The sequence below is a fragment of the Coturnix japonica genome, chromosome Z (genome assembly GCF_054131305.1).
Source record: "Coturnix japonica strain WE chromosome Z, WE-NBRP24, whole genome shotgun sequence".
Classification (NCBI taxonomy): domain Eukaryota; kingdom Metazoa; phylum Chordata; class Aves; order Galliformes; family Phasianidae; genus Coturnix; species Coturnix japonica.
This window is the reverse complement of record NC_140702.1, coordinates 30,414,951-30,548,226: the sequence shown is the minus strand read 5'-3', so window position 1 is coordinate 30,548,226 and position 133,276 is coordinate 30,414,951. Positions and strand designations below refer to the sequence as shown.

The following is a 133,276-nucleotide window of genomic DNA, read 5'->3' as shown; positions in this document are numbered from 1 at the left end:
GTTTTTCAACTAAACTGATTCTTACTTGCTCTATTTATTACTTTATTTTTACTGTTCATTTAACTAATGATGCTTTTGCAGACCAATGCACAGTAATACAAAAAAATGTTCTTAGTGAAAAAATAGAACTGAGAATCCAACATTTTGTGTACAGTGTTGACACTGCTGTTTACATATGGGGATTGTTCTACATAAACTAACAGTTTCATCTATAAACTTTTCTCATGCCCTTTTGCATCCTTACGGTCTTCTGCAATTGTTTTCAGCTCTTGTTTTACTATCCCAGCTTAGTATGCTTGTCAAGGTTTATTGCACCATTATCCAAATATCCTTTCTCCCAATCATTTGTAAACAGCCTGTGCAACATATGCCTCTGTAAAGATCCACCTCATTAGAAACCTGTCTTCACTGTAAAATCTCACTTCTTACTCCCTTACTACTTCCTGCATTTCAGTCTTTTATTTACACATGCAATATCTTTTAGCCCATGGGAGATAAGCTTCCTCAAAAAACCTGTAGGGAAGCACCTTGTTAAATTTTTTATAGGAAACCAGGTTGTGCTTAACAAACTGTATCTTCCTCACAAACACAGTTAGTGACTTCTCAAAAAATCTGTATTAATCAGTGAAACATAGCTCCCCTCTTTAAAATCTGATGACTCTTCCTGATCATTAAATTCATATCTATAAATTCTACCTTCTATCATTTAATTATAGATATCAAGATTACCAGCCTGTACTGCCCCTACTCCAGCTCTTTTAAAACTGCTTATTCACTGATCCTATGCTGGGGTTGTTTTAAGCAATAGCTCTCACAACTCAGTAGCTGATTCAGGAATTTTATACTTCAGGTCCTTTTGTTATTTTGGATGAATATCATTGATCATTGTGACTTTTCAGTCCTTGTTTTATAAAGTAGTTCTGTAGGTTCATGCAGACACAGATCTTCCAGCACATACAATGAGAAAGTGAACTGTGAACCTTAGAGGGTTTCTTTCAAGTGAACACAGATGTAAATATTTTATTTAGTTTTCTGCTATGACCTTATCTTTTACATATTGACCTCTGTGACCACCCATACCTTTCATACCACCTCTGAAGGGCATCTTACTGCTGGTGATATGCCTTCAGCAAGTTTTTCCTCCAAGGTTTTTGACCTGTCTGTTCATAATTCTGAGTAACCAGAAGGATTCCTACAGTTCTCATCTGGTCTCATTTGCAGTTTGCTTTCCTGCTCCTTGTGGCGTCTTTCACCCTGCTGTTTAATCATGTCAGCCTTTCTCTTTTGAAATGGCCCTTGCACATTGCTAAGAGCCAAGCAGCCACCTGGTGTGACATTTCAGTGCTCTATTAATTACTAGTTTTCCACAAACTTTCTCCTACAGCAAGTATATTAGTAGCTTCATTTAAAAATATGTCATCAGTCACTCATATTGTTTCTAAGGCATCTAGCATTTTCAACAAACATGCATATATATATTATTTTAAAATATGTAAGTATGTGTAGAAGCACATGCGTGTTCTGATTTGATTTTCTGTTGTCTGTGTTCCAATTAAATTGCACTTGCTACCTGTTCTACTGTACTCCATCGGTTTCCTCCATTTTCTTTTTTCGTGAGGCAGTGGCACAGGCTGCCCAGGGAGGTGGTGGAGTCTCTGTCCCTGAAGGTGTTCAAGAGCCACATAGATGTGGCGCTGAGGGACATGGTTAGTGATCATGGTGGGGATGGGTTGATGGTTGGACTAGATGATCCTAGAGTTCTTTTCCAACCTTACTGATTCTATAAAGCCCTTCATCTTCAGAAACCAGTTCTTTTGAGTTCTTGGTGAAACTGAACATTTTCCTCCATGTCACTTACTCAGCTGTATATAAAAAACCTTTGTTTTTCCACACATTTAGCTGGTCCTGGATGTTCCAAAGAGTTCTAGTCTAAAACCACAAATTTTGCATATAGAATCATTTAGTTTTTCCATTTCTTTTTCAGCCACAAAAGATCTTCCATCATTGTCATCTCCTTTCCAGCACTCCGTAAGAGAGTATGTAGACACATTGAGGAGATTTACTACTGCTGGACTATCTGCCAAGCAAGTCTGCATGCATTCTCCTTTGGTATCTTTAGCCCAGCTACACGTATGAAGTATATTTAAATACATGTGCACTTATAATAGCCAACATCTCCCTCTTTGTTAAGGCACATAATATTCCTTATTCAAGGTACTACTTGTGCCCACTCTGGGACTCATTAACTTCTTCACAGTTGCTCTGCACTGCTAAGGCTAAGTAGGACTGCTCTTCAGCATCCAAGAAATCTCATGATTTCTCATTAGGAGTTTCCAGAGTAGTCTATAGGTTAAGTGATACATGGGAAATGGGCATTGATCATCCTGCCTGGTAAGTAATGACAGTAAACAGTAACGCACTCCACACTCTGTTTTGCCTCATGAGTTTTTCTGATGGAAAGAATGAAGCAAATTCTTTTTGTTTGTGTTGACTGCATTAATTTATTCCTTAATTGAGACAGGCTACTTTGCTTCCATGTGGGGTTGGTTTCCCAGTGGAAATCAGGATACACTCCTTGTTACACAGTTGTTCTGTGCTAGAGTTGGGTTGCTTATGCAATCAGGGTTTTTACTCTTTTACTCATAGTGATTCTGCCATCAAAGAAAGCCTGAATGAATGAAGTAAGCAGTAGGCTGAAACTTTTTCCTTCTTTCATCTTTTTAAAACATAGCAGTGTTTGGGAATAGTCCTAAAACACAACCTGCCACCATGGACACCAGGTATAGAACTCTGGCCCCTAGCGGTACTGAACAACTACTGCCACTAAAGGAGGAAAGTCCTTTTGCGCAGGAGGATGGTGAGAAGGGAAGTAAAGCACAACGTCTGAAGCATTCGTAATATTTTTCATTCTTCCTAATGCTTGGACAGCAATCAGCTGTGGTAGAAAACAACAGAAAAACACAAATAAATGGTACACTGTGAGGGTGAGAGTCAATATCAATTCCCTAAGCTGCCAGGACCAAAATGAACGTACTTTCCCAAATGAATAAGCTTTCCATTGTGTTCTAAAGTACCCCTTCCTTAAAATTAGCATGGTCTAGGAATCAATAGAGCCTGTTAAATGGATTAAAAATGGACAAAAGAAAAAATAGATCTCAAAAGGAAATTGTTCAAGTGGACCATTCTGGGAACGCAGATGATTTTAGTGGTATCCCTGAGGATGGGATTTCACTCTGAGGGCTGTTCGATATTTTTTAATCAATAATCTGGAAGGAAACCTGAAAATCATTGTTGATAAAATTTGCAGATGAAACAGGAATGCGTGGAATAACAAATGGTTAAGGAACAGTTCCCCAAGGGAATCTGGACTGTTAACCAGATTGTGTATTGCTCAGTGTGCCTTTATATTTGGCAACCAGTCAAAAGGAGTAAGGAGTAGTTTGTGATGATGGGGGAGATGGTTTTGCAATGCAGTGCCTCTGCTGATGGGCATTTTATTGAGAGACTGTGGCCAGAAGGTTTAACACGGTTTAACTCCTACACGGGAGCTGTGATGAAGGAGCGGGGATCAGGAGTCAGACCACTGGCAACAACATCACTCACCCTCTCTGACCAGATGGATGTCAGTTTTATGGAGAGGAGACTGGAAGGGGGACACAGAGGCAGCATTAAATAGGAAAGTGGAGGATGCAGAGGAAGCACCTTGGTTCATTTGAAGAGAGAAGGATAGGATAATTTTCACTCTAGAGCAGTGTTTTTCACCTTGTGGCTATTGGCACACTGATGGGGGACCATGCAGAAGAACAAAGCAACAGAATTTTCTAAATTCCCTAATCTAAAATCAGCTTTTGTATGGTAAAATGCCAAAATGTGTGAGTTGAAGTCTTATAAATAGTAGTTTGCAAATGCCAAATTAGGGAGGTAAGATTCTATACAGGATTTTTAAAACCTAAACTGAATTTGGGAGGTGCAAAAACAAAATGATGGAAATGTTTAGCAGATAGATTAACTTCTGTGAGGGAAGTGGTAGGTTCTCTTTTCATTGAAAGATAAGCCCCTCTCTACAAAGCTGGCTAACTTGCTGTCCATATACAACTTATAGCAGTTCAAATGAGGACAGAGGCATACCAGCAGTGTGCATAGCATCCTGCCAACTGAAAATTAAGATGCATCAGAGACCTGGGCTCTCTGGTCTGTGTCATACAGAAAGGTCACATCAAGGAGATGTATTTCAGCTGCTGCTTTCAGTAACTCTAGCTGCTACCATAGGTGAGACATACTGAGTGGGAAAACTTTGGAGAAGTGGGATCAGAAACAACATTCAAAACCACAACTGTCTCTCAGCAGATCCAATATGGAAGTGGGCACACATGAGAGGTTTCGTACTTATACTTCACAGTGATGATTAAAGCACAAGATCTATTCCTAATCTCGGTAAATGTCTGACCTGAAGAAGTCCTGGAGACCAAAGCTCCCGCATTTTATTTTGTTGCCTGACAAGTGTGTGATCACAAGCTACCAGATGGCACGGCTTCCTAGAGGGATGGAGCTGTGTGGATGAGAGTAGATGAAGGTTTCAATTTCAGTCTCAGCCCACTGCTAATTTTCTTAAGTCACTGATGCAAAATATTGATTTCAAGGCAGATTTAAAAGTGTTACCAATCCACAGGGGGGTAGCAGTATGTATTTAAATCCACATGCTGATTAAAGCTGTCAAAGGTCTTATATGCAATTACATACCTGTTTTTAAATGCATTTAGTTCAGAGTTCTATAATGCAGTTTTCAAAACAGAGGTGGGGAAAGGAAGATAGCAAGAACACAGGAATGGAAAGGCAAGAAATATGGAATGGAAAGAAAAGCTTTAAGCTGCCTCAGCTTCATGGTTTCAGGAGACAGTGCCTGGTTCCTTGCTGATACGGTTCAGTAACTTCCAAGTTACAGCAGACAACTCCATTCCAGATGCAGTTATCCCACTGCACTGGTCCTTGCCAATATTCCAGGCCCTTTCCTCTCTTTCTGTGTTAATTTCTGCTTCTCTCTTGTCACGTCTTGTACTTAATGAATATTAGGTGGAAGAAGAGTGACAACACAAACCAGCACCAACTGTTCTAAGACCAAAAATCTCAGCTCACATTGGACATTGAATGTCCAAGTCTCTTGGGTGCATTTGGAAAGTGCAATCTAAATTTCTGATTAGAGCTGGTTGAAAATGTCCTGAGTGAGCAGCTGGCTGACAAAAAATGCCCTTTTGATTAGATTGAAACATTCCACAGAAACATGCCAGTTTTTGATCAAAATTATTGAAGTGTTTCGTTTCTGCCAAGTTGGAGCTTTTGGTATGATGAATTTGGCACACTTGCATGGCATTACAATGGACAAAATGACAGCACTGAAATTAAAATTTTCAGCATTTACTGAGATGTTGCATTTTGAGAAAATTATTTTGATTACATCAAATACAGCCTCCCACCCATCTCCCCCCATTAGCACCCAGCTCAGCCCGGTCCCCCATCAATTCCACCAAGCACAGTGTCTGGGATGAAGCCCCTGAGGACTGTTTTGCAAGGAAAGGGCAAGCCAGGCAGTCCTGGCTACTTATCTGTACACACTTAGAGAAGAGAGCGGCTGATGGAATTGAAAGTCACACAATCGAAGGCTAGTGGGGAATTCCCCACACATAAGGCCTAATTAAATTTGGGTTGCCATGCAGAGAAGCAGACTTATCAGAAAGACCTCCAGAAAGGCATTAGGTGCTTTAATCAGAGACAGCCTGCATTTGTAATTAATTACTCTGCTTGGGATAGTTTTTTCATGGGCTACTTTAGGTCCTAAATGACACATTTTGGGAATAAACTGGTCTGCAGTTAGGTTTGGAGCAGGAGTTCTCTGTGCTGAGGAGTGCTGCACTGAAAGGCATATTATTCACTTTTTACTACTTCTTCCAACTACATCTTGTTGCCAGCCAGTGCTGTAGGCAGTCCTGAAGTAGCCCAACCATCGGCATGTATCTCTGGAGTATTTCCAATACCCCTGCCTTGTATTATATATTTGTGATAACACAGGGAATTTTAGTCTGTAAAGAGCTAAGTCGGAGCATGATGAATTTTTGCAGAATTAATGCAGATTTGTTACCCAATCTGTAAGAAGACAGAGAGATAACTAAGCTTGTGGGACTACAACACTGGATTAAAATACATATGAAAAAATATCATTGAGGAGAAAAAGCATGCATGGGTCTGAATGCTCTGCAGGTGGAAATCAGCTCAGAACAGAAGAAACCAAGTAATTGAGAACCACACCCACTGTATACTAACATAAGCAATAAATATGGGACATGTGGATAAACATCTGGAGAACATGAGGCTCCAGGGTGCTGGTTTGTTGCTGTTTGTGCTGAGCAATGTATCTTTCCAATATGAAGGTGGAAGCTCAAATCCTTTCAAAATGATAATCGTTTCTGCCTCCCAACTATGGGAGAAAACAGCAGTTTCAAACCTAAAATAATATCTGCAAACAGTGCAAAGAGAAATATTCCTCATGGGACAGCTACTCTATGAAGTATGACTGAAGGGTAAGGAAAGAGAAAAGGAAAGGCAGAAAGGTAGAATCTCATGACTATTCCCATTAATTGCAGTGTAGTAGTTAGAATATTAAACATGGCTGTAAATCTTTTTGGGATATCTCTTTCTCACCAATACCTGAAGAAGTAAATGGCCATGACTAAAGAAATGTCTTTTTCTTTTCTGCATTCTTTATTGTTTTCCCTTGGTTCAGTTCCTACTCATATCAAGACTTTACCACAAGTAAAATATGGCTTGTCTGATGGTTCCTAAAATAATGTAACTTTCCAGAGAAACAGATATGTCTTGGATGCTCACTCAGTACCATCAGGGAGAGTGGAAGCCACTGGCTTGAAGCATACCTACATCATTGTTCAGGGCTCCTTGCTTTGTACTTGCAATCATTAGAAAAGTTCCAACAAATTCCAAGCTCACAAAGCAGACCATAGGATATCCCCTGGATTATATACACCCAAGTATTCAGATGTAGATATTGTTACACTCGTTGGCTTTGCAAGCATCCTTGTATCAATGTTCTTATCTGAGAGATTTACACTTCAGGATAGGAGAATTACTTCCTGTCTGAGAAGTTTAAGAGAAACGTGACAAAGAAGGTGCGTATAAACAGTAGTTACAAAGATCTTTAAACCACCATGGCTTATTCTTCAAACAGACTACTGCTCATTTTGCTGTGATGCTTCTGTTTTCAGAGGAGAGTCTGGGACTTTTTTCTGTCTGAAACTGGTGACATCTTTGGCTAGGATCTTACTTTCCTGTGGGAAGAACTCCAGCAAGTCACACCGTGCCCAAAAGATGCTGGAGATGTCCCATTGGACAGAGATAGTTGGAAGGGGATATATGCACATAATGCAAAGCTTACATTTTTGCTTATTATGTTCCACTGCTTAGGACTGGGACCAGTCTTCGTTCAGGTCTGAAATTGATTTATCAAAAAGAATGTTCAAGTACATAAAAAGGCCACAGAGACAGCTGAAGACATAGAATTTCTGTGTAAGAGATAGGAAAATGTTGGAGATGCCATGTCAAGAAAACAGTGCAGAAGATATTAGTGCAGTTTTTTATTCTCTAGCCATGGGACAAAAAGACATGGGAACATAGGCTCCAAAGCTTCATGGATCCCTAAGCAGCCTGTATTTCTCTGCACAGTGCTGGCTGTTTTCCTCTGATAGAACACTTGTTCCATGTTGGAGAAGGATTATTATTAAAGGATTAGAGGCTATGGCAAGTTTCATCTTTGTTGCTGTTCTGGCTATGTAGAGCAGTGCCTGCAAGATCTCATCAGACAAAGCATTTTGATGTCATTTCAGTCCCTGGAATAGCAGCAAAGTAGACAGAGCTTATTGGTGAACCTGGCCAATGATTTCTGAAATCACAGTCTGAGTCTGTGAAAATATATGAGCATGGATACAACACTTCTCAGCTTACTGAGTACTCAGTTCCTCTAGCAATGGCCCCTGATGGCCCTGACTTGTGAAAACTCCAGTCCACCATCATCTGCTGAGCTTTGTAAGCCAGTCTCTGAATATGCCAAACTATGCTGTCTTACTTTCTCTTCCCCTTCTTCCTTTTCTCTTCTACTGCAATGACAGTGCTGCTTCCCCAGCTGTTAAAACCTTTCCTCCAGCATGATCTTCTTGCCAGGCATTTCCCTTCTGAAATGTGGCTGAGTCATCCAGGGGTCAACTGCTCTGACATATTACTGGAAATCTGACAAGGTAGGGAAGCTCACGGCAGCTCCTCCCATAGCTTTTCAGGCCGGCCGAGCTCACCAGAGGCCGATCTCTAGCTGCCTGTAGGACAAAACAGGAGGATTGTGTTGGCAATTTGGCACCCAGCACTGAACATATTGGTTTCCCAGTCACAGGCTGTTTCCTGGAAACCAAATAATCTCTGTGGCCAGCACCATCTCCTATTATTCTTTATTAAGCATTTTGTTCAATGAATCAAACTGGCCACAGACACAATCCAATTAATTGGCCTCTTCAGTAGATTTGTTACACTGATGTAAACAGGGAAGCTGGGTTGGGAAAGTGGAGCTTAGCATGGTCAGACTGGCCTTCCAAGATGGAAGTACAGAGAGGACATAACTGTTGAATGATGATGAGACAATGCTGGTTAATGACACTTGGTAGACACAAACTACATGAGCCCATCCAACTGACAGCTCCCTCAGCAGAGCCACAGAAGACCTCCAACCTCTGGAGAAGGATTGGGGGAAAACAAGACTGCAATCCAAATACTTCAGTGAATTTTTTGTTACTGTGCAATATGGTTTGCATGATTTTGAATGGAGCACTGGCCTCAGACTGTGCTGGGAGCCCAAATTACCCTTCCTTCAACTTCTGTTCCCTCAACCTTTCTGGAAGTGCAGATCACATGAGAATAAGGCTGGTATCTCAGAACTGTAGTGCAAGGGGCAGAGCAGGGCTGGGGTTTCAATTTTGGCACAGTTGCATAGCCAGCCCTTCTGTTCCATTTGTTACATCTTTCCTTCTTCACTCATTTCTCTTCTTTCTGCAGACTGAAACCTCTACCTTGGGTGACAGCCTTCCTCTAAACTCTGTATTGCATGCTTGCCCATTTCACCTCCTTTTCCGCTGTTCATTCTGATGCTGCTGCTGGAGCTAGTACAGAACCTGGCAGCATTCCTGAGGATCTTTAGCATGTGACAGCCAGTGATTTATTAGCCACAAAACACTCTAGGAAACTGTCAGCCTGTGAGTGCCCAAATTCCTGCACCAGGAGAAAGTCCTTGGCAGCAAAGTGGCACACTGTATAACAGATAGGGCTCAGGCAGGTTTCACATAGGTACAGTAGGAGACAAGCAATTTGCTCAGGTGTGTCCACAGGAGTTCATTTGTGCAGTCGGAGGCATGTCCCCAGACCAGAGAATTTTCCCCTATCATTTCAGAATAGAGGATCACTTTTTATTATGTAACTAGAACTTTGCATTATTCTTGCCTTCTGTGATCCCTGCACAAGCATATTCCTGAATTCTGCTAATGGTTGATTCTGTAGTGAGAAGTTTTCATTGTTAGTATTACCATCTCAATTGCAACAGCAGCAAAAAAAAAATAATTCATCAATTCTTCTGTTCATTCAGCTGAATAAAATTAAAAAACATACATTGTATATGAAAAAATATATGAAAAATCATCCCACTTAGAAAGAACCAGTCATTTATAATGTTTTATTAGTAAAAAGGGTGTGTGTGTGTGTGAAATGCGATGTTATTCTTGAATATCTTGCAAGGGGAGGAAGAACAAACTTTGTAGCATATTCTGTCTCTCTCTGTTTTAAAAGATAATCTTACACAAATACGTACATCCTAGCTGAATTTACAGATAGACAATAAACCTTCAAATTGGAATGTACAGCCACACTCCTTCCTAAACGAGGAAGTATTGGAAGAAATCTTTCTAGATAAAAGAGATCTGTGAAAAGCTATTGCTTTCTCCATTTAGAAAACTATTTGTTCTCCAACAGGCATTTTGTTTCTGACACAGAGAAAGATATATGAGACTTGTCAAAGATTTGAAAATACCACTATAAAGACAAAACAACCACTTGTAATTCATAACTCAGATGTTGTCAGTACCAGAGGTCAACACGAGAAGAAGCTCTCCATTTTTTGTGCTTCTCCTGTTTAAGCATTAAGGTCACTGTAAATCTATATGACAATTGCTTTCACATCTGTTGGCATGTATGGTCCGACGCTCTTTTTAAACAACTCTCTGCAGAAGAAATGAAGATAGCATCTTTAAGTGGTCCCACGGACTCTCCTGAAAGACACTGTGTCACACCTGCACTTGTCTCATACTGCCTGCTGGTGGGTTCTGTCAAAGCCAGCACTTCTCAGAGCTCAGACGTTTAAAGTTAGGGACCTCCTTTGAGGACAGGGAGAACAAAAAAAAACCAAAACCACCATGGTATCTGTCATATCATGTGGCATGTAACTGTCTCAGCAGTGGGCCAGCACAAGGCTCCTTAATTACTGTCTTCCTTGGCACACAGCTGTGCATAGAAGTGAGCACCACCCCAGCATCATTCATAAAGAACACAGCTACTTCCTCCCACCTACCCTAATTTTAGCCCTTGAACACTGTTGTGCAGATCTTAGAAGGGTGTGTTTTGCAGGTCCCTCTTTCATGTTGTATGACCAGTTGTGAGCTACTGCACCCAAATGAGTAGGGAAGCACATGTTTTTGTGGTGAAAGTGGCTGACCACTGGAACCCACTTCTTCAGAGTAAGACATGCTGTAGCTGAATGCTATAGGCTTGTTGCAGAGCTAGTTGGATGAAGGCCTACAGCCCCTGCTTTACCAAATATCAGCCTAAATGAGCTAATGGTCCCTGATGACCTTTAAATTCATGAAACAGCGACTGCTAAACTGCTCGGTACTGGACTGCTACAATAGGAATCTCTCCTGTTTATTTTCAGACTGGTCCACATCATAGGATCTATGCATTGTCACACAGAAGTAATTGCAGTAGAGGCATCCTTAAGTATCTTCATAGAATGTTTCTGATCTTCTTCTACACATGAGAGGCTTTTGGCCTCCCTTTATTCCTCGCTCCCAAGCTCCTGTCTTCACAAGGCCCTGCTGGATGTGTAGGTCAACAGTGTCTAGAACCATGGAGAGACCAGGAAGGCACACATCCAGGTGGATCTGAGCTGCTCAGCTGCTTTCTGTGAAAAGGTTTCTCAAAATCAATAGTGTCACCACAGAAGTTGTTCTTTCAACACATCAGCTTTTTGGCTTCCAAGCACTCCTGGCAGGACTGCTTATTATAAAGAGAAGGTTCAAGAAATTAAGGAAGAGAAATTGTTGAACTAAGACTGCTCTAAGATTAGAAATTTATTGTATAGGAAATAACATTCTATCACTCCCCCGAGAAAGAGACTGCTAGCCAGCTAATAATAGGTTACTTTTATCTCCAATTTTTATAGGATTCTGTAAAATAAGTTAATTACTTTGAATATTTATTACAAACAGGAAAGGTGATGTATTGGCCACTGAAATGTAACCCATATCCTCAAGAATATTCTTCATAATAACGCCCACAGGCTTTCAGATCAGCTTTTTCTTGGCCCCTCTCATTCTGGGCTGAGGACAGTTCTTGCAGCGGGCATGAATTGGTGGATAGAGGCAGACTGTCTCCTTCTGGCAGGGCATTTTGTATTCACTCTGACTTTTCCAGATGCATTACCAGCTTAGGGAGGTCCTAGGTCTAGCATATGCAGATTTCAGTGCCTGTTTCATGGCCTGACATGCTAACATAAGGACTACTCTAAAGCATGTTTCTCCTGGAAGACCTCAGACTTTGAAGTGTGGGTGTTCCTATATGTCACTGAGATGTTCCCTATCTCCGCCTAATCAAATGGGATCCAGCAGCTGTACTGAAAGAGACAATAGGAACCAAGCCATGCCAGTGTCCCTTCCCCTAGTGTGCATTGCCCAGGTCAGCAGCAAATCTGTGCTAAGCATTCTTGGAGGTAAGGGAACATGAAAGCATAATTTTCTACACTGTCAAAAGGAACCACAAGCAATTGCTTAACAGCTCCTTAGGTGAGACAGTTATTGTGCATCTTGTTTAGTACTCCCTGCCCTTACAAAAAAAAACAACCACAGTGTCTTGCAGGTCTTTTCATTTACTGTATCTCTGTAATAGGCTGTGGAGTTCAATCATTTTTCCATAATCTCTTTTCTAGTCATGATGAGACATTCACTGTTATTCCCTAGATTGTCTCCTTGAATTCATCCTCATTATTTTATCATTTTGACAATGAACTGCATTTGCCATCTGCTGGCTCCAAATCTCACTATAACCCAAATCCCTTGGAATCTGCTTACGCTGTTTCTTGTTATTTGCTCATCTTCCAATTTCTGCATCATCTGTAAACTTGGAGCTTTCCAGCCTGATCCTGCTCTCCATTTTTTAACTGGCGTAAATCTGGACGTTCTCCACTAAGGTCTGTGGAATTACTCCAGAGTGAACAAACGGAAACCAGAGCTGGATATTGCCTAGGTTTTCAACACTCTCATCCAAGTAATTTTATATTTATATATAGACACATGTTATGAACAACAGATGTCCTAGAGCTGACCTTGAGGACGCTTTTCATCTGTTTTGTTCCTATGCCATTTTTCTAGTTGACACCCATTTTACTTCAGTCCCGTTGTTTGTGTGAAGTTAATTCAATATTAATGAACACATTCTTACTCTTATGAATGAAGTTCTGGCAAAGCAAGAGTACTTTCAGGCTGTGTTTACAGTCTTTCCTTTTTTTTCCCCCTTTCCTTTCATTTTCCTTTTCCTTTTTGTTTTACCGTGTAGCAAAACCACTACACACATCTGGGGACAGCCGGTTTACTGTGCTTCCTGGACTAAACAATATAAACATGCAAAGCGCCTGGACGCATGGAGCTTGATAGTCCACAGCAATGTGGAGGACAAGCCAAGCAGAACTGCTGACCCGTTACATAGCTCTACAGTTTAGCCTAATGAAATCCCTTCCCTTTCCCACACCTCTGGAACATGATTGTGAGGCAGAGTAAAACATGTCTTGCCACTACAACTCTGTCTCCTTCCCTTCTGTTTCTCTCATGCTAGTGAATCTCATCTGACATAGTTACATTTTTCAGCATAAATGGGAAAAGCCCCAGGCATGGAGGAATAGCTCAGAGTTAGATACTGTCCGCTGCAAGGACGCTAATGAAAAACATTACTGCACATTTTGAAGGGATTTCATCTGTACTGTTTTCCACATACACCTGTTCTTAAACCCTGCCTTTTCCTCACAGTCTTCCATTTTGCATTTTGTTCCATTTCGCATCCCAGTAGCAGGAATGACATAGAACTGCGCTGTCCTCCACCATACAGCACCTAGTATTGTCTGTGGAAATGGGAGTAATGTGAGCTTGTAACTTGAGACTGTCTCATAATGTGCGCACGCAAGGGAGCTCAAGTGTTTTTGGCATTACTTAACTCTCAAGCACTAAACTTTTAGTTCTCTTGGCAACATATGGTGCAATTTATACATATATTTCTGTGTAGTTTCCTAGGTTTTTAACACAAGAAAATATAAATAGTGCCACGTGCAAATACAACAGCCCACCCATGTGGTCCACCAGGTTTTGAAATGTAAGCATCACTAGACTTCGCTGTTCCCCATGTTAAAGGTCTAATATCACCAGCTGGCTGCCATGATGGGCAGCAGTGCCCTGAGGACAAGCCTTAGAGTCACCACATTGAACTGTAATTCAAACACTGTGCAAGAGGAAGCTCCCATTTTATGAACACTGGTTTAATTATGTAGTTGTAGGAGAAATTACTCAAAAATCACGTCTTAATTTCAGCTGGGACAGAGACTTTTTCTTCATAGAGAATAAGAAAGAATGAGTGGTATCTTGCCCTGTGTCTTGTTTCCCCCAGAACCTATTCCTTCTCTTTCAAAAAGTATGGGAGATTAGTCAAGTCTTCTAGATAAGATGCTGATTCTTTGCTACATAAAAATTATATGGTAAGGACTATGGTAGAGCATCTCTCATAGGGAGGATAAATCATAGAATCATAGAATCACAGTATCATCAAGGCTGGAAAAGATCTCCAGGATCACCAAGTGCAGCCATCAGCCCATCCCCACCATGCCCACTCACCATGTCCCTCAGGGCCACATCCACACAGTTCTTGAACACCTCCAGGGACAGTGACTCCACCACTTCCTGACATCACACTTTCTGATAAGCTCCACATAACACCCAACCTGAACCTCCCCTGGCATAATTTGAGGCCATTGTTTCTCATGATAACATGGAGTTTCAAGGGTAGCAATTAGAACGTCTTGCCTGAAAACTGAAGTTAGTTAGGGTCAAAACAGAGAAAAGGCCCTCTTTCTGCGTCCTACAGAAAAACATAGACCAATATAACAGTAGCAAGAAAATCAGGTGAGATGAAGAGTCAGCATTTAAAAGAGGAAATTGATCCTTGGCTTCAGGGTGTATTTCCTGCTGACCTTCAAACACAACCATTACTGCAGACCTTCAAAGAAACTGTAGCTTTCAAAGAATGATTAATGTTCCTCAGAATGAAATAGAAAGCATTTTACTGGGACTTTACACTTCCTTTCTGTCCTTTCTGTATCCTAAAGTGTTTTGCCAATACGACTGAAGGAGGCAACAAGGCTCTGGCTCTGAATTCCACTTCAAGGGAAGTGGACATATTACAACCGCTTTCTCATTGCTTCTGTGTCAGATAGCACTTGGCTGGACTGATAGGCTGGAACTCAGGCTAGCCCTGAGCCATCATCTTGCAAATGCCAGTGGAGGGTGAAGCAGAGTGCTGCCCATATGATTACTTAGTATGGACTAGTTCTCCCAGGACCTGAGAATCTCTCTCCCAGAAGGCACACAAGGGGCTGAGTTGCCCAGATGACACCATAAATGTGATGAAATGCCAGTGTTATCCCATTTGGCCAATGTTGATTCTTTGCATGTGAATCCTCACTAACAGATCATATGTCTGGCTTTTAGAAAGAGGGACAACAATATTGTCTGACATGAGAGAAACATAACTCCCGTGAGCTAGAGGAGAAGGTGCAGGAGGTAGACTGATAAATGAGCATCCAGTGCTGACAAAACAGAAGGATGCACATTTTGGACATGGCTACCTTTACCTGTACTCTATAGGATGACCTACATTGTAGAAACAGCAGTGAAGAGATGCTGAAACTGCAGAGGAACTCAGAGCCCTGACCAGACACCTCAACCCCTTGCAGAAGACCTTGCCAACTTTGTGCTTCGGACTTCTGCATGTCCTGTGTACACCAGCAGGAAGCATTCGGAATATGGTTTCTGAAGCAACTGTTGCAGAAGATAGGGGGTTGCTGTGACTTGTCAAGCAGCCAGCTGGTATAAGACATCAGACAGGCAAAGCTGGAGGACAAGAGCATGTCAAACCTTGTACATACACCTGGGATTATCTCCACATCCAAACAGTTTACTATGAATTTCAAAACTCGAGAGAGTTCCTGGTAAAGCCATCAGCTTTACCATCATTAGTTTGCTCACTGCTTCCATTCTGACATGAAATTGATTATTTCTACAGTGTACACAAAACACCAAAACCAACTGACACATGAGGGTAGAGCTTTTGCCACAGCAAAGCATGCCACAGAGCAGATAGGGTGGGACTCCTCCCAGAAGGCAGCAAAGAATCCAGGGGTTCCACATGGGTTTGAGGCTGCAGAGAAGGGAACTCAGCATAGAAAGTAGAGACAACTGGTGGAAAGCCCAAAATGGATGCAGGCACATACGTTCTGACTGGTTGCTGTGCTGTGAGCTTTCTGTTTTTCAGGTCTCCCCTTGGCCAGTTCTAGAAGCTGCCCTTCTGCAGCAAGCTGCACAACCATTTATTTCAGTGCTAGTCACTGGGCACCAGGCCTCCCAAGCCATGTTGCCTTTCAGTGCAAGACCAGGATCATATATAGCAAGTTCCTCGGCCATACAGTCATTTAAAAAGACATGTAATAGCAGCTAGAGGGGAATATATTGAAAAGTGACCATTAGCATCTTGATTGTTAATGACAGCCTTCCTTGTCATCTCAGTCACAAAGTTCTCACCAGAATAATCCAGTATTCCCATGATATTTATGAAAAATTCTATGCAAATAACTTCACTGAGCATAGATTTTTAGAGAATATGTCTGGCTAGTCTGTGGGCCTAATAGGAAGTAAGCAACTCAGAATTGCTCATTGCTCAGACCTGTGTACGAATAATGTCTTCATTCTCACAAGTATCCACAGCCCAATATTTTAAAAGATAACAGATGCATGCTAATTTGGCTAGAGCTCACATGAGATAACTCCAGAACAGAAGAGAGCTTAGGAAAAAACATAATTTATGTCTATTTCCATCCCATGTGGTATGGAGTCTCTCACTGGTGTTTTTGATTTAGGACCTGTTGAGTTGTCCATTGAGAAAACTATCCTTTACCTCCTTCTATAATGTCTATTCTGGGCTCGTGCATTCCCAACAGCAAAATCGATTTCCCACTCTTAGGCCAAAAGAATAACATTCCAAAGAAAGTAGCTGAGATGTGCTAGTGTTCATGCTTTCTGTATGTGTGCACATCTGTGATGTGCGTGTGTATGATTCTCAGAAAGGACAGAAGCTCCCTCCTCTGTTATCATGACGTTAATTCTATAATCTCGAATGAATGCCATCACAAAACTCAACATTTCTCTGGATGCATTCCCTTGTGAGAACAAGCAAAATCTCACCCAGCTCCTTCACGGCATAGAAACATCACTATTCCTGATGACGTACGCTTAGAATCCCTGAGATACACAAATTCATCCCACATCACTGTCAGATTAAGACTTGTTGATCTGATTGAGTTGAATTTTCTTGGAATTTACATGAAAACATTTCTAAAAATCTCTAAAAATATTTTTGAACCATATTTAAATTGTAGTTAGCTTGCTTCTGGCAAATGTCAGTTTGGTGAAGCAATCCACCACATCCCAATATTTGACCACAAAATTTTGACTGTTAGTATTTTTGTGAAAATTAAAGAAAAATAATTATAAAATTCTGCTCCACCACTTGTATTAAAATTTTGTATCTTTCCTTCTGGTATTTTTAATTGGTTTTGTGAAAAAGAAAAGACCTTATCCGCATATCTACCTAAGCATGTGTACAGTTTCTCCCAGGAATATGCATTTGCAAATGCACAGATGTAAAAGAGAGCTTATTTTCTTGCTGGTCAGTTTACTCTACCCAAACAGAAGTGCATGCCCATATGCAGTCATCCAAAAACATCTCCTGCCCTTTTCAGACACGCCATCAAGAACAGACAAATCTTAAACTTGAGTTCAGCACTTGTTTGAATAAATGAAATACTGGAAATGACTTTGGAAAAGCTGTCCAGCACCCTCTAGTGTGGACACAGTTTAATTAGGAAATAATATTGTTTTATAAATGATTAACCTGGTACTGACCCAAGCAGCCCAATGCCTGATTCAGACTCTGTGCTATTGACCATGGGCAATTTGGTTCACTTTTCCAAGTCTCAGTTTTTTCACCTCTAAAAACAGGGAAATAATTGCTTGTTTAAAAACACTTGGGCTTTCCTAATGATAAGTTTCTTCTGCATAAGGGCTGGTACCATAGTCATACCCTCATTGTGTAGGCTGGCATGACACCATCCTAAAAACATACAGTGTAAAGTTACAGCTATATATGCCTTCTAACTACTGCTTCACCTCATCTCTTGGCTAAGTGTTGGGTTTTTTTTGTTTGTTTGTTTTTTCTCAAATGATTTGTAACAGCAAAGCAGTGTTTTATAGGCTGCAAGTTGAATAATGTAAACCAAGGTATTTCTCTCACGCATCACTAAATCTCATTGTCTTTCACTTTATATTTTGTTTTCTCCAACTTATCCTGGGACTTTCTTCTCAGAAAGAGTGGTGAGGCAATGGCACAGGCTGCCCAGGTTGGTGGTGGAGTCATCATCCTCAGAAGAGTTAAGGAACTGTGTAGATGTGACAATGAGGAATGTGGTTAGTGGGCATGGTGGGGGTGGGCTGACGGTTGGTCTTTTGGGCTGATGGGTAGTGGTCTTTTCCAACCTTAATAATTCTGTGAGTCTGTGGGCACACTGGAAAGAATGAAGATGCAGATCAGTGTGCAAAATCCTTAGCTTAGATTGATCTCTACTGTTTGTCAGTGAGTGCAGTCATGAGCATACAGGTGATATGCACGTATAAGTATATATCTTTTTCAAGTCCTATTGCAATTTCAGAGCATAGCCAGATGTGTATCATATACCATGTGGAATTAGATGGGATATCTACTTGTTTACACTGTGTGAGGGGACTGCATTGCAGGACAGGATCAAGAACGTGATAACTAAAAGCTTCTTTGTTGGAGCTTGTTGGGTACAAATCACCTCATCTTTAATGTATCCAAGCATTAAGTGACAAAATAATTCAGGTAATTCAGGACCTGTCTAGACAGGAGTGTTATGGAACAGGTAAGGAAATAAGTGCCAACGCATTTAAACAGGTGAGATGCATTATTACCCTCTCTAGACCTGGTTTGCACTTACCATGGCCTGCTCATTGCTCAAGCACATGCAAACTCTCCGTGGGAGAAATAGGCCTAGGCCAATCTTTCCCTATCTAAACAAGATTTGTACCATTTTGGAGGGTGTGATAAACTTCTCTTTCTGTCTCTCAGCCAGGTTGCTATCTTCTCTTTCACAATGAAGTCACACCAGTCACAAAGCCCTTCTTCACATAAATTTTTCACCTGTGAGTTAAAAAATGATATTAAAATAGACCTGAACTAAGCAGATTGTTATTCCATCCTGTGCAGTAAATTTCAAGACAGGAGTTTGGAGGACTGTCTTTATATATGAAAGTGAGGAACACACAAAATCTCTTAGATGTTTTACTCTCTCTTCTGCTTTTGGGTTTGCACTCATTGCAAGAAATCATTAACATGATTTCAAAAGGAAACAGGAAAATTTTTTCTTCTGTCTTGCAGTCTTTTGAAGACAGATTTTCTGCAGGAATGAGTTAACACATGCCGATATCTAACAGGCAGGGCTTTTGAAAAGAAGAAAGAGAAAAGCTTTGCAGGAAGGATACAGAAACTTCCGTAGAATATTGTATAATGCATTATCTAATTTGACACCTTTCAGTGTGCAGTCAGCTTGATCTTTCTTCTTTTTGTTTTAAGTCATATTCTTGGAACATCAGTTTGTAGTGGGATCAGGTTTTTTACCTGTGAGACTGTGGTTTGGAACATCACAGTACTATCAGCAGGAGGACTTGCACAGATTCATTGTACACAGTCGTATGTATCAGCAACATAAAAGTCGCAGCTGTGATCTGGGATGGCCCTGGACTTAGCACTTCTGACTGCATTATCTTTTGTCTTGTGTTCTGGTATATGCAGAATCCATGGACCCTGATCCTGCAAGTATGTAATGATCCAGTAACCTTCAGCCTTATTTCTGATCAGCTTACAGAGGTCAGTGAGAATACGTACATAGGAAAATGGCCACAGCATTGGGGTAAATAGACATTTTTCTGATCATCTTGCAAGGCTCTTCTTAATATGAGCTTTGTCTTTCAGTGTCATGCCATAAGCACTGCTCCAGCTAAACTGCCTGGTAACCAGTGCTGCTGTTCTGTCGTGCATGCAGAACAAAGGGGCTGTGTCTTCAGGCCAGCCACCACAAAGCTGGGTGCTGTTATTGTTCTGCCCACAACTGGTAGCTGGGATCAAGTCCCTCCTAAGCAACAGAAAGCTACAACCACATCTAGTCTAGAATTCAGACATGTGATTTGAACTTTCTTGAGCTAAGCAACATATTTAAATGCTAGATCAGCTGTCTGCTTGGACTTGAGCTTGTGCTGAACTCAGCTCCAGAACACCACCTTGTGATCCTTACCTGTTTTTGTAGGAGGCTTTAACTCACCTGAACTACCTCTACACATTCTAAGGCCAAAGCTCCATTCAGTGATATGCAAAACACTTTCTCCTCCAAACATAGCATTAGTGAAAACACATCAACAGCTCAGTGCTGCTCTGTATGCATCTGACAGCAGCACTGGAAATACTTGAAATGCTGCAGAGAATCTGTGAAATGAAACCAACACTGTATAGCTGGTTCTTATAAGCAGCAGAGTTAATTATGCCTGATTTGGCTCTGAGACATGCTGATGAAGGGAAAAAAGTAGATAGCTTCTTTTCTTGGCCTCTTACAGAAAGCTGGACCACAGAGAAGTCCAGATGGCTCAACTCCTGTAGATACTCGTAGTGTTGCCTTGGTATGTTTGTACATGGATGCTGCTTGGGAGAGTTACTATGTATCCATGCTCATCTGCTCCACACACATCTGAGCCCACAGCAGATCCTGGCCAGGACCTGCTGCGGTCCAAGGCAGAGCCTCCAGACTAGCATGCCCAAAAAGGTGGGGCTGCAGAAACCTCAGAGAAGTGTTGAGCCATGCTCCACTGAGGGGAAGGAATACATCTTCCAAGAGATGATAAGACAGGGAAACTGCAGAAAAAAAAGGGAAACTGCCATCTGTAGTGCTTGGATTTTTGTATGTGTTTTTACATCTTTCTGACAGCAAACCATGTTCAGAGTAGGACACTGGAGGTTAACCGGATGGCACTGAAGCTAGGAACCATTCACAAGCTGGTGCTCTCAACAGTACTAATACGGCTCATACACTTTGAAAGTGTCTCAGAGCAGTCCTGTCTACTGCTGCTAGCCAGAGCAAGTGCTGGGAGCGTCACACACCAGCTGCCACTTTTTCTTGAGTAGACTCCACTGTGGTGCTTTCCCACCATTACCTACACCTTGCATAAGCCAGATTCAGAAGGATATTTCACAGCCTCACAATAGCTATGTACTTTACAGAACAGCACCATCTTGGCAGTCTTTTCAGGAGAAGAGAGGCATGTTATTTTAGACTGTGAGAATATGGAGTTGAGCAGCAGCACTGAAACATATATTTTGGAATGCTGTCAATTTCTCTAGCGAAGTTCATCAAATCACCTAGACTAGCAGAGCTGTGTATCTGAAAGTGCTCACTTTGTGAGATAGAATATGATTTCTGCACTCGGAGCAAGTTTTTTTTGTCACTAGCCACAGTCTGAGCAAACAGCAAATACAGAATGAGCAGCTGCAATTGCCACTACTCCTTTGAAAATGCTTGCAGTGGCAAATCAGGGTGAGGCCTGGTGAGTAAGACACATGTGACAGAAAGATAATGGAAGGGAACTTCAAGAGTAAACTTCAGTCATGGAATCTTCTCCAAAATGCCCAAAATGCAGGAGCAATGTGAAAAAGCAGAAAGATACTGATAGAAGCATCAGCTTGTGATGATATCATAAAGCTTATAGAGCTTGGGGTCTATCTGCAGAGATCTATTTGCATCAGTATATTATTGCAGAACATCTCCATTTTGATAAATCTCTGGTATGTTTTACGTATCTAAAATGTCTCTTCCTAAAACTGAAAGTGAAAAAACCCGTAACTGAATAATGTCATAAAATGTTCAGCTCTGGCATAATGTGCTTGTTCTAGATTTTCTCATCTACAGTTTCATCAGTATAATATTGTATATTACTCTGTGGGTAGCAATTAACCTTTATCCAGCAGGCTCATTTATCACACTAAGTTTCCCGGCACAAAGGGGTGTATTCTGATGTTCAGTGTTTCTTTGCTTAAGCAAGACAAAAGCTGCAGAATACAATTTGCTTGTATTTCATTAACAGCAAGGAGAAAGTTCTCTTACTAAATAAACAGGCAGCACCAGAAGTAAACAACACAACGCTGGCAACAAGGATTTACTTTCTACTTTTTTCTTTCTACTCAGAGTTGTTTATAGTCAGTTTCATCTCTATATGACCTATAGTTCCTTCCCTTTTTCTGAATGAAGAATTGTCTTTTCAGGGACAAGAGTTTATCTAACTTTAACCACTCATAGCCTAATGTTTAGTCCAGACAAGACAACTAATTCCTTTCAATTTTGTAGATAATCTCCAGAATCAAATTCATCTAAAAGACAGATGCCCCAGATGAGAGGTCCCTATTGGAGGTGCTTCCCTGTTCTCAGCTGTTAAGCGTGTGCAAAAACAGGTCATCAGATCAACAGACTGGGTGATTTATCATTTGTTTGCCAACATGAAGTGGGATTAGTCCCTGTCTTGTTACAGCTAGTCCTGCAGGACTTGATGACTCTCTGCTTTGCAGCAATGTTATGGGGTCCAAACTGGCATTAGGGCTCCATTGTAGCACACATCCTTCAAATAATACATATATGGGTATTTCAGAGAGAAAGAAATGGACTAACCGGGCAAGATAGAAAAAAAGACAAAATAATAATCAAAGAGTAAAGTGGCTCCCTGAATTCCTAGGCTTCTTCTTTCTCTGACTGCATACTACTTCTATTAAATCATTCTACTCCAAATTAAACTTCTTGTGTCCATCTGTGTCATGGTTTGACTCAACAGTCTTCAATCTCAACGAGATGCCTGCCAGTCTAAGCAAGACACCCTCCAGTCCAAGAAGGGACATCCTCAAGTCCAAACGGGATGAATTCTGAACTGAGAAAGATGCCTTACAGCATGACAAATTCAGTCTCCAAATTGAACTGAACAGAATTCAGGCTCACTGAGTCATGCTTGAATCTGAACTAAATGCCCTCATAAGCTGTCATGGTTTAATAATTTTGTAATTTTGCTATCAGTATTCCACATCACATAAGCAGACAAGACAGACTCCGAGCTGAGCTGGAAAGTGAGAGCATTGGAAGTGACCAACTTGATCAATCACAGAAGGCACCAGAATTATGTCAGTTGCCCCTGCAGGAGGACAGAAAATGAAACAAATCTTGGCTCAGTTAGATCAGAAGAAAGAGGAAAAGAGGAAAGAAGAGGAAGCAGACACTGTAAGACAAGAGGAGTAAAGAGGTCCAGAGGAGTGGCTCCAAGATCCAGGGAAAGCACCCCTGAGTCCAGGGGAGGGACTCTAAATAAGACTATGGTCATCAGCACTGAGGAGGGTAACTGGAAGTACTGAACGGGTAAGAGGTGAGTGTAATATCGTTACCACTGTTGATCAATCTCTGAAAATGAATGAAATTTGAGGTCTGAGAAAAGACTTTTCACACTAAACAAATGAGCCTGTCGTCACCTGATTACTTCGATGCTGGGACAATGGGGCCAACAGTGTGTGGCTGGAGGGAAGAGAAGCTTGCCAACTGCTACATTGCTGCTTGCCATCCCTGCCAACATTGCTAGGGACTCAGCCATTGACAGAGGTATTGGTACATGCCGGAATCAGGCCTTCACCCTCTGGAAGTGGATGCTGTTAGCTGTAGAAAAAGATATCCCTTCAAAGATTATCTGATGCCCGAGAAAAAGAAATGGTCTGACATGGAAAAGGCCCCCATTATTTGGGAGAATATGCCATGGTGGAAATGGTACACAGCCCCACTTTCATTCCTGACAAGCCAGACCAAGAGCATGATTCTGAGACAGTCAGGTGTACACCAAATATGTGGCAAATTTTCACAAAGACTGCACCAGAAAGGTATGCCAGTACATTTGTAGCAATGTATGGCAGAGGGGAAAGAAACCCTCTTATAAATGAACTGATTAACAGAGGTCAAGACTTTGAGTTACACTTAACCCCTCTAGGAGCTTGTGTTTCAGACATTACAAAAGTAGCTGAGAAACTGGACAGAATGGAGAGCAAACAAGAAGATACAATAGACAAACTGTCTACTGTGCTTAATGCTGATGAATCCATGGTGGTGTCAGATAGATCTGATGGAGACTAAGATTCCCAAAACAGCCTACTGGAGGGGCTGATCCAGCTGGTTTCCTCCCAACCTGCATCATCCAGTGTCTCTGATATCAAAAGAAGACATCCTCCTGCTCGAGGAAGTGACAACAGTAAGATTATGTCATGTCTGGCCTTCTGGTTTTACCTACCTGACCGTGGATAAGATATGAAGAAATGGCATAAAAAAACCCACTCGTGCACTTCAAGCAAAGGGTAAAAGAATCACAAGACAGATCAGCCACCAAGGTGAACTTCTCCAAAAAGATGATTGCTGCAGTTGCTGTTAGAGGCCTAAATAAGCCTCACAGGTAAAGACTGGCAAAAGCACCCTACTGTGACTGGTCCAGAGGCTCCCTATATAGTTGGTATTGATTACCTCAGAAGGGGATATTTTAAGGATTCTGAGGGGTATCGATGGGCCTTTGGAATAGCTGCTGTATACATGGGAGGTGTTAAGCAGCTGTCAGTTTTGCCTGGCCTGTTAGAAGATCCGTTTGTCATGCTAAGAGTGAAAAAGCAACAGGTACCAATTGCTACAAAAACAGTGCACAGACAGCAGTACTGCACCAACAGGGATTCCTTGCTCCCCATTCATAAGTTGATTCATCAGCTAGAGAGTCAGGGAGTAATAAGCAAAACTCACAGGCCTTTTAGTAGTCCCATGTGGCCAGTGTATAAAGCCAGTGGAGAATGGAGGCTGACAGTAGACTACCATGGCCTGAATGAAGTCACACCCCCACTGAGCGCAGCTAGAGCTCCAATATGAACTGCAGTCAAAAGCAGCCAAGTGGTATGCCACCACTTTTCCATTCCTTTGGCCACAGAATGTAGGCCACAGTTTGCTTTCACCTGGAGGGGTGTTCATTGTACCTGGAATTGGAACTGTTTGCCCCAGGGGTGGAAACACAGCCCAACTATTTGCCATGGGTTGATCCAAACTGCACTAAAACAGTGTGGTGCTCCTGAGCACTTACGAAAATGACATAGTTGTGTGGGGCAACACAGCAAAGGAAGTTTTTGAGAAAGGAGATCAAATAATCCAGATCCTTCTGCGTGCTGGTTTTGCTATTAAGCAAAGTGAAGTGAAAGGACCTGCCCACATTTCATAAATTAGTTTGTTTCTCCTCAAATCATTGCCACTGTTTTTAATTATTTTGAGGTCCTCTTTCCCTTTTCCAGAAGTGCAGATTTTGCAAAATCCCTCTGCCCCACTAGGGGCAAGTTTGGCAAAATAAAATATGAGGAAAAATGTAAGTCTGGCTTCATGTTAGAAAAACAGTATATGATCCACAGGCTAATTCAGAGATAGATGTGAACACGGGTCACTTTGCATGGGATATGTTTTATGGACTGAGTTACAGTATTTTGAGAAGGAAAGAAGTAACAATGAAGTGTGCAAAAAGGGAGGGAGAGCATCTGTTGGACAAGTAAACAGTTTCTTCTTCAGAGGCATGGATGAGAGAGAGGCCTTGTAATAGCAGGTCAGACTTAACTATTTGCTCTTGTGCTGGATGATTTGTTCTGGATTTACTTTAGATTAATCCTTCATTTCCTCCCTGTTTCTCACCTCAAGAGACACCGAGAGTTTTTTATTTTTTATTTTTTTTTCTACTGTCCCAGCAATGCTCTAATCTTGCTGAATGATGTTCCCCAATTTGAAAAGCACTGAAGAGGAGCCAAGGAAAAATGGCTGTGCTTTAAAATGCCAGCCTTTGTCCTGCTAGAAGGGGGCTGGGTAGTGCACTATCACACAAAGCCTTTATCCTAATGATGTCGGCTGTGAAAATTCACTGCCCACATGCAAAAGCACTTCCTTTCCTCCGAGCTATATGAGTTCAAGCTTCAGTATTTCTGCTCTGGTGTGTGACCATCTCCCTAAAAAGAGAGCTGATTGCTAGGCAAAGAGCCAGACCTCCCTACACGGCAAGATATCCATGCATGGTCTTCCTACACGGCCTGGAGATGGGGACTTGGGATTCTGCACCCGCGCAACCCATGCATCCTGCACACTGAGGCATCTTTGTGTTCTGCTCCTGCCTTGGCACTGCCTAGCCCACAGAAATCTCCGTCCAGTTGGCAAAAGAGTTGACACAATGGTTGTTATCCCACCTCTCTTCCACTGCCCAATGCAGGGAGAAAGAGTAAGGCTGGATCTTGTGTTCAGAGTTATTGCACTACTACCCTGAAGCTGGGGTGTTCCAGTGATAGTCATCTGTCTGTACAGGGACAAAGGGCCATCAGCCCCTGTCTTTGGTCTGCCAGTGAACCTTAACCCACTTGGGGCAGCAGAAACCAAATAACAGCAGAACAATCCAGCTGAAGTACTGCACAGAAATGGAAGAGTACAGGGCAAGCAGTGCTTGAGCCAGGAAGACCAAAATCCTTCCAGCCACATAAGCTGACCTGGTGGCAGGCATATAAACCTCCCCAATACCTTCCTGTTGAATTCTTCATGGACATAAGCTCTGTCTGGACTAGGAGGGCATGATGCCAGCAGTGAAACCTACCTCTGAGTGCAGAGCTGTCTGATGGCTGAAGATGGGGGGCTGCTGCAGACGCAGTGAGGTCAGCCTGGCTGCTCCCCACCTGCTCCTGGCAGACAGCTCCTTGGTAAAGCGTGCCCAGCTGAACTGAAAAGTAATGCTCAGAACCTGAGCAGTGTGCTGCCTTATCACACACCTTTGATTCCCAATCACTGTGGACCTATTTCTGTGTCATGGTCTCTAAAGCCTTCCCATTTGAATTAAACACATCGATTTCTCTCTTTTAGAAGAGAAGATAGATGCTTAATTTCTTATACTAATTTTTCCCATAAAAATCAAAGTACTTCTAGGCTAATTGAGTGCCATACCTCTGTTTGGCAGACAGCGCTGTAGTGTAATTCCAACCTATTCACATTCCTTAACACTCTTTACAAAATGACAAGAATCCCTTTGCTTGCCAGATGACAAAAAGGATCTCCCATCTGAGAGGTGGCTTTCAAATAATTGTTAGTATTAAAATAGCAAGCAGAAAATAACTTGATGGTTAGATGAACCACCTGTAACAGATCCACGCTCTCCATAATAGCCCTCCTTGCTTTAGGACCCGTTTTGAGTGATTCACCTGGTGACTTCTAGTGTTAATCTCTGTACAATGAAACAATGGAATCTATCATTTCATCTGAAAGAGCTGCACAGAATGTGGAGCTTTTTGTAAAGCTATATGAACAGAAAATGAGTGCTGATGTTCTGTCCTCACCCCGCTGGACATGCTCCTTTTGATGGGAGGTGATTGTCCTCCTCTACTCAGCTCTTGTGAGGCTCCATCTGGAGTACTGTGTTCAAGTCCAGAGCACCCAGCACAAGAAAGACACAGTGCTCTTGGAACAGGTCCAGAGAAGAGCTACTAAAATGATCAGAAGGCTGGAGTAGCTTGGAGAAGAGAAGGCTCCGGTGAGACTTCATTGTGGTCTTCCAATACTTGAACAGAGTGTATAAACAGGAGGGGCACTGGCTGTCTATGAGAGTGGATAGTGATAGGACAAGGGGGAATGGTTTTAAACTGATACAAGGGAGGTTTACATTAGATATTAGAAGGAATTTTTTCACTCAGAGGTGGTGATACACAGGAACAGGTTGCCCAAGGAGGCTGTGGATGCCCCATCCCTGGAGGCATTCAAGTCCAGGCTGGTTGTTGCTCTGGGCAGCCTAGTCTGGTGGTAGGCAACCCTACACGTAGCAGGGAGGCTGAAACTAGATTATCATTATTGTCCTTTCAACCCAGGCCATTCTATGATTCTATGATGCAGCCCAGGATACAGTTGGCTTTCTGAGCCAACTGCGAGGGCACATGCTGTCTCATATCCAGCTGCCATTTACCTGTACTGCCAGGCCCTTTTCAGCAGGGCTGTGGTTCATCCTTACATCACCCAGCTCATACAGATAGTAAGGACTGCCACAACCCAGGTGCAGTCATTGTACTTGGATTTGTTGAACTTCATCAGTTTTACCTGGGCCCACTGCTTGAACCTGTCTGAGTCTCTGTGGATGGTGTCTTGTCCCTCAGATGTATCAACTGCACCACATGGCTTGGTGTCATCCACAGACTTGCTGAGTGTGCAGTTGATCCCACTGTTGACGTCACTGATGAAGATGTTGAAGAGTACTGATCTCAGTAGTGATCCCTGAAGAGCACCACTTGTCTCCATCCAGACACTGAGCGATGGACTAGCACCCTCTGGATAGGATCTCACATCCAGTTCCTCATCCATCAAACAGTCCACTCAGGAAATGCACATCTTTCTGATTTGGAGAGGAGATTGTGAGGAACCATGTCAAAGGCCTTACTGAAGTCTAGACTGATGACTTCAGTGACTTTTTGTCCACTGATTCCATTCCATTATCAAAAAAGCTACAAAGTTTGTCAGGCAAGATCTGCCCTTGATTCTGGTTATCCCATAGCACCTCCTCTCATCCATGTGCTTTTGCAAAGCTTCCAGGAGGATCTGCTCTGTGCTCTTCCTGAGCTGACAGGTCGGTATTTCTGTGGGTCACCCCTTCTACCCTTCTTAAAGGGTAGTGCAATATTACCTTTTTTCCAGTCACCAGGAACCTGACTGCCATGATTATGTATCATGGTATACGTGGCATATTTGTGTATCATCAAGAGTGGCTTGATGACTATGTCATCCAGGTCCCTCAGGACTTGGGATGCATCTCGTTGGGACCCACAAAATTATCAATGTTCAGATTCCTCAGGCAGCTGCAAACCTGATCTTTGCTTAAGTCAGGATGGGCAATGCTCCTTCAGTTCCCACTCTCAGAACTCAAGTACTGTCTGTGGAGCAGTTGCTAGTGAAGACTAATGCAAAAAAACCTGTTGAATACCTCAGTCTTTTCCTTGTCCATCGTTAACAGCCTGATTGTTTTGTTCACTATGGAGAGTATGCCCTCCTCAGCACCTCTTCCAGCTGATGTACCTCTATATCCCTTTCTTATTCTCCTTTGCACCTCTTGCCAAGTCCTCCTCCAGCAGGGCCTTGGCTTTTCTGACCCCATCCCTTCACAATCTAGCAGTGCCTCTATAGTCCTCCAACCCCTGGCTCCACACAACACCATCCAACATTCAAACTCTATGGCTGAGAACACTGTCCAAACAGTTCTTGAACTCTGACAAGCTCATGACCACTGCCCTGGGGAGCCTGTTCCATGCCCACCATCTCTAATTTTGTCTAGAAATTAGCAGATTTCAAGCAACAGTGCCACTGTCAGACAGAAAAGAAAAAGGGGAAAAAAAAAAAAAAAGAGGGGAGGGAGGGAAATATCCTTGTAATCTTGTAATGTGATGATTCGATAAGAAGGAAAAAAACAAGAAAAAAAAAGGTAAATCATTCACAAGCTTGGAATGAGAGTCCAGAATGATTGTCAAGAAATCCCCAGCAGCCATAACAAAAAAGATCTTCAGTCTTTTTCTTTTTTCCCAAGGGCTGTAATGGAATAGGCATTTTTTATCAAAACTTTTGGGATTTTCCAGCACACAGGGATCAATACTTCTTCTCCAAATACTCGGGCAATGAGTCACTGATCAAATGTCAGCCACAATTTATTCATTGTGCAGTGTTCAAGTTTCAATGCACAGCCTGCACTGTGAATATTCCTAGACTTACTAAGAGCCTATTCTGGTATTTCTCCCTCTCTAAATTGCTTTTGTTCTTGAATGTCACCAGAGCATCTCAGTGGACACAGGCAGTCAAAGCAGTTTTCTTAAGACAGTCGGTTATTTACTAAATAATTCATCAGCTGTACAAAAGCCAAAAAGGGGGCAAAAAAGCTACAGAACAGAACAGCATTTCTTTGAGATTTAGTGTTGCACACACTCCTCTGTTTCTGGAGGCCACCCAGAACGTGCAGCATGCTCAGTGCCTTACTCTGGGGATACAGGGCCAGAGTGTATGGTTGGTCTGCAGCTGAAGGTGACTTGGCCCAGAAGGGAGCAGGCAGCAACCGCACTTTCCATGGGATATTAGTTGCTAAACGCTGGTATGTCCTCCCCACTCCTGCCAGCTCCCCACAGCTTCCCTTTGCTTTCATATGCTGCTGCAGAGCTCCTACACTGCTGCCCCATTTCTAGCCTGCTGCCAACATAGCACTGCATATTGAGGCTTTGAGGGCAGAGGATAATTTTGAAGCAATAAAATGCAGGTTTTCTGCATCTGCAGTGCTTTAGTTCCTCATGTCCAACACCTTTTCTGCCATGGTGGAAGAAGCAGCTAACTACTTCAGGGTAGGAGCTGACATCCTCAGTGGTCAAGTGGGGACGTGGGCCAAACGGATACCATCAAGGTCAAGAAAACTTACATGTTCTCCCACCACTTAGAAAAAGCTTGAAATGTCTGGTGATGGATCACCAAAACACTCCTTGAGTGGTGGAATGAGCCACTTTTTTCAGTGTTCCTCCCATGTGGGTTCAGTTACACCAAGCACAACTTCCCTCCTCAGCAGGGGAACGAGGAGAGACTTCACCACTGTCCTAGGCCTGGAGAATGTAATTTTCACTAAGATCTCTCATTCCCAGTCAAACTGCAATGGAATTGGCCAGCAGATTCAAAACGTGTTGGGGCTGCTGGGACACACACATTGTTTCTGCATAGCCTTCACTTTCTGAGGTAATCAGTCTGAGAACAACTCTGTGTTGGCCCTCCCAGGCAGGCAGAAAGGGTCCGTCTTCCTCTCCACTTTCATGGGCATGTCTGGCTGTGCGATCCTTCACTCAGTTTGTTTAGTTTGCTGCTCTTTATTAAATATACCAAATTACTGTTACTAAAATTATACACATAGTGGTATCTTCAGCTATAACTGCATTAAAAGAAATGTGCAGTTTTCTCTTTCAAGGAGTGGGGGGTTGGGAACAGAGAGAAAGAACAGGACCACTCCTAAGATTACTAGCAATAGAAGTAAGCCTGGCTTTGATTTAGCAAGCATCAGCCTGATGTATTTATAGATTTTCAATTACATATATCACAGTTAGCCTGAAATGCTTTCCTAATACTGCTTCAGAATTTAAATCACTGTCTTATTTTATTTTTTTTTTCTTAAGGGGAGTAATGGTGTTAAAGTGGCCAGAAGAAGCACATATCAGTTTTTTGTGCTATTAAGTTGCAGAGGTAACAAAGGACTCCTATCCAACACATTAAGAAATTAAATTTGGGCTGGCAGTTTGGAACAGATTTTCTGCAGCATTCAGCATTTTCGTACATCAGGATTTGTTCTGGAACAACTACTCGTGATTGCCCACTCCATGACAACTCTTGCTTCAGAGCAGATTAGATTAAATTAGCATATTTATGCCAGCATGAGAATTAATAAAACACAAGGAGCGAACAACCACTATTTTTCTTTATTTTAATCCCATAGCATCAACCAAATTAATGTTTCTTTGCAGACAAATGTTTGGTCTTTGTCAACTCAGAATCATTTCGGAAAATTAATTCAGAATAACTTTGGAAAGGGATTTGTTAAATTGCACTAAAGCCCCGTGATTTCAGTTTAGTTTAATTGGACCTTAATTCTTTTAACTCAATTCTTATCCTAAGTCAATTAAACTCAGAAGAATTATGACCCTTTCAACTCATAAAGAAAATGCCCGCACACTGCTCTCAGCAGTTTAATTACTACACAAGGAACATGCACCTTTTGTTTAATTTGGATCATTTTTCAGCTCTGTGCTGTGCTGACAAATCTTCTACAGTGGCCCAACAAGATTTCCCACTGACTTAGAAGGTCATAAGGATTTGACACCAGACCCATAGCTCCCACTCTTATTACATTCCAGCCAGTGCTTCAGTTTCTTCCAGTGTCGTGGACAGCCGTGGCGACGGGGCTGGTGTACGGACATTTTATCTGTACAGGCATCACACCTCCCCACAGTCACAAAGGATATTCGGAATAACTAGAATTGGCTTTGGGCATAGATGCATGGCATTAAATGCAATCAGCAGAGTCGTCTTCTCAACAGTCTTTTCTGTTGTTGAATAGCTCATCTGAACAGCTTCCTACATGTGGCAGGCTGGCAGATGCATTCTTGACTCAAAGAACTTCTTAGTGGTCTGGAAAGGGGATGCTTCCATTCAGCTCAGCCACTTCAATAAAAATATTCTCTTCTTCAGCATGGTGTCCTTAGTTCAAACACAGAGAAGGTGGACTTTGCAGAATATCTTACTGTTTCCCAACAACATGGACTCTCTTTCTCCTTGCCTTTTATTTCCTCTATCAGTCTGGGATTACTTTCTCATAAAAGTGACAAAGAACTAAGACATAAAATGACAGAAGAGAATGTAGCAAGCAAGATTACTTCGGCGACGTATAACTACATGTGCAGTCTCTGGATTCCAACATAGATAAGGTCTGAATCTGTGATGGTTTCATCACTAAATATGTGTAATTTTTTAGCTCTCCAGATCTTGCTGTGCATTTTAGTCAGCATGAGTATGGGAAAATGGCTGAAGAACAGCTTTGGAAGAGGAGAAACGACCCACAAGTTTACACAGAAACCTGTAGGATACACAAGATCCTCAAGAAGTTCAACTTCAATTAACTTGTCAAAGAGAATTCAGAAGTATCACAAAAGGGAGGTTAATGACTCATTGCTGTACTAACATCTGATTCTAATCTCTAATATCATCCCTAATACTCCTGTCTAAGAATATTCAAGAGGAGAGAATTTCATCTCTGCAAGGTGTTTTCAAAATGCCTGAAAGGCAAGGACTCAATGTAGAAAATGTTACAGCAGTGCTATATTTTGCCTTTGGGTTTTGGTGAGCCTTCAGAAGGGCTCATGTTCACCAAGGAAAGCTGTACCCCATCACAAAGATGTGTCCCACAGACATGGAGATGCACTGAGCATGCAAGCTGCACAGAGCTGCTGATCTACATGAGGGCTGAACTATTAAAATAACTCATTTTCTGTCTGCTCCCAATTCAATGCCTTTTTTCATTCACTGTGTGGAAATTTGGCAGCTGCAGAGTAGAACTAGGAAAAAGAGAAGACAAAATCCAGCAAAGGCATTATGTTTAATTACGTTAAGAGCTTCTCATAAAATTCTCATTAATCATCCAGCAATTCTACATTCAACACCTACCCAACAAAACGTCTGCTTTTTTTGTTTAGTTTTGTTTTGTTTAAAGATGAAAGACAGAGAATGGAAATTCCATATCTTCTTTCCAGAAGGGAAATGGGGAGGGGTGGCATAAATCTGCCTAAGAGAACCATGTCTGGTGGAACATCGCAGTGTCCCCTGCACGCAGGGAGCCCTAGCATGTGATAGTGGAAATGTGGAAGTCCATTTTCCTTCTGGTTGTCAAAGAGACTAACCAGACCAGCACCTGTATTGGTGAGCATAGGTCATAGAAGAGCAAGGTCTCGCATTGAGTGGCGACACTCTTCATCTAGCTTGAATTCTGATTTCAAGACCTGTTAATTTAAAGGGAAAAATGGATATTTCAATGAATATACAAAAGTTACAACAGCATTCAAAATGGGCAAGGCACTTTCTAGCTTAAACGGACAAGTTTTGTGTATCTGGCACTCACTTTGGGGTCTCCTGCCAGTCATACCCTGTCCTTTATATTTGCATCTTCGCACCTCTTCCTTTCTCAAGCACCCTGGTCTTACAAGGTTTTTTCAGCCTGATCAGTGTTTGCTCAACAACTGTGTCTGGATTCTAGATTTGCAGTGCTGTCAGGAAGCAGCTGCATTGGGAGGATAGAGGTCAGTGAAAGACAACACCAGGAGAAATCTGGGTAAGAATCAGCCTGACAGCCATGCAGATTAAAAAGTTTAAATGATTAAAATCTGGAGATTCCCTTGGGTATTTGAGAAGTGGCAATATGGATATCTACAGCTCCATGAGAGAGGTGAAATACCCCTACTGCCATCAGCTATGACCTATGTGTGTGTGAAGTGACCTGATAACGTGTTTTGAACCTCAGCCTTCCTAGACCACGGGGCAGTAATTGTCTGAGGCAGCACCGTAGGGAAAATAGCTCATTTGTGATGAAGGTCAGTTGTTACATTCAGTTATCCCAGTAGAAAAACCCCCCTTTTCAAGACAGTCTCCTCCCCACTCCTCCCTCACCTCTGCTCGAGCCTGGCTGTTATCCATGTTCCCTCTTAGCAGTCTCTGGTTCTCACGCAAGAGTTTTCCTCTCACTATAAAAGGCACTGCCAGTCACAGAACTGGAGTACCTGAGGAGGGGAAGGATACAATAAATAGCAGAGAGGGAAGGTGCCCTTTATTTGAACTGACAACTCAGAAATTTGAGCTGAAGTGAGTTTCTGCCAGGTTTACAGGCAGAGGCATCAGCCCAAGAAAAGTAATTGTTTTAGATGTATATCTTCAAAAATCAACAATCCTAAAGGAGGAATTATCCTTCTCAGAGCATATACTAGCCCAGTGCTCTACCGAGTCAACTCCATTGAACTTCACATTGTATTAAACCTAGTTTCTCCAGTTTGTCTTTCTTCCAGCATCCTGCTAGTGCAGCAAAATTGCTTCTTCTCATCTCAGCAAGAACTTTTCCAAAAGCAGACCTCGGGCCTCATGAAAAGCTGAAAGCTCGCTTTGAAAACCTAGTCCAGGCTCATGCTTCCAACATAGTGAGGAGCCAATCTGGTAGTGGTAACTGAAGGTTCAGGGAGTATTTTCAGCTCTGTCACTCCTCCTTTCTCTCTGTTCCAGTTTATACTACCAGCCAGTCAAGAGCACAAGACAGTAGCAGCTAAATTCCTGCATGTGATTGAATTTCTCTGGGGAGGTGGTAAATGCCCCATCTTTGGAGACATTCAAGGACAGGCTGCATGAGGCTCTGTGCACCTGATCTAGCTGTAAGTTTGTTCAGTGCAGGGAAGTTGGACTAGTTAATCATTAAGGGTCACTTCCAATTCAAACGATTCTATGATTCTATTAATTTCTCATCCTTGGATACCTTGGACCTGAGTGAGTGCAGTGCCCTGTGGTGATCCCACACCCCATTTCCGCCTCATCTGCAGCAGATCTTGACTCTGGAAATGTCCAATCCTATACTTGTGAGGATGCTCCTGAACTGTCAGTACATCACACAAGGAGCTGAGGTTCTGTTCTCAAATACCCCATTTACCTGGAGACACCTGAATCTATGCCCCCCCTGACTGTTTCAGAGCAGTCTCTCAACTTTACCATCATGGCTGATGAGTTTCACACAGTGGATTTAAATAGTGAGTAATGCACTAAGCAGAAGGAAATGACCTAACATGTAGAAAAGGAAAGCAGACAGAAAAGGGCACACCATAGTAATTCTCCCTCTTTCGAAGCATTCCAGTACCCTTCCATCTCTTTCCTTTTGAAGAAAAGGACTAACTTGGCTGTAGAATGTAATGTAACATAAGGACAATATTAATGACTCCTTGGGAGCACTGTCTTCTTTGAAGAATTCTTGACACCTCTTACCACCTGGTTTCAGCTCTCTGTACTCAACTCTGCTGAATTTCATAAGCATTAACCTTAGGTTCCTACGTTTTCCTTATGCATAGGAGGCAGCTTGGTCAACAGGTACCTGATAGTAAGTTCCTCCCATTTTCCTCTGCCTCCTACTGCTTTTCACTAGCTGCTAAAACTGCAGATTTTTTCGAGGTGCATAAACACAAGGGTACAGTCATACAGTCATCAGCCCCCAAGGAGTGATGGAGGATTTCCCAGTCTCATCATACATGCTTGAAAAAGGGCTGTCATGTGTCCACTGAGAGTATGACCCCACTAAGAAAAGAGATATTGCAGTTAATGTATATAACATACTATACAACCTAGCTTTACTTATAGGCAGTGGTGTATGTATATTTATTTTACATAGAATTACATAGATAAATGTATATTTTTCGGTATCCTCTTGTCCTTGCTCTGAAAGTCAACGGTTATTTTCTGTTAAGCCTTTTGTTATATTTTTTCTCTTCTAATTTTTGTCTTCATTCCTGAAATCTGTACCAATCTCTGAAGATTAATACAACAAAGAGGCACTACTGGGGGTTGCTGGAGGACATTTTTCTTTTAAATTCTGATAAACTTAAGTGCTGCTCATTAATTTTTGTGTCCCAGAGGAGTGCTCGGAGCCTGCAGAATAATTTCCTTCCCACAACTTGCATAGAATTTTGCACTGCACTTTGGATCCAGGCCAGGTTGTCAGGGTTGTTATTTATTGCAGCTAGTAAAAATGATTCTCAGCTGTTGTAAGTCAGAGCCACTCGAATAACTCTGTTGTAGCTGTGCTGCTCTGCCTTGGCAGCCCAGTGAATACCCTCCCTACGAACTAACGACATCAACATATCAGCTACTGTCACTGCAGTTATCAGCAGACTTTGAATTATTCAGGGAAAGGAAGACAAAAGGGAGAAAAAAGGCCTTCTTATAAAGGCAGAGTGATCTGGCTGCCTAGCTCAAGGCTCCACCATTGTAAGTCTGCAATTTAATGCACAGTCATTCTCACACACTCCCATTTTTTTCCTTTTTCATGTAATCCATTAAAAACTTTTAAAAAATCACTTGTGGCCATGAGCACACATTAAATCCATATTCTGTCACCAGGGAGCTAAGGACCTTCCTTGGATGTCCACAAACAAGAAATAAAGTAAAACCAAGAGGCAGAAGCTGCTGTCAAGAGAGAGGAAAGGGACAAATTAAGGTGCTAACAAGCCCCATCAAACAGCGACTTCTATCAAGGACTGCCAGCATCATTAGACATAGGAGAAACCTGGAGAGATAAGCTATCATGTCCTGCTGTGCAAATGCCTCAGGCTGCCTTAGAGGTGATTGTTATCTGACACAAGAATTCAAGAGAAGACTCAGTCTCTTCAGTAGAAGGAACCTGCTTTACCACATACCCTTCCAAAAAGAAGCAGAGAACTCTAGAAAAGGTTGAAATCAGAGCCAGGTTTTCCCCACATATCAAATAACTCTGCCTCAGTCACTGCTTGCAACAAAAGCATGTAATGCTCTCGGTGCTGAAAGGTGAGCTGTTGGATCCTTCTGGCACGGTGCATTTGGTTTTAGGGTGTGGGCCACCTGGTGGACAGTGAGCCGTAACAGTAAATTTGCACCAGCCTGGGAGATCCAACTTGCCTTCTCCCCGTGTGTGCTTTACTCCTGGTCTAGGTAGAGACAAGCTGACACTGTGTCTTTCTGATTGCTGCAGGGTGAGTGGCTGACTCCATGCTTTTGCTGTAATGATCTCTCTCTACATAAAATGTTTCTTAGTGCCATAGCTAGACCATGATGTAATTGTTCCCCTCAAATAAACAGAGTCTTAGCTCTTAAATTAAAGGCAGTCTCTTCTTGTATTCCCCCTGGGCTAGATCCCACTGTCTTCTCAGGCAGCATTTTTGTGCTCGTTGTTATTTCTGATTGATTTTTAATGTGTTGCATTTGATTTTATGTTTCCGCATTCATCCTGACCAACTGATCAATGTGTTAAATAATAGAAAACTTGGGATGACACAGGCCAGCAGCAGGTCAAGTCTGTTAAAACGACAGAAACCTCTTTGTGCTTTGCAGTTTCTGACCCCGGGACTCTGCAGTAGCTATAAAGTTTTGGATGTCGATCAGACCATTTATGGCTTTTGAAGTCTTTGTAATCTTAGTGAACTAAAGCTTGACTGGTATAGCTGTATTGCCTTCAGTTAAGCAGCACAAGTTTCAACCTATTGAAGATCTCATCATGTATTTTTGTTTCTTTCTGTCCTTCTGCATTCTGAGAATCTCTTGAAGGATCTAGAAAACCAAGATTTTCAAGCTGCTGAAGGGCACAAACCCGTATGGCTGCTCAGATGCTATCTCATTAGTATGAGTCTGACATGCTGGATACCATAGACCTAGCTCAGCAGCTATCCCACTTTTTTTTTTCCTTTCTCTTTCTGATGTTATTAAAAAAAAAAAAAAAATCGATTGTAGCTCATGTTTCTACCCTTTATGTCACTCTTGAGGTTAATACCACTGTTACTCAAAAAGCACACTGCAAAGCCTGCTTTTCTTTTCTGGTGTTATTTTTATAACATACTTTTGATCTCAGGAAACCCTTTCAGTCTTGCCCCACTGATGTCTAGTAGGGTTTTAACTGAGGCTTCATTGCATGTGATGCCAAGATAGTCTTAGACTGTAAAGAAACTGAGGGTGGAGAGGTCAGGACATGAGGTGGAGTTTGTAACTGCGGTGGATGTGGTGTGGGAGTTCCTAACTGTAACAGCACAGTCTGGAAACTGAGGAGAATAATGAGTAAATGAGCACAAAGCCAACAGGTTTTCCAAACTTCAGCTGAATGGCAGAGAAATCAGGAACTTCTTTTCACAAAATCATGGAATGTCCTGAGTTGGAAGGAAGCCACAACGATCATCGAGTCCATCTCCTACCCATACCTCCAGTCAGTGACTATTTCATGCTGGTCCCATCATCCTACTAGACAAGAATCAACTGCTGGTTGAACAGATACTCTCAGAGGAGTTACCTTGGATATTTGTTATATTTGTCCTCTGATTGCATCTGAGGTTGTGGCCAAAGTACTTTCTCAGTCCAGATGAGGTCCTTGTCAAGCTTGCTAAAGCCAGCTCCTATCAGGAAAGATCACATAGAACTTGGGTGTTACAGGCAGTGATTCAGTATCTGGGGCATCTCAGAGGAGCATATCTGCCGGCAAGGGGGGCCTTCCAAACCTGACATAATATGGCATGATTTGAAGTGTTACTTGTGTGCAACTGGTGTGGCAGACAGAGGAATGAGCAACCTTCTCAGTCTCTACTCCAGCCACCTCAGAGCTGAGAAGTGTTTCCGCTGGTGATGGAGGGGGATGCAGAGCTGCACTGGCATGAGGCGGCCAGCTGGCTTGCTGAGGGGTTGTGCATCTTGTCATGCTTGACTCAGATCTAAGCAGCAGGAAGAAGCAGGGACAGCATTTCCCAGAAGTTCAGTTGGCACTAGTGGTGAGAGCAAATGCTTAGCAAAGTGCCTTTTGTCACATTTTGCTAACAAATCAGAGGTCAGGTCTCTGCTGCCTGTTGGGATATAAATATCTTAATTAGATCTTTGAGAAAAGGAGAGAAGGAAAAATCTGGAAGCCTGGAAGATATTTAATTATTTCTTTTTCTTTCTTTTTCCTTTTTATTTTAGTATTAAAAGTATAACTCAAGTAGTGCTGGCACCAGGATACATAATCCACTTACCAGGGCAGAGAGGGCTGTGGAGCTGCACCACAAACGCATCATTTGATAACAGTAATGAATAAGACAGCAATCTATATCTCCAAATAGCATTAGAGAAGACTTGGTTTGGGGACCAAAGGAAACTGATGCTGAATTTATGAGGCAGACATCTCACGCATTTGAGACAAGTACTTTCTTTCCTTCTCTGTTTTGTTTCATCCTCCCTTACTTTTCCAATAACTTGACCCTTTGTCTCAGCCAGCTTTTAGCCCCATAATAAAACAATTCAGTTGGGAACAGTTGTAGAGTGAAATGGACCTGTCTTACCACATGGGCTGAGTGGGGCAGCTCACTTGTCCTTCCTTGCAAGTCTTGCTTCTTTGCCCCACCCTTTTCATGGTGCATGTGTTCTGAGATGTGCATAACACTTGGATGTATGCTTGCTGTGCCAGATGCTGAGCTGCATCTGGAAGAGCTACAGGAGCAGATGGGAGAAACACTATTCAGCTTGGAACCAAGCAGGATGCTCTCCAACTCAACCATCCCACATGATCCATTTAGAGATGTGGACCTGTTGGAGCACATCCAGTGGAGAGCCACAAAAATTATTCAAAGGATGGAACACCTCTCCTGTCAGGACAGGCTGAGAGACTGGGGCTGTTCAGTCTGGAGAAGGCTCTGGGGAGTCTTGAGAGAGGCATTTCAATATGTAAAGGGAGGCTATAAGAAAGGGGGACAGACTCTTTAGCAGGGTCTATTGTGACAGGACAAGGGGAATTAGTTTCAAACTAAAGAAGGGGAGATTTAGACTCAATACGAGGAAGAAGCTCTTTATAATAAGGATGGCAGGTCACTAACACAGGTTGCCCAGAGGGGTGATGGATGCCCCATCCCTGGTGACATTCAAGGTCAGGCTAGATGGGGCTCTGAGCACCTGACCTGTAGGTGTCCCTGTTCATTGCAGGGGAGTAGAACTAGATGGCTTTTAAGAGTCCCTTCCTAGTCAAACAATTCTATGATCCTATGGTCTCACACTGTCCATCACGTGATTCCCACATGGGTAGGAAAAGAGATCATACTGGAGGAAATCTGTAAGACCTGGTGGGAAACCATTGTTATCATTCTGATGGACTGGAGAGCGTAAAAAATGCTATGCAACCATTGAACGGTAGTCTCCCTGGACAGTATCCTCTCCACAGCTGTGGTAGTAGGAACTATTATTTAGGAAGAAGACAAATCCATTCACTTTGTGTGGTGCACTTTTCATCTCTTCTGCATCTATAATTACAGTGAGGATACCAGAATGGACATCTCTGCTCCACTCAGCATTTTTCATAACTGCATTTATTGTCCGTGAGTCCTGCCAATTCCTTTCTCATACTATTTGCAGTCATAACCTCCTATGCCAGCCAATTAAAAAAAATTCCTTCCCCCCTCTGTAGAAACAGTTCATTTCTTTTCCGTTTTAAAATATCTTCCTCCATGTTTCATGGGGTGCCCTCTGTCCATGTTGCAGGTCCACAAAAATTTTCAGTAAGAACAGAACCATTCTCTTTGCCTTGTCAGTTCCCTTTCTCTATGTCTCCATAAAGTTGTTTGACTTGGAAGGGTCCCGTAAAGGTCATCTATCAAACTCCCCTGCAATGATCTTGTAACCTACAGCTAGATCATTGTGTCTCCCAGTTCATTCTCTTTTCTGCACGTTGCTGTACACTGAGGGGATGATTTCAGAGAGCTGCTGGCAGGATCATCAGGATTTCCCCGTTCACTCTTTTTTCCATCTCTTTAATGGACTAATCTCTGAAAGTATCCAGCTTTACAGAAGCCATACTGGTTATGTGTTAGTAACTTTGTTTACAGATGTGCTCTTCACTGCAGACTTTTATCACAGTTTCACAATTTTAAGTTAATAGTTGGCTGTTCCAAGGATTTCAGAGTTAAGTTAGCAACCTAGCATCCGTTTCTGTTTGCATCTTAAGCAGCAGACCTGTGTGTTCACACCTGAGTTCCTACTCAGCCCATTGGTGAGTACCATATGGTCATAGGAACTTGTTAATATCTTATTAACCATGGAGCCAGACACTACTCAAGGGAGCACGCAGAAAGGACAAGAAGCAACAGACACAACTCATGGTTTGGAACATGTCCAGGAGGTCAGAGATGTCCTTTTTTCTGTTCTCCACTGCTAAGAGAGGGACCCTATAAACATGCAGGATCTGCATCCTTGAAGATCTCACCAGCTCAACAGCACAAGACTCCAACTGACTGGATTGAGTTGTACCTTCTGTGAGTAAAGGGCTGGAGTACATGATATCTAATCCAATGTTAGAATGCTTTGATTATAAATAATCTCTTTGTTCTAATGCTGCCTATATATTTACTCCAAGCTAAATTCATTCCTTTCCTTAGTCTGCTACAAATAAATGTGTCAGCTGTGAAAAGCCCCCTGATAACTTAGCAGAATAAAGCAATGAAAATAATACACGGACTGCCTTTGTTACAGTTTTGTTCCCAGGTACTCTTTTACACCTTGTCATGATTCTGTGATTCTGTGATTCATGATTCCATTATTCTATCATGCAGACTCAAAACAGCTTTTGCTGTTGTTTGCAGAACGTGCTCTGTAGTCTTCAAATTCTTTTTGGCAGTCCTGATTTCCTGTATACATTAAAAAAATAAATAAATAAAGTCTTTTGCAGGCTTCCCTGGCTCTTGTAGGTCAATTTTCCATCTCTTACACTAGCATTTCACTGCATTCCATCTCTTACTAGCATTTCACAGCAATCTCTTTAGCTTCCCCACTGAGCCACGTGGGATGATGATGTGGGGCAGGAACACTCTGGAGTTTCTGAATTATAGCATGCATTTTCAGCTAGACTTTCAGTATGGTATTTTTAACAGCCTCCAGACTGTTCATAGGCCTTTTCTTGCTGATCAGGGTCAACCCATCATATTTCTACCACAGGTCCCCAAGCCAGTTTTTCCTTCAAGCAGGGAAAACCAGAACCAGAATATCCACACCTCATCCTGAAGAGGCACTAATCTGATCATAGCGAGTAGTTCAGCCTGCCATCATGATTAACTTTTCCTAAATTCCCACACTCCCTCAGCATTTTCTGGTTCTGTTAAGAGGCCGATAAGGATAATACCCACATTAGCTTCCCATTATACTTCACCTGATATTTCCAGCCATAAGGCTCCTAGAGTACCTGCCTTCCCTGTGCGATTTTAATGATGATATACTTTTTAAATTCTTTGTACATGTTACCATGCCCCACCCATACACCCTGCTGCACTCAAGTTGGTTACCATATGAAGCTGATAACCTGTCAGTGATATTTCGCACAAATTACTTCCCTCCTGCCAGCTCTGAGGTGTCTGTCAGCTTGGGAATGCCTTTGGAAGTCAAGCATTCTACTTCCCTCAGTCTTCCAAGTCTCTCTTAAATTCTGCCCTCGCTCTTTCTCTTGGTTATGTACTCATCAGCTGGAACTGCAGTAACCTAATTTACCTTTTCTGTATGACTGTATCCCTGTTTCTCCATTCATCCTTTCTTAGACACACCAAATGCAAGTCACATCACCTTGCAGTCTGAGCAAGGTGCTTTTTCACGCTCACCAGCTTTTTCCCAGCTTAAATCTGGCACAGTCTTGTATGACTTTTCTCCTTTCCTGTGCCAGCAGACAAGTTCTGTTATGAAATGGGACAGCCAAACATCTCTGCAAGGATTATTTTCTCCTGAAATGTTCCTCAGATCCTCACTACCTACTTCTTCCCACCAACACCTCATCCACAATTTTAAGAACTTGATTTTAAGTTCTTGATTTCTGCAAACTTATCTCAGCCAGGATGCCTGAGAAGCTTCTGACAGCAGTGGGAAGGGCACTTTTTTAGCAGCCCAGAGCAATGCAATGCAGAATTCTCCCAGAACTGTTCCTGGCCTCTTCCACTTCATTACCTCACAGCATCATGCGTCACTTTTAGGAAATGGCCAGCAAGCCTCAGAAGAACAGCTGTAATTTGAGTGGGCTCAGACAGCAGTGTAGAACTCTGTCCAGTCTTGTCTGAGGGGTGCAGACCTGTGTCAGGATGCTTGAGGCTACTGAAAAGTATGGAGGTGGGGAACGTAGCTAGAAAAAATACAACACAGAACAAATAATGCCAATCCTGTTGCTTGCTTTAGTTTACCTAAATTCTTCACTCTCTCGCAATATGCTTCAGGAGACAATTGTGTGCAGGAAGCTGTCTGTGAGCTGTTCCTGCTGTACAGTGTAGCCAAGGAACCTCTAGCTTAATGGAAAAAGTTAGCAGGGTAATGACAAGGAGACACAAGAGAACTTGCATGTACAGAAGAAGAGGCAATCTCGAAGAAAGAGTGAAAAGATCTGCTGCCAGGCAGCAGGAAGATCAGCTGGTCAGTCATTCCCTTCCACTTCTCTAAGGCACTGGTGCCAGTAAGGAGTACAGAATATTATGCTCAGTATAACCTCAAACTGTACATTTCTGATCGGTATTATTGTTTCCAGCTTACTTTCCCTTTATTTAAAGGAAGCTGACCCAGCCATTCTTATTTGCTAAATTGAAACAGTTTCCTGCTGAGCAGCTGCAGATTCCCTTGTGTGCGGGAGGGCTGTATGTCGTTCTGCATTCCCTTGCAGAAGATGCAAATTGATATAAGGCTATCTGTGGGCTGTGGAGCTACAACCTGGAAGCCAAAGGAGAGGAGAATCATATCTGGAGCACCTATTAAGTACAGCTAGACAAATGCAAATCAGATAGAGCAAGCAGCGTTTAGTTGTCCAGGAAAATAGTAAGACATAATGCATTATAGAAGAAGAGGAAGCAATGTGATGGCTTCTTGGCTATGCAATAAGTGTATGTCCATACAGAATGGAAAAGCAGTGCTTCCTTTTCTCCCTATCTTCCTCTTCTCTCCCTTCAGCATACTGCTGTTTGTTAATCCATGTTTTTAAATAAAGAAAAGTAGGTTGTTGAGCAGCAGATAGTTTATTTTTTCCTCTTTTTGTGGTTCAGTCTCACATATTTATACTCTTTTAATGACCACTAAAACTGAAACACAGCCATTGCTGCTGCAGCCAAGTCCTGCTGAAAAACTCCCATATGCTATACACTAGAGCCCCAGCTGATGTAAAGCAATGTGTTTCTGTTAAAGGAAGTGGAGAAACTATTCTTGTCATCCTGAGGTGCTGAGAAGAACTCATTGCATTTTCCAAAATGCAAAGTATGTGATTTCTCTCTGCCTAGGAAAAGGAAGGACTATACCATAGGGAAGCTCCATTCTCTGTAACTTGAAGTCCTTAAGACTGGAAGGAAGAAAAGAAAGGGAAAGGGAACTGGAAAGAGAAAGGGAAAGGGAAGGGGAAGGGGAAGGGGAAGGGGAAGGGGAAGGGGAAGGGGAAGAGGAAGGGGAAGGGGAAGGGGAAGGGGAAGGGGAAGGGGAAGGGGAAGGGGAAGGGGAAGGGGAAGGGGAAGGGGAAGGGGAAGGGGAAGGGGAAGGGGAAGGGGAAGGGGAAGGGGAAGGGGAAGGGGAAGGGGAAGGGGAAGGGGAAGGGGAAGGGGAAGGGGAAGGGGAAGGGGAAAGGGAAGGGGAGGGAGAAGGGGAGGGGGAAGGGGAAGGGGAGGGAGAAGGGGAGGGGGAAGGGAAAAGGAAAATGAGAAAGGAAAGGGAAAGGGAAAGGGAAAGGGAAAGGGAAAGGGAAAGGGAAAGGGAAAGGGAAAGGGAAAGGGAAAGGGAAAGGGAAATTAGTTTGATATTCCCGCACCATCCTTTGAGTGCAGGAAATGCAAGTGGCTTGCAGCAGCTCAGAGCTAGGATAGAAACTCCCCACATATCAGCCCACAAACAGGCCACAGTATGCAGTAACCACTTCACGTTTCTGTAAGGCTTGGGCCAAGAGGCATAACTTCTGTCAGGAGATCGTAGGAAGCTGAATTACTTGTGATTCAACACACTGGAGCTAAATGTAGCATTTGCTGCTGTCCCCCTCACATTGCTACTGTGTCCTCCCTGGGAAACTCCCAGTGGAGTTCCCACCAGTTCAACATGCGCAGCTGCCAATTTTTGATAATTTGGAGCAGATCCAAATAAATTCTCCATTTATTGTGCTTGCTTTGCCTGGGGCATCTCCAGAGGCATAGGGGAACAGGTTGCCCAGAGAAATGGTGGAATATCCATCCTTGGAGATACTCTAAAGCCATCTGTACATGATATAAGTGATTTTCTTAGAAAACCAGCTCAGGGTGTCCTTGCTTGAGCAGGGTGTTGGAGTAGCTGGCCTCCAGAGGTCCCTTCTCATCACAGCCACTGGTGTCACAGGGGGTTCACCACCACCATTTTGGCTGCTCGCCTCAATGGAAAAGCACACCCGCCTCCTCAGCACAGCATGTCAGAGAGAATGCCAGCTTTTCCTCTCTTTCACCAGCAGGTAGGAGTAAATTGGTTCTTTGCCTTTTTCCACTTATGCACCTGAAAGCACAAGTCATTTTCCTTTACAAAAATAAATGTATTTGAAATTATTTCAAGTCAGGTGAGGTGAGAATAGTTAAAAAAAAAAAAAAAAAAAAAAAGGAGAAAAAAAAAAAGAGGGATCTGCTATTTGAGGGAAAATGAAAATCCTTATTTGAGCCTTGGGGAAGGTGTGTTTTTAAAAGCTGAAGTCAGCTTGCAAGAGAAACCGCTTTCAAAGGTGCAGGGAGATCATTTTCTTGTTCTGGAGCCGTTACTTGGCCTGTTTGGAGCTGAGAACTGGGAGGTAAAAGGAAGGGCAGAAAAGTTTAATTTTCTTCTCTAATCTATGAATATAAACAAGATGTAAAATGAGATTTATTTCTTTTAAAATCTTGAAGGTCATTATGACCAGAAGTTAAATTCAAATCACTGGATAAGGATTGTATTACTTTTTTTTAATGAATCACTTAAGTTTTAAATGCTGGACATGTTTTGATAAGCCTTCTCCTTTGCAGTACGCATACTGTACTTATGTGTAATTACAACTGAATCCCAGTTCTCTTCCAGAAGTAGTTAAGCCAAAATCACAAGAAAGAACCATTAGTTTGAAACAAGTCTTCCTTGTCTTTCAATATCATAGAAAAAGTAAAAACTATTAATCTGAGTAAACATGTTAAACCATGTAACCTTGTGAAGAATAGCTGTGGGTCCTGCTTGCACTCCCTGCTCAGCCAAAAGCTGCAATAGATGTTATCAGCAAATGGGAATCAGACTTCCTTGGAAGAGAAAAAAAATCCTGGAAGCCTATATATGGCATAAATGTAAGCAATGATTTAAATGGAAGTTCTCTGCTTTTTGCTTAAATCATGATTAAATGTGATGTTTTAAATCATCATGATAAATGACTTCTCCCTTTTGTCAAGACTCTCCTTATTAAACTGACACATCAGTCAGAAGGGCTCAGCTATTTGTCAACATAGGCCTCCTGGAGGAAGAAGGAAAAGGATGTTTAATACCACTTCCCCATCCCCCCATTTTTCATCTAATTAAATTTTCCTCTGTTGATTCTATCACAGATACCCGGCTTCTTTGTCATAAGGCACATGTCACCTGCAGTTAAAATCAAAGCAAGCAGAGCTGGGGTTGCCCAGAGCATATGGTAAGGATATACATTAAGAAAAAGCAGAGGAAAGCCATAATTTGCTTGTGCTTTTCAAGACTTCTGTCTGTGTGAAGTTTCCCTTCCATTTACCACTACTTTGCTGTGTTTCTCAAACAGTATGAGTCAAAATGCTCCTTCCTGAGCTTCCCCTGGTTGTCCTGGAGACTTCTTCCCAGCTTTACCTGGGAGGTTCATTGTGTGGCATGAGAGGACAACAGCTGATCAACCCATGCATTCCCATACCTTTGTTTTAGCAGATGCCCAGTCACTTCCTCTGTATTGTGAGGCAGTCAGATTTGTGCTCTCCACTGGTCACTTCAGCAAACTCGCCTTGGCTCCCTCTACCATGGGCCATCAAACACCTCTCAGCAGGCTGCCAAGTCCCTGTAAGCTTTTAAGCACCTCACTCTGGTTGCTTAAAATTCTTATGGATAATTTTCTACATGTCTCTTAGCAACTAATGGAGAAATTAATAAATTCCTAACAAAATACCTATTTCTTTAGTAACCTGTAATTGTTCACTATCATCACATTTTATTGTTAAACTATACAGGTAGCAATGGGAGTATGATTGGACTAGATGATTGTGTTGGTCCTATCCAACCTTGTGATTATACGATTCTATCAAAGAAAATTCCTGCCTCTAAATGTTTGGATTTGATGTTACGGTGGAATAGTGGTAGATGTAACAAAGCACAATTCAGGTTGAATTTTGACATCATTTGCCAACATTACGAGACAAATGTAAAGAAGGATTTGTGAAGAAAATAATTTTTTCTGGAAATACGGTACAGCAGAGAGGAAGATGTCTAAGAAGAAGACGTCACAACGGGTGATCATCATCTGCCACAATGGCACCCAGGTTCTCCACAGTGTCTCGGTCCACTCCATTCCCCGTATTACATCTGCTCACTGTTGGCATTTTGCAGCAGCGTCTGAGGCAACCACAGGACCAGGGAGGTGATCCTCCCACTCTACTCTGCCCTGGTAAGGCCTCATCTGGAGTACTGCGTCCAGTTCTGGGCTCCCCAGTACAAAAAAGACAGGGATCTCTTGGAAAGAGTCCAGCGGAGGGCCACAAAGATGGTGGAGGGCCCGGAGCATCTCCCCTGTGAAGAAAGGCTACGTGAACTGCATGTGTTTAGCCTTGAGTAAAGAAGACTGAGAGGGGACCTTGTTGGGTAACTAAGTTGCCCTTGTAAGGATTTATGAGTGCATACAGTAGTTCTGAGTAGATGGAGTGTTCTAGAATAGCAGAGTTATGGCCTGTAGGTTAAGAGTTAGTGGGAGGGGGTTTACGTAGGTGTGTGTGTAGGTTCTCTCGTGTGCATCGGGTATTGCGAAGCGGGTGTACGCGTCTGCGCAAGATTTAGGATGGTGCATAAGGCATGTGATGCAGCAACAAATTGAGAGAAGACTTCAGGGCATCCATGTCTATGTCTCTCTCCCCCAGATGGTTGAGGCTCCAAGATAAGTCAGGTTAATTGGTCGTTACGTGAGACCTGATCCAGGTCTATAAATACCTAAAGGTGTGGGGGGCAAAGTGGAGAGGCCAGAGCCTTTTCAGAAGCATGTGGAGACAGGACAAGGAGAAATGGCCAGAAAGTGGAGCATAGGAAGATCCACACGACTGTGCACAAGAACTTGTTTAAGGTGAGGGTGACGGAGCACTGGAACTGGCTGCCCAGGGGGGTTGTGGAGTCTCCTTCTCTGAAGATACTCAAGGCCTGCCTGGACACCTACCTGTGCAGCCTGGTGTAGGGAACCTGCTTTGGCAGGGGGGTTGGACTCGATCTCTGGAGGTCCCTTCCAACCCCTACGATTCTGTGATTCTGTGATCCCTGCCTCCTTGAGGCCTTGCAAAGGAAAGCAGTTTTTTCCTTTCTTTCTCTGCCCACAGCTGCTGTATTTGAGCGTATCTCCACTTGCTGTAGAGTAGGACTTTGCTACCATGATAGCATTCCTGCGCTGTTCATTGCGTTACCACATTACAGTAGGAGTGGAATGAAACCTTTTGGGTTGCAAGCAGAGGACAACGTAAAGACATGGGTGCGCTTGACTGGTGGAGATGACTGAGCTCGTGCCATGCTTAGAAGTAAAGCAGTGCCTCCCTTCTGCACATTTCCCTTTGCAGTGTGCTGTGGGAGGTCCCAAGGGAACAGTAGCAGCAGCATGGGAGGCCTCCAGGCCCAGCAGAGGTCAGACCTGCCCTGTGCGCGGCGCTGAGAGATGCACAGGTGGCAACACAGATAATTTTTATGGAATTTTATTGGGGAATCAACTCTTGGAAAGGGTGGATAGGAGCAGGACAAGGGGAAATGGTTTTAGGTTGAGGGAGGGAAGGTTGAGGATGGATGTCAAGGGGAAGATCTGTAGTAAGAGTGGAGAGGTGCTGGAATTGGCTGCCCAGAGAGGCTGTGGATGCCTTGTCCTGGAGGTGTTCAAGGCCAGGTGGATGGGGCCCTGGGCAGCCTGGTGTAATAAATATGGAGGTTGGTGGCCCTGCCTGTGGCAGGGAGGCATGAAGACTGGTGATGTTTGAGGCCCCTTCCAACCTGGGCCATTTAGTGACTCTCTGGTCTGATGCAGACCGAGCCCCTGAGGGCTGCTTGTGGCCCGTGTTCTGGCCAGCTGCTGGGGCATTGTCCTAGCGCCGCCTGCGGGGTGGCCTCTTGGCAGGAGGTGCAGTGTCCTCAGCAGTGTGGGTCCTCCTCCTCTTCGGGGCTCGCCGTGGTACCCTGCCAGAGCGCTCCCTGCTTGTGCTGGCACTGGAGGGACCTGGCACTGCCTCCCCTGGCTCTTCCTGGGCTTCTTCTTGGACTCTGTGCACCAAAGCCGGGTTGGATGGAGGCTGGCTGGGACCCTCACGAAGGGCAGAGGTTGAGGGGCCAGGAAGCTCCCCTTCCATGTTTGCTTCCCTGTTGCTGCTGGATGGCTGTAGACTGTCGTCAACAGTTCCTGTTGATGGTGTTGCTGCACCATGGACAGCTGCGGGTCTGCCCTCCTGAACTGTGGGAGCATGGGAGGCCTCCAGGCCCAGCAGATGTTGCACCTCTGCACTGCACAACCGCACAGCTTGGACAACGAGCTGTCTCGCAAAGCTGGCGGCCTGGCTTTGCAGGGAGCTGAGCAGCCATACAGTCAGCGCTCTTTCGTCCAGGCCATATAAAGACAAGCCAAAGAGGGCAAGCTGGAATGCTGAAAAGGCTGCCCTGTCATCAGCCCCAAAGAGCTGCCTCACCTCCTGGTGCAGCCAAGGCATTAGGGGCCGGAGCACAGCTGGGTGCTGGCGGAAAATGGACACCCAGGTTGGCATCGCCTCTGGTTGGCTTTGGGGTGCTCTTCTGGCCCTTGGCCCATCCTGTCTGACAACATACTCCTCAAAGTTGTTGTCAGATCGCACAGAGTGCAGGATGGACGTCACCCTGCCATTGCAAAGTGGGCACTTGGGCCTAGTCTGGGCCCAGCGCCGGATGCAGCCAAAGCAGAACTGGTGCAGGCATGGCATTACGTAGCTGGCATTGTCCATGCTGTCCAGGCAAATGGTGCAGCGATGATCCAGCTCAGCAGCCATGCTATCCAGCTGCGATGGTGGAAAGTGCAGGGGATGAGGGGCTGCTCCTCACGCCGCTGCTGCAGCAGCAGGGGTCACACTAGGAAAGGAAGAAAGGCCATGGTCACTCGCTGAGCCCGGCAGGGGAGGAACAAGTGCCCACGTCCCTTGCCAAGTGCCCAGGTCCCTCCCTCCCAGCTGCCCAGGGTGAGGTGTCCCCTTACCGGCTCCCTTTGCTGCTGTGGCCTTCTGGGTGCCCCGGCTGCCTGAACCAGGCAGGTCGGGGAAAAAGCTCCGGTGGCTCTGGGGACGAGCACTGAGAGCGGCTGTCAGCAGCTCCCAGAACACGAGACCAGCACCAAGGCAAGACTTGCCGCTCGCTCCAAACCTCACAGACACGCTCGGCTGGAGTGTAGGCACAAGCCAGACTGAGAGAGAGACTCTGTGTCCCGGCTACAAGCACTGAGGGCCAGGACGTCACAATCCACGTCAGTGACGTGCTGCGTGTGTCACTGCTCCTCACGTAGGCGGAATGGTGCCAGTGACATCACAATGGGCCATCATCATCTGCTGCACTCCAACCACAGCAATGGCGCTCAGGTTTTCCACAGTGTCTCCTTCTACTTTATTATCCAGTATCCCTATTGAAACTTGCTTGCTTTCTAGCCAGTGGATTGTTAGTGGAAATGTACTGAACGCTCATCTTAGAATATGAAAAGGCTTGCTTAGAAGGATGACAGTGAGTGATACACCGTTACGATCATGTTCATCACAGAAGTAAATAAATCTTCCTGGCACAAGAACCGTGCATTGTGTTGCTAGCTCGTGACAGGGCCCATCTTGTTTGATATCTTTATTGATGACCTACACGAGGGGATTGAGTGTACCATCAGCGAGTTTGCAGATGACACCAAGTTGGGAGGTGGTGTTGGTATGCCCGAGGGCGGGATACCTTCAGAAGGATCTAGATAAGGTGGATTGCTGGGCTGAGGTGATTGGGATGAGCTTCAACACAGCTTGGTCCTGCACTTTGGCCACAATAACCCCACGCGGCGCTATAGGCTTGGGGCTGAGTGGCTGGAAGACTGTGAAGAGGAAAGGGACCTGGGGGTGTTTGTTGATGCTCAGCTGAACATGAGTCAACAGTGTGTCCAGGTGGCCAAGAGGGCCAATGGCATCTTGGCCTGCATTAGAAATTGTGTGGCCAACAGGAGCAGGGGAGTAATCACCCCCTGGACTCAGCACTGGTGAGGCTGCGCCTCATGTACTGTGTTCAGTTTTGGCCCCTCGCTGCTAGAAAGACATTGAGGAATGTATCCAGAGGACAACAAAACTGGTGAGGGGTCAGGGAGCTCAAGTCTTCTGAGGAGTGGCTGAGGGAGCTGGGATTGTTTATCTGGAAAGGAGGAGGCTCAGGAAAGACCTCACTGCACTCCACAACTTCCTGAAGGGAGGTTATGGTGAGGAGAGGTTTGGCTTCTTCTCTCAGACAACAAACAGAACCCGAGGAAATGGCCACAAGTTGCATCAGATGAGGTTTAGACTGGACATAAGAAGGAACTTTTTCTCTCAGAGAGTGGTCAGGCACTGGAATGGCTGCCCAGGGAGGTGGTGGAGTCTCTGTCCCTGGCAGTGTTCAAGAGGCGTCTGGATGAGGAGCTATGACATATGGCATAGTGGCTTGTGGTAGCTACAGTAATGGGAGCACCGTTGGACTAGATGATCGTGTTGGTCCTATCCAACCTTGTGATCCTATGATTCTATAAAAAAAAATTCCTGCCTCTAAACGCTTGGTTTTGATGTTGCAGTGGAATAGTGGTAGAAGTAACAAAACACAATTCAGGTTGAACTTTGACATCATTTGCCAACATTACAAGACAAATGTAAAGAAGGATTTGTGAAGAAAATATTTTTTTCTGGAAATACAGTACAGCAGAGAGGAAGATGTCTAAGAAGAAGACGTCACAACGGGCAATCATCATCTGCTACAGTGGCGCCCGGGTTCTCCACAGTGTCTGGGTCCATTCCATTCCCCGTATTACATCTGCTCACTGTTGGCATTTTGCAGCAGCTTGAGGCATTGACTGAGTCTTCCCACTTTGCCCCAGCTGTGACAAACATCTACAGATCCATGCAGCACTGGGGTGCCTTCAACAAAACCCATGTCTTCCTGTGAGCACTTTGGAGTTGATAATATGGCAGCCTTTTCAGCGTTCCAGCTTGTCATTTTTGGCCTGTCCTTCTATGGCCTGGACGAGGCAGCGCTGACTGTGTGGCTGCTCAGCTCCCCATATAGCCAGGCCGTCAGCTTTGTGCGACAGCTTGTTGTCTGAGCTGCGCAGCTGTGCAGCTGGGAGGTGCAACATCTGCCTGGCCCGGAGGCCACCCATGTCGCCACGGGCCAGGAGAGCTGCCCTGCAGCAGCCCCATGCTGAACTGGCCCTGGCTACACAAGGCTTTCCTGCAAGTCAAACACTCCAGGCTCGCTGCCTCTGTAGTGTAAAATGAGCCCATCTGGATGGGCAGAATCAATCCTGCCTGCAATCCAGATGGGAGACACAGCCTGGATTAGGCCTGGTGCATGCCGGGCAGAGGGGACCACCCCTGCTGCCCCCAGCTAAGAGCCACCCACGGGCCTTCTTTGACCTGGTGTGGAAGGAACCAATGTGTGCAGAGGGCAGGGCAGCAGTGCTCGCTTGTGGGAAGAGTCTGTAGGTCCATGTCCTGCTGCCTCTGAGAAAGACATGGGTTTTGTTGAAGGCACCCCAGTGCTGTATGGATCTGGAAATTTATCATGGCTGGGGTGACATGGGAAGACTCGATCAAAGCCTCAGACTCTGCTGACTGTGAAGTGACAACAGTGAGCAAATGTAGTATCTACATATGGATACTGGATAATGTGCTGGGTCCAGTCTTGTTCAGCACCTTCATCGGTGACCTTGACGAGGGGATAGTGGCCACCCTCATCAAGTTTGCTGATGATACAAAGTTGGGAGGCTTGGCTGACACACCTGAGGGCTGTGCTGTCATCCAGTGAGACCTGGACAGGCTGGAGAGCTGGGCAGGAAGAAACCGGATGAGGTTTAACAAAAGCAGGCATAGAGGTCAGACCCGCCCTGTGCGCGGCGCTGACAGATGCACTGGTGGCAACACGGATAATTTTTAGGGAATTTTATTGGGGAATGAGCTCTTGGAAAGGGTGGATAAGGGCAGGACAAGGGGAAATGGTTTTAGTTTGAAGGAGGGAAGATTTAGGATGGATATCGGGGAAGTTCTGTACTATGAGAGTGGAGAAGTGCTGGAACAGGCTGCCCAGAGAAGTTGTGGATGCCTCGCCCTGGAGGTGTGCAAGGCCAGGTGGATGGGGCTCTGGGCAGCCTGGTCTAATAAATATGGAGGTTGGTGGCCCTGCCTGTGGCAGGGGGGGCTGAAGACTGTTGATGTTTGAGGCCCCTTCCAATATGGGCCATTCTGCGTCTCTGTGGTCTGACGCAGTCCGAGCCCCTGAGGGCTGCTTGTGGCCCAGCTGCAGGCCCGGCCGTGTTCTGGCCAGCTGCTGGGGTGATGTCCTAGCGCCGCCTGCGGGGTGGCCTCTTGGCAGGAGGTGCAGAGTCCTCAGAGGTGTGAGTCCTCCTCCTCTTCGGGGCTCGCCGAGGCGCCCTGCGTGAGCGCTTCCTGCCCGTGCTGGCACTGGAGGGACCTGGCACTGCCTCCCCCGACTCCTCCTGGGCTGCTTCTTGGACTCTGTGAACTGGAGCCGGATTGGATGGAGGCTGGCTGGGACCCTCACGAAGGGCAGAGGTTGAGGGGCCAGGAAGCTCCTCTGCCACGTTGGCTTCCCTGGAGCTGCTGGAGGGCTGTAGTCTGTGGTCAACAGTTTCTGCTGACGGTGTAGCTGCTTCACGGACAGCTGCGGGTCTGCTCTCCTGCCCTGTGGGAGCATGGGAGGCCTCCAGGCCCAGCAGACGTCGCACCTCCCCACTGCACAACCGCACAGCTTGGACAACGAGCTGTCTCGCAAAGCTGGCGGCCTGACTTCGCAGGGAGCTGAGCAGCCACACCGTCAGTGCTCTTTCGTCCAGGCCAAATATGGATAGGCCAGAGAGGGCAACCTGGAACGCTGAAATGGCTGCCCTTTCGTCACCCCCAAAGAGCTGCCTCAGCTCCTGGTGCAGCCAAGGCATTAGGGGCTGGAGCACAGCTGGGTGCTGGCGGAAAATGGACACCCAGGTTGGCATCGCCTCTGGTTGGCTTTGGGGTGCTCTTCTGGCCCTTGGCCCATCCTGTCTGACCACAACCTCTTCAAAGCTGTCGTCAGCACGCACCGAATGCAGGATGGATGTCACCCTGCCATTGCAAAGTGGGCACTTGGGCCTAGTCTGGGCCCAGTGCCAGATGCAGCCAAAGCAGAACTGGTGCATGCATGGCATTACGTAGCTGGCATCGTCCATGATGTCCAGGCAAATGGTGCAGCGATGATCCAGCTCAGCAGCCATGCTGTCCAGCTGCGATGGTGGAAAGTGCAGGGGATGAGGGGCTGCTCCTCACGCCGCTGCTGCAGCAGCAGGGGTCACACTAGGAAAGGAAGAAAGGCCATGGTCACTCGCTGAGCCCGGCAGGGGAGGAACAAGTGCCCACGTCCCTTGCCAAGTGCCCAGGTCCCTCCCTCCCAGCTGCCCAGGGTGAGGTGTCCCCTTACCGGCTCCCTTTGCTGCTGTGGCCTTCTGGGTGCCCCGGCTGCCTGAACCAGGCAGGTCGGGGAAAAAGCTCCGGTGGCTCTGGGGACGAGCACTGAGAGCGGCTGTCAGCAGCTCCCAGAACACGAGACCAGCACCAAGGCAAGACTTGCCGCTCGCTCCAAACCTCACAGACACGCTCGGCTGGAGTGTAGGCACAAGCCAGACTGAGAGAGAGACTCTGTGTCCCGGCTACAAGCACTGAGGGCCAGGACGTCACAATCCACGTCAGTGACGTGCTGCGTGTGTCACTGCTCCTCACGTAGGCGGAATGGTGCCAGTGACATCACAATGGGCCATCATCATCTGCTGCACTCCAACCACAGCAATGGCGCTCAGGTTTTCCACAGTGTCTCCTTCTACTTTATTATCCAGTATCTCTATTGAAACTTGCTTGCTTTCTAGCCAGTGGATTGTTAGTGGAAATGTACTGAACGCTCATCTTAGAATATGAAAAGGCTTGCTTAGAAGGATGACAGTGAGTGATACACCGTTACGATCATGTTCATCACAGAAGTAAATAAATCTTCCTGGCACAAGAACCGTGCATTGTGTTGCTAACTCGTGACAGGGCCCATCTTGTTTGATATCTTTATTGATGACCTACACGAGGGGATTGAGTGTACCATCAGCGAGTTTGCAGATGACACCAAGTTGGGAGGTGGTGTTGGTATGCCCGAGGGCGGGATACCTTCAGAAGGATCTAGATAAGGTGGATTGCTGGGCTGAGGTGATTGGGATGAGCTTCAACACAGCTTGGTCCTGCACTTTGGCCACAATAACCCCACGCGGCGCTATAGGCTTGGGGCTGAGTGGCTGGAAGACTGTGAAGAGGAAAGGGACCTGGGGATGTTTGTTGATGCTCAGCTGAACATGAGTCAACAGTGTGTCCAGGTGGCCAAGAGGGCCAATGGCATCTTGGCCTGCATTAGAAATTGTGTGGCCAACAGGAGCAGGGGAGTAATCACCCCCTGGACTCAGCACTGGTGAGGCTGCACCTCATGTACTGTGTTCAGTTTTGGCCCCTCGCTGCTAGAAAGACATTGAGGAATGTATCCAGAGGACAACAAAACTGGTGAGGGGTCAGGGAGCTCAAGTCTTCTGAGGAGTGGCTGAGGGAGCTGGGATTGTTTATCTGGAAAGGAGGAGGCTCAGGAAAGACCTCACTGCACTCCACAACTTCCTGAAGGGAGGTTATGGTGAGGAGAGGTTTGGCTTCTTCTCTCAGACAACAAACAGAACCCGAGGAAATGGCCACAAGTTGCATCAGATGAGGTTTAGACTGGACATAAGAAGGAACTTTTTCTCTCAGAGAGTGGTCAGGCACTGGAATGGCTGCCCAGGGAGGTGGTGGAGTCTCTGTCCCTGGCAGTGTTCAAGAGGCGTCTGGATGAGGAGCTATGACATATGGCATAGTGGCTTGTGGTAGCTACAGTAATGGGAGCACCGTTGGACTAGATGATCGTGTTGGTCCTATCCAACCTTGTGATCCTATGATTCTATAAAAAAAAATTCCTGCCTCTAAACGCTTGGTTTTGATGTTGCAGTGGAATAGTGGTAGAAGTAACAAAACACAATTCAGGTTGAACTTTGACATCATTTGCCAACATTACAAGACAAATGTAAAGAAGGATTTGTGAAGAAAATATTTTTTTCTGGAAATACAGTACAGCAGAGAGGAAGATGTCTAAGAAGAAGACGTCACAACGGGCAATCATCATCTGCTACAGTGGCGCCCGGGTTCTCCACAGTGTCTGGGTCCATTCCATTCCCCGTATTACATCTGCTCACTGTTGGCATTTTGCAGCAGCTTGAGGCATTGACTGAGTCTTCCCACTTTGCCCCAGCTGTGACAAACATCTACAGATCCATGCAGCACTGGGGTGCCTTCAACAAAACCCATGTCTTCCTGTGAGCACTTTGGAGTTGATAATATGGCAGCCTTTTCAGCGTTCCAGCTTGTCATTTTTGGCCTGTCCTTCTATGGCCTGGACGAGGCAGCGCTGACTGTGTGGCTGCTCAGCTCCCCATATAGCCAGGCCGTCAGCTTTGTGCGACAGCTTGTTGTCTGAGCTGCGCAGCTGTGCAGCTGGGAGGTGCAACATCTGCCTGGCCCGGAGGCCACCCATGTCGCCACGGGCCAGGAGAGCTGCCCTGCAGCAGCCCCATGCTGAACTGGCCCTGGCTACACAAGGCTTTCCTGCAAGTCAAACGCTCCAGGCTCGCTGCCTCTGTAGTGTAAAATGAGCCCATCTGGATGGGCAGAATCAATCCTGCCTGCAATCCAGATGGGAGACACAGCCTGGATTAGGCCTGGTGCATGCCGGGCAGAGGGGACCACCCCTGCTGCCCCCAGCTAAGAGCCACCCACGGGCCTTCTTTGACCTGGTGTGGAAGGAACCAATGTGTGCAGAGGGCAGGGCAGCAGTGCTCGCTTGTGGGAAGAGTCTGTAGGTCCATGTCCTGCTGCCTCTGAGAAAGACATGGGTTTTGTTGAAGGCACCCCAGTGCTGTATGGATCTGGAAATTTATCATGGCTGGGGTGACATGGGAAGACTCGATCAAAGCCTCAGACTCTGCTGACTGTGAAGTGACAACAGTGAGCAAATGTAGTATCTACATATGGATACTGGATAATGTGCTGGGTCCAGTCTTGTTCAGCACCTTCATCGGTGACCTTGACGAGGGGATAGTGGCCACCCTCATCAAGTTTGCTGATGATACAAAGTTGGGAGGCTTGGCTGACACACCTGAGGGCTGTGCTGTCATCCAGTGAGACCTGGACAGGCTGGAGAGCTGGGCAGGAAGAAACCGGATGAGGTTTAACAAAAGCAGGCATAGAGGTCAGACCCGCCCTGTGCGCGGCGCTGACAGATGCACTGGTGGCAACACGGATAATTTTTAGGGAATTTTATTGGGGAATGAGCTCTTGGAAAGGGTGGATAAGGGCAGGACAAGGGGAAATGGTTTTAGTTTGAAGGAGGGAAGATTTAGGATGGATATCGGGGAAGTTCTGTACTATGAGAGTGGAGAAGTGCTGGAACAGGCTGCCCAGAGAAGTTGTGGATGCCTCGCCCTGGAGGTGTGCAAGGCCAGGTGGATGGGGCTCTGGGCAGCCTGGTCTAATAAATATGGAGGTTGGTGGCCCTGCCTGTGGCAGGGGGGGCTGAAGACTGTTGATGTTTGAGGCCCCTTCCAATATGGGCCATTCTGCGTCTCTGTGGTCTGACGCAGTCCGAGCCCCTGAGGGCTGCTTGTGGCCCAGCTGCAGGCCCGGCCGTGTTCTGGCCAGCTGCTGGGGTGATGTCCTAGCGCCGCCTGCGGGGTGGCCTCTTGGCAGGAGGTGCAGAGTCCTCAGAGGTGTGAGTCCTCCTCCTCTTCGGGGCTCGCCGAGGCGCCCTGCGTGAGCGCTTCCTGCCCGTGCTGGCACTGGAGGGACCTGGCACTGCCTCCCCCGACTCCTCCTGGGCTGCTTCTTGGACTCTGTGAACTGGAGCCGGATTGGATGGAGGCTGGCTGGGACCCTCACGAAGGGCAGAGGTTGAGGGGCCAGGAAGCTCCTCTGCCACGTTGGCTTCCCTGGTGCTGCTGGAGGGCTGTAGTCTGTGGTCAACAGTTTCTGCTGACGGTGTAGCTGCTTCACGGACAGCTGCGGGTCTGCCCTCCTGCCCTGTGGGAGCATGGGAGGCCTCCAGGCCCAGCAGACGTCGCACCTCCCCACTGCACAACCGCACAGCTTGGACAACGAGCTGTCTCGCAAAGCTGGCGGCCTGACTTCGCAGGGAGCTGAGCAGCCACACCGTCAGTGCTCTTTCGTCCAGGCCAAATATGGATAGGCCAGAGAGGGCAACCTGGAACGCTGAAATGGCTGCCCTTTCGTCACCCCCAAAGAGCTGCCTCAGCTCCTGGTGCAGCCAAGGCATTAGGGGCTGGAGCACAGCTGGGTGCTGGCGGAAAATGGACACCCAGGTTGGCATCGCCTCTGGTTGGCTTTGGGGTGCTCTTCTGGCCCTTGGCCCATCCTGTCTGACCACAACCTCTTCAAAGCTGTCGTCAGCACGCACCGAATGCAGGATGGATGTCACCCTGCCATTGCAAAGTGGGCACTTGGGCCTAGTCTGGGCCCAGTGCCAGATGCAGCCAAAGCAGAACTGGTGCATGCATGGCATTACGTAGCTGGCATCGTCCATGATGTCCAGGCAAATGGTGCAGCGATGATCCAGCTCAGCAGCCATGCTGTCCAGCTGCGATGGTGGAAAGTGCAGGGGATGAGGGGCTGCTCCTCACGCCGCTGCTGCAGCAGCAGGGGTCACACTAGGAAAGGAAGAAAGGCCATGGTCACTCGCTGAGCCCGGCAGGGGAGGAACAAGTGCCCACGTCCCTTGCCAAGTGCCCAGGTCCCTCCCTCCCAGCTGCCCAGGGTGAGGTGTCCCCTTACCGGCTCCCTTTGCTGCTGTGGCCTTCTGGGTGCCCCGGCTGCCTGAACCAGGCAGGTCGGGGAAAAAGCTCCGGTGGCTCTGGGGACGAGCACTGAGAGCGGCTGTCAGCAGCTCCCAGAACACGAGACCAGCACCAAGGCAAGACTTGCCGCTCGCTCCAAACCTCACAGACACGCTCGGCTGGAGTGTAGGCACAAGCCAGACTGAGAGAGAGACTCTGTGTCCCGGCTACAAGCACTGAGGGCCAGGACGTCACAATCCACGTCAGTGACGTGCTGCGTGTGTCACTGCTCCTCACGTAGGCGGAATGGTGCCAGTGACATCACAATGGGCCATCATCATCTGCTGCACTCCAACCACAGCAATGGCGCTCAGGTTTTCCACAGTGTCTCCTTCTACTTTATTATCCAGTATCCCTATTGAAACTTGCTTGCTTTCTAGCCAGTGGATTGTTAGTGGAAATGTACTGAACGCTCATCTTAGAATATGAAAAGGCTTGCTTAGAAGGATGACAGTGAGTGATACACCGTTACGATCATGTTCATCACAGAAGTAAATAAATCTTCCTGGCACAAGAACCGTGCATTGTGTTGCTAACTCGTGACAGGGCCCATCTTGTTTGATATCTTTATTGATGACCTACACGAGGGGATTGAGTGTACCATCAGCGAGTTTGCAGATGACACCAAGTTGGGAGGTGGTGTTGGTATGCCCGAGGGCGGGATACCTTCAGAAGGATCTAGATAAGGTGGATTGCTGGGCTGAGGTGATTGGGATGAGCTTCAACACAGCTTGGTCCTGCACTTTGGCCACAATAACCCCACGCGGCGCTATAGGCTTGGGGCTGAGTGGCTGGAAGACTGTGAAGAGGAAAGGGACCTGGGGATGTTTGTTGATGCTCAGCTGAACATGAGTCAACAGTGTGTCCAGGTGGCCAAGAGGGCCAATGGCATCTTGGCCTGCATTAGAAATTGTGTGGCCAACAGGAGCAGGGGAGTAATCACCCCCTGGACTCAGCACTGGTGAGGCTGCACCTCATGTACTGTGTTCAGTTTTGGCCCCTCGCTGCTAGAAAGACATTGAGGAATGTATCCAGAGGACAACAAAACTGGTGAGGGGTCAGGGAGCTCAAGTCTTCTGAGGAGTGGCTGAGGGAGCTGGGATTGTTTATCTGGAAAGGAGGAGGCTCAGGAAAGACCTCACTGCACTCCACAACTTCCTGAAGGGAGGTTATGGTGAGGAGAGGTTTGGCTTCTTCTCTCAGACAACAAACAGAACCCGAGGAAATGGCCACAAGTTGCCTCAGATGAGGTTTAGACTGGACATAAGAAGGAACTTTTTCTCTCAGAGAGTGGTCAGGCACTGGAATGGCTGCCCAGGGAGGTGGTGGAGTCTCTGTCCCTGGCAGTGTTCAAGAGGCGTCTGGATGAGGAGCTATGACATATGGCATAGTGGCTTGTGGTAGCTACAGTAATGGGAGCACCGTTGGACTAGATGATCGTGTTGGTCCTATCCAACCTTGTGATTCTATGATTCTATAAAAAAAAATTCCTGCCTCTAAACGCTTGGTTTTGATGTTGCAGTGGAATAGTGGTAGAAGTAACAAAACACAATTCAGGTTGAACTTTGACATCATTTGCCAACATTACAAGACAAATGTAAAGAAGGATTTGTGAAGAAAATATTTTTTTCTGGAAATACAGTACAGCAGAGAGGAAGATGTCTAAGAAGAAGACGTCACAACGGGCAATCATCATCTGCTACAGTGGCGCCCGGGTTCTCCACAGTGTCTGGGTCCATTCCATTCCCCGTATTACATCTGCTCACTGTTGGCATTTTGCAGCAGCTTGAGGCATTGACTGAGTCTTCCCACTTTGCCCCAGCTGTGACAAACATCTACAGATCCATGCAGCACTGGGGTGCCTTCAACAAAACCCATGTCTTCCTGTGAGCACTTTGGAGTTGATAATATGGCAGCCTTTTCAGCGTTCCAGCTTGTCATTTTTGGCCTGTCCTTCTATGGCCTGGACGAGGCAGCGCTGACTGTGTGGCTGCTCAGCTCCCCATATAGCCAGGCCGTCAGCTTTGTGCGACAGCTTGTTGTCTGAGCTGCGCAGCTGTGCAGCTGGGAGGTGCAACATCTGCCTGGCCCGGAGGCCACCCATGTCGCCACGGGCCAGGAGAGCTGCCCTGCAGCAGCCCCATGCTGAACTGGCCCTGGCTACACAAGGCTTTCCTGCAAGTCAAACGCTCCAGGCTCGCTGCCTCTGTAGTGTAAAATGAGCCCATCTGGATGGGCAGAATCAATCCTGCCTGCAATCCAGATGGGAGACACAGCCTGGATTAGGCCTGGTGCATGCCGGGCAGAGGGGACCACCCCTGCTGCCCCCAGCTAAGAGCCACCCACGGGCCTTCTTTGACCTGGTGTGGAAGGAACCAATGTGTGCAGAGGGCAGGGCAGCAGTGCTCGCTTGTGGGAAGAGTCTGTAGGTCCATGTCCTGCTGCCTCTGAGAAAGACATGGGTTTTGTTGAAGGCACCCCAGTGCTGTATGGATCTGGAAATTTATCATGGCTGGGGTGACATGGGAAGACTCGATCAAAGCCTCAGACTCTGCTGACTGTGAAGTGACAACAGTGAGCAAATGTAGTATCTACATATGGATACTGGATAATGTGCTGGGTCCAGTCTTGTTCAGCACCTTCATCGGTGACCTTGACGAGGGGATAGTGGCCACCCTCATCAAGTTTGCTGATGATACAAAGTTGGGAGGCTTGGCTGACACACCTGAGGGCTGTGCTGTCATCCAGTGAGACCTGGACAGGCTGGAGAGCTGGGCAGGAAGAAACCGGATGAGGTTTAACAAAAGCAGGCATAGAGGTCAGACCCGCCCTGTGCGCGGCGCTGACAGATGCACTGGTGGCAACACGGATAATTTTTAGGGAATTTTATTGGGGAATGAGCTCTTGGAAAGGGTGGATAAGGGCAGGACAAGGGGAAATGGTTTTAGTTTGAAGGAGGGAAGATTTAGGATGGATATCGGGGAAGTTCTGTACTATGAGAGTGGAGAAGTGCTGGAACAGGCTGCCCAGAGAAGTTGTGGATGCCTCGCCCTGGAGGTGTGCAAGGCCAGGTGGATGGGGCTCTGGGCAGCCTGGTCTAATAAATATGGAGGTTGGTGGCCCTGCCTGTGGCAGGGGGGGCTGAAGACTGTTGATGTTTGAGGCCCCTTCCAATATGGGCCATTCTGCGTCTCTGTGGTCTGACGCAGTCCGAGCCCCTGAGGGCTGCTTGTGGCCCAGCTGCAGGCCCGGCCGTGTTCTGGCCAGCTGCTGGGGTGATGTCCTAGCGCCGCCTGCGGGGTGGCCTCTTGGCAGGAGGTGCAGAGTCCTCAGAGGTGTGAGTCCTCCTCCTCTTCGGGGCTCGCCGAGGCGCCCTGCGTGAGCGCTTCCTGCCCGTGCTGGCACTGGAGGGACCTGGCACTGCCTCCCCCGACTCCTCCTGGGCTGCTTCTTGGACTCTGTGAACTGGAGCCGGATTGGATGGAGGCTGGCTGGGACCCTCACGAAGGGCAGAGGTTGAGGGGCCAGGAAGCTCCTCTGCCACGTTGGCTTCCCTGGTGCTGCTGGAGGGCTGTAGTCTGTGGTCAACAGTTTCTGCTGACGGTGTAGCTGCTTCACGGACAGCTGCGGGTCTGCCCTCCTGCCCTGTGGGAGCATGGGAGGCCTCCAGGCCCAGCAGACGTCGCACCTCCCCACTGCACAACCGCACAGCTTGGACAACGAGCTGTCTCGCAAAGCTGGCGGCCTGACTTCGCAGGGAGCTGAGCAGCCACACCGTCAGTGCTCTTTCGTCCAGGCCAAATATGGATAGGCCAGAGAGGGCAACCTGGAACGCTGAAATGGCTGCCCTTTCGTCACCCCCAAAGAGCTGCCTCAGCTCCTGGTGCAGCCAAGGCATTAGGGGCTGGAGCACAGCTGGGTGCTGGCGGAAAATGGACACCCAGGTTGGCATCGCCTCTGGTTGGCTTTGGGGTGCTCTTCTGGCCCTTGGCCCATCCTGTCTGACCACAACCTCTTCAAAGCTGTCGTCAGCACGCACCGAATGCAGGATGGATGTCACCCTGCCATTGCAAAGTGGGCACTTGGGCCTAGTCTGGGCCCAGTGCCAGATGCAGCCAAAGCAGAACTGGTGCATGCATGGCATTACGTAGCTGGCATCGTCCATGATGTCCAGGCAAATGGTGCAGCGATGATCCAGCTCAGCAGCCATGCTGTCCAGCTGCGATGGTGGAAAGTGCAGGGGATGAGGGGCTGCTCCTCACGCCGCTGCTGCAGCAGCAGGGGTCACACTAGGAAAGGAAGAAAGGCCATGGTCACTCGCTGAGCCCGGCAGGGGAGGAACAAGTGCCCACGTCCCTTGCCAAGTGCCCAGGTCCCTCCCTCCCAGCTGCCCAGGGTGAGGTGTCCCCTTACCGGCTCCCTTTGCTGCTGTGGCCTTCTGGGTGCCCCGGCTGCCTGAACCAGGCAGGTCGGGGAAAAAGCTCCGGTGGCTCTGGGGACGAGCACTGAGAGCGGCTGTCAGCAGCTCCCAGAACACGAGACCAGCACCAAGGCAAGACTTGCCGCTCGCTCCAAACCTCACAGACACGCTCGGCTGGAGTGTAGGCACAAGCCAGACTGAGAGAGAGACTCTGTGTCCCGGCTACAAGCACTGAGGGCCAGGACGTCACAATCCACGTCAGTGACGTGCTGCGTGTGTCACTGCTCCTCACGTAGGCGGAATGGTGCCAGTGACATCACAATGGGCCATCATCATCTGCTGCACTCCAACCACAGCAATGGCGCTCAGGTTTTCCACAGTGTCTCCTTCTACTTTATTATCCAGTATCCCTATTGAAACTTGCTTGCTTTCTAGCCAGTGGATTGTTAGTGGAAATGTACTGAACGCTCATCTTAGAATATGAAAAGGCTTGCTTAGAAGGATGACAGTGAGTGATACACCGTTACGATCATGTTCATCACAGAAGTAAATAAATCTTCCTGGCACAAGAACCGTGCATTGTGTTGCTAACTCGTGACAGGGCCCATCTTGTTTGATATCTTTATTGATGACCTACACGAGGGGATTGAGTGTACCATCAGCGAGTTTGCAGATGACACCAAGTTGGGAGGTGGTGTTGGTATGCCCGAGGGCGGGATACCTTCAGAAGGATCTAGATAAGGTGGATTGCTGGGCTGAGGTGATTGGGATGAGCTTCAACACAGCTTGGTCCTGCACTTTGGCCACAATAACCCCACGCGGCGCTATAGGCTTGGGGCTGAGTGGCTGGAAGACTGTGAAGAGGAAAGGGACCTGGGGATGTTTGTTGATGCTCAGCTGAACATGAGTCAACAGTGTGTCCAGGTGGCCAAGAGGGCCAATGGCATCTTGGCCTGCATTAGAAATTGTGTGGCCAACAGGAGCAGGGGAGTAATCACCCCCTGGACTCAGCACTGGTGAGGCTGCACCTCATGTACTGTGTTCAGTTTTGGCCCCTCGCTGCTAGAAAGACATTGAGGAATGTATCCAGAGGACAACAAAACTGGTGAGGGGTCAGGGAGCTCAAGTCTTCTGAGGAGTGGCTGAGGGAGCTGGGATTGTTTATCTGGAAAGGAGGAGGCTCAGGAAAGACCTCACTGCACTCCACAACTTCCTGAAGGGAGGTTATGGTGAGGAGAGGTTTGGCTTCTTCTCTCAGACAACAAACAGAACCCGAGGAAATGGCCACAAGTTGCATCAGATGAGGTTTAGACTGGACATAAGAAGGAACTTTTTCTCTCAGAGAGTGGTCAGGCACTGGAATGGCTGCCCAGGGAGGTGGTGGAGTCTCTGTCCCTGGCAGTGTTCAAGAGGCGTCTGGATGAGGAGCTATGACATATGGCATAGTGGCTTGTGGTAGCTACAGTAATGGGAGCACCGTTGGACTAGATGATCGTGTTGGTCCTATCCAACCTTGTGATTCTATGATTCTATAAAAAAAAATTCCTGCCTCTAAACGCTTGGTTTTGATGTTGCAGTGGAATAGTGGTAGAAGTAACAAAACACAATTCAGGTTGAACTTTGACATCATTTGCCAACATTACAAGACAAATGTAAAGAAGGATTTGTGAAGAAAATATTTTTTTCTGGAAATACAGTACAGCAGAGAGGAAGATGTCTAAGAAGAAGACGTCACAACGGGCAATCATCATCTGCTACAGTGGCGCCCGGGTTCTCCACAGTGTCTGGGTCCATTCCATTCCCCGTATTACATCTGCTCACTGTTGGCATTTTGCAGCAGCTTGAGGCATTGACTGAGTCTTCCCACTTTGCCCCAGCTGTGACAAACATCTACAGATCCATGCAGCACTGGGGTGCCTTCAACAAAACCCATGTCTTCCTGTGAGCACTTTGGAGTTGATAATATGGCAGCCTTTTCAGCGTTCCAGCTTGTCATTTTTGGCCTGTCCTTCTATGGCCTGGACGAGGCAGCGCTGACTGTGTGGCTGCTCAGCTCCCCATATAGCCAGGCCGTCAGCTTTGTGCGACAGCTTGTTGTCTGAGCTGCGCAGCTGTGCAGCTGGGAGGTGCAACATCTGCCTGGCCCGGAGGCCACCCATGTCGCCACGGGCCAGGAGAGCTGCCCTGCAGCAGCCCCATGCTGAACTGGCCCTGGCTACACAAGGCTTTCCTGCAAGTCAAACGCTCCAGGCTCGCTGCCTCTGTAGTGTAAAATGAGCCCATCTGGATGGGCAGAATCAATCCTGCCTGCAATCCAGATGGGAGACACAGCCTGGATTAGGCCTGGTGCATGCCGGGCAGAGGGGACCACCCCTGCTGCCCCCAGCTAAGAGCCACCCACGGGCCTTCTTTGACCTGGTGTGGAAGGAACCAATGTGTGCAGAGGGCAGGGCAGCAGTGCTCGCTTGTGGGAAGAGTCTGTAGGTCCATGTCCTGCTGCCTCTGAGAAAGACATGGGTTTTGTTGAAGGCACCCCAGTGCTGTATGGATCTGGAAATTTATCATGGCTGGGGTGACATGGGAAGACTCGATCAAAGCCTCAGACTCTGCTGACTGTGAAGTGACAACAGTGAGCAAATGTAGTATCTACATATGGATACTGGATAATGTGCTGGGTCCAGTCTTGTTCAGCACCTTCATCGGTGACCTTGACGAGGGGATAGTGGCCACCCTCATCAAGTTTGCTGATGATACAAAGTTGGGAGGATTGGCTGACACACCTGAGGGCTGTGCTGTCATCCAGTGAGACCTGGACAGGCTGGAGAGCTGGGCAGGAAGAAACCGGATGAGGTTTAACAAAAGCAGGCATAGAGGTCAGACCTGCCCTGTGCGCGGCGCTGACAGATGCACTGGTGGCAACACGGATAATTTTTAGGGAATTTTATTGGGGAATGAGCTCTTGGAAAGGGTGGATAAGGGCAGGACAAGGGGAAATGGTTTTAGTTTGAAGGAGGGAAGATTTAGGATGGATATCGGGGAAGTTCTGTACTATGAGAGTGGAGAAGTGCTGGAACAGGCTGCCCAGAGAAGTTGTGGATGCCTCGCCCTGGAGGTGTGCAAGGCCAGGTGGATGGGGCTCTGGGCAGCCTGGTCTAATAAATATGGAGGTTGGTGGCCCTGCCTGTGGCAGGGGGGGCTGAAGACTGTTGATGTTTGAGGCCCCTTCCAATATGGGCCATTCTGCGTCTCTGTGGTCTGACGCAGTCCGAGCCCCTGAGGGCTGCTTGTGGCCCAGCTGCAGGCCCGGCCGTGTTCTGGCCAGCTGCTGGGGTGATGTCCTAGCGCCGCCTGCGGGGTGGCCTCTTGGCAGGAGGTGCAGAGTCCTCAGAGGTGTGAGTCCTCCTCCTCTTCGGGGCTCGCCGAGGCGCCCTGCGTGAGCGCTTCCTGCCCGTGCTGGCACTGGAGGGACCTGGCACTGCCTCCCCCGACTCCTCCTGGGCTGCTTCTTGGACTCTGTGAACTGGAGCCGGATTGGATGGAGGCTGGCTGGGACCCTCACGAAGGGCAGAGGTTGAGGGGCCAGGAAGCTCCTCTGCCACGTTGGCTTCCCTGGTGCTGCTGGAGGGCTGTAGTCTGTGGTCAACAGTTTCTGCTGACGGTGTAGCTGCTTCACGGACAGCTGCGGGTCTGCCCTCCTGCCCTGTGGGAGCATGGGAGGCCTCCAGGCCCAGCAGACGTCGCACCTCCCCACTGCACAACCGCACAGCTTGGACAACGAGCTGTCTCGCAAAGCTGGCGGCCTGACTTCGCAGGGAGCTGAGCAGCCACACCGTCAGTGCTCTTTCGTCCAGGCCAAATATGGATAGGCCAGAGAGGGCAACCTGGAACGCTGAAATGGCTGCCCTTTCGTCACCCCCAAAGAGCTGCCTCAGCTCCTGGTGCAGCCAAGGCATTAGGGGCTGGAGCACAGCTGGGTGCTGGCGGAAAATGGACACCCAGGTTGGCATCGCCTCTGGTTGGCTTTGGGGTGCTCTTCTGGCCCTTGGCCCATCCTGTCTGACCACAACCTCTTCAAAGCTGTCGTCAGCACGCACCGAATGCAGGATGGATGTCACCCTGCCATTGCAAAGTGGGCACTTGGGCCTAGTCTGGGCCCAGTGCCAGATGCAGCCAAAGCAGAACTGGTGCATGCATGGCATTACGTAGCTGGCATCGTCCATGATGTCCAGGCAAATGGTGCAGCGATGATCCAGCTCAGCAGCCATGCTGTCCAGCTGCGATGGTGGAAAGTGCAGGGGATGAGGGGCTGCTCCTCACGCCGCTGCTGCAGCAGCAGGGGTCACACTAGGAAAGGAAGAAAGGCCATGGTCACTCGCTGAGCCCGGCAGGGGAGGAACAAGTGCCCACGTCCCTTGCCAAGTGCCCAGGTCCCTCCCTCCCAGCTGCCCAGGGTGAGGTGTCCCCTTACCGGCTCCCTTTGCTGCTGCGGCCTTCTGGGTGCCCCGGCTGCCTGAACCAGGCAGGTCGGGGAAAAAGCTCCGGTGGCTCTGGGGACGAGCACTGAGAGCGGCTGTCAGCAGCTCCCAGAACACGAGACCAGCACCAAGGCAAGACTTGCCGCTCGCTCCAAACCTCACAGACACGCTCGGCTGGAGTGTAGGCACAAGCCAGACTGAGAGAGAGACTCTGTGTCCCGGCTACAAGCACTGAGGGCCAGGACGTCACAATCCACGTCAGTGACGTGCTGCGTGTGTCACTGCTCCTCACGTAGGCGGAATGGTGCCAGTGACATCACAATGGGCCATCATCATCTGCTGCACTCCAACCACAGCAATGGCGCTCAGGTTTTCCACAGTGTCTCCTTCTACTTTATTATCCAGTATCCCTATTGAAACTTGCTTGCTTTCTAGCCAGTGGATTGTTAGTGGAAATGTACTGAACGCTCATCTTAGAATATGAAAAGGCTTGCTTAGAAGGATGACAGTGAGTGATACACCGTTACGATCATGTTCATCACAGAAGTAAATAAATCTTCCTGGCACAAGAACCGTGCATTGTGTTGCTAACTCGTGACAGGGCCCATCTTGTTTGATATCTTTATTGATGACCTACACGAGGGGATTGAGTGTACCATCAGCGAGTTTGCAGATGACACCAAGTTGGGAGGTGGTGTTGGTATGCCCGAGGGCGGGATACCTTCAGAAGGATCTAGATAAGGTGGATTGCTGGGCTGAGGTGATTGGGATGAGCTTCAACACAGCTTGGTCCTGCACTTTGGCCACAATAACCCCACGCGGCGCTATAGGCTTGGGGCTGAGTGGCTGGAAGACTGTGAAGAGGAAAGGGACCTGGGGATGTTTGTTGATGCTCAGCTGAACATGAGTCAACAGTGTGTCCAGGTGGCCAAGAGGGCCAATGGCATCTTGGCCTGCATTAGAAATTGTGTGGCCAACAGGAGCAGGGGAGTAATCACCCCCTGGACTCAGCACTGGTGAGGCTGCACCTCATGTACTGTGTTCAGTTTTGGCCCCTCGCTGCTAGAAAGACATTGAGGAATGTATCCAGAGGACAACAAAACTGGTGAGGGGTCAGGGAGCTCAAGTCTTCTGAGGAGTGGCTGAGGGAGCTGGGATTGTTTATCTGGAAAGGAGGAGGCTCAGGAAAGACCTCACTGCACTCCACAACTTCCTGAAGGGAGGTTATGGTGAGGAGAGGTTTGGCTTCTTCTCTCAGACAACAAACAGAACCCGAGGAAATGGCCACAAGTTGCATCAGATGAGGTTTAGACTGGACATAAGAAGGAACTTTTTCTCTCAGAGAGTGGTCAGGCACTGGAATGGCTGCCCAGGGAGGTGGTGGAGTCTCTGTCCCTGGCAGTGTTCAAGAGGCGTCTGGATGAGGAGCTATGACATATGGCATAGTGGCTTGTGGTAGCTACAGTAATGGGAGCACCGTTGGACTAGATGATCGTGTTGGTCCTATCCAACCTTGTGATCCTATGATTCTATAAAAAAAAATTCCTGCCTCTAAACGCTTGGTTTTGATGTTGCAGTGGAATAGTGGTAGAAGTAACAAAACACAATTCAGGTTGAACTTTGACATCATTTGCCAACATTACAAGACAAATGTAAAGAAGGATTTGTGAAGAAAATATTTTTTTCTGGAAATACAGTACAGCAGAGAGGAAGATGTCTAAGAAGAAGACGTCACAACGGGCAATCATCATCTGCTACAGTGGCGCCCGGGTTCTCCACAGTGTCTGGGTCCATTCCATTCCCCGTATTACATCTGCTCACTGTTGGCATTTTGCAGCAGCTTGAGGCATTGACTGAGTCTTCCCACTTTGCCCCAGCTGTGACAAACATCTACAGATCCATGCAGCACTGGGGTGCCTTCAACAAAACCCATGTCTTCCTGTGAGCACTTTGGAGTTGATAATATGGCAGCCTTTTCAGCGTTCCAGCTTGTCATTTTTGGCCTGTCCTTCTATGGCCTGGACGAGGCAGCGCTGACTGTGTGGCTGCTCAGCTCCCCATATAGCCAGGCCGTCAGCTTTGTGCGACAGCTTGTTGTCTGAGCTGCGCAGCTGTGCAGCTGGGAGGTGCAACATCTGCCTGGCCCGGAGGCCACCCATGTCGCCACGGGCCAGGAGAGCTGCCCTGCAGCAGCCCCATGCTGAACTGGCCCTGGCTACACAAGGCTTTCCTGCAAGTCAAACGCTCCAGGCTCGCTGCCTCTGTAGTGTAAAATGAGCCCATCTGGATGGGCAGAATCAATCCTGCCTGCAATCCAGATGGGAGACACAGCCTGGATTAGGCCTGGTGCATGCCGGGCAGAGGGGACCACCCCTGCTGCCCCCAGCTAAGAGCCACCCACGGGCCTTCTTTGACCTGGTGTGGAAGGAACCAATGTGTGCAGAGGGCAGGGCAGCAGTGCTCGCTTGTGGGAAGAGTCTGTAGGTCCATGTCCTGCTGCCTCTGAGAAAGACATGGGTTTTGTTGAAGGCACCCCAGTGCTGTATGGATCTGGAAATTTATCATGGCTGGGGTGACATGGGAAGACTCGATCAAAGCCTCAGACTCTGCTGACTGTGAAGTGACAACAGTGAGCAAATGTAGTATCTACATATGGATACTGGATAATGTGCTGGGTCCAGTCTTGTTCAGCACCTTCATCGGTGACCTTGACGAGGGGATAGTGGCCACCCTCATCAAGTTTGCTGATGATACAAAGTTGGGAGGATTGGCTGACACACCTGAGGGCTGTGCTGTCATCCAGTGAGACCTGGACAGGCTGGAGAGCTGGGCAGGAAGAAACCGGATGAGGTTTAACAAAAGCAGGCATAGAGGTCAGACCTGCCCTGTGCGCGGCGCTGACAGATGCACTGGTGGCAACACGGATAATTTTTAGGGAATTTTATTGGGGAATGAGCTCTTGGAAAGGGTGGATAAGGGCAGGACAAGGGGAAATGGTTTTAGTTTGAAGGAGGGAAGATTTAGGATGGATATCGGGGAAGTTCTGTACTATGAGAGTGGAGAAGTGCTGGAACAGGCTGCCCAGAGAAGTTGTGGATGCCTCGCCCTGGAGGTGTGCAAGGCCAGGTGGATGGGGCTCTGGGCAGCCTGGTCTAATAAATATGGAGGTTGGTGGCCCTGCCTGTGGCAGGGGGGGCTGAAGACTGTTGATGTTTGAGGCCCCTTCCAATATGGGCCATTCTGCGTCTCTGTGGTCTGACGCAGTCCGAGCCCCTGAGGGCTGCTTGTGGCCCAGCTGCAGGCCCGGCCGTGTTCTGGCCAGCTGCTGGGGTGATGTCCTAGCGCCGCCTGCGGGGTGGCCTCTTGGCAGGAGGTGCAGAGTCCTCAGAGGTGTGAGTCCTCCTCCTCTTCGGGGCTCGCCGAGGCGCCCTGCGTGAGCGCTTCCTGCCCGTGCTGGCACTGGAGGGACCTGGCACTGCCTCCCCCGACTCCTCCTGGGCTGCTTCTTGGACTCTGTGAACTGGAGCCGGATTGGATGGAGGCTGGCTGGGACCCTCACGAAGGGCAGAGGTTGAGGGGCCAGGAAGCTCCTCTGCCACGTTGGCTTCCCTGGTGCTGCTGGAGGGCTGTAGTCTGTGGTCAACAGTTTCTGCTGACGGTGTAGCTGCTTCACGGACAGCTGCGGGTCTGCCCTCCTGCCCTGTGGGAGCATGGGAGGCCTCCAGGCCCAGCAGACGTCGCACCTCCCCACTGCACAACCGCACAGCTTGGACAACGAGCTGTCTCGCAAAGCTGGCGGCCTGACTTCGCAGGGAGCTGAGCAGCCACACCGTCAGTGCTCTTTCGTCCAGGCCAAATATGGATAGGCCAGAGAGGGCAACCTGGAACGCTGAAATGGCTGCCCTTTCGTCACCCCCAAAGAGCTGCCTCAGCTCCTGGTGCAGCCAAGGCATTAGGGGCTGGAGCACAGCTGGGTGCTGGCGGAAAATGGACACCCAGGTTGGCATCGCCTCTGGTTGGCTTTGGGGTGCTCTTCTGGCCCTTGGCCCATCCTGTCTGACCACAACCTCTTCAAAGCTGTCGTCAGCACGCACCGAATGCAGGATGGATGTCACCCTGCCATTGCAAAGTGGGCACTTGGGCCTAGTCTGGGCCCAGTGCCAGATGCAGCCAAAGCAGAACTGGTGCATGCATGGCATTACGTAGCTGGCATCGTCCATGATGTCCAGGCAAATGGTGCAGCGATGATCCAGCTCAGCAGCCATGCTGTCCAGCTGCGATGGTGGAAAGTGCAGGGGATGAGGGGCTGCTCCTCACGCCGCTGCTGCAGCAGCAGGGGTCACACTAGGAAAGGAAGAAAGGCCATGGTCACTCGCTGAGCCCGGCAGGGGAGGAACAAGTGCCCACGTCCCTTGCCAAGTGCCCAGGTCCCTCCCTCCCAGCTGCCCAGGGTGAGGTGTCCCCTTACCGGCTCCCTTTGCTGCTGCGGCCTTCTGGGTGCCCCGGCTGCCTGAACCAGGCAGGTCGGGGAAAAAGCTCCGGTGGCTCTGGGGACGAGCACTGAGAGCGGCTGTCAGCAGCTCCCAGAACACGAGACCAGCACCAAGGCAAGACTTGCCGCTCGCTCCAAACCTCACAGACACGCTCGGCTGGAGTGTAGGCACAAGCCAGACTGAGAGAGAGACTCTGTGTCCCGGCTACAAGCACTGAGGGCCAGGACGTCACAATCCACGTCAGTGACGTGCTGCGTGTGTCACTGCTCCTCACGTAGGCGGAATGGTGCCAGTGACATCACAATGGGCCATCATCATCTGCTGCACTCCAACCACAGCAATGGCGCTCAGGTTTTCCACAGTGTCTCCTTCTACTTTATTATCCAGTATCCCTATTGAAACTTGCTTGCTTTCTAGCCAGTGGATTGTTAGTGGAAATGTACTGAACGCTCATCTTAGAATATGAAAAGGCTTGCTTAGAAGGATGACAGTGAGTGATACACCGTTACGATCATGTTCATCACAGAAGTAAATAAATCTTCCTGGCACAAGAACCGTGCATTGTGTTGCTAACTCGTGACAGGGCCCATCTTGTTTGATATCTTTATTGATGACCTACACGAGGGGATTGAGTGTACCATCAGCGAGTTTGCAGATGACACCAAGTTGGGAGGTGGTGTTGGTATGCCCGAGGGCGGGATACCTTCAGAAGGATCTAGATAAGGTGGATTGCTGGGCTGAGGTGATTGGGATGAGCTTCAACACAGCTTGGTCCTGCACTTTGGCCACAATAACCCCACGCGGCGCTATAGGCTTGGGGCTGAGTGGCTGGAAGACTGTGAAGAGGAAAGGGACCTGGGGATGTTTGTTGATGCTCAGCTGAACATGAGTCAACAGTGTGTCCAGGTGGCCAAGAGGGCCAATGGCATCTTGGCCTGCATTAGAAATTGTGTGGCCAACAGGAGCAGGGGAGTAATCACCCCCTGGACTCAGCACTGGTGAGGCTGCACCTCATGTACTGTGTTCAGTTTTGGCCCCTCGCTGCTAGAAAGACATTGAGGAATGTATCCAGAGGACAACAAAACTGGTGAGGGGTCAGGGAGCTCAAGTCTTCTGAGGAGTGGCTGAGGGAGCTGGGATTGTTTATCTGGAAAGGAGGAGGCTCAGGAAAGACCTCACTGCACTCCACAACTTCCTGAAGGGAGGTTATGGTGAGGAGAGGTTTGGCTTCTTCTCTCAGACAACAAACAGAACCCGAGGAAATGGCCACAAGTTGCATCAGATGAGGTTTAGACTGGACATAAGAAGGAACTTTTTCTCTCAGAGAGTGGTCAGGCACTGGAATGGCTGCCCAGGGAGGTGGTGGAGTCTCTGTCCCTGGCAGTGTTCAAGAGGCGTCTGGATGAGGAGCTATGACATATGGCATAGTGGCTTGTGGTAGCTACAGTAATGGGAGCACCGTTGGACTAGATGATCGTGTTGGTCCTATCCAACCTTGTGATTCTATGATTCTATAAAAAAAAATTCCTGCCTCTAAACGCTTGGTTTTGATGTTGCAGTGGAATAGTGGTAGAAGTAACAAAACACAATTCAGGTTGAACTTTGACATCATTTGCCAACATTACAAGACAAATGTAAAGAAGGATTTGTGAAGAAAATATTTTTTTCTGGAAATACAGTACAGCAGAGAGGAAGATGTCTAAGAAGAAGACGTCACAACGGGCAATCATCATCTGCTACAGTGGCGCCCGGGTTCTCCACAGTGTCTGGGTCCATTCCATTCCCCGTATTACATCTGCTCACTGTTGGCATTTTGCAGCAGCTTGAGGCATTGACTGAGTCTTCCCACTTTGCCCCAGCTGTGACAAACATCTACAGATCCATGCAGCACTGGGGTGCCTTCAACAAAACCCATGTCTTCCTGTGAGCACTTTGGAGTTGATAATATGGCAGCCTTTTCAGCGTTCCAGCTTGTCATTTTTGGCCTGTCCTTCTATGGCCTGGACGAGGCAGCGCTGACTGTGTGGCTGCTCAGCTCCCCATATAGCCAGGCCGTCAGCTTTGTGCGACAGCTTGTTGTCTGAGCTGCGCAGCTGTGCAGCTGGGAGGTGCAACATCTGCCTGGCCCGGAGGCCACCCATGTCGCCACGGGCCAGGAGAGCTGCCCTGCAGCAGCCCCATGCTGAACTGGCCCTGGCTACACAAGGCTTTCCTGCAAGTCAAACGCTCCAGGCTCGCTGCCTCTGTAGTGTAAAATGAGCCCATCTGGATGGGCAGAATCAATCCTGCCTGCAATCCAGATGGGAGACACAGCCTGGATTAGGCCTGGTGCATGCCGGGCAGAGGGGACCACCCCTGCTGCCCCCAGCTAAGAGCCACCCACGGGCCTTCTTTGACCTGGTGTGGAAGGAACCAATGTGTGCAGAGGGCAGGGCAGCAGTGCTCGCTTGTGGGAAGAGTCTGTAGGTCCATGTCCTGCTGCCTCTGAGAAAGACATGGGTTTTGTTGAAGGCACCCCAGTGCTGTATGGATCTGGAAATTTATCATGGCTGGGGTGACATGGGAAGACTCGATCAAAGCCTCAGACTCTGCTGACTGTGAAGTGACAACAGTGAGCAAATGTAGTATCTACATATGGATACTGGATAATGTGCTGGGTCCAGTCTTGTTCAGCACCTTCATCGGTGACCTTGACGAGGGGACAGTGGCCACCCTCATCAAGTTTGCTGATGATACAAAGTTGGGAGGATTGGCTGACACACCTGAGGGCTGTGCTGTCATCCAGTGAGACCTGGACAGGCTGGAGAGCTGGGCAGGAAGAAACCGGATGAGGTTTAACAAAAGCAGGCATAGAGGTCAGACCTGCCCTGTGCGCGGCGCTGACAGATGCACTGGTGGCAACACGGATAATTTTTAGGGAATTTTATTGGGGAATCAGCTCTTGGAAAGGGTGGATAAGGGCAGGACAAGGGGAAATGGTTTTAGTTTGAAGGAGGGAAGATTTAGGATGGATATCGGGGAAGTTCTGTACTATGAGAGTGGAGAAGTGCTGGAACAGGCTGCCCAGAGAAGTTGTGGATGCCTCGCCCTGGAGGTGTGCAAGGCCAGGTGGATGGGGCTCTGGGCAGCCTGGTCTAATAAATATGGAGGTTGGTGGCCCTGCCTGTGGCAGGGGGGGCTGAAGACTGTTGATGTTTGAGGCCCCTTCCAATATGGGCCATTCTGCGTCTCTGTGGTCTGACGCAGTCCGAGCCCCTGAGGGCTGCTTGTGGCCCAGCTGCAGGCCCGGCCGTGTTCTGGCCAGCTGCTGGGGTGATGTCCTAGCGCCGCCTGCGGGGTGGCCTCTTGGCAGGAGGTGCAGAGTCCTCAGAGGTGTGAGTCCTCCTCCTCTTCGGGGCTCGCCGAGGCGCCCTGCGTGAGCGCTTCCTGCCCGTGCTGGCACTGGAGGGACCTGGCACTGCCTCCCCCGACTCCTCCTGGGCTGCTTCTTGGACTCTGTGAACTGGAGCCGGATTGGATGGAGGCTGGCTGGGACCCTCACGAAGGGCAGAGGTTGAGGGGCCAGGAAGCTCCTCTGCCACGTTGGCTTCCCTGGTGCTGCTGGAGGGCTGTAGTCTGTGGTCAACAGTTTCTGCTGACGGTGTAGCTGCTTCACGGACAGCTGCGGGTCTGCCCTCCTGCCCTGTGGGAGCATGGGAGGCCTCCAGGCCCAGCAGACGTCGCACCTCCCCCCTGCACAACCGCACAGCTTGGACAACGAGCTGTCTCGCAAAGCTGGCGGCCTGACTTCGCAGGGAGCTGAGCAGCCACACCGTCAGTGCTCTTTCGTCCAGGCCAAATATGGATAGGCCAGAGAGGGCAACCTGGAACGCTGAAATGGCTGCCCTTTCGTCACCCCCAAAGAGCTGCCTCAGCTCCTGGTGCAGCCAAGGCATTAGGGGCTGGAGCACAGCTGGGTGCTGGCGGAAAATGGACACCCAGGTTGGCATCGCCTCTGGTTGGCTTTGGGGTGCTCTTCTGGCCCTTGGCCCATCCTGTCTGACCACGACCTCTTCAAAGCTGTCGTCAGCACGCACCGAATGCAGGATGGATGTCACCCTGCCATTGCAAAGTGGGCACTTGGGCCTAGTCTGGGCCCAGTGCCAGATGCAGCCAAAGCAGAACTGGTGCATGCATGGCATTACGTAGCTGGCATCGTCCATGATGTCCAGGCAAATGGTGCAGCGATGATCCAGCTCAGCAGCCATGCTGTCCAGCTGCGATGGTGGAAAGTGCAGGGGATGAGGGGCTGCTCCTCACGCCGCTGCTGCAGCAGCAGGGGTCACACTAGGAAAGGAAGAAAGGCCATGGTCACTCGCTGAGCCCGGCAGGGGAGGAACAAGTGCCCACGTCCCTTGCCAAGTGCCCAGGTCCCTCCCTCCCAGCTGCCCAGGGTGAGGTGTCCCCTTACCGGCTCCCTTTGCTGCTGTGGCCTTCTGGGTGCCCCGGCTGCCTGAACCAGGCAGGTCGGGGAAAAAGCTCCGGTGGCTCTGGGGACGAGCACTGAGAGCGGCTGTCAGCAGCTCCCAGAACACGAGACCAGCACCAAGGCAAGACTTGCCGCTCGCTCCAAACCTCACAGACACGCTCGGCTGGAGTGTAGGCACAAGCCAGACTGAGAGAGAGACTCTGTGTCCCGGCTACAAGCACTGAGGGCCAGGACGTCACAATCCACGTCAGTGACGTGCTGCGTGTGTCACTGCTCCTCACGTAGGCGGAATGGTGCCAGTGACATCACAATGGGCCATCATCATCTGCTGCACTCCAACCACAGCAATGGCGCTCAGGTTTTCCACAGTGTCTCCTTCTACTTTATTATCCAGTATCCCTATTGAAACTTGCTTGCTTTCTAGCCAGTGGATTGTTAGTGGAAATGTACTGAACGCTCATCTTAGAATATGAAAAGGCTTGCTTAGAAGGATGACAGTGAGTGATACACCGTTACGATCATGTTCATCACAGAAGTAAATAAATCTTCCTGGCACAAGAACCGTGCATTGTGTTGCTAACTCGTGACAGGGCCCATCTTGTTTGATATCTTTATTGATGACCTACACGAGGGGATTGAGTGTACCATCAGCGAGTTTGCAGATGACACCAAGTTGGGAGGTGGTGTTGGTATGCCCGAGGGCGGGATACCTTCAGAAGGATCTAGATAAGGTGGATTGCTGGGCTGAGGTGATTGGGATGAGCTTCAACACAGCTTGGTCCTGCACTTTGGCCACAATAACCCCACGCGGCGCTATAGGCTTGGGGCTGAGTGGCTGGAAGACTGTGAAGAGGAAAGGGACCTGGGGATGTTTGTTGATGCTCAGCTGAACATGAGTCAACAGTGTGTCCAGGTGGCCAAGAGGGCCAATGGCATCTTGGCCTGCATTAGAAATTGTGTGGCCAACAGGAGCAGGGGAGTAATCACCCCCTGGACTCAGCACTGGTGAGGCTGCACCTCATGTACTGTGTTCAGTTTTGGCCCCTCGCTGCTAGAAAGACATTGAGGAATGTATCCAGAGGACAACAAAACTGGTGAGGGGTCAGGGAGCTCAAGTCTTCTGAGGAGTGGCTGAGGGAGCTGGGATTGTTTATCTGGAAAGGAGGAGGCTCAGGAAAGACCTCACTGCACTCCACAACTTCCTGAAGGGAGGTTATGGTGAGGAGAGGTTTGGCTTCTTCTCTCAGACAACAAACAGAACCCGAGGAAATGGCCACAAGTTGCATCAGATGAGGTTTAGACTGGACATAAGAAGGAACTTTTTCTCTCAGAGAGTGGTCAGGCACTGGAATGGCTGCCCAGGGAGGTGGTGGAGTCTCTGTCCCTGGCAGTGTTCAAGAGGCGTCTGGATGAGGAGCTATGACATATGGCATAGTGGCTTGTGGTAGCTACAGTAATGGGAGCACCGTTGGACTAGATGATCGTGTTGGTCCTATCCAACCTTGTGATTCTATGATTCTATAAAAAAAAATTCCTGCCTCTAAACGCTTGGTTTTGATGTTGCAGTGGAATAGTGGTAGAAGTAACAAAACACAATTCAGGTTGAACTTTGACATCATTTGCCAACATTACAAGACAAATGTAAAGAAGGATTTGTGAAGAAAATATTTTTTTCTGGAAATACAGTACAGCAGAGAGGAAGATGTCTAAGAAGAAGACGTCACAACGGGCAATCATCATCTGCTACAGTGGCGCCCGGGTTCTCCACAGTGTCTGGGTCCATTCCATTCCCCGTATTACATCTGCTCACTGTTGGCATTTTGCAGCAGCTTGAGGCATTGACTGAGTCTTCCCACTTTGCCCCAGCTGTGACAAACATCTACAGATCCATGCAGCACTGGGGTGCCTTCAACAAAACCCATGTCTTCCTGTGAGCACTTTGGAGTTGATAATATGGCAGCCTTTTCAGCGTTCCAGCTTGTCATTTTTGGCCTGTCCTTCTATGGCCTGGACGAGGCAGCGCTGACTGTGTGGCTGCTCAGCTCCCCATATAGCCAGGCCGTCAGCTTTGTGCGACAGCTTGTTGTCTGAGCTGCGCAGCTGTGCAGCTGGGAGGTGCAACATCTGCCTGGCCCGGAGGCCACCCATGTCGCCACGGGCCAGGAGAGCTGCCCTGCAGCAGCCCCATGCTGAACTGGCCCTGGCTACACAAGGCTTTCCTGCAAGTCAAACGCTCCAGGCTCGCTGCCTCTGTAGTGTAAAATGAGCCCATCTGGATGGGCAGAATCAATCCTGCCTGCAATCCAGATGGGAGACACAGCCTGGATTAGGCCTGGTGCATGCCGGGCAGAGGGGACCACCCCTGCTGCCCCCAGCTAAGAGCCACCCACGGGCCTTCTTTGACCTGGTGTGGAAGGAACCAATGTGTGCAGAGGGCAGGGCAGCAGTGCTCGCTTGTGGGAAGAGTCTGTAGGTCCATGTCCTGCTGCCTCTGAGAAAGACATGGGTTTTGTTGAAGGCACCCCAGTGCTGTATGGATCTGGAAATTTATCATGGCTGGGGTGACATGGGAAGACTCGATCAAAGCCTCAGACTCTGCTGACTGTGAAGTGACAACAGTGAGCAAATGTAGTATCTACATATGGATACTGGATAATGTGCTGGGTCCAGTCTTGTTCAGCACCTTCATCGGTGACCTTGACGAGGGGATAGTGGCCACCCTCATCAAGTTTGCTGATGATACAAAGTTGGGAGGCTTGGCTGACACACCTGAGGGCTGTGCTGTCATCCAGTGAGACCTGGACAGGCTGGAGAGCTGGGCAGGAAGAAACCGGATGAGGTTTAACAAAAGCAGGCATAGAGGTCAGACCTGCCCTGTGCGCGGCGCTGACAGATGCACTGGTGGCAACACGGATAATTTTTAGGGAATTTTATTGGGGAATGAGCTCTTGGAAAGGGTGGATAAGGGCAGGACAAGGGGAAATGGTTTTAGTTTGAAGGAGGGAAGATTTAGGATGGATATCGGGGAAGTTCTGTACTATGAGAGTGGAGAAGTGCTGGAACAGGCTGCCCAGAGAAGTTGTGGATGCCTCGCCCTGGAGGTGTGCAAGGCCAGGTGGATGGGGCTCTGGGCAGCCTGGTCTAATAAATATGGAGGTTGGTGGCCCTGCCTGTGGCAGGGGGGGCTGAAGACTGTTGATGTTTGAGGCCCCTTCCAATATGGGCCATTCTGCGTCTCTGTGGTCTGACGCAGTCCGAGCCCCTGAGGGCTGCTTGTGGCCCAGCTGCAGGCCCGGCCGTGTTCTGGCCAGCTGCTGGGGTGATGTCCTAGCGCCGCCTGCGGGGTGGCCTCTTGGCAGGAGGTGCAGAGTCCTCAGAGGTGTGAGTCCTCCTCCTCTTCGGGGCTCGCCGAGGCGCCCTGCGTGAGCGCTTCCTGCCCGTGCTGGCACTGGAGGGACCTGGCACTGCCTCCCCCGACTCCTCCTGGGCTGCTTCTTGGACTCTGTGAACTGGAGCCGGATTGGATGGAGGCTGGCTGGGACCCTCACGAAGGGCAGAGGTTGAGGGGCCAGGAAGCTCCTCTGCCACGTTGGCTTCCCTGGTGCTGCTGGAGGGCTGTAGTCTGTGGTCAACAGTTTCTGCTGACGGTGTAGCTGCTTCACGGACAGCTGCGGGTCTGCCCTCCTGCCCTGTGGGAGCATGGGAGGCCTCCAGGCCCAGCAGACGTCGCACCTCCCCACTGCACAACCGCACAGCTTGGACAACGAGCTGTCTCGCAAAGCTGGCGGCCTGACTTCGCAGGGAGCTGAGCAGCCACACCGTCAGTGCTCTTTCGTCCAGGCCAAATATGGATAGGCCAGAGAGGGCAACCTGGAACGCTGAAATGGCTGCCCTTTCGTCACCCCCAAAGAGCTGCCTCAGCTCCTGGTGCAGCCAAGGCATTAGGGGCTGGAGCACAGCTGGGTGCTGGCGGAAAATGGACACCCAGGTTGGCATCGCCTCTGGTTGGCTTTGGGGTGCTCTTCTGGCCCTTGGCCCATCCTGTCTGACCACAACCTCTTCAAAGCTGTCGTCAGCACGCACCGAATGCAGGATGGATGTCACCCTGCCATTGCAAAGTGGGCACTTGGGCCTAGTCTGGGCCCAGTGCCAGATGCAGCCAAAGCAGAACTGGTGCATGCATGGCATTACGTAGCTGGCATCGTCCATGATGTCCAGGCAAATGGTGCAGCGATGATCCAGCTCAGCAGCCATGCTGTCCAGCTGCGATGGTGGAAAGTGCAGGGGATGAGGGGCTGCTCCTCACGCCGCTGCTGCAGCAGCAGGGGTCACACTAGGAAAGGAAGAAAGGCCATGGTCACTCGCTGAGCCCGGCAGGGGAGGAACAAGTGCCCACGTCCCTTGCCAAGTGCCCAGGTCCCTCCCTCCCAGCTGCCCAGGGTGAGGTGTCCCCTTACCGGCTCCCTTTGCTGCTGTGGCCTTCTGGGTGCCCCGGCTGCCTGAACCAGGCAGGTCGGGGAAAAAGCTCCGGTGGCTCTGGGGACGAGCACTGAGAGCGGCTGTCAGCAGCTCCCAGAACACGAGACCAGCACCAAGGCAAGACTTGCCGCTCGCTCCAAACCTCACAGACACGCTCGGCTGGAGTGTAGGCACAAGCCAGACTGAGAGAGAGACTCTGTGTCCCGGCTACAAGCACTGAGGGCCAGGACGTCACAATCCACGTCAGTGACGTGCTGCGTGTGTCACTGCTCCTCACGTAGGCGGAATGGTGCCAGTGACATCACAATGGGCCATCATCATCTGCTGCACTCCAACCACAGCAATGGCGCTCAGGTTTTCCACAGTGTCTCCTTCTACTTTATTATCCAGTATCCCTATTGAAACTTGCTTGCTTTCTAGCCAGTGGATTGTTAGTGGAAATGTACTGAACGCTCATCTTAGAATATGAAAAGGCTTGCTTAGAAGGATGACAGTGAGTGATACACCGTTACGATCATGTTCATCACAGAAGTAAATAAATCTTCCTGGCACAAGAACCGTGCATTGTGTTGCTAACTCGTGACAGGGCCCATCTTGTTTGATATCTTTATTGATGACCTACACGAGGGGATTGAGTGTACCATCAGCGAGTTTGCAGATGACACCAAGTTGGGAGGTGGTGTTGGTATGCCCGAGGGCGGGATACCTTCAGAAGGATCTAGATAAGGTGGATTGCTGGGCTGAGGTGATTGGGATGAGCTTCAACACAGCTTGGTCCTGCACTTTGGCCACAATAACCCCACGCGGCGCTATAGGCTTGGGGCTGAGTGGCTGGAAGACTGTGAAGAGGAAAGGGACCTGGGGATGTTTGTTGATGCTCAGCTGAACATGAGTCAACAGTGTGTCCAGGTGGCCAAGAGGGCCAATGGCATCTTGGCCTGCATTAGAAATTGTGTGGCCAACAGGAGCAGGGGAGTAATCACCCCCTGGACTCAGCACTGGTGAGGCTGCACCTCATGTACTGTGTTCAGTTTTGGCCCCTCGCTGCTAGAAAGACATTGAGGAATGTATCCAGAGGACAACAAAACTGGTGAGGGGTCAGGGAGCTCAAGTCTTCTGAGGAGTGGCTGAGGGAGCTGGGATTGTTTATCTGGAAAGGAGGAGGCTCAGGAAAGACCTCACTGCACTCCACAACTTCCTGAAGGGAGGTTATGGTGAGGAGAGGTTTGGCTTCTTCTCTCAGACAACAAACAGAACCCGAGGAAATGTCCACAAGTTGCATCAGATGAGGTTTAGACTGGACATAAGAAGGAACTTTTTCTCTCAGAGAGTGGTCAGGCACTGGAATGGCTGCCCAGGGAGGTGGTGGAGTCTCTGTCCCTGGCAGTGTTCAAGAGGCGTCTGGATGAGGAGCTATGACATATGGCATAGTGGCTTGTGGTAGCTACAGTAATGGGAGCACCGTTGGACTAGATGATCGTGTTGGTCCTATCCAACCTTGTGATTCTATGATTCTATAAAAAAAAATTCCTGCCTCTAAACGCTTGGTTTTGATGTTGCAGTGGAATAGTGGTAGAAGTAACAAAACACAATTCAGGTTGAACTTTGACATCATTTGCCAACATTACAAGACAAATGTAAAGAAGGATTTGTGAAGAAAATATTTTTTTCTGGAAATACAGTACAGCAGAGAGGAAGATGTCTAAGAAGAAGACGTCACAACGGGCAATCATCATCTGCTACAGTGGCGCCCGGGTTCTCCACAGTGTCTGGGTCCATTCCATTCCCCGTATTACATCTGCTCACTGTTGGCATTTTGCAGCAGCTTGAGGCATTGACTGAGTCTTCCCACTTTGCCCCAGCTGTGACAAACATCTACAGATCCATGCAGCACTGGGGTGCCTTCAACAAAACCCATGTCTTCCTGTGAGCACTTTGGAGTTGATAATATGGCAGCCTTTTCAGCGTTCCAGCTTGTCATTTTTGGCCTGTCCTTCTATGGCCTGGACGAGGCAGCGCTGACTGTGTGGCTGCTCAGCTCCCCATATAGCCAGGCCGTCAGCTTTGTGCGACAGCTTGTTGTCTGAGCTGCGCAGCTGTGCAGCTGGGAGGTGCAACATCTGCCTGGCCCGGAGGCCACCCATGTCGCCACGGGCCAGGAGAGCTGCCCTGCAGCAGCCCCATGCTGAACTGGCCCTGGCTACACAAGGCTTTCCTGCAAGTCAAACGCTCCAGGCTCGCTGCCTCTGTAGTGTAAAATGAGCCCATCTGGATGGGCAGAATCAATCCTGCCTGCAATCCAGATGGGAGACACAGCCTGGATTAGGCCTGGTGCATGCCGGGCAGAGGGGACCACCCCTGCTGCCCCCAGCTAAGAGCCACCCACGGGCCTTCTTTGACCTGGTGTGGAAGGAACCAATGTGTGCAGAGGGCAGGGCAGCAGTGCTCGCTTGTGGGAAGAGTCTGTAGGTCCATGTCCTGCTGCCTCTGAGAAAGACATGGGTTTTGTTGAAGGCACCCCAGTGCTGTATGGATCTGGAAATTTATCATGGCTGGGGTGACATGGGAAGACTCGATCAAAGCCTCAGACTCTGCTGACTGTGAAGTGACAACAGTGAGCAAATGTAGTATCTACATATGGATACTGGATAATGTGCTGGGTCCAGTCTTGTTCAGCACCTTCATCGGTGACCTTGACGAGGGGATAGTGGCCACCCTCATCAAGTTTGCTGATGATACGAAGTTGGGAGGCTTGGCTGACACACCTGAGGGCTGTGCTGTCATCCAGTGAGACCTGGACAGGCTGGAGAGCTGGGCAGGAAGAAACCGGATGAGGTTTAACAAAAGCAGGCATAGAGGTCAGACCTGCCCTGTGCGCGGCGCTGACAGATGCACTGGTGGCAACACGGATAATTTTTAGGGAATTTTATTGGGGAATGAGCTCTTGGAAAGGGTGGATAAGGGCAGGACAAGGGGAAATGGTTTTAGTTTGAAGGAGGGAAGATTTAGGATGGATATCGGGGAAGTTCTGTACTATGAGAGTGGAGAAGTGCTGGAACAGGCTGCCCAGAGAAGTTGTGGATGCCTCGCCCTGGAGGTGTGCAAGGCCAGGTGGATGGGGCTCTGGGCAGCCTGGTCTAATAAATATGGAGGTTGGTGGCCCTGCCTGTGGCAGGGGGGGCTGAAGACTGTTGATGTTTGAGGCCCCTTCCAATATGGGCCATTCTGCGTCTCTGTGGTCTGACGCAGTCCGAGCCCCTGAGGGCTGCTTGTGGCCCAGCTGCAGGCCCGGCCGTGTTCTGGCCAGCTGCTGGGGTGATGTCCTAGCGCCGCCTGCGGGGTGGCCTCTTGGCAGGAGGTGCAGAGTCCTCAGAGGTGTGAGTCCTCCTCCTCTTCGGGGCTCGCCGAGGCGCCCTGCGTGAGCGCTTCCTGCCCGTGCTGGCACTGGAGGGACCTGGCACTGCCTCCCCCGACTCCTCCTGGGCTGCTTCTTGGACTCTGTGAACTGGAGCCGGATTGGATGGAGGCTGGCTGGGACCCTCACGAAGGGCAGAGGTTGAGGGGCCAGGAAGCTCCTCTGCCACGTTGGCTTCCCTGGTGCTGCTGGAGGGCTGTAGTCTGTGGTCAACAGTTTCTGCTGACGGTGTAGCTGCTTCACGGACAGCTGCGGGTCTGCCCTCCTGCCCTGTGGGAGCATGGGAGGCCTCCAGGCCCAGCAGACGTCGCACCTCCCCACTGCACAACCGCACAGCTTGGACAACGAGCTGTCTCGCAAAGCTGGCGGCCTGACTTCGCAGGGAGCTGAGCAGCCACACCGTCAGTGCTCTTTCGTCCAGGCCAAATATGGATAGGCCAGAGAGGGCAACCTGGAACGCTGAAATGGCTGCCCTTTCGTCACCCCCAAAGAGCTGCCTCAGCTCCTGGTGCAGCCAAGGCATTAGGGGCTGGAGCACAGCTGGGTGCTGGCGGAAAATGGACACCCAGGTTGGCATCGCCTCTGGTTGGCTTTGGGGTGCTCTTCTGGCCCTTGGCCCATCCTGTCTGACCACAACCTCTTCAAAGCTGTCGTCAGCACGCACCGAATGCAGGATGGATGTCACCCTGCCATTGCAAAGTGGGCACTTGGGCCTAGTCTGGGCCCAGTGCCAGATGCAGCCAAAGCAGAACTGGTGCATGCATGGCATTACGTAGCTGGCATCGTCCATGATGTCCAGGCAAATGGTGCAGCGATGATCCAGCTCAGCAGCCATGCTGTCCAGCTGCGATGGTGGAAAGTGCAGGGGATGAGGGGCTGCTCCTCACGCCGCTGCTGCAGCAGCAGGGGTCACACTAGGAAAGGAAGAAAGGCCATGGTCACTCGCTGAGCCCGGCAGGGGAGGAACAAGTGCCCACGTCCCTTGCCAAGTGCCCAGGTCCCTCCCTCCCAGCTGCCCAGGGTGAGGTGTCCCCTTACCGGCTCCCTTTGCTGCTGTGGCCTTCTGGGTGCCCCGGCTGCCTGAACCAGGCAGGTCGGGGAAAAAGCTCCGGTGGCTCTGGGGACGAGCACTGAGAGCGGCTGTCAGCAGCTCCCAGAACACGAGACCAGCACCAAGGCAAGACTTGCCGCTCGCTCCAAACCTCACAGACACGCTCAGCTGGAGTGTAGGCACAAGCCAGACTGAGAGAGAGACTCTGTGTCCCGGCTACAAGCACTGAGGGCCAGGACGTCACAATCCACGTCAGTGACGTGCTGCGTGTGTCACTGCTCCTCACGTAGGCGGAATGGTGCCAGTGACATCACAATGGGCCATCATCATCTGCTGCACTCCAACCACAGCAATGGCGCTCAGGTTTTCCACAGTGTCTCCTTCTACTTTATTATCCAGTATCCCTATTGAAACTTGCTTGCTTTCTAGCCAGTGGATTGTTAGTGGAAATGTACTGAACGCTCATCTTAGAATATGAAAAGGCTTGCTTAGAAGGATGACAGTGAGTGATACACCGTTACGATCATGTTCATCACAGAAGTAAATAAATCTTCCTGGCACAAGAACCGTGCATTGTGTTGCTAACTCGTGACAGGGCCCATCTTGTTTGATATCTTTATTGATGACCTACACGAGGGGATTGAGTGTACCATCAGCGAGTTTGCAGATGACACCAAGTTGGGAGGTGGTGTTGGTATGCCCGAGGGCGGGATACCTTCAGAAGGATCTAGATAAGGTGGATTGCTGGGCTGAGGTGATTGGGATGAGCTTCAACACAGCTTGGTCCTGCACTTTGGCCACAATAACCCCACGCGGCGCTATAGGCTTGGGGCTGAGTGGCTGGAAGACTGTGAAGAGGAAAGGGACCTGGGGATGTTTGTTGATGCTCAGCTGAACATGAGTCAACAGTGTGTCCAGGTGGCCAAGAGGGCCAATGGCATCTTGGCCTGCATTAGAAATTGTGTGGCCAACAGGAGCAGGGGAGTAATCACCCCCTGGACTCAGCACTGGTGAGGCTGCACCTCATGTACTGTGTTCAGTTTTGGCCCCTCGCTGCTAGAAAGACATTGAGGAATGTATCCAGAGGACAACAAAACTGGTGAGGGGTCAGGGAGCTCAAGTCTTCTGAGGAGTGGCTGAGGGAGCTGGGATTGTTTATCTGGAAAGGAGGAGGCTCAGGAAAGACCTCACTGCACTCCACAACTTCCTGAAGGGAGGTTATGGTGAGGAGAGGTTTGGCTTCTTCTCTCAGACAACAAACAGAACCCGAGGAAATGGCCACAAGTTGCATCAGATGAGGTTTAGACTGGACATAAGAAGGAACTTTTTCTCTCAGAGAGTGGTCAGGCACTGGAATGGCTGCCCAGGGAGGTGGTGGAGTCTCTGTCCCTGGCAGTGTTCAAGAGGCGTCTGGATGAGGAGCTATGACATATGGCATAGTGGCTTGTGGTAGCTACAGTAATGGGAGCACCGTTGGACTAGATGATCGTGTTGGTCCTATCCAACCTTGTGATTCTATGATTCTATAAAAAAAAATTCCTGCCTCTAAACGCTTGGTTTTGATGTTGCAGTGGAATAGTGGTAGAAGTAACAAAACACAATTCAGGTTGAACTTTGACATCATTTGCCAACATTACAAGACAAATGTAAAGAAGGATTTGTGAAGAAAATATTTTTTTCTGGAAATACAGTACAGCAGAGAGGAAGATGTCTAAGAAGAAGACGTCACAACGGGCAATCATCATCTGCTACAGTGGCGCCCGGGTTCTCCACAGTGTCTCGGTCCATTCCATTCCCCGTATTACATCTGCTCACTGTTGGCATTTTGCAGCAGCTTGAGGCATTGACTGAGTCTTCCCACTTTGCCCCAGCTGTGACAAACATCTACAGATCCATGCAGCACTGGGGTGCCTTCAACAAAACCCATGTCTTCCTGTGAGCACTTTGGAGTTGATAATATGGCAGCCTTTTCAGCGTTCCAGCTTGTCATTTTTGGCCTGTCCTTCTATGGCCTGGACGAGGCAGCGCTGACTGTGTGGCTGCTCAGCTCCCCATATAGCCAGGCCGTCAGCTTTGTGCGACAGCTTGTTGTCTGAGCTGCGCAGCTGTGCAGCTGGGAGGTGCAACATCTGCCTGGCCCGGAGGCCACCCATGTCGCCACGGGCCAGGAGAGCTACCCTGCAGCAGCCCCATGCTGAACTGGCCCTGGCTACACAAGGCTTTCCTGCAAGTCAAACGCTCCAGGCTCGCTGCCTCTGTAGTGTAAAATGAGCCCATCTGGATGGGCAGAATCAATCCTGCCTGCAATCCAGATGGGAGACACAGCCTGGATTAGGCCTGGTGCATGCCGGGCAGAGGGGACCACCCCTGCTGCCCCCAGCTAAGAGCCACCCACGGGCCTTCTTTGACCTGGTGTGGAAGGAACCAATGTGTGCAGAGGGCAGGGCAGCAGTGCTCGCTTGTGGGAAGAGTCTGTAGGTCCATGTCCTGCTGCCTCTGAGAAAGACATGGGTTTTGTTGAAGGCACCCCAGTGCTGTATGGATCTGGAAATTTATCATGGCTGGGGTGACATGGGAAGACTCGATCAAAGCCTCAGACTCTGCTGACTGTGAAGTGACAACAGTGAGCAAATGTAGTATCTACATATGGATACTGGATAATGTGCTGGGTCCAGTCTTGTTCAGCACCTTCATCGGTGACCTTGACGAGGGGATAGTGGCCACCCTCATCAAGTTTGCTGATGATACAAAGTTGGGAGGCTTGGCTGACACACCTGAGGGCTGTGCTGTCATCCAGTGAGACCTGGACAGGCTGGAGAGCTGGGCAGGAAGAAACCGGATGAGGTTTAACAAAAGCAGGCATAGAGGTCAGACCTGCCCTGTGCGCGGCGCTGACAGATGCACTGGTGGCAACACGGATAATTTTTAGGGAATTTTATTGGGGAATGAGCTCTTGGAAAGGGTGGATAAGGGCAGGACAAGGGGAAATGGTTTTAGTTTGAAGGAGGGAAGATTTAGGATGGATATCGGGGAAGTTCTGTACTATGAGAGTGGAGAAGTGCTGGAACAGGCTGCCCAGAGAAGTTGTGGATGCCTCGCCCTGGAGGTGTGCAAGGCCAGGTGGATGGGGCTCTGGGCAGCCTGGTCTAATAAATATGGAGGTTGGTGGCCCTGCCTGTGGCAGGGGGGGCTGAAGACTGTTGATGTTTGAGGCCCCTTCCAATATGGGCCATTCTGCGTCTCTGTGGTCTGACGCAGTCCGAGCCCCTGAGGGCTGCTTGTGGCCCAGCTGCAGGCCCGGCCGTGTTCTGGCCAGCTGCTGGGGTGATGTCCTAGCGCCGCCTGCGGGGTGGCCTCTTGGCAGGAGGTGCAGAGTCCTCAGAGGTGTGAGTCCTCCTCCTCTTCGGGGCTCGCCGAGGCGCCCTGTGTGAGCGCTTCCTGCCCGTGCTGGCACTGGAGGGACCTGGCACTGCCTCCCCCGACTCCTCCTGGGCTGCTTCTTGGACTCTGTGAACTGGAGCCGGATTGGATGGAGGCTGGCTGGGACCCTCACGAAGGGCAGAGGTTGAGGGGCCAGGAAGCTCCTCTGCCACGTTGGCTTCCCTGGTGCTGCTGGAGGGCTGTAGTCTGTGGTCAACAGTTTCTGCTGACGGTGTAGCTGCTTCACGGACAGCTGCGGGTCTGCCCTCCTGCCCTGTGGGAGCATGGGAGGCCTCCAGGCCCAGCAGACGTCGCACCTCCCCACTGCACAACCGCACAGCTTGGACAACGAGCTGTCTCGCAAAGCTGGCGGCCTGACTTTGCAGGGAGCTGAGCAGCCACACCGTCAGTGCTCTTTCGTCCAGGCCAAATATGGATAGGCCAGAGAGGGCAACCTGGAACGCTGAAATGGCTGCCCTTTCGTCACCCCCAAAGAGCTGCCTCAGCTCCTGGTGCAGCCAAGGCATTAGGGGCTGGAGCACAGCTGGGTGCTGGCGGAAAATGGACACCCAGGTTGGCATCGCCTCTGGTTGGCTTTGGGGTGCTCTTCTGGCCCTTGGCCCATCCTGTCTGACCACAACCTCTTCAAAGCTGTCGTCAGCACGCACCGAATGCAGGATGGATGTCACCCTGCCATTGCAAAGTGGGCACTTGGGCCTAGTCTGGGCCCAGTGCCAGATGCAGCCAAAGCAGAACTGGTGCATGCATGGCATTACGTAGCTGGCATCGTCCATGATGTCCAGGCAAATGGTGCAGCGATGATCCAGCTCAGCAGCCATGCTGTCCAGCTGCGATGGTGGAAAGTGCAGGGGATGAGGGGCTGCTCCTCACGCCGCTGCTGCAGCAGCAGGGGTCACACTAGGAAAGGAAGAAAGGCCATGGTCACTCGCTGAGCCCGGCAGGGGAGGAACAAGTGCCCACGTCCCTTGCCAAGTGCCCAGGTCCCTCCCTCCCAGCTGCCCAGGGTGAGGTGTCCCCTTACCGGCTCCCTTTGCTGCTGTGGCCTTCTGGGTGCCCCGGCTGCCTGAACCAGGCAGGTCGGGGAAAAAGCTCCGGTGGCTCTGGGGACGAGCACTGAGAGCGGCTGTCAGCAGCTCCCAGAACACGAGACCAGCACCAAGGCAAGACTTGCCGCTCGCTCCAAACCTCACAGACACGCTCGGCTGGAGTGTAGGCACAAGCCAGACTGAGAGAGAGACTCTGTGTCCCGGCTACAAGCACTGAGGGCCAGGACGTCACAATCCACGTCAGTGACGTGCTGCGTGTGTCACTGCTCCTCACGTAGGCGGAATGGTGCCAGTGACATCACAATGGGCCATCATCATCTGCTGCACTCCAACCACAGCAATGGCGCTCATGTTTTCCACAGTGTCTCCTTCCACTTTATTATCCAATATCCACATTGAAACTTGCTTGCTTCCTAGCCAGTGGATTGTTAGTGGAAATGTACTGAATGCGCATCAGAGTGGTCAGGTACTAAATTGTCTGTCCATGGAGGTGGTGGAGTCACTGTCCCTGGCAGTGTTCTAGAAGCATCTGGATGAGGAGCTATGACATATGGCATAGTGGCTATATACCTATATATATATATATTAGTCCTTTCTCCTAGGAGTCCACTGTACTGTGCGTTTACAGCTTTTAAATAAAAAATTAGGAAACCAGAATGAAGAAACTCTGCTGTACAGAGGGAGTCTTTGTCACACACGTGGAAGGTCAACACAGCGGGGAAATAAAGGGCTATACACTGTAGAATCTGTGTAGATGTGTAGATGACAGAGACAAGAAACCTGCATCCTGTGAATGAACTGAGCACGAAAAGGCAAAGGAGGCAGTTTTGTCAAAGAGCTGCATACCCTGCAGAAAACGGACTGCTCCTGCCAGCACAGAAGCAGGCAGACCTTACTAGCTTGATGGCCCTATCCATGCTCTGTCACAGAGAGTACTTTAACCATAAATCAAACTTCAGGAATCCTAACAAGGATCATCCACATTTCAAATTGACCCTAGGTGATATACCAATGCAAGTACTGTAATACAGCAAATGACCTGCAGATTCTTCATATAACAAGAGAAGCTACATAATTTTGCACACTCTCAAAACAGCACCTACCCATTCTCTTCATCTGTATGACAAACTGTAGTACTAAAATCCTTATTCATATTAATTCAGTACTAGAGTATTACTGATGTAAAACTACTGATTTAGTATTAGGAAATTGATTAATAAGTTACAGATAAATGCCATTCTGGTGGAAATACAGACATCTGTAAATACAGCCTGTTACAAGCAGATGCGTTAATAATGCTGTCTGGATTTCCCATTTCCTTTTCCTCCTTTTATGCTTTTCTGCTATCACTGACTGTGTTGTTTTGCAGTTGGTTGGCTGTGCAGGCCTCCCAAGGAAGTTGCAGTGGCCTGAATTCGAAGATTCCCATTAGTTGCCATTTGTTGGACAACTGGGCTTTTCAGGTTGCTGGGAAGAGTGATGCACTTGTAGGACCTTGGGTGCCTGAGTAGTGTTGGACTCAATCCCCTGCTGTGTTAGGCAATGCTAAGTACACAGGGGCCGCTGCCAGCATAGCTGGTTGTCGGTGCCACATACCCTGTGCACACCCCAGAATGCCCCCTGGAACAGGCCGAGGCATTTATGAATGGGCTACAAAGTCACAAACCAGCACCCTGCATGCAAGTAGAACACTCATTTCAGGTGATCCTAGGAGTGGATCACATTCCATTGTACAGAGCAGGGCAGAAATAACACCTGCACCCCACACACACCTGTCCTAAAGGTGTGTGAATGCTCAAGATCTTTTGTGCTTCACAGAAAAGCTTTGCTATCCCTGGGCTGGGAGGGCAGGAACCACCACTGCCCATGACATAAATTGTTTCTCACATTAATATATTTTACTTTTCCTGCCACGTGCTGAGATGCAACCCTGCCCAACTGGGCGTAGGGTATCTCCTTCGAGTTCATAAGGTGGTCAAAATGGGAAGCTCAAACCCTGCTTTAAGAGAGGCACACCATTTCCGAGAAGCACACAAGCTATAAGCGGCATCAAAACCACCAGAGGAAGGCTGGAGAACAGCCCTCGTCAGGGACAGCTGCGGCGTGGCAGCAGTGCCCTGCATTGCAGTGGCACCTCGTGGCCCCGCTGGAAATTGCAGCTGCTGCCCGGTGCTCGGTCGAGCCCCTGCTGCCCACCCTCTGCAGAAACAGGACCTGCGGAGTCACCGGAGGGAGTTTTGCTGGGATTTATTATTATTATTTTATTTTATTTTTTGCTTTTCTGTGCGGGGTTAAATATTGATGTCGGTTGTGAGGCTGTGGTTGGCTGAGGCATCATGGATGCGAATTCAAGCTAATTGACACAGGATGTATTGACTGTGAAATGCATCCGCAGAGCTGAGTCAGTCCTGTCATCTCTCAAGGTTATGTTGTCCCATCTCTTAACAAGCATGTGGGCAGACTTCAGTAGCCCTGCTGCTGTCTGGGGCAAGGGAATGTTGATGCAGCACACTGCATTTCGACTACACACTGCCTCCCCCATATCTGTAGGGGAAGAATGGATAGAACCCATATCCCATATTCAGGAATTTCTGCTTTCCTCTCCTTCAAAAGCCTGGAACTTTCTTCCAGTTCCCATGTTCTTCCTTCAGTAGACCCAACACTTATATTCCTATGGGATGTACATTCCTACAAAATCCATGTTGTGCTGTGACAGTCCTTCTATGCAGAGATAGAAGAGATACAATGGAGAAATCAAAGTTATAGTGATGACATTCGTCTCCACACTGTCAACAGCCCTCTCTAAGGAAACACCTTACAGGAAACCTTTGACCTTGTGATACATGGTACATGGGTGGGACAAGCAGAAAAAAAATAATTTCAAACCAACAACATAAGATCAAATGCAAGAATTTAAGGTCTCAGAATCAGAGATGGATTTTCAAAGTAGCATAGTATTTGTATATCTCCAATGGCAGATAAAACTACTCTGGTGGTAGCAAATGATGTGGACATCACCTTCCTTCATCTCTGAGCTGGGTAAGCTCCTAGAAAGACAAGTTTTTGTTCAAGGGTGTGGAACTGTTTGTTTCTTCCACGAAAGGTCCTTTTTCCCTTGTATCAGTTGGGAAACATATGGCAAAGTACTACCAGATGGGCTGTGCCAGTATGTTAACGGGGCAGCACTGACTTCAGTTAGACTATACATAGCAGCTCCTCACTTCCCCTCACTTACATCTCTAGCACTGTTTCAGGCCTTCAGAGTAGTGGGATTCTCCTCGTAACAGGTCTTGGTATTCAAACAGTGCCTTAGGGATAGCAGACACAGCCAAGTCTGGCTCCTGAGCTTGCCTATCTCTTCCTGGTAATTATCAGGTGCCTTACGCACCTGAGAGCCCCTCCCAAAAGCCAGATTCACACCCACATGTCTAATGCAACTTGGCCAACCCCAAGAACAAGTGCTAAGATGTTCTGAAGAGGATTATTTATCAGAATGCTTATCTCAGTGCTGTTGGAAGTAGGTGGTCTTTAAGGTCCTTTCCAACCAAAGCCACTCTATGGTTCTCAGCCAATTTCTACTCTGCTTCTAGCACATAGACCTTAAAAAGCGATCATTATTTCCTTCCACAGTACTGCTGACTGTCATGGCAGAGACTAGCTCTGGAGAATGTTATTTTCCAGCAGGAAACAGCATGCAAAGCTGCTCTGCCTGTCTCAGGGCTTTCTGGGGCAGGCCAGCCATGCTTGAGACTGAGCAAGTCTTATTATTGCTTGCCCAGAAGATAGCTTGCACTGGGGTATCTTAAAAGATACTGTCCCTGTGAGTGTTGCCTATGGTCTGGATTCCTGGTTACCTCTTGACTGTGGGCTTTGGCTCTAGCCATTGGGCCAGACAGTACAAGTCTCTCCTCTCATACTGATGAGGTTAAGTCCTTACAGGCAAAGAAGGGGACTTTTCTGATTAGAGTCTGAAATTACTTCCATTATTAGCTATTTTTTTTTATACTGCTCCCATCTCCTAGAGTGGATCTTCTTGGGTTTCTGTGGTCTTAGCACAAAATATACAGCACAGAGAGAGAGGATGAGTTTTTGCTGAGTTGGGGAAAATGGCAAATGACCAAATGCATCAGTCAGGAACAGTGAGTAATCGCTTTAAATGCTAACAACTGCTAGCAGCACATTTTAGCACATTAATAATTCATGCTCCGCAGAAAAAGTGAGATTTTCAAAGTGAGAGTTTTGCAACATAGTTATAGAAGGCACACATGGTCCCAGGGATAAAGGATCCATAGAGAATCTGCTATTCCTGGGGAGCCAAGCCCGGGATGCCAAGTCTCTTGGTTTCATCACAGGTCTTGCTGTAAAGTTTGTAGGTCTCTCTCAGAGCTCCAGGGGTTGGAACAGGTGTGCAGTGTGAGATCATTTCCCTACTCACACACAGAAAAAAGAAGGGGGCGGAGAGGGGGGTATTCTGGTAAATAAATACCTGAAATTGCAAACTTCACAAACCAAAACATTCAGGTTGCCAGTTAAAATAACACAGTTATCATCTCACAAGTATCATGGGCCTGGAAGGTTCACTGGATTATTACCAGTGAACTTTTGGTTACATCTCCAGGTTATAGGTACTGCACTTCAGGCTGTCTCAGACACTTCCTTCCCAGAGGACTGCAGTAGCCAGTTGACAAGCAGAGGTTCAATGACACTTCACACACCAGTGAGACACAAAAACCTGGCTTTCCTCCAGGGACAACACAGCCATCACAAGGGAGAAAGAGAGCTGCCAAGCAGCCCTGGAGCATGCAGCAAAGCCAGAACTGGCTGCATTAAGCAGAGCTGCCTCCACTTAGGCTTCCAAACACACACTGTAGTATGGATCAGTTCCCTGAGCCTTCTTATCCAGCAGGTTGCTCTCTCCTGCCTGGTGCCTGCAAAAGGAAACATTCAGGGTAATTACACTATTTTTAAAAATACCAGTTACACAGATGATTCTCATTCTACCATAGTTTGCAAACTTAGCAATCTGTAAGTAAGTTTTTCCCTGCGGGATATGTGTAGTTACATTAAATGAGCTTGCTTGTAAGGCAGTTCAATAGTCACATGCCAAGCTGCTGCCTCTATGCCCCATCTTTTTCCAAGGCCAGGCAGTCAAGAGCTCAGCAAATGGTTTTCAATAATTAATTCTTTAACCCTAATTTTAGGATAAATACTAAAAGCAACCTCTGTGTACAAAAGAGGTTTATAAACTATTAACTATGACAGCCAGCCAGCACAACACAGCAGCATGCATTCACAGCATTCCTCATAACCTAGCTCACCACACTCGCTGTTGGAGAAAGTTCTCCTGCAAAGAGTAATTCAAATGTGTTTCTCTTTCCATTAATTACATACAGAGAGCCTACTTTTAATCTCAGTCTGTTTTTTTTGCACAGCCTCCACAGAGCTGCACAGCGTGTGGAAGGATTATGCTGCTTGCATTCACCTCTTGCATATGCACTGGTTACATGCTTTTCTGTAGAAGAACATCACAACCCACGTTATGTTTTGTGTTAGGCTGAGACCATGCTGCTGAAAATGGGAAGGGAAGGGAAGGGAAGGGAAGGGAAGGGAAGGGAAGGGAAGGGAAGGGAAGGGAAGGGAAGGGAAGGGAAGGGAAGGGAAGGGAAGGGAAGGGAAGGGAAGGGAAGGGAAGGGAAGGGAAGGGAAGGGAAGGGAAGGGAAGGGAAGGGAAGGGAAGGGAAGGGAAGGGAAGGGAGTCCCTTGTGCTGCAGATGGTCTGGTCATCCAGGGAGGAGAAACAGAAATTGATGGTGACAGGCTGGGATTCAGCAGTTCCTTGGATGCTGAAGGACTTACATTCAGTTCTAGATCCTGATTTAGGAAAGCTTCTACATCTACTGTTAACACCACTTATCTGAAGGTCTACTTTATTTGCAAAGCTTACTATAATTTGTATTGCAGGCCAGTGGATAAAAAGTTTAAGATCTGTCCAACAGATTTTGAGTGCCACACTGTTAAAACACCAAGAGAGATATTTCGGTGGGACTGTTGCTCATGCGAAAGAAAGTATGTGGTCATACCAACAAAGGCCAATGCTGTATGTTTTTTGACCACAAAATCGTTTTCTTTTGCTAGACTGAAAAATAATTAAGAGTTTACCAATTATATGGAAAGGATCTTTTTCCAGTGTAAGTAAATTTTGCAGCTGAATTTCTTGGTTTGCATGCTATTCACATATTTCTCATTGCTACAAGGAACAATCGCGTGTAAATTATCAGACAAGTGAAAATCTGCCTTTCCAGTGATGTGAAGAACTTCATAACAGTGTCATCATAAAAATTATTCTCCCTCATGAGTGACTCCAGAGTGATGTTGCCATTGTTCAGCTCCTGTGGAAATGGACTTCTCCACAGACTGAAAGGGGTGAAAGCTGCCAACAGCTTGTACAAAGGAGTGTGCCCTCTGCAAAGTGATAACCAGTATCACTGAGCTTTTTCCTTGTGCCTCCTATCATGCTGGTCCATGATGTCAAAGTCAAATGTTGGTGGTATGGCAGTACAGGTTGAACCTTCCCACCAATATCCCCTGTGACAGACGACAGTGGAGGGGCAGTCTGAGTGAATAGCTTCTGATGTGGAAGTGCAGGTGAAGCAAACGTATGGAATTTAATTCCTCCATGTGGAAAAGATGGTACTTATTGACATTCATCAATACCTGGTGAACACTTATCAAGAACAAACAGTGGGTTTGAGCACAGTGAGGTGGTGGATAGTGTATTTCAGGAGTGGCAACAGTGACACTGGGTCACCTAGAATCATAGAATCATAGAATCACAGGGTTGGAAAGGACCTACAAGATAATCTAGTCCAACCATCCTCCCATTACTATTGCTACCACAAGCCACTAAACCATATCTCATAGCTCCATATCTCACTACATCTCACCTCCGCTGGTGCAGATTTTTATGAGCACAGCATGCAGGCTTTTATTCATTGCTGGCAACAATGAAGCTGAGAATTTGCTTCATCAAGTACTGTTATTGTGCTCTTTTCCTCCATGGAGGAAACTACAATAGGAGGTCGTTACTTGTCATTACAGCTATTAATGGGAGGCATTACTTTTGGAGCAACTTATATTATTCAGGTCTTCCATGTTAGAACAGGTAAGCAGTTTGCTTAAGCTTGTTTTCTTGAGCTTTCTGAATACTTTTCAGTACCAACTGACTCTCAGTTTTATTCCTGATCCTTCAAGCATACAATTCCATGTTTATGTATTATAAAAAATTCGTCCATCATCAGAAAGGCAAGAAGGCAAGTGAGATTGAGGCCAGCCCTATTTCTGTGGAGTGGAGACATTTATGTGCTCTGCTTATTTTAGCAGAAGATGGTGGGTAAATCTGAGCCAGTGCGTTTTTCATTCAATCTGTCCCTGGACACTAACAGATGGTGCTTTCCTGTGCCAAGTACTAATGCACTTTACATTGGCATTCAGTGTCAGGACACAAAGCCCGCCAAGTCCCTGCCAAATCTGCTGATGCCAGGGAAATTGATAATAAACAACTAGCTAGGGATACAGTCCCAATTTTTTCCCTACATCCAAAGCAGCACACAAGCTGTACCAGTGTAATGATGTCAGCTGTTCTCCTGCCTGTGGATATCAGTGCAGCAAAGGAGGATCCTGGACTGGGAAAGAAAGTTTCAGCTGTTTCAGCTCTGGTAAGTATTCTGCTCCGACATGGGTGCTCCCCGGCGAAAGGCTGCTGCCAGAAACACTGAGGAGGCCAAGACAAGGGTCCCGATCTCACAGAAACGGGAGGCAGCAACCAAGAAGACTGCAGAGACCCAGACTGACGTCCTGCACATGCCTTATAGGAAGGCTGCTGCCAAAATGTCTGAGGAAACTCAGACTGAGCCCCCAACCCAAGATGCTGGTGTGCAGGTCTCTGGCTGTACTGAGTGCCAGAGCCTGGCCCTTGCAGGGCTGGGTGAGGGAGGCAGAGATTGAGTTCACTGCGACCAGGTGAACTACTTGCTCAGCCTCGTAGTTGACCTGAAGGAGGAAGTGGAGAGGCTGAGGACTATAAAAGAGTGTGAGAGGGAGATTGACTGGTGGTGTCAGTCCCTCTCAGCCTCAAGTTCTCAGCACACAGTCGAGGCTCCTAATGGAGCATGTCAGCCCCTGCCACCTCAGAAACAGGTGGTAAAGGGGAACCAGCCAGCTGGCAACACTGCAGCCGGCCCCCTGTCCTCTCTTCCCCCCAGCAGTAACTTGAGAAGGGAGGAGGAGTGGAAACGGGTACCTGCTCGACGGAAGGGGCATCCTCCATCACGACCATCCCCGGCTCCCCAGGTGCCTCTGCGAAACCGGTTTGAGGCCCTGGAACTTGAGGGGGGGACTAGTGAGAGTATGGAAACAGGTGCACCCATGAGGTTGCCACAGGTGAAGCGGTCACCCCGAAGACTCAAGACTGCTTCTACACGTAAGGACAGAAGGGTGATTGTTGTAGGTGACTCCCTTCTGCAAGGAACAGAAGGCCCTATATGCCGGCCTGACCCTACCCGCAGAGAAGTGTGCTGCCTTCCTGGGGCACGGGTCAGGGACATTTCAAAGAAAATTTCTAGATTGATTTCCTTCTTCAGACTACTACCCACTTTTAATAATTCAGGCTGGCAGTGAGGAAGTTGGCAAGCAAAGCCTGAGGTCCATCAAGAAAGACTTCAGGGAAATGGGGCGAATACTTGAAGGAGCTGGGGTGCAGGTGATCTTTTCTTCTATGCCCGTGGTGTCAGGAAAAGATACAGGGTGGATCCAAAAAACCCATCTCTTAAACAGATGGCTTAAGAGCTGGTGCAAACACAAGAATTTCGGCTATTTTGACCATGGGGCAATCTACACTGCACCTGGAATGATGGCTGCTGATGCAAGCAGCCTGTCCCTGAGGGGTAAGAGGGTATTAGCTGAAGAATTAGCGGGACTCATTGATAGGTCTTTAAACTAGGAACGAAGGGGGAAGGGGGCAAAATAAGGGCTACTGGGGTTGAACGGTGCATTCGAGGGATTGTACCAAACTCTGTGGGCAAAGATTGCAGAGTGCAAAAGGAGGGAGTAGGGCAGGGGGATGCTGGGGATGCCACTGTTCTAGTGGATCCTGGATCGCTTATGAAGGTGGTGAGACGGACAGCCCGGCTGAAGTGCCTTTATACTAATGCACGGAGCCTGAGTAACAAGCAGGAGGAACTGGAAACTGTGATGCACTCTGAAAATTATGACATTGTTGCTATCACAGAAACATGGTGGGATGACTCCCACAATTGGGATACTACCATCGATGGCTATAGGCTCTTTAGGAGAGATAGGCGAGGTAGGAAGGGTGGGGGAGTCGCCCTTTATGTCAGAGATTGGATAAACTGTGAGGAGCTCCCCATGAGAAACAGTCAAGAACAGGTTGAGAGCCTGTGGGTTAGGATTAGAGATGGGACTAATAAAGGTCAGCTGGTATTAGGGGTATACTACAGGCCACCTGATCAAGGGGAGGCTGCTGATGAGGCTTTCTTGCTCCAGATGCGTGAGGCGTCTGGCTCACGGGCTCTTGTCCTGGTGGGGGACTTCAACCATCCTGACATCTGTTGGGAAAACCACACGGCGAGCTGCAAGAGCTCCAGAAGGCTCTTGGAATCCATTGATGATAGCTTTCTGGTTCAGGTATTGGACAGACCGACCAGAGGTCAAGCGTTGCTGGACCTGCTGCTCACCAACGCTGAGGAGATCATCAAAGGCGTCAAGGTTGGAGGCTGCCTGGGCTCCAGCGATCATGCCTTGGTTCAGTTTGTGATCTCAAGCGATGTGGGCCTGGCAAAGAGCAGGACCAGGATGCTCAACTTTAGAAGAGCAGACTTCAAGCTTCTCAATGGAATGCTGGCCAAGATCCCCTGGCGCGCTGCCCTCAAAGATAAGGACGTTGAGGAGAGCTGGCTACTGTTCAAGGATGCCCTCCTGGCAGCACAAGAGGTCTCCATTCCCCTGATTAAGAAAGTGGGCAGGAGAGGTAGAATACCAGCATGGCTCAGCAAGGGCCTGCTAAGAGAACTGAGGGTGAAGAAAGGGGTGTACAAGCTCTGGAAACAAGGCTGTGTCACCCGGGAAGAATACAGGGATGCCGTCCGAACTTGCAGATGTGGGATCAGGAAAGCCAAGGCGCAGGCAGAACTGAACTTGGCGAGGGATGTGAAAAACAACAAGAAAACCTTCTACAGGTACATTGGCCAGAAGAGACAGGCCAAAATGGGCGTGCCTACTCTGGTAAATTTAAAAGGAGAAATGGCTTCAACAGATGAAGAGAAAGCTGAGGTGCTGAATGAGTTCTTCACCTCGGTCTTCACTGGTGGCCAGGATTCTAGTCTTTTTCACGTCCCTAAGTCTTGCACCCCCATCCCTCCATGTGGGGACCAAGGAGGTAAATCCCTCCCCACTGTAAGGGTAGAGCAAGTCCGAGAGTGCCTCCTTAGACTGAATGAGTATAAGTCTATGGGGCCAGATGGCGTGCATCCCAGGGTCCTGAAGGAGCTGGCTGAGGTGGTTGCTGAGCCGCTCTCCATCATATTTGAGAAGTCGTGGCTGTCAGGTGAGGTCCCGGATGATTGGAGGAAGGGTCACGTCACTCCCATTTACAAGAAGGGGAGCAGGGACGACCCGGGTAACTACAGGCCGGTGAGTCTCACCTCTGTGCCTGGGAAGATTATGGAACAGATCCTCCTGGACAACATGCTTGATCACATAAAGAACGAGCATGTGATCCGAGACAGCCAGCATGGCTTCACCAGGGGAAGGTCATGCTTAACTAATCTTGTGGCCTTCTATGATGGAGTGACGGCGTTGGTGGACGAAGGGAAGGCGACCGATGTCATTTACCTGGACCTGAGCAAGGCCTTTGACATGGTCCCCCATCACATCCTCATCTCCAAATTGGAGGGAGGTGGATTTGATGGGTGGACAACTAGATGGATAAGCAATTGGTTGAAAGGCCGCAGACAGAGGGTGGTGGTCAATGGCTCTATGTCCAGGTGGAGGCCGGTAACGAGCGGCGTCCCTCAAGGGTCTGTCTTGGGACCGGTGCTCTTTAACATCTTTATTAATGACATCGATGAGGGAATGGAGTGCACCCTCAGCAAGTTTGCTGACGACACCAAGCTGAGTGGTGCAGTCGATACGGTGGAGGGAACAGATGCCATTCAGAGGGACCTTGACAGGCTGGAAAGCTGGGCTCGGGTGAACCTAATGAGGTTCAACACGGCAAAGTGCAAGGTTTTGCACTTGGGCCGGAAGAACCCCAGGCACCTGTACAGGCTGGGAGGAGTTGTCCTTGAGAGCAGCTCGGCTGAAAAAGACCTAGGGGTCCTGATAGATGAGAAACTTAACATGAGCCAGCAGTGCGCTCTGGCAGCCCGGAAAGCAAATGGGATCCTGGGCTCCATCAGGAGAGGGGTGGTCAGCAGGGATAGGGAGGTGATCGTCCCTCTCTACTCTGCTCTTGTGAGGCCCCATCTGGAGTACTGTGTCCAGGTGTGGAGCCCTCAGTACAAAAAAGATATGGAAATTTTGGAAAGGGTCCAGAGGAGGGCCACAAAGATGATCAGGGGGCTGGAGCACCTCCCCTATGAGGACAGGCTGAGGGAGTTGGGTTTGTTCAGCCTGGAGAAGAGAAGGTTGCGAGGTGACCTCATTGCAGCCTTTCAATACCTGAAGGGAACTTACTCCCAGGAGGGGAGTAAACTCTTCGAAAGGGCTGATAATAGCAGGACTAGGGGAAATGGTTTTAAGTTGAAGGAGGGAAGATTTAGGTTGGATGTTAGGGGAAAGTTCTTTACTAGAAGGGTGGTTAGGTCCTGGAACAGGCTGCCCAGTGAGGTTGTGGATGCCCCGTCCTTGGAGGTGTTCAAGACCAGGTTGGACGGGGCCCTGGGCAACCTGATCTAGTAAATGTGTATGTTTGGTGGCCCTGCTAGGCAGGGGGGTTGGAACTACATGATCCTTGAGGTCCCTTCCAACCCGGGTAATTCTGTGATTCTGTGATTCTGTGTGAAAGAAAGGAGTCCTGGGGCTATGAATAGGCGTGTATCTGAAGACAGGGAGAGATCCATTTGCTTCACAGGGACCAGCTATGTGATTGACATTGGGTCAATTGATGAACTTGTGCTATAATGCTCAGATATTTGAGCTAATGACAATACATGCACACACACCTACCACCCAGTATTGTGGTTCTACTCCTCAGCGCCTTATACTTGCTGAGCACTGAACATGCTAAAGTCAGTCTCTTGTGTCTGTTTCCAATCCTGCATACAACAAGGCAACCATAGATTTCTCTGAGGACTTCACTTTGTTTTACAGTTGTTGTATTTATTCTTTGAATACAAGCATCCAAAATTCTTGAGCTGTAAAATTCCTGTTCCTTTCCACCAGCTGCCTCAGCGCCCAGGCTTCCTTCTTGGACTGTTCAAAACTTGCTATCCACATCTCTTGCAGGGAGGTCTGGCTGGGATTTGAAGAGGAGAACCAGAAAGCCTCAGGTTTGGGGCAGTTCAGATGGTTAACCTGAGCACTCCACCTCTGGGGCAGCCATCCCTGGCAATGCAGAAAAATGAAAGGAATGGGTTATTCAAGGACCCTGGCAGACAGACAAGAAAGGTTCTCTGTCATTAGTAAGTTATTAAAGCATGTCAGTGACATTCACCCTTCCACCACAGCCCCTAGCCATGCCCCTGTAGATGGCTGAGTGGAAATTCTCCCTGAGGTGCCCAGAATAAGGGCAAATTAAGCTGACAAGAGCCAGAGTATCAGATCAAGTCTGGCTGCAAACAAGCAGCATCAGCTAGGCAAACTTCAAATCCCAAGACAATGAGCTCTACTTCCATCTTTATAATCAATTTTCATCTTAAATATGCACACATTTTGTGAGATTTTTTTTTTAAGCAGAAATGAAGAGCAAGTTACAAATCTGGTCAGGAGAGCAGACTGGTCTTCATAGTCTGCTTCACTGCAGAGCCATCACAGCATGGGAAAGGAATCCTGCATTTCATCCATTTTATACCTTTCCATATTTGTATTTCATGCTTAAAGAGTAGATATCTGCGTAGACTTAAAGTAGATTCATCCAGGAAAGTCTTGTTAAATGTAAAGTTTGCTAGTTTGCACTCCCCATTTCAGTTCACCTGTAATAACTTCACATGCTTTCTTCATCTTTCCCCTTCTAGCTGACTAGTTACCATGCAACTCAGATTGTCACCATCACATATTTGGCCTACTGAGTATAGGAGTGCTGTAGGGCACTATAGATGCTAACCAGCTCCATTACTGGGCACAAAAAGTGTTTTCATCTATTCTAAGAACTGTGCTCATTAACAGCTTAAAAAATGATGAAAATGTGCCCTGGCCGACCACTCATATCTTCTGCTGAGACTTTTCGACATAAGGACATACAACTCAATGACACTGCAATACCAGTGATCGTAGGCTAGCCATAAAACTAATAATCAACTCCAAACCTAGTGTCGTTATAAAGTCACAAGTACCTTTTCTTCTCTTCTGATGTTTTCCCACACTCTGTTACACACCATGCACTCAAATGTGTCAATGTAATTGTCCTGAGTGATATCTTGCACTCCCCATTTGCGATCCTTCATTGCTGTAAGCAGTCTTGGATTGGAAATGTCTCCTTTCAGTTTCCACTCCAGGTAGGCCTCATACTCCTGGTCATTTTGATCCAGCTTTTTGATATAGTGGGCCAACTCTCGAGGATGTGAAAAACTAGATACCAAGATTGCACTCTTGTTGCTGGGGAGCCAGTCTGTAATGCTGGGAGAACCAAAGTACACAGGTACCACTCCCAGCATCAGAGGCCGCCAGAGTTTTTCAGTGATATAATCTTCACAGATGGCATTTTCAAAAGCAAGAATGAACTTGTACTGCGCCAGTATTTTATAGAAGTTCCCATCATCCATGGCAGATGGATTTCTGAGATGCTGAGGAAGGTCTCTGTTATGCAAACATTCTCCATAAGAGTCAACTTCAATGTGACACATCAACTCACGTACATAGCTGTCCCGGTCAGAAGGAGCGCTGCAGTCAGACTGCACGTACACAAGTGGTGCGAGCCGCTTCCTCAGGCTATTCTTCATCTGCACTGGGATCATATGTCTCAAGGACCTGAGAACCTCTATGCTCTGAAGGTACTGAGTTGTCAGCGGAAGGTGAGAATGACGGCTGAAAGTTGCAGTGTGGTTGAATAAGGTGGCAGCTGGTTCATGGAAAAGTTTGTAGTTGTTTTTTGGTGATTCCTCATGGAAAAGAGCCCAATCATGATGGTCTTTTCGAGGAAGGGGTAGGCTGTCTATACTGAAGTCAGTACCTAGAGAAAAGAAAATGGTGTTTAGTCTGGCCTTTCTCTATCATGTCACACGGAAGGACAGTACATAGAAATCCAGTTTTCACTTAACATCAGCCCTACAATATTGAATTTACGAGATTATAAAGCAGCACCACCAAGAGAGCGCTTCATGCAATGACAGAGGACTGTTATGACAGAAAGGAGTAAATTTGGCAGCAGAAGAATCTAGAGACTAGGGATCAGTAGTTAACATTAGAAGTGGTTTACTTTCAGGTCATATTAGTTTAAAAGCCTCTCATTTCAAAGACACACTACATTTCACATTTTACTGCATGGAAGGGAGACTAATAAGATGCTTAATAATTCTCTGTCTATGCAAATGGGGGAACAGATGGTATTGCCTCTATCTAAGATGAAAGGGAAATGGTAACTACAGGGATGAATTTGGTTCTAGTACCAAAACAAAAAAGATGCTAAAACACGGGACACGGTTATGCACAAAGATTGTAAGAATAACCTGATGTGCTGGAAAGACACGGATTTTGGAAGACAATCTACTTGGTTTATCAAAGAGAAAACTAGCAGATGATATTTCACAGCTGACTACCAGATACATGAGGGAATAACCTCTGGCAGAAGACTCAATTTAATGTCAGGATTAGAGGAAGAGTCAAACCTAAACTCAAAAAAGCAGACTACATCTGCTCGCACCTCACTGGAAGGACAGTGAGCCTCCCAGACAAGTCAGGGTGAGAGCTTCAGGTCAAACCTATAAATATTTTCTCAAGGGCTGGTCTGCAAAACTGAATTCAAAGTATCAAATCATGAATCTCAGCCTTTCTCTCCCTTCAGTTGCACATCCATACAACTAGCCTTTCTCCAAGTTAAATGCAAAGCTGATGAATCTCTTGCTAAGACAGTTCCTCGCCATCTTCAAATTATATCTGGTTTTGACTTAAGTACCAGCACTGGCCATCCAAAACTTTTAACCTGCACTGCCAAGCAAGGCAGTGTAAACCAAAACAAAGGTAACAGCTGATTTTGTGGACAAAACAAATCCCCTTTCTTCATATATAACACTCTACTATCCCTAGCACACTCATGACCTTTTCCAAGGATCTCTGTGTCTGTGCAAGACTGCTGACTCCAAGAGTGACCTTATAAATTCAACAGAAGACCTCACTAAAGCAGTGAAGACTGATAATAGGTGCCAAGAAGATAAAAACCTTCTATAGTGCAAGACCTTTAAAAGAGCATTGGGTTTTTCTTTGTTTTGGGTTGGTTTTTGCTTTAAGGCTACCAAGTATGTAACTTTGTTTTCCACTGAAGGGTGGTCCCAAGCCCAGAGTTATTTATACAGACTAGTTGGTCTTGAAAAGACATTGTTCTAAGTGAAGCTCAGAAGAGAAGCAGCAACACATAGTGAAATGTTCTTTCTCTTTTCTCAGTTCTTTCTCTTGCAAAGGAGAAGGAAAATTCACTGCAGAGGAAAGGGAAAGAATGACATCAGAAAGAGGATGACATGGAGATAAAAGGGTATCATGTCAAAACTTATTAAACAAAAATGAAATTAGCCAAAGAGAAACTGAAAGAAAAATGCACAGTAAATAAAATCACTCCAAAATGACTGATTCTAGTAGAACGCTTAGCCAATCTCAATCCAGAAAGCAGACAAAAAGCTTTTGAGCACTAGAGAGATGATAACATCATTATGTTACCCACCTTGTGAAATATAGGAAATGAATGAGCCTATGAAGGGATAAAGAAAGCATAGCAAGATTGCAATGACAAGCAATTTCGACTTTTAAACTATTAGGAAATCTTAGATACATGATAAAGTACAGGAGAAAATAAGAGATGCTCTCAAGAGGAGTTCTACATCTTTGGAGACATCTTTCATTCACAGTTCATATTCCAAAGACCCAACTCTCCAGCAAAGAAAAGCTGGGCATCTCCCTCTACTCCCACTACTGCTGGTACAGTTTTCTCAGGAGAAACAGGATTGGTACAAACATACTCTGTGAGTATGTCATGTTGAAAAGGTAAGGTTTGGAATCCCCCCCAAAGACATAGACAAAACCGAGCAAGTGATTGTCACATCTCAGATTCCAGAGAGGAGACTTGACAAAGTCATCCTCCACACCTACAGGTTTGTCAGGCCAGGACAGCAAACAGAAGCAGCTGTTACTAGCTATGCAGTTCTGCTGAAAAACATCTGCACCCCATTTTGCATAATGTTCATTCTGTCAAACATTCATTTTTTGACAAGTTCACTGAACAAACGTTAGGAGGGAATGAATGAACTTCTTTGGAATGTAAAGCTGTGCCCTAATCCAATCTTAGCATCGGCATGCAGATGTTCAAGGTTTCTTTGACTTAGTAGGCTTTTTGAATTTGGAGATTCAGGAACGTCAAAATCTCCCTTTTTGCAGTTAACCGCATCTGAGGAATGGGAGGTGGTATGCTTTTCTGTATTGACACAGCATTATCTTTCGCTTTCAACCCCTTGTCTTTGAAGATTTTGGCACAGTGAGAGTGTTTATTGTAGTCTAAAAACAAGTAGCACTTCTGAATATGTTGATGCTTTTATATGCAGTTCAAAGAGAGCATCACTAGAAAAACTACAAGATCTTTAGTCCAGAAAAATAAACTTTTAAAAATCAGCAAGTGAATCGTATCCTATTAAAATAAATCATCACTGGCTGAACATGAACAGTAATCATTCTTTCAATGCTGAAGCAGGCAAACAAAATCTCTGCCAGAGACCAGAAATACCAGATTTCAGAACTTTCATGTGATGCAAACCTAGCTTTCCGTGTCTTTAATTGGGTCAGCTTCTCATTCCCTCACTGTTATTCATTTGCTTTCATGCTTGACCACTATATTATCAGTAGACAATGCTGACCTACTTCAAGTTCTGAAAAGATTACTGACGAGTTTTTTGGTTTACTGCTAACAACTACATAAAAGACCCCCCTCTCCTCCTATTTCTAGCTCACCTTTGTCCTGAACTAGTGAATGAAGATTCAGAAGTCTATTTTGTTTTGTTTTGTTTCCAGACAAAGGGGCTGAATCTAGCAATCACAGAAAATCATTTGTCATTACTTTTCCACCTAAGGTTATTTTGTTTCCCTGCAATGACATGGGGGAAAATAACAAAATAAAGCCTGCTTTTAGAAGATGCCACTTCTGCGTTTTGTTGTTACATTACAAGTAGTGGGAAATTTCTGAGGCAGCAGAGCCAGAAAAGCTCAGCAAGCTGCCCTAGCTGCCATTCCCTGTGTGGAATCAATACATTTCTTTCAGTACTTTCCATTTACAGTCTGCTGGCAATCTCTTGGCACATGAGCCAGGGCAGTTGCACAGTTACCAGTGAGGGTATTATCTTAAGACAAAAGACTTGCACAAGTGCAACAAAGACCGTGCAGAACTTCTGCTGGGGGTGATAAGCTAGAAAACTGGAAAAAAACAGCCTGATCTCAGACTTTTTACATGAGTTGGCAACTAATGGAAAAGAGCTTTTCTGCCATAAACAGGGAGCACACGTGTGACTGGAAAGTAGCATGAGACAAGGGAACAGTCATTCTGTGGATGTGCATGGTCACTTTTCAGAGTACTTTTGCAAAGGTCTCTGGACCTCTGATAATGGATTCAGCACCAGGCAAAGTTTAACAAAGTGAGCTGTGTAAACCTTCTTCTCCTCGGTGATTTCCACCTAGAATATTTAATATCTTAAGAGAAAATGACAGGAGGGAAAGCTTCTCCCTTAGAAAGAAACAGCACCTTACCGTAGAACAAAAAAGCTCTTGTCATCTGACTGTGCTGGTAGGTCTTGTTAATAGTAAAGAAACAAACATCCTCACCACATTGCCCCAGTCTCCCTGTCTCTCCAGTCAGGGGAGACCACCAGAGCAGGATGGGGTAGTGATCTGTAACAGGCTCTGTCCTGAAGTTACTGTAAAGTTCCTTCTTCTTAAGCAGGGAAGCATGTCTCTCATCAGGCTTCAGTGGGCCACTGTGTAAACTGGAGACTGCTGCTTCCTTATTCTCTGAATTGCCCAGTTCCGTGATAACCTTCAGGAGAAAAAAACAAACATATCACAGTGCATCACTGCTGTTAGCCAGAACATTTGCCTGACACATTCTATTTCAAGCACCAAGTAGTAAGTGAGCCTCTGTAAAATTTCTATCAGCTAGGGAAGTGAAAACACTTCACTGAAGCAGTGAACTCTTTACTTCAGAACAGAGAGAGCTTCAATTTGAATAGGTAAGGAAGGGGAAGTAAATAAATTTCTGTACTGGGATACGGCCATGTCACACACAACTGAACAACACGAATTCTGCCGTTTTCTCAAAATAAGCCACACAGTAGTTAAGTTTCTTCTAGAAATTATCTGTAAAATGAGGTGTTCATGTGCCCATGCTTCTTAATTTTTAAACCAATGACTGAGTATATCAGATGCAGATAAATCTTAAAGAAAACTTAACTACAACTTCACAGCCAGGAAAAGGAAAAAAAAAAAATAAAAATCTGTACACAGAGAAGTAAAAGACTTGCCAGTGTAAACCATCATTTATAGATTAAAAACAAAAACCTATGAGGAGCCTTAAAAAGCCTCAGCTCATAGGAGAAACCTCCAACAGTGCCTGCCATCAGCCATGGGAGAGAAGTACTCTGAGAATCAGGCTTCAGTAGTCCTAGTATTTGTGAAAATACTTTTCTACAGGTACAATGGTCCATGGTACAATTGTCCTGGGGCAGGGAAAGAAAGTGAAGCAACAGAAGTGGCATCCACGGGTGATCCCACAGGGTACACAGAAGCTGCCCTTAGTCTCAGCAAGGCAATGACCTTCCTGCTACCATATGGATGGCTTTTTGCACGTGCATCTTCACAGGCAGAGCTTATTTTTACATGTGCATCTTCACAGGCAGTGCTTAATGCCACCCCAGGAACAGCTGCAAGAATGATGGAACTCAGATCCACTAGACAGCTTTGGCTCACAGCGCTTCCACTTTTTGGATGGCTCTGAAGGAGGATATTGGAAGGTAGGAGAGTACTGTTTATACTAAGTTAGCTGAAAACATTTATCTTCCCTGACAGTGTTACTGCGTGCATTCATTTTACTGTTTGCTGTGTCATTCACTGTTACTGTCTAGTAAAATACACTGATTGTAACTAGACTAAATAGGCTCTGTGCAACACAGGATGCTGAGACAACACACACAATTGGCTGTGCAAAGTGCAGCTGCACAAAGAATACAGAAAATACTCACACATTGGCAAGTAGACAGGATACTGGCTGGGGATAAGGTTTATTTGTCAAGGAATTTGGTAAGATGTAATTGCAGTAATATAATTCACATAGTCCTGTAAGTACGTACACATCATTACTTCATGTGCACTTCCATGTTAGATGCCATTGTGTCAGAATGTTGCACAGCAGCAAAATGTAATGGGATATTGGTGGGAAGGTTTAGTCTCTACTGCTGAACCACCAACATCTGCCACTGATATCATGGGCCAACATCACAAAATAGGAGGTATTTGCTTTAGAGCAGTCCTTGCAATATACTTCCCCATTCATTTTTTTATTGACCATATACTGACTTCCCAGTGATAAGTATGGCCAATGCTAAGTCAAGCCTGCTGGCCTGCTTACTGACTGCTCAGATCACTGCCTACTGATGAGCTCAGATGATTCTCATCAGCCTGCCATATCAGACTGAAATGGGTCCAGTCATAACCCTCTGTCTCACCATGTTAAACACATGGCCTTGAGAAGACTGAGAAGGCAGTGCTGGATGGAGGCAGTGCTGGATGGAGGCAGTACACCATGGTGTGGCTTGGTACACCACTTCTGAGGAACTCCTCCGAAAGCCAAGGAGTTCCCTAGGTAATGTCAGTTCTGAGATCAGCAGGCATCACGAGGCCAATCCTGCTGACAGAGTGTCTTCAAACATTACTCTCACAGCGTTCGCTACCTTGACTGATGCCCCTCATCTGCCAGAATTGGTCATATTTTTAATATGACCACATATATACTCCCCCCTGCCCTTGCCCCTGTACCTGGAGTGTCACCACAAGGAAAAAGAAAGCTGCAAAGCAGATGCAAGATGTCCACAGCCTCTTCCTCCTCATCCTGACCATGCTGCACTGCCAGGTCCACAGGGTGCCAAGGGCAGTCAGAGCAAGGCGTCAGCAGAACCAGTGTGTCTGAAGCCTTCAGCCTTTGCTCCAGTGCTGTCCCATGCCATCTTTATTCCACTTCACAAGGACTACAGGTGAAAAAGAGTACAGCATCAACCATAAGTGCTCCTCGAGTTTGATGACCAACCTGCTGTCTACCTACAGCTTTCTGCAGGAGCCCAAACACTGATCTGAGCCTGCTCAGGAAGCAGTCTGCACAAGCAGCACTCACACACTGCGCTCTGCTTCTGCTCAGACTGGGCTTGGCCTCTTCTCAGAGCAGCCTCACATATTCCCTCACCATGCAGGCAGAAAAGAGAGATACTGTTGGCTCTGCCCCCTGCTGACATGCTTATCTGAGCTTCAGGTGGCAAACTGTGCTGCTTTTCAACAGGAGAGCCATGTAAGATTTTCCATCCCTTGGCAAGCCCAGGAAATTCTGCTGGAGGAGGCATACAACTGTCTGGCTTTGAGACTACTACAACATTCTTCTAGACCTTCTGTTCCCCAGTATATCACACCCAATGCATGGAGAAAATAACTACATAGCACATAAACTCTCTCCAAATCCAGACATGAATGTTTAACAAGTTTTCTTTCCCCTGCAATCTACATCTGTGCTAGGCTGCCTGTCCTCAAATGACTCTTCCCCTTTAATGACACTCTTTATTCAGTTTTCACATCATTTCACCATATGTTGGATGTTCCTGAGCAAAATTTCCTGCTCCTGACAACTGGAATTAATACAAATTCCAGTAACAGAAACAAACAAACAAAAAACCCACAGGAGAAAGTCAAGACTTTTCTCTCAAGGTACAGGATTCTATTTTGAAAATTTGGATATTCTGAATACTCTGAAAGCGGAACAATACTCTTTCTAAAAAAAGTAAACTGTTATACTTCTCTTAGAGTGATGTGCCTTCTGGAATTTAGCCCTGGCATTTCTTCTGCAGGAAGACATACGTGACTGCATTCCCTTCACATGTGTGTGCCTACCAACTTCCCCCGCATGCCAACCCCGCTCTTGAAGTGTCAGATCTCCTTGAGAGAGATAGGTGCCACCACTCCAGCCCACCTCCCACCTCTGCGCAACTGGCACCTAGAAACAGAAGCTGGTTCTGATTCTGCTTCCACTATAACAAGAGTTTATCCCTTTCCATCAACCAACAGAGGAGCCTTTTCTATAGAGCCTCACATGAAGCCATGCTGGGGAAGTTCAGCTCTGCATGGGACTGCAGCTTTCAAAGGTTCAGTGCGGGCACTAAAGTGCACCACTGCCAGGTCAGTGCTTTTGAAATCTGGTGGGATCTTCTGGGCTCTGTTCTTTCGGCGCTTCCTCTGCTACTGCTGAATTGAGGCAAAAGGAGGGAGAGGAAGGAGCTGCACTCTGACCGCAGCTGTGGTGGTGAAGACCTGCTCAGCCACGCACAGGGAGCACGCCAGCGCCTATAGCAGCGTTCACCTCCCCGTTCACATTGGAGTAGGACTCTGATGATTTACTGAGAGTCCACCTCTCCCCGCACCCAGTTACAAATGCAGGCATCTTCTTGGTTCTAGGAAGGGGAAATACTGATAGCCCAGACTAAGGCAGAGGAGGCTTGGCTCTTGTACCTGCTCACGTCCGGCCCCGGTTGCAGCAGCACAGACCTCGCAGAGCTCCCGCATCTCGAGCCATTCCGAAGGACTTAAGGGCAGCGCTGGAAACCTCATCACACGTCCCGACGTCCCGTGCAACGGGGCAGCCCCCGGCACGCCCTCCCAAACTTTCCACCACACCCTCTCAACCTTCCCCCCAGCCCTCCTGCCGCCCCTCCTGACAGCCCTGGGCACTGCCCCACACGCGACTCTCCCCTCCCGTTCCTTCCCGTCTCGTCCCTCATCGCTGCCCGGGGGCTGCAGTCCCGGCCTCCACTCGCCCTCGGCTCCAGCATCCTCTGCCCGGGCGGCCCACTGTTGTACTCACCCGCCTGCTACCCCAGTCGCTGCGCTGTTGGGCTGTTTTGTTGCAGATCTTTGCTGGAGTTTGCTTTGGTTTGTGTGGTTGTTTAGGGTTGTTTTGGTTTTTTTAATTTACTTTCAGTTTGAGCCTCTGCTCGGGGCGCGCTGGGAAGCGGAGGCGGCCGCCGGCGAGCGCTGCGCGGGGCCCCGCGGAGGGCGGTGCGGATCCGCGCCTTCCCCGCCCTCTGCCTTCCTTCTCCCCATCACTGAGCACCTCCCACAGCCAGAAACAATTCGGCTTTTCTCGGAGTCCCGTACGCTTCCAAAGGACTCCAGGGCATCCCTGTGGGCTGTGCTCGACCATCAGCACCCAAACAGCTGCCAGCCTGGTGTCCACCCTAATCTCTCTCTATGGCAGCTTTTGGCATTTGCTGTTTAAAGTAAAAGGTACTTGCTCAGAAATGCTGGTTGTGTAGGCTCAGGGCAGAGCCGATGTTTATGTATCCTATGCATAGCTGTAACCATATATGTGTGTATAGCATGGCATGCTTGTTGTCATACACACACGTATTTGATACTTCAAGCACTGAAGGAGAAAGTGAACAAGGATGAGAACACAACAGCACAACAGGCTGGAGGTCCTCAGCACAAGGAGCTGTTGGAGCAGGTCCAGAGGAGGCCATGAATACGCTGAGATGGCTTTAGCATCTCTTCTATGCAAAATAAGGGCTGAAGGAGCTGGCCTGGTTCAGCCTGGAGAACAGAAGGCTGTGGGGGGACCTCACTGAGGCCTGTCAGTACCTACAGAGACCTTATAAGCTGGAAGGAGAGAAACTTTCTACACAGTCTGATAGTGATAGGACTAGAGGGAATGGCTTTCATCTAAATGAGGGGAGATTTGTTAGGTGTCAGAAAGAATTTTTTACTCAGAAGGAGGCATTTGCTCCAAATACTGAGCACACAACACCTCTCCTTACGCTATGGAGGAGCTGTGTGTCTCATGTTCCAGAAAGGCTGATAGGGTACCCAGCTGACAAACAGCCCAGTCAGCGTGCAGATGACACTGGCCATGTACACCTTGCTCCTTTTCCCTTCCCACCCTCATCCCATCACTGAGCTTGACAGCAGCCCTTTGGAGCAGGTCCCACCTCTTGTACACACTGCACCACACAGCTCTGACTCCCCTCTGAGCTACCAAGCTCCTCCTTAGTCAAAAACTAACAAAGTCACTGCAATGCCATGAGGAGCCTATAAACTGAGCAGCTAGGGATGGTTCAGAAGCTTTGATTTGATCCCATGACAACTTAGTCTGGTAAATCACTTTAAAACACAGTTATACTGAAGGCTTTCGTGCTCTCTCATCTTGCAGACTCCTAAATTGCTCTCATTAAGGCATAACTTCTCTGTAATCCATTTCAGCCTCCAGGCAGGAGACTTGCTTTCCTCAGTTACCACCCATCCTATCCTTAGAAGCGGTGCACAGACCCCAGCAGTCCACAACTCAGACTGAACGGACAGAAGATGGTTCAGAGGGCAGTGAGGTGCCCATCATATGCTTCCAGTCCCGCACCTGAATCAGCAAAATCTCGCACCGCTTTCATTCCCCGGCTGGCAGCTGAGAAATTTGCTCTTGGTTCTTGTCCTGCCACGCCGCCTCGAGGCAACAAGCGCCCCTTGCAAGATCTCTCCTGTAATCTAAGTTAAAAAGCCAGAGAAGGCGACGCCAGGGTAAACCACGGCAAGGGAAGGGGCAGGGGCAGGGGCAGGGGCAGGGGCAGGGGCAGGGGCAGGGGCAGGGGCAGGGGCAGGGGCAGGGGCAGGGGCAGGGGCAGGGGCAGGGGCAGGGGCAAGGGTAGGGCAGGTCGTCCTGTGTTCGTTCTGGTGGAAGCTCAGCCGAAAAACAAATGGTTGCTCAGAAAGCAGAACTAATAAACAAGAATTCCTAACATCGGTGGCTGAAGCGCCCTTTGTCCATGCAGAGAGCAAAGCCTTTCCTACAGCCACCCATAAGATACTCAAAAGGTACTCAAGATACTCAAAGATACTCAAACTTGGTTCTCCCCTGGAGCCTCCTCTCCTCAGCCAGTCCTCTCCTCAGTTCCATCCTTGGATCTTTTCTGCAGCCCCCATCACGGACCAGCAGGTCCCTGTCTCTCCCAGGCTGAGGACTCCACATCTGCACACAATACTCCAGGTGAGGCCTCACCAGCACAGAGCAGAGGGGCAGGATCACCTCCCTCACCCTATTGGCCACACTGCTTTTGATGCAGCCCAGGATACCGTTGTCCTTCTGGGCTGCAAGGGCACATTGCTGGCACACGTTCAGCTGCCATCCCCCATACCCACAGCTCCTTTCCAACAGGCTCCATCCTTACATCCCCTGGCTGGGAACCCAGGTGCAGGCCCTGCATTTCACCTGCTGCTTACAAGACGCTGCCTCAGCCTTGCTCTGCTGGGAAGTTCAGCTCAAAAGTGGTTAGAGGACAACACCTGGTGTGTGTTTCAACCCTGGGAGAAGTACTGCTAATGGGGGTGCACCTCCGCACTTCAGCATCAGCAATGCTGGGTTCCTGCTCTTTGTGGCTTCATCAACTCCCACCCCAGTGGCTGTTGCAGTGCTGTCAGGAGCCTCAGTGTACTTTTAACCACGTTGTTCGCTCTGGGGAAAGTGGAGGGGACCCAGGAGGCCAAAGGCAGACTCTAAAGTACCAAAAACAGAGAAGAACTTACTGGTTTTGCTTTTGAAAAGAACTTCAGGTTTTTACTATCAATATTCTGCGTTGTTCCTTTCAATAGTTTATTGTCTAGTTCCGATACCAAATTCCTCAGAGAGCACCTGGAAGGAGTTTCATGCTGAACGCCATCCCTTCTTCCCATCCAAAACAGCCTTTTGCTTCTCCAGTGGAAAGCTGCCTCTCAACCTTCTCTGGTGCTGCCTGGGAGCTGCAGGAGCTTGAGGCTGTCTGCTGCATTCCTCCTGATCCCGACGCAGCTGCTGAGAGAAAACCAGTCCCAGTCCTGCCCTCTTCCTCGGGACTTGCCTGGAGGCCTCAGGAGCTCGGGGCCATCTGCTGGACTCCTCCTGTTGTCCCGGTGCAGAAGCATAGAGGACAGCAGTCCACAGTCCTTCCCTTTTCCTCAGAGTTTGGGAAAGAAGAGGTGGGAGGCCTTGGATAAGGATGAGGATGGGGGACAGGGAAGAAGGGGTTACAGAGAGCAGCAGCTGGCCCAGGGGCTCTCTGGCGGACGATGACTCTTCAACGCCAGGATGGAAACCGAGAGCCCCTGCTGCGCCGCCAATGGATGGAGCGACGTCTCCAGGCAAGCATGATGTTATATTGCTTGCCCGGGCCCAAGGGAGGTGGATCCACCTCCATTGCTTCGTCCTCTGGAGGTGGGTCCACCTCCATGGGCTCCACATCACTCTTTGGAGGATCTACATCCATTGGCTCCGGCTCACTGCTGCTCTTGAGAAGTCAAGGCTTCTTTGGTGGAGGAGGATCCATCCTCCTCCACAAACGCTCCGCAATGGGAGAGAAGGCTCTCTCTGCAGCTCCTGCTCACAGATGGGTGCTTCCTCAACACAAGTCGGTCAGCGATTGGCATTCTGTTGTCAGGGTCCCCGTATCTATAGTGGTCAGCAGGAAGGTGGCTTGTGACACCACATGGCCACGGTGCTGTGACCCTGAGTGTCCTGTGACAAGCAAACCATGGTGTTGTTGGGTGAAGGCAGGCTGTGTTGCCTACTTGCCTCCAGTGAGATTCTGCAGGGCTCCATTTTAGGGCCCGTTCCCTTTCGTGTTTTCACTGTTGATTCCAAGAGCTGGAAGTTATGTGAAGTAAATTTGTGGATGATGCTAAACTGGGAGGGGCCTTGACTCCCTCCAGGGTAGAATTGCCTTGCAGCAAGATCTGGCCAAATTTGAGCATGGTCACCATCTGTGTGAAGAAGAGCAGCTGCTGGGTTCTGCAGCTGGGATGGGCAGCCCTGGCTCTGTGTACAGTCTGGGGGAGCAACGGGTTGGAGAGCAGCCCCAGAGAAAGGGATCAGGGCGTTCTGGTCGGTGGCAAATTGAACCTGAGGAGGACATAAAGCTATTGGAGAGTCCAAAGGAGGGCTACAAAGATGGGGAAGGTTTGAGGGAATGGTCTGTGGGAAGTGGGTGAGGTCGCCGGGTGTGCTCAGAGCAGAGCAGAGGAGCTGAGGGGAGCCCTCATGGCGGCTGCAGCTCCTCACGGCATTGAGGGCAGCGCTGAGCTCTGCTCTGTGTGACAGTGACAGGGCCCGAGGGAACAGCATGGAGCTGTGCCGGGGGGGGGGGGGGGTGGATGGGGTGAGGGAAAAAGTCTGCACCAGAGGGCGGTGGGCATGGAACGGGCTGCACAGGGCTGTGGGCACGGCCCTGAGCTGCCAGAGCTGAGCACTCGGCTTGGGGCGATCCTTTGTGGAGCCAGAGGTTGGACTGAACGATCCTTGCGGCCCCTTCCAAGTCGGGATATGCCGTGATGTGCCAGAAGTGTTATCCTGATGCTGTGGGTCTCATCTGAAGGAAGACCCCGGCCCTTATGTGAGGGAGTTCTCTGGTATCAACCAAACGGCTCCGGGCACAATTCCCTCCCGCCTTTCTCACCCCGTCACTCCGTTTACCCCCCGCAGCACCAGTGGGCGCTCTCACGTTGCCGTCGGCGCTCCGCCCTCCGCTCTCTCTCCTCTTCCGTCAGACCGCGGAAGCGGCAGCTGTACGGCGCCATGGCGTCGGAGGGTAAGGAGGCGGCCGAGCTGCAAGCGGAGGCTGGTAGCGGCGTCGAGGCGGAGAGCGGCTTTGGGCAGCTGCTGGAGGAGGAAGAGGAGGATGGCGGCTACGTGCTGTACAGGTACGACCGGGGCAGCGCAGCGACCGAGCGGTTGGGACATGTCTTCCCTGGTACGGGCATGAGGAGGCGTGGGGGCAGTGTCAGTGTCAGTGTGCTGAGAAGGAAGGAGAGCTCTGAACACAGGTCTGTGTGTTTCACGGTCGGAGTGGCACTTTGAAAGCATTGAAAGTTTAAAAATATGCATGTGTGTGCTCACAGGGACAGAAAAGAATGGGCTGACATTGAACCCGTTCCTCAAAATGATGGCCCAAATCCTGTGGTTCAGATCATCTACAGTGAAAAATGTAAGTTTTAAACATTTTCTTGAAGACTTTGATTACATGTGTATCTTCCTTTAGTACTGTTGAAGCCAGTCTGCATGCTTCAGGTAATGTATTGACTAGTGTAGTGGGCCTGGTAGAGATTAAATGATGAGTATTTTTGTGTTACAGCAGCTGCATGTGATGTTCTCACTGCATGTTTCACATGTTGAATATTTACATCAGATGTTGGTAGCCCAGGTTTGGTTTTAAATTCATACGTGTAAAGGGGAATTGGAGATAGCTTAGTTGTCATAGTGAAGCATTTCTAGTTTGAGGGGCATATATGAAACTATTACATCTGGGGAAACAGTGTGACTAAGTAGCAAGGTACTTTTCTGGTTGTTTTATATGGTGTTTCAAGACATTTATGCAGCTTTGCAGTAAACTGGTATCATCAGCTGTGTTGAATAGTACTGGCAGAGTTATTTGTAGCCTTGGTGTTAAGGAGATGTATTTCAAGTACATAAAGCTGGAAGTGACTTAAGGGGGTTATTAACCTTAACCTTTAATCAGACCAGTTTCTCGTAGCCTTGGATAAGATACTGTTATCTTTTTAGTTCGGGATGTCTATGATTACTTTCGGGCTGTTCTACAGAAGGATGAGAGAAGTGAAAGAGCTTTTAAGCTAACAGCAGATGCCATTGAATTAAATGCTGCAAACTATACAGTATGGTAAGTGACTGCCTAAATTTTTACCCAAGATTATTTCTCATGTCAGCTAATTGCCAGCCCCGCGAGACTCTTAAAAGGTTTGTCAGTATAATCATAACAACTATTTGAGTTTGTGCAGGGGAGTACTGTTGGTTCTCACTGGGCTTCTAAGATAGCCCATGTTCAGTATATTCCCTGTCTAGTTTTGACTTAGTTGTTTTCATTCATTTTGCTTTGAGGATGTTATAAAACAAAAATCAAAATTAGTGGCAAAAAGAACGTTATCTTGTAAGTTATCTAATTTTAAGCTTCAGCATTTCCTTGGCAAAGTGAGGAAGCTGTCTTCAGGTGACTTCAAGAAGACTTGTAAAAACACAGTAGTTACTGTCTGACTGCTATATATTTGTATGCTTAGAAATACTGTGTTTTGAAAGATTCATCTTGTTTATGGGTAGATATTAAATAAGCAGTGAATTTCTGATATTCAGAGGAAGGTTTTTTAAATCATTAATGCCAGCAAATACCCTTTTTATGTTTTTGTTCCACTCACTCCCATAAAAACAGAAAGCTTACATTGTTTTAAGCACAAAACTATGTCGTTTCTGCTGTATTGAAGCTAGTGTGGGTAGACAGAGATTGACTTGAAACTTATCACCGCTATGCTAATGTGTCATAACCAGTCACATACCAGCTGCCCACTGTTCACTGCCTGTGTGGCCTTTAACAGAATTTTTAATTCTGTAGTTATTAGAACAGCTGTGAAGAAAGGCTCCTTTATGAATCGTAGCAATATCTGTTGCAATGTTTGAATGTTTGACTTTTGTACAGGCACTTCCGGAGGGTCCTCCTGCAGTCCTTGGGAAAGGATCTCTATGAGGAGCTTAAATATATTACAGCAATCATCGAAGATCAGCCAAAGAACTACCAAGTCTGGTAAAACTACATTTTCTTTTCAGTTTTTAGAGCTTCTGAATTGCTTGTTTGTTTTTTGCAGTTGTTAGGCTCACTGATCCTAAAATTTGATGCTTGCATGTACTGCAGTGATGGCAGCAGAGAAGTTAGAGTGAGTCGTATCACTGCCAACATGCTCTGTAGTGGTTTGTTCTAAACTTGATGTTAGTAAAAGGTCTCATTTTCATTTTGGTTTTTAAAATGTCAAAATAAGTGTGACAGAAGAACAATGATGATGAACAAAAGGATGGGTGGAAAGTATTTTTTATTTTTGTATTGGCTCTTGGAATTTATCCTGAAGTGAATGGGAATTGAGCGTACAGCAGTTACAGACTCACAGTATGTTTGAGATGACCCCCGGGTCATTCTGCTCCAAGCCTTGCTCAGGCAGGGATACCCAGAGCAGGCTGCCCAGGTTGCATCCAAGCAACTTTGGAAGATCTCCAAGGAGAAGAATACACCACTGGGCAAGTTTACCAGTGGTCAGTCACCTGCTTAGCACTGAAATGTTCCCTGGAGCATCCTGTGTTCCTCTTTGTGCCCACTGCCTCTTGTCCCAGCACTGGGCCCCTCTGCAAAGACCATGTCTCTGCCTCCTTTGCATACTCCCTTCAGGTATTTATAGGCGTTGGTGAGATTCTCATCCAGTCTTTTTTTCTGCAAGTCAGACAGTCCTGTGTCTCAGCCTTTCCTCCTGGAGAGGTGCTGCAGTCCCATGATCGTCTTTGTGTAGGAATGATTTTCTTGTCCTTTCTGTGTTGGTAAATGGTTTCCAGAGTTAGCTACTGCATCACCTTTCTGGGCACCAAGCTGAGGCTGAATGACCTGTAGTTCCCCACGTCCTCCTTCATGAAGACAGGATTGACATTTGCTTTCTTCTGCTCTTTGAACACCTCTTCCAGGTGCTGCAATGAGCACAGCACCTCTCCTCACTGGTTCCCCTGTGACGTGGAGGAAGAAGTTATAATAGGTGTGTTCTAGGAACCTCCTCCACTCCTTCTACCCTGCAATGTTGTCCCTTCAACAGATAACTGGGCTGACTGTATTCCTCCAATGGGATCAAAGGCTTGTGAACATGAGGGTGCTTCAGTTGGTCTGTAGTGGGTCTTGTTTGCTTTGTCGTCCTGGTTGGACACTCTGTAGCAGACCCCCACATCACCTTTGTCACATAGTCGTGCCCTCACTTTAATCCCAATTCATGAATTCTGAGTTGGCTCAGAACGTCACCTGTCCCCAGGCAAAGCCCCATGCATGTCTGTTTTTCGGCATGAATGGCATCCACCACTCCTTATCTCCTCAGCCTGTCTTTTCTAAAGAGCCTATATCCTTCTATTATATCATTCCAGGCATAGGAGCCATGGCACCACATTATTATTAGCATGTGGGACAAGAAAAAATCAATTTATTTATTTATTTTGCTGAGGAATTTGATGTTAGTGTTGAAGTGAGAACGTGTTACTTCAGATACACACAGCTTGTCTGGAAGAAGATGATTGACCAATACGCACTTAGAGGATTTGTCGTAGAAAATTTGTTACTGTGTAAATTTGCATAGTGTATTTCTCAGAGATAAATGGCATTTGTTTGCGTATTTCTTCTCCATAGTACTACTTTTTGTACATTGTGCAGATATCAAATGCTGCTTTAATACAGAACACGCATTCAGACAAGTTCTTGACTACCCTGCAAACAGCTTTCTCTTCTTGTCATCAGGCATCACAGACGAGTGTTGGTGGAGTGGCTGCAGGATCCATCCCAAGAGCTTGAGTTCATAGCTGACATTCTTAACCAGGATGCCAAAAATTACCATGCTTGGCAACACAGACAGTGGGTTATTCAGGTATAGTACACAAAGAACTGACTATTTTTTACATTACCTATACTCAGGTTGCAGAGCTTGATATCTTAAATGCATCCTGTATGGCATTTGGCATGTTGTTTCTTAAAACCGTGGGGAAATTAAAAAGAGTTGCATTGTACTGGATGATGAAATTTAGGTAGAAACTAGTTTTTTAGAAAGCAAGCTGAAGGAGACCTACTACTGTCTGCTTCCTTTTCTGTGTGTGAATTTAATGATTAACTCATTCCCTTGAGTGAAACTGTTATATACCCTTTCTTACTTTCCTTTAAAGTTTCTGTTGTTGGTTTGTTTTTTTTTTAATGTCTCTGTATTTAACAGAGAACTTGTGTTTAAGTAGAATATGTTCTAAGAGTGAAATCTTTTAACTGTGATTTTCTCCCTCCTTCTGTTTCTGTAGGAGTTCAAGTTATGGGACGATGAACTGGAATACGTAGACCAGCTTCTAAGGGAGGATGTGAGAAATAACTCTGTTTGGAACCAAAGATATTTTGTAATTTTCAACACCACCGGCTATGATGATCCAGCAGTGCTAGACAGAGAAGTCCAGTTAGTAATGCTGTTCATTCCCATATTAAGCCATCCCAATTATATGCAAGCAGAGAAGTACCATGACAGGCCTCAACCATTGTAGGCTTTGTAGTTCTTCTCAGAATGCATCTAGATGTCTGCTATACCAGTGACTTGTTAAGCGATATTAAAGCAGCCTGGAGAAGAGAAGGCTCCAAGGAGACATTGTTGCAGCCTTCTAGTATCTGAGGGGTGTTTCTCAACAGAATGGAGACAGGCCAACTTTTTATGGGGTCTGATAGGATGAAACTCAAAGAGGGAAGATTTGGGTTAGAGGTGAGGCAGAAATTTGTCAGTCAGAGGGCAATGAGGCCCTGGCACAGACTGCCAACAAAAGCTTGTTAGTGCTTACCTTCATAAGCTGTTATCTTTTTCTCACAGATACACTCTTGAAATGATCACAGCTGTACCTCATAATGAGAGTGCTTGGAACTATTTAAAAGGGTGAGTTATCCACTGTGGGGCAGGCATGCTTTCAATCTCATTTCTGTTTGGTTGAGCACAATTTTTCTTGCATACTGCAACGTGAAGCTATTCTATTGCTGCATTATAATTATACTTCCTCCTTACTTCCTTGTTTTTATTTGCACTCAAAGTGATCATCAAATACATGAGTCATAACCAAACTAACACTTCTCATCAAATTTCCCAGTGTTATGTTTCGACTATTTACTTATATTTCAGGATTCTGCAGGATCGTGGTCTTTCTAAGTATCCAAATCTGCTAGATCAGCTGCTGAGTTTACAGCCCAGCCACAGTTCACCCTATCTGATTGCCTTTCTTGTGGACATATACGAAGATATGCTTGAAAACCAGTGTGAAAACAAGGAAGAAACATTAAGCAAGGCATTAGAGGTTTGTTAGGAGGGCTTGGTTTTGCTTTTGGGGATGCCATCTATTGTTCTCATGTTTTATATTCAGACTAAATGGGATTGGATTTTGTAAGTGGAACAGGTCACTTGTTAAGCACAGCATCTTTATGAAGAGGTAGACATCAAAGCCAAGTAATCATAAAGGTCTTGCTTAATTACCTATAAATAGTAACTTGCCAGTTACCAAATCACTGTAATTTTTCTTCACCAGGTCATAAGGGAAGATTACTAATGTCACCTTCAGAAACAAGTAAAATGTTTGAATAAGTGAAGCTTCCAATGCTAAACGTATTTTTCTTTGTAAGTTAGGGAATCTTGTTCTCAAAGTACTTATAACTAATTGGATGCTCAAGCTCCTTTTGTACCTATTTATTTCTGAAAAAGCTGATGAGTTATTTAGAAGGCCAGCAGACACTGGAAGCATCACTGAGCAGAGTTGGGTATCGCTCCCTGCTGAGAATAAATGACTCCTAGCAGAGTTTATCTCCATGTTCTTTGTATTTGGGGATATCCTTGCAGTGGTTTGCAGTGCAGTTTTTATAAGAACACTTTTTTTCACTTTATGGGATGCACAGAAACTCACTGTGATTAGAGCTGTAGTTACAGTTCTTGCCTGTAGTGTGTTCCAGCACTGTTCTTTTTCAGTGACTTCCTCTTGCTGTATTCCAGGACCAGTCTAAATAAGGGTAGTTGTACCTCCCATTTAATACCATTTCAATGAGTTTGGGTTTTGCATATATTTAGGCTTTGAAGGTGCTACTTCTGCACTCTGATTCAGCAAGTGACAGCATCATTTGTATAATGAGGGAATTGGCAAGAACATTTGTGAGCTGTGCTCTCACCATATAGATTTTATTCATCATATCCTTTGAGGAGGGTTGACTTACACTCCATTGCCCAGTCAGGTGAAAATAAAAATCAGAATGTGAACCGGTATAGGATCACCTCTAACAAGTTGTGTGAGAAGGTTACTGACTTGCTCTGAGAATCTTTACAAGACAGTCTGCTGAGATAATAATTATCAATGCAATATCTCCTGTCAGTTCATTAGGAGGTATCTCATATTCCTCCACTGTTTTTAATCAAGGGTTTACAACCTGCTGTTCCATCAAGAGACAACCAAGTTTGTCAGGGAATTACAAATACCCTGAGTTATGCTGTAGGCTGGATAGTCTGGAGCAGATACAAGCAGTAGCTGTGGAAAGGAATCTCAGAGGAAGCAGCTTTAACTAAAATAGAACTGGAGATTTTGGGGCACTGTCGGGATGGTTGCCTGCCATTTGGAGTTGGTGTCCATCTGCAGTCATTGGACACTTGCTACAGACTTGTTAAAAACAAAGAAAGAAACAAAACAAAACAAAACCCCTATGTTGCCAAAAATTATTTATAAGACTAGCTGACCTGGACTGCCATTGTATTTTATAAAGATAACTGGGGATTGCTTCAGTTTTTAGTGTAACCCTGTGATGTCTCAATTTTCTTCCTTAGCTGTGTGAAATCCTGGCTAAAGAAAAAGACACTATCCGGAAGGAGTACTGGAGATACATCGGGAGGTCTCTTAAGAACAAGCACAGTTCTAACACTGAACAGAGCACAGTGACAGACAAGCAGCAGTAACTGAACTTGGAAGAAATAATGTTAAGCTCTCAAGCTGTTGTAGAAGAGTACTCAGTAGGGGATGTCAACTGTTGTAAAATGCATCGTAGTATTCCTCTGGTGAAAGAAGTGTTGCTGCAATAAAAGAGGAGTGCAGAGTGCTGCATAGTTTCTTGAGTTGCCTCTATGACTGGTGATATCTCTAGATGTAGGGGAAAAAAAATTTAAAGCTTAATTTAAACATACCAACTAGAGGATTTATTTCATAACAGCAAATACATAAAGGTATACTTGCTATTTATAAATCACTAAACCAATTTCTCACACCTACTTTGAATTGTTTCTAACAATCATGTTAGATGCTGCAGTAATTACTGCAATTAATGCTACGCATAGGGGATATAAAGTAACCTACTTCAGATTAATGCAAGTAGGTGCAGAAGCTGTTTCTCTTATGTGAGAGCAGCTATGCAGCACTGGCAGCATGTACTGTTGTTTGCAATTAATGCTAACTGTCATTTTGTAATAAAAGCAGTTAAAGCACCTGTCTGAAATTTTTAGTGGTTTCTTTTTCGTCTTTGGATGTTCATGGTCTGTTCTTGGATGCCAAGTGAGGTTAAAAATAGTACATCCTCTTCATGTACATGGAAATCTATGGGGTTTTGTTGATTTTTGGTTTACTCTTTTTTTTTTTTTTTTTTTTTGAGGGGTGGGGGGAGGGTTGGCTCTGGTGTATTTGTATCCCAGTAGTTTTCAGTGCACTGAATGTTTTCAAGGTAGGCTTGAATTCCTGTCTGCACAATCAAGAAGAATGCTATAAAGTTTGCTTAGTTTTTTTTTTCTTGGAATTCTGTTCAGACCACTGAAAATGTGAAGTTTTGTTTTGTCTTTATGACTTCAGATTTCTCTATTACAGATCAGGAATAATTAACTGGTTATGCTTCATATCCTCATTCAGCTGGCAGGGAAGAAAAATGTTGGCGAACCTGAAGGCAAAACGTCAGCATGCTCAGGCAAACAGCTACACACCAATGTGGTTAAATATGGCTGCGTCCATTTATTGCCCAAAAAGCCATACTTTTATAGCAGACAGACGAGGGCGTTCAAAAATCACACACTAATTGGAGGAAAGCTACCGCAATAACAACCCTGAAATCCCCCTTCAAAGCTGCGAGCCATTCATTCTTTTCCTAGAGGTGTCCTTGGTTCTCATGCTGTTTATCCTGCTCCACAGCGGCTGCTCTGTGAAGTCCTTATCTTGAACCATGGCTGTTGCTCTGTAAAATTCTTTTTGTATTACAACAGAAAAACATGTATTGGGGTTCTATCTGCATTACATTCCTCAATCTTCTTGTTCCTATGGGCTTTACGTGTCTTTTCCATGTATTTATTCAGCCAGTAAGTAATTTTCCTTCCTCTTGAGGAAGGTGTGTTACCTGCAATACTGAACCGTGAGGGACATGAATACCCGTACAAGGAGCCTGCTGTACCTACCCTATTTTCAGTAAATAGCTGTTGTAAACTGTAATCTTAGCAAAGAGTGCTTGTCTGATTTGAAATACTTTCATCCAAAAAACCTGTAAAGGGAATAAATAAATAGTAGTATTTATTCCATAATATGAGTGTCTTCCTGATTCTAAACACTGAAAGCTGTTGCTATAATTAAATGATAGTGGAGATTATTTCAGAAGTTTGAAATATGTTAATCCTATGTATTCTTCAGATCTGAAGCAACTCACAGAGAACATAATTAATTATGTATCACGTAATTAATGTTTATAAGCTATATCTTACAATGTTTTTGCCACTTCACCGGTGGTAAAGAAAGCATTTTTGTAGAGTTTAGAATGTTAGATGTTTAGAATGGACGTAAGCTTGAAACTTTTGGAGATTTGTTATCTGCTACATCTACTTACCTACCCATGTATGTTTATTTTTAACCGCAGTTTAATTTCTAACACAGAACAAAGCATGTGTATTTCTACCCAGGTGAATTGTTCCAAACTGAAAGTACACTAAGCCTGGAATACTACTCTGGTAGGAGCATTTTCAAGATCATCAGTGCAAAGTGAGGTATTTGCCATCACCAGTCAAGAAAGCTCACAAAGGTACAACAGGCATAGAACTGAACATCATCAATTGAGAGGAAACAGGGTTTGCCTCTGTGTATGATGCTACTGCATCCCCCTGTCTTTTATAATGGTTTGATAGGAGTGAGGCAGATGATTCTTCACAAACACAAGCATCCATTTCAAAGAAAATAATTCATCTGAAGTAAGATGAACTGTGTCTGATGTGATCTCTTTAGTGTCTTATGTCTTTTATGTGCTTCTGTGTCAAGTACAGGGGGATCCTCTGATGAGCCTCTTATACCACTATGGTTTCATAACTTTGGGCCTTCTCATACTGGAAAATATGTCCAGAAGTATCCAGTAAGGAGTCATTATCTGCTCACAAGTTTAATGGGGTTTTATGCCAGTTACACAAGTGTAACAGTACTTGGAAAGAAAATACCTCTTTTCCAAGGGCTGACTTTACCAGAGGAAAAATAAACAGATAGGCACTCCAGAAATGTATCCTAACAGCAAAATTAAACATGAGACCAAGCAAATTGTGCAACTGCCAAGAATCCTGATGGAGACTAGAGTTCAGTTTAAAAAAAGAAAAGAAAAAAAAAGTTGTTGCATTTAAACAAATTTTCATTTTTCCTTTCAAATCTTTGTGCTTAATCTTATTCAGATTGCAAGCCTGCTCCAAAACTCTTTTCACAAGTCACTTTGGTTCTGTGGTAGTCAGCTGCACTCCATAATGCTGAGCTCTCAAAGCTGTGAAAACAATACGCTGCCCAGCCAGCTTGCGACTGCAGCTACCAAGCCTTTCATTTTAAATGGCCGAGACAGAATTTTTCTCATTAAAGTGGAAGCCTGATATGAGTTAACAAAAGCAGGATCTTGCAGTGGGAAGTGCTAGGTGGTTAACGTATAGACACTGATACTGACTGCCGTGATCATGGAACTGCTGTGTCCTAAAGGCTCATCAGCAAATCTTACCGCCATTGGTTGTATAAAACCTTTTCCCTCTCTGCTTTCTGAGCCCTGGGACTCTCTCTCAGCTTCAAAAACTTTTTCTCTCTCTGCCTTCTCAGCCCTAAGACTCTCTCTCTCAGCTTCAAGAACTTTTTCTCTCCCTGGAATGGTATTGAATAAGGCCCGATAAGCATTAGCCAGGCCCCAAATAATTTGTGCCTCCTGAGATCTACCTGAGCCACAGCATTCCTGCTTTAAATATGCAATCAAACTCTAGGGATTCTTCAAGTGTTCAGGAGTAAAGCTCCTGAAACATGCTAACCATGTTTTCAATCAATTGTGTATTTCTATAGCTCCAAAGGAGAAAGTTGCTAGCTTAAACATGGTCCAATATGTTCGGAGCATCTCAAAGGAGGAACTAATGGCACACAGTCCCTTGTAAAACAATTTTACTAAAGAACACACATCTTTCTTTCTTTCTTTCTTTCTTTCTTTCTTTCTTTCTTTCTTTCCTTCTTTCTTTCTTTCTTTCTTTCTTTCTTTCTTTCTTTCTTTCTTTCTTTCTTTCTTTCTTTCTTTCTTTCTTTCTTTCTTTCTTTCTTTCTTTCTTTCTCTTTCTTTCTTTCCTTCTTTCCTTCTTTCCTTCTTTCCTTCTTTCTTTCCTTCTTTCTTTCCTTCTTTCTTTTTCTTTTTTTTTTTTTTTCTCAATAGAGAGGGAAAAATAAAAAAGGAAAAACAGAGCTCAAAAATGTTTAGAAAATATTACAGGTTATTGGCAGTCCGCCCGGATTTCAAGAACTTAAAATTTACAAATATCCCGGAGTATCGGCAGTCCGCCTGGACTTTCAAGGTCAAGCTCGCAGGTGCAGAAATGTAAACCTAAGATAGCTCCTTAACGGAAAAAAAACTCGTAGCTCTATAAAAAGCTAAAAGAGCAACAGAAGAAAGACAGAAAAACAGCAACTTTATGCCTGCATTGTCCACCGAAATCTGTCACGGATTAACCAAAAATCTACCTGCATCCATGACAGTGGGGGTGAGCCCAGCCCCAAAGTGGGGCCCTGCAGGGGCCCTAGGCCGAAGGAAAAGTTAATTAGGAAAAGAAAACAGCAGCAATGATCTAAGGAGACACACTTATTTACTAATACTATATCGAAATACAGGATAACACAATATAATACAATATAATTGAAATTGAGCTAATGAATCAAGCAAAATAAGAGAGAGAATGAGTCCCGAAGCCGAGAGGCCTACTGTAACTCTAGGCCAAAAATGGCTGAAGGCTCCCACAGGCTCTCCTGGATGCCAGAACTCGAAAGACATCAGTCCAGCCTGGGAGTGAGAAAATATAGTGTCCTGGTCCCATGACTTATCTCTGACCATGATGTTCTCTGGGATATGTAGTCTTCTTCTGTAAGTTACACATTCAGTAAAATTATTCATGCTTCATATGATGTTATGATGTGGAATACTGATAGCAAAATTACAAAATTATAAAACCATGACAACAGTGATGTGACTCTTGTATACAATTCTACTGCTGCACAGTAGTAGTCTGAATGGAAAATTGTATTGGTACCACTGTTCCTTGTAAATCCATGTAACTGGAACCTTGGGTGGAATTGTGTGCAAATCAAAACAGGCAGTGACACTGCAGCTGCAGTTTTCCTGCCTCATGCATGTGAGTGGAGAAAGAACATCATCACCTTGGGCCACGTCTCAGATGTTCTCACAGATATGTCGTAGTGGGTGCAGTTTGACAGAAATTTTCCTCAGCTGAGCCCATGTCCTCTTCTAAACATCTGTGCCTTCTGCAAATGTTTGCTGTGGGGTAAGACTTTGCAGCTTACGTCATAAGTCTCTGGTTTAGTTTGTGGTTATCCTCTGCCTTTTGGGGTGGCAGCAACTTTCACTAGTGTATCTTCTGCTCATCTTAGATACATTTATAAAAGCTGGCAAGAGAGTGCTTGGCTGAGTACTGGCAATCATTTTTATGTGGCAGTACAGCACTTTCAGTCCAAAGTTGCCATGTATCCTACAGTACTTAGTATTTCTTGTAGGTGATTATCTCTATTAAATATATTCAAGCTAAAAATATTTAATCTCCCTGTAGGGCTGCACTGGCAGACTTTTGGTACAATACGGCAAAGGGAACTAATAGTACCAAATAGCATTTGAAGGTAACACCTGTATTACTTCTGTCTTTGTAACACGTCCTTTTCAGAACCCTGACACTCTTGGCCTGCTCTGTGTATTTCTGGTCATGAATAACATTGCCACTTCAAGGTACTCTGTGTACACTTTGACAAGTACACACTGCATAGGAGTCAACTCATGGCAGATGAACAGGGAATAAAAACAATGAAGAAAGGAGTAGAAATCTATAAAGTAGACAACCATCTGTTTGTCTCCACAATAGCTTATCTAATGCTGAAATGTTCAAACAGGGATGGTCTGTTCCTGGCAGAAATTACAGTCTAAAACTGACATGGCCATATTCTCTATTCATCTCTTCTCTTCTCTGTTCTCAGTATCCTTTTATCTTAATCAGTTGACTTAAGAATATGCACCCTTCAGATATAAGACATTTCAAAAATAAGGAGCCTATTTTTGGACCAGAAATGATGCTGTTGGGAGAGGAACACTTCCACATGTTTTGTGCCTCCTTGTACCTGCTCTGGAAACAAAAGAACAAATAAAACAAAAGCATTGCAGTACAGCATGAAAAAGATGCACATATTTACTTAGGAGCCTATATGTGTCATATGAAGAGCTGAAAGAAGTTTTACCAGATGTAATTATCTCAAGTCATCTGGATTTGTATGTAAGTTGTCCTGTGCATACTCTTTCATGCTAAGGCTCTCTGCAGTCCATCACATGTGTCATCCATCAGTGTTGCTCAGGAAGCCATGTAAGTACAAGGATAAACATACGTAAGATTTTACCCCTGGGAAATTAAAATTGTTGCTCGTTTTTCTGAGTATCACTTTGGTGCGTGCTCAGTACAGCAAGTGGATACTCAATCGCTAGATGGCAGTGTGAATTTCACTCTATGCTCATGGACTCTGGCTACTTGCAGACAGTCAGAAGGGTTGTAACTAGGGCAGCTCTTCCTCTGTGCAATCCAACTAATTTTACACTTGCTAATTAAGCATGGAAGAGCAGCTGCTTGGTAAGTCAATACACTGCATCAACAGAGGGCTCAAGCACAAGTACTCTGGCAAAGTTTAGGTGGTTATCTTCAGTAAAAACTGGTGGCGTTAATTGGAGACCAATTTTTAGTTAATTGCAATCAAGCAGAGGATCGCCTTGCTGCCTCTGCCAGTGGACAGCTGATACCAGGTTTGGACACTGTTGACCCTGGTGTCCTAAAATAACTAGGTGACTAAACCGTTCTGTACAAGAGTGTGGGTTTTATGGTCAGTACTCATTTTTTAGAGATATGCCTCCAACCAGAGTCCCATACTCACACACCATCAAAACCTGGTAAGTTATAGGACACTCAGACCAGTCCTTAAGAGGGAGCTGGGCATACTGCCAGATGTTTATGTGAACAGTAACTGGAGATCAAGACGATCTGCTTCTTTTTCTTTCGAGTCAGAGCCATGGGCCTGTTGAAGAAAGTGCGTGTGATGTTACAGGTCTCACAATGGTTGCAGTGTTAGGAAGCAAGAACAAGGACTTTGGTGAAGCACAGACACCCTTCTTCTCCTCTGGTTTGTCAAAGCTGAGTTGTGTAAGTTGTTACCACAGTGAGGGGGGTTGCACAAAATGTGAGATTAAGCTAAAAGGAGGGAAGTTTAGATGGGATGTCAGGGGATAGTTTTTCACTGAGGGGGTGCTAAACTGCCAGAACAGGCCACCCAGAGATATTGTGGATACCACAACCTGGGAGATGTTCTAGGACAGGTTGGATGGGGCCCTGGGCAACCTGATCGGGCACTTGATCTAGCAACTGGCAGCCCTGCCTGTAGCTGGAGGGCTGGAACCTGATGATCGTTGAGGTCTCTTTAACACAAGCCATTCCATGATTCTATGGAACGATGCCATATCAGCTTGCAATGGCAATGAGACCTTGCCGTGTCCAGACTTCTTTTGGTTTATGTTCTTTTTAGTCAAGTACTTCATTGTCATCTTGGTGCATTCCTGTCTGTCATGCAAGTAATCTCTTCAGCAGACTCAAGAACAGCTCAACAAATGCTTGAGCTGCTATCAAGGAGCTTTGGCAGGTGGAGTAGAACAAGAGAAGAGGTATGTGTTTGCACTGACAATGTGCATCCTCTTTCCCTCAGCTTCTGCCAAAGCCTGTCACAAAACAGGAAGGTGGCAGACAGATATTCTTCTCTTTTTAGAGCCAAAATGCTTACATACATCTGCTTTAAGGACAGCTGCCCTGTGGAGGTGTGAGTTTTGTTCATGGTTTTAGTAGAGGACAGTGAGAATACCCTGTCTTTGTACATCACAGCAAGAGTTTGTCAGTGGCTCTACTTCTTAAACCAACCATTTCTCCACAGCAGACTGAGCAAAAACAATGACTTGTGGTTACCAACCTGCATTCCAGGTGCACAGCCAGTGTGGAGGGCTGTCAAGTACCGTAGCCTTTTGCAGTGCCTTGCCAGCCCTCTGCTACCAGGTGCTGAGCACCTTGATCAATCCTTTTAGAGATCTGGCCAATGAAGTCTGAGCTTTACTGGAAGCTGCACTAAGTGGAGAGAGTGTTTAGGACTTCAAACAGGCACATGAAAACTGCTAGCATCCATTTTTAAAAACATATTTGCAAATGTTAGTGTTGATCATTCTTTAACATAAAAAAAAAAAATGAAAACCTTATAAACTGAGAATAGAAAAGTAGTTGGTTTCTGGCATTCAGAGGGCAAATGAATGAGAGGAATTTATTTTAGTTAAGATCTCATTTTTAATTTTAAAGAGATGGCTGGACAAAGCTGGGTAAGTTCTGTTTGTCACTAGTGGTCTTCCAGACATAGATAAGTGTCTCAGCTGAAATTTTCTCATGTGCTTGCAGAAGGAAAAAGATGAGGGACAACTAGGCCTGAAGCATCCTGAAATCACTACTCATGCATCACTAATCACAGCTAAAAATATTACAGCAGATGATTTCAGTAGAGGCACCTGCTGCAGAGCCAGACAGAGCTGCCTCACACACCCAGAAGTTCTGCACATTAGCAGTAAGGGCAATGCTTTCC

The 133,276-nt window shown here is 47.3% G+C and overlaps 12 protein-coding genes and 1 long non-coding RNA gene across 20 annotated transcripts; 2 read left to right on the top strand and 11 right to left on the bottom strand.

Annotated features, from left to right (window-relative positions):
* Window positions 1-49,366: 49,366 nt before the first annotated feature.
* Window positions 49,367-50,371, bottom strand: LOC116652548 (uncharacterized). Its single transcript, XM_085528869.1, has one exon. It carries the CDS (start codon window positions 50,356-50,358, stop codon window positions 49,432-49,434), a length of 927 nt encoding a protein of 308 aa, XP_085384995.1. The 5' UTR covers window positions 50,359-50,371; the 3' UTR covers window positions 49,367-49,431.
* Window positions 50,372-53,727: 3,356 nt separating this feature from the next.
* LOC146753883 (uncharacterized) lies at window positions 53,728-54,976 on the bottom strand. Its single transcript, XM_085528088.1, has one exon. The coding sequence runs from the start codon at window positions 54,831-54,833 to the stop codon at window positions 53,907-53,909; it is 927 nt and encodes a 308-aa protein (XP_085384214.1). The 5' UTR covers window positions 54,834-54,976; the 3' UTR covers window positions 53,728-53,906.
* Window positions 54,977-58,202: 3,226 nt separating this feature from the next.
* Window positions 58,203-59,451, bottom strand: LOC146753882 (uncharacterized). The gene has a single exon (XM_085527982.1). The coding sequence runs from the start codon at window positions 59,306-59,308 to the stop codon at window positions 58,382-58,384; it is 927 nt and encodes a 308-aa protein (XP_085384108.1). The 5' UTR covers window positions 59,309-59,451; the 3' UTR covers window positions 58,203-58,381.
* A 3,226-nt stretch (window positions 59,452-62,677) lies between these two features.
* Window positions 62,678-63,926, bottom strand: LOC146753881 (uncharacterized). Its single transcript, XM_085528538.1, has one exon. The coding sequence runs from the start codon at window positions 63,781-63,783 to the stop codon at window positions 62,857-62,859; it is 927 nt and encodes a 308-aa protein (XP_085384664.1). The 5' UTR covers window positions 63,784-63,926; the 3' UTR covers window positions 62,678-62,856.
* Window positions 63,927-66,918: 2,992 nt separating this feature from the next.
* Window positions 66,919-68,369, bottom strand: LOC146753880 (uncharacterized). Its single transcript, XM_085528537.1, has one exon. It carries the CDS (start codon window positions 68,256-68,258, stop codon window positions 67,332-67,334), a length of 927 nt encoding a protein of 308 aa, XP_085384663.1. The 5' UTR covers window positions 68,259-68,369; the 3' UTR covers window positions 66,919-67,331.
* A 3,258-nt stretch (window positions 68,370-71,627) lies between these two features.
* Window positions 71,628-72,844, bottom strand: LOC146753879 (uncharacterized). The gene has a single exon (XM_085527920.1). It carries the CDS (start codon window positions 72,731-72,733, stop codon window positions 71,807-71,809), a length of 927 nt encoding a protein of 308 aa, XP_085384046.1. The 5' UTR covers window positions 72,734-72,844; the 3' UTR covers window positions 71,628-71,806.
* Window positions 72,845-75,883: 3,039 nt separating this feature from the next.
* On the bottom strand, window positions 75,884-77,351 carry LOC146753878 (uncharacterized). The gene has a single exon (XM_085528082.1). It carries the CDS (start codon window positions 77,206-77,208, stop codon window positions 76,282-76,284), a length of 927 nt encoding a protein of 308 aa, XP_085384208.1. The 5' UTR covers window positions 77,209-77,351; the 3' UTR covers window positions 75,884-76,281.
* Window positions 77,352-80,577: 3,226 nt separating this feature from the next.
* Window positions 80,578-81,826, bottom strand: LOC146753877 (uncharacterized). Its single transcript, XM_085527981.1, has one exon. The coding sequence runs from the start codon at window positions 81,681-81,683 to the stop codon at window positions 80,757-80,759; it is 927 nt and encodes a 308-aa protein (XP_085384107.1). The 5' UTR covers window positions 81,684-81,826; the 3' UTR covers window positions 80,578-80,756.
* Window positions 81,827-85,052: 3,226 nt separating this feature from the next.
* On the bottom strand, window positions 85,053-86,301 carry LOC146753876 (uncharacterized). The gene has a single exon (XM_085528089.1). It carries the CDS (start codon window positions 86,156-86,158, stop codon window positions 85,232-85,234), a length of 927 nt encoding a protein of 308 aa, XP_085384215.1. The 5' UTR covers window positions 86,159-86,301; the 3' UTR covers window positions 85,053-85,231.
* A 3,226-nt stretch (window positions 86,302-89,527) lies between these two features.
* Window positions 89,528-90,776, bottom strand: LOC146753875 (uncharacterized). Its single transcript, XM_085528023.1, has one exon. The coding sequence runs from the start codon at window positions 90,631-90,633 to the stop codon at window positions 89,707-89,709; it is 927 nt and encodes a 308-aa protein (XP_085384149.1). The 5' UTR covers window positions 90,634-90,776; the 3' UTR covers window positions 89,528-89,706.
* Window positions 90,777-98,584: 7,808 nt separating this feature from the next.
* LOC146753874 (uncharacterized) lies at window positions 98,585-100,512 on the top strand. Of its 2 annotated transcripts, none has more exons than XR_014939653.1 (3): window positions 98,585-99,619; window positions 99,694-99,803; window positions 100,423-100,512. It is a non-coding gene; the product is annotated as an uncharacterized LOC146753874 (long non-coding RNA). The 2 variants fall into 2 exon arrangements; XR_014939652.1 differs by lacking the exon at window positions 100,423-100,512 and having other exon boundaries at window positions 98,585-99,340; window positions 99,527-99,619; window positions 99,694-100,389.
* A 2,724-nt stretch (window positions 100,513-103,236) lies between these two features.
* On the bottom strand, window positions 103,237-113,588 carry POFUT3 (protein O-fucosyltransferase 3). 6 transcript variants are annotated; one of them, XM_015849580.3, is made up of 5 exons: window positions 113,396-113,588; window positions 111,313-111,521; window positions 109,033-109,318; window positions 104,430-105,265; window positions 103,237-103,482 (listed from the first exon to the last, which is right to left on the bottom strand). In XM_015849580.3, the coding sequence occupies exons 2-5, from the start codon at window positions 111,391-111,393 to the stop codon at window positions 103,258-103,260; spliced, it is 1,428 nt and encodes a 475-aa protein (XP_015705066.2). In that variant the 5' UTR covers window positions 111,394-111,521; window positions 113,396-113,588; the 3' UTR covers window positions 103,237-103,257. The 6 variants fall into 6 exon arrangements, with proteins under 6 accessions (XP_015705066.2, XP_015705069.2, XP_085385713.1 ...); XM_015849583.3 differs by having other exon boundaries at window positions 109,108-109,318; XM_085529587.1 differs by lacking the exon at window positions 113,396-113,588 and adding an exon at window positions 113,044-113,162 and having other exon boundaries at window positions 109,108-109,318.
* A 4,502-nt stretch (window positions 113,589-118,090) lies between these two features.
* Window positions 118,091-125,600, top strand: FNTA (farnesyltransferase, CAAX box, subunit alpha). 2 transcript variants are annotated; one of them, XM_015849579.3, is made up of 9 exons: window positions 118,091-118,245; window positions 118,444-118,529; window positions 119,105-119,219; window positions 120,027-120,131; window positions 121,863-121,989; window positions 122,408-122,556; window positions 122,959-123,021; window positions 123,262-123,433; window positions 124,939-125,600. In XM_015849579.3, the coding sequence occupies exons 1-9, from the start codon at window positions 118,121-118,123 to the stop codon at window positions 125,065-125,067; spliced, it is 1,071 nt and encodes a 356-aa protein (XP_015705065.3). In that variant the 5' UTR covers window positions 118,091-118,120; the 3' UTR covers window positions 125,068-125,600. The 2 variants fall into 2 exon arrangements, with proteins under 2 accessions (XP_015705065.3, XP_085385603.1); XM_085529477.1 differs by lacking the exon at window positions 123,262-123,433.
* Window positions 125,601-133,276: the final 7,676 nt, after the last annotated feature.

Coding starts and splice junctions, on each gene's coding strand:
- POFUT3 (XM_015849580.3), bottom strand. CDS start 111,393: ATGGTCAGGATGAGGAGGAAGAGGCTGTGGACATCTTGCATCTGCTTT. Junction 109,319..111,312: donor TCCTTGTGGTGACACTCCAG/GTACAGGGGCAA, acceptor TTTCTCCTGAAG/GTTATCACGGAACTGGGCAA. Junction 105,266..109,032: donor AAGAGCTTTTTTGTTCTACG/GTAAGGTGCTGT, acceptor TCTTTTCTCTAG/GTACTGACTTCAGTATAGAC.
- LOC146753883 (XM_085528088.1), bottom strand. CDS start 54,833: ATGGCTGCTGAGCTGGATCATCGCTGCACCATTTGCCTGGACATCATG.
- LOC146753875 (XM_085528023.1), bottom strand. CDS start 90,633: ATGGCTGCTGAGCTGGATCATCGCTGCACCATTTGCCTGGACATCATG.
- LOC146753881 (XM_085528538.1), bottom strand. CDS start 63,783: ATGGCTGCTGAGCTGGATCATCGCTGCACCATTTGCCTGGACATCATG.
- LOC116652548 (XM_085528869.1), bottom strand. CDS start 50,358: ATGGCTGCTGAGCTGGATCATCGCTGCACCATTTGCCTGGACAGCATG.
- LOC146753877 (XM_085527981.1), bottom strand. CDS start 81,683: ATGGCTGCTGAGCTGGATCATCGCTGCACCATTTGCCTGGACATCATG.
- LOC146753876 (XM_085528089.1), bottom strand. CDS start 86,158: ATGGCTGCTGAGCTGGATCATCGCTGCACCATTTGCCTGGACATCATG.
- LOC146753878 (XM_085528082.1), bottom strand. CDS start 77,208: ATGGCTGCTGAGCTGGATCATCGCTGCACCATTTGCCTGGACATCATG.
- LOC146753879 (XM_085527920.1), bottom strand. CDS start 72,733: ATGGCTGCTGAGCTGGATCATCGCTGCACCATTTGCCTGGACATCATG.
- LOC146753882 (XM_085527982.1), bottom strand. CDS start 59,308: ATGGCTGCTGAGCTGGATCATCGCTGCACCATTTGCCTGGACATCATG.
- LOC146753880 (XM_085528537.1), bottom strand. CDS start 68,258: ATGGCTGCTGAGCTGGATCATCGCTGCACCATTTGCCTGGACATCATG.
- FNTA (XM_015849579.3), top strand. CDS start 118,121: ATGGCGTCGGAGGGTAAGGAGGCGGCCGAGCTGCAAGCGGAGGCTGGT. Junction 119,220..120,026: donor GCTGCAAACTATACAGTATG/GTAAGTGACTGC, acceptor ACTTTTGTACAG/GCACTTCCGGAGGGTCCTCC. Junction 120,132..121,862: donor CCAAAGAACTACCAAGTCTG/GTAAAACTACAT, acceptor TCTTGTCATCAG/GCATCACAGACGAGTGTTGG.